This window comes from Malaclemys terrapin, chromosome 3 (genome assembly GCF_027887155.1).
Source record: "Malaclemys terrapin pileata isolate rMalTer1 chromosome 3, rMalTer1.hap1, whole genome shotgun sequence".
Classification (NCBI taxonomy): Eukaryota; Metazoa; Chordata; order Testudines; family Emydidae; genus Malaclemys; species Malaclemys terrapin.
Genome location: NC_071507.1, coordinates 54577136 through 54705041, shown reverse-complemented (window position 1 = coordinate 54705041; position 127906 = coordinate 54577136). Strand labels below are relative to the sequence as shown.

Genomic DNA, 127906 nt, shown 5'->3' with positions numbered 1-127906 from the left:
GTAGGATGTGCTTACTGCAGTGCATTTATCTTTTAAAAATTAATGCATTAACCTTTTTGTACCCTGGTCCTAAAATATTATTAAAAAAGTTTAAAAATAAATAAATAAATCAGGACTGTTTCTTTCTCTATTCCCTTATATAGTGGAATAAAATATCAGTGGTTTCTTAAAGAGACCCCTGTTCCTACCTGGAGGCTACAATAGAAGCAAACCATTCCAGGTACCATCTGTATTGCCTGTGTACAGAACAACCTTATTGGCTTGTGTTGGCTCATGATTGGTTAATATCTGCATTAAAATTTCCTGCTACTTTCTGGGACTCTAATCATAATCACAGGTGTAGCTTCACTGGAGCCAGTGAAATTGCACCCAATATTAATTTAGCTCAATATATAGGAAGGGTAAAACCCAAATAAGCTCATTTGTGCTCAGCTCAGTTGAAGTTTTGCCACTAGCTTCAGTAGCAGCAGGAACGGTCCCAAGTACACCTCTACCCTGATAGAACGCTGTCCTCGGGAGCCAAAAAATCTTACCGCATTATAGGTGAAACCGCATTATATCGAACTTGCTTTGATCCGCCGGAGCGCGCAGCTCCGCCCCCCCAGAGCACTGCTTTACCGCGTTATATCCGAATGCATGTTATATCAGGTCACGTTATATCGGGGTAGAGGTGTAATTTCTTTCCTGCCAGTCATGGAAGGAGAAGGCGCCAAAGCTCCACAGGGACCGGAAATGAACCAAACCAGGTAGTCCCACAGCCCCTCACATAGTCTTCTGAGCTTGCATTAATCGACCACTGCAAGATGTGATACTTCATTTGAGTGACCTTTAGCCCAGGTAATAACACAGTGAGGGCCCAACTGAGTGCTGGTAACATGTAGGAAGTGGCTGTAAGCAGTAACACAGCACAGATTTAGCATTCAGTGAGTATAGCTAAGGCTGTCCCGACACTATGAGCGAGGGTAATTCCCAGCAGGTATATGTATAGTCGCACTAGCTCGATGAGGGCTAGCATGAGTATAAATAGCAGTGTAGCCACGGGAGCGCAGGCAGCCGCAGCATGTCTTAGCCAAGCCACGTACAAACCCGCCTGAACCCTGTCTGTATGTACATGGCCCAGCAAGGCTGTGCCTCTGCTGCCGTCGCTGCTATTTGTACACCAGCTAGCTCTCAGCGAGCGAGCGCGAGTATACGTACGCAAGCTGGGGATCCCAGTAGATATAGCCTTTGTGGGTAGTGTCGACAGAACAGCAATTAACACAAGGTTATATGCTAAAGTAGGCTGTGTCTGTTTTCCCACTCCATTATCAGGGTCCACTATTTTGCCAGTAACACCTGTTTTCCAGCTAACTTGCATTGCAATTCACGTGTCCGCTGCATGTTACTAGCTTACTCCAACGAAGGTGCTTTCACTTATCTCCAAACCCTGAGTTTGTTAGATTTCAACAGGGGCTGGGGCTGGCTGGGAAAGTGAGGGAAGCACCTTGTGTCACTCCTTCATGACATTCCCACCTCCAGGCTGGGTTCAGAGTTCTGGGGACTGGCTCTAGAGGGGGTCTCTAATCTGGAAGGGCTTGTGGTGAAGTTGTGACATGTTTGTTTTTAGCAGCAAAAATCCCAGTTCCCAACATCAAAAAGCTGAGTGTCTATCACCCTTTCTTCCAGTATAAAGTTCCTCTGGCAGGAGTATTGAGGTTAGCCATAAATTTCACTCTAGTGGAGGCTGGAGGGCTCCAGAGATACAAAGCCTTCCATTCTGGAGCAACTCAGTCCAGCCTTGTACTGACTGAAACGTCATTAGCGGCTTCAGTTGTTGAGCTGTCCATATGAAATCAGTCAGTGGTTTCAGTCCACATTACAAAAACCTTCACACCATGTTTGGCCACTTGATCTTAGCGGTCTCAGAAAAAAGAGGCCAAGGATTGAACAGGCTGGCAGCACAGACAGATTTTGTCCCCAATTGAGGACAAGTCAGCAGAGTGGCATGTGGCATGGCTGCTGCCCATCCTGTATCCACACTGTATGGATATACAGAGGACTTCAGTCTCCATAATAGCCAATCTGGTAGCTTTCATCAGCTCTCATTTAAAAATGCTAACAGGAGGGGTCCACAGAAGAGCTCTACCATCTGTTACAAGTGCCCAAAACATAGAAGATTTGTAGATTGTAACGCAAAAGCCACTTTGCTTGGTCCAAATGTAACTTTTCAGGAGAGGAAAAACTAAACAGACGTGAATGTTTTGTTGCTTAGAGATCTGATTTATTATGCATTATGGTTTAACAAGAAGACAGAAGAGGTGAAGCACCCTCAGCATTCAGTGAAAATGGGACGGTATGAAAGGGCAGGATGCCAAACAGGAAAGTTACAAATAAAAAGAAATCCATGTACAAATAATACTAAATTGCATTTACATGTTACATTTCATCCTCATGGGTTCCAAAATGCTCTGCAAACTATGAGACAGAACCAACCCTTGGAGGGTAAAAAGATGTTTAAACCCCACACATCTGCATACATAAAGTACATACACACTTCTCTGGTAAATAGAGCCAGTCAAAAATAAATAAAAATTGAAAACTTTACAAATAAAGTGTTGAGATTCTGGCTATTTGAAAAAGTCTGGCCAAGCTATAAATTGGATGAAAAACAGGAAAAAGACTTTTCAAAAATAATTCTTGCCAATGTTTTTGACCAGCTTTGCCGCTGAGTAGGTGGAGTGGCCCCTCCAAACCTATGACTGCCTCAAAATCCACTAGGCAGTCCCATGGATTTCAAGACACTCATGCTACTCCTTAAGCCCCAGTCTCCTTGGCCGTTCTTCTCCAGCCTGAGCCATGCTGCCATTGCCTCTCTGTCTGTACCTGTCCCCACTTCCTCTTTCCAAGAGATGTTTGCCAGTGTTGGGCAAGAAGTCCCCAGGAATTTGTGTGGAGGACTCAGCATTCATTCAGGTTTGTTGGAAGATGATGACAAGCAGAGGAATGCTTCTACCACCCTACTCAACCACTTTCCTTTCTGCTCCAGTCATGCCCTCCTAAATCTGAGGCGCCCCAAGCAGACAGAGGAATTTTCCACAGACTCAGAAGGAGGGGATGATAAGATGCCATTTGGCTCAACTCCTATTGCTCCCATTTTTAGCCATTGTAATGGATTTTTCCTCTACTTCCATTCCTCCCTGGACATGTCTCAGAGGGGACTATCTGACCCTATGGATGATAGTTGCATTTTAGGGTTGCTGCATGTATCTCTAGGGTAAGACAGCCACTTCGTACCGACAACACTACACAACAAGTTGTTCCGGGAGAAGAAAATGTAAATAAATGGAATAAATTGTTCCATTAAAACTTTAGGGTGCATTTAGGTTGGCAGAATGCAGTTAATTAGCCCAAGCTGGTGCTTTGTTAGGACAGTGAGGTCAACATTCCTACACTGCAGTGGATCTTTAATCAAACAAACAGTCAGAACCTGTTTTACATCACATTAACTAACTGGCATAAACTGCATACAACCAAGAAATTCAGCGTTAAGGCTGAAAACTGCCCTCTGGTAACTCCCGTTCTTATGCCTAAACATTTTGCCTTTGCATAGAGCTGTGGGTGACCTGACCTTACACAGACCATGATCTGCACCACCCACAATACAGCATCGGGGGAATACCTGACGGAGTGTCTGCAAAACTCATCTAGGCGAGTGCTGCCGCTTTTCCAGTTGTCTCCTCCACTATTATTTCATGGTTTCCCTTATTATGGGGCTAGCTGTGGGAAGGAAGATTGTGGGGCTATTTATCTGGGCTTTGGCAGGTCAAGAGAACATTGCAGACCCAGTGAAATCTTTCCCCAGCCTCAGGATTGCTTGAGTTCACTAAGTTTGGAGTGTCTGTGCTAGGAAAGAATTGTGGTGAGGAGGAGGATACTGAATTGTTACACAGGAATAGCCGGACAGTAACCTCGCTGGTTATTTTTTATGATGCTTTCATAATACAGCATGCATCTGTTATTTTTGGTCTTTCCCTTTCCTTCCTTGTGCTTCCAAGTCTCTCCCTCCCTCCTTCCCTTCCCAAGGCTGGACTGGGGATGTTCAGACCAGACTTTAGTTTGAGAACTCTGCACACGGAGAAAGTTCAAGGCTAATGTAGGCAATTCACTCAGCATGTCATTTTCCTATTCCTGCAGGCAGGTCAAATGGAACAATGAATCTGATATTTCAAGGGAGACGCCGTGTACCTAAAACATCTAATCTCTGCCTAGGCAGAAGGAAATCCCCCATGAATGTGGCCTGCCTGCTCTGGGCTTTATTATATTGTACTGGTCCTGTGGATGGCATGGGCCTAAGAACGCTGCAAAAGTTTCCAGGGTTTTAGATCAGGCCCATTTCCACCTAACGATGTGTCATGTAAAGACATGAGAATAAAGGCTCCAGTAGCATATTTTAAATGGTCTTATTGGCACAAACCACAGGAGGTATTGTTAGGAATAGTCCTGGGTGGTTGGGTTTTTCTGTCGATCTCTTTCCCCCACTGTAGTGAACAGCATTAAATCAGCTGTAGGGTCTGAGTGTAAAATTCCTCTCCTCAGCCTTAGCCCTAAATTGATTGCAACACTAATGCTAAGTGGAGATTTTCTATCTCTAGCTTTGTACACAATACTTGGCCTATGAAACTATGTCCTTACCAGTAAGATGAGAATGAAATAGGCGCCTACAAATATACACATAGGGAAAGAAATTGCAGTCACTCGGAGGGATAGGATTAAGCTCTCTCACTAGCTTTCCACTGACTTGGGCACTTTATTATTTCTGAAGTCAAGAATTTTAAACTCTTTGAAAATAAAGATACTAAACAGGAATAAAAGCCAGATCCACCTGCATCTGTGTTATTTAAAAGATTCACAGATACAGCAGAGGGAATTGTTCAGATACAAACACCCTCACGATTTACATCTCAGGCTTGTAACTTGGGCCCATCTCTAATCTATACCCTAACTATGTCAGTGGACTCTCAAACTCCAGATATGTAAGACCACAGGGGCTGGAACTAAGGGTGCTGCCACACCCCCTGGCTTGAAGTGGTTTCTATCATATACAGGGTTTACAGTTTGGTTCAATGGCTCTTAGCACATGCGCGCGCACACACACACACACACACACCATTATGCAAATTGTTCCAGTCCCACTGTGTAAGACTCTCAAGAGCCTGAATGTAACTGACCCATAATTTTGATGGAAGGCACATATAGACAGGTACAGATTTCCTCAGTATACAAGTTAATTTTTCTCTTCCTGGTAGAACATTCTGTTTCTCTGTACACCTTGAAACGCTACAGTAATGTTACATCCAACGCACATTTTATGCATCCATCTAAATCTAGCATAGCAAAAGTATCTGTAAAGTCAGCAAACAAAAGGACAGGGGTGACAATTCTCTGGCAGTCACAGCTTGTAAGTTCAGCCATAAAAATTGTCTAACTCATCCAAGCTCTCTTATTAGCAGGTGCCAGGATCTGCTAGCTGTGGGCATTCATTGACCCCTTCCTTTTCTTTAAGGTCATATATTTGATCTTTTCTTTTTGACACACATGACAACTCAATGTCTAATTCTTTAAGGAAAATCTCCTGGACCCCGAGCAGTGTTAATTTTGATCCTTGAGTCTCGGTCTATGGCTTTTGAGATGTAAGTGTCTGCTCCTGGGTCAGAGTAAAATGTCCTAATTCTGATGCTAACCGAGCACCTGCTACTGAGGATAGCTAGTAATTTAAAACAAAATCTCAGAGACTCACTAATACACATGTGGGTGGAAAGGAATATCTATAGAACTAGACTTCTTGAAATTGATGATGGACTGTTACCACCAGATGTCACAGTGAGTCCTAAATAAAATATTGACATAATGGGCCAAATCCTCTGAGCCTTATGCCCTCTCTGCTAGCAAAATTAGCAATACTGCTTGAGTATTTGCTTGAATGGGCACTCTTTGTGCTGTGTGATTGGACATCAGTCACAGGATAATGTCCAGTCAGGGAGCAGAAACGATTCCCAAACCCACCAAACACTTCCAAGATAGCTGCCAGACCCGTATGGTGCAAGTACAACATTTGCACAAGCTCTCACGATGGGTGCCAGCTGCTGCTTTTTGTTTCTGTGAATATTCTTGTGAACAAAAATGTACTGACATGAACATTTGTAGGAAGGGACTAAAGGGGTCGCCGAGACCCTTTGTCACCTGCAGCCCTGATAGAGCACCCCTTGGCCGGATACTCACCTACCTGCTGTGTTTGGGCCTCACACACGGGGCCCGTATGCTCTTAAGCGTCTCCTGGTCTGAGTAGGTGGCAGTGTTGTCTCTCCCCTTGGCCTCTGTGGTACACTTCCCTAGGCACAGGCTCTCCATTACCCCTTCATAGAAACCAGGCCCTATGAACCAACTACCCTAGATCCCCAGGACCAATGCTGCCCCCCACACCGAAAAAAGACCTTCCAGTAGCTTGGGAGCACAGCCTTTCCCAGAACTCTAACCTTGTGGGTACTCTGGGTTTACAGTTCACCTCTTCAGGGACATTAAGGACATTCAGGGCGTTGGACTAGATGACCCTTGTGGTCCCTTCTAACCTTATGATTCCATGACATGCGATCACTGAAGCGAATAGACCCAACGGTTTTGCAAAGGTTTCTAAACACAAAATATATACAGAGCCAGACAAAAATAATAAACACACCTACAGACATTTCCCTACCCCAGTTTCCTCACCACTCTGGAGCATTATCTGGGCTTAGGTCAGAGTCCTCTAGATTGTTCAAGATCCTTGCCCTGCAGTTCATGACTTCTCCTCTGAATCATGGAGTCTCTTTCTCTCCCTCCTCCAGATTAGCTTCCTTTGGTCTTGGCTAGTTCCTCCATCAAAAACAGTCCCCCATGATACAAAAGCATGCCCTGTTTTGTTCCTATCTTGTGGTAGGTCTATATTTACCTCTGGGTCCGGCGGTAAGCAACTGATCTTCTGGGATCGATCCCGGAAGTGCTCACCGTCGACGCCGGTACTCCTGCTCCGCGAGAGGAGTATGCGGCATCGACGGGGGAGCCTGCCTGCCGCGTCTGGACCCGCGGTAAGTTCGAACTAAGGTACTTCGACTTCAGCTACGTTATTCACGTAGCTGAAGTTGCGTATCTTAGTTCGAAGTGGGGGCAGAAAGTAAAGAATAGCACATACAGTTGAAACTGCAGAGGGAATTTTCATAGGCAGAATTACTTGAGATGGAATTCACCCAGGATACCAATGTTAATGTCCCTACTCTTAAAGAAAACACCAACAGATCTTAGAGGTCTACAGAAGATCAAGACCTTGGTTTAATGTATTGTCCTTATAGAAAAGGATATAATTTCCCCAAACGTCTCAGAAATCAGCAGTTTGCTCTGAACAGCAGCAGCAGAAGTCAACCATGATCTGCCCTGAAAAATCAATGCATATTTTAGTAAAAACAAACTTCCAGCCCATTCCAAGATTCTTTCTGATTGTCCACCTTTTTGTTTTAATATACCCCTCCAAGGAAAAAGCTGTAGGGTACTACAGTGCTAGTGATTCAGTAGGAGGTGCTCTTCCCTCTGGGTCAGTTCTGATCTAATGCTCCAGCATGGTGGCTGGGGCACACAGATGCATGTTGCCAGTAGTAGATCGATTGTTTTACAGAGTTGTGTGTGTCTTTTGCCCTGCCAGGTGTAGCCATTTCATAAAGAATGCTATGCTATGGCCCTGTCCAGATACCATGTAATGCTCTAGTCCTGCGGTTTTCAACCTTTTTTCATTTGCAGACCCCAAACAAATTTCAAATGGAGGTGCAGACTCCTTTGGAAATCTTAGACAGAGTCTGCAGACCCCCAGGGGTCCACAGACCACAGGTTGAAAACCACTGCTCTAGTTCTTTATCTGCAGCTGCTTCCCTGGCATTGCCCTGGTGTCCGCCTCCAGCACAGCTAGACAAAGAAATTTCTGCTGCAGAAAAAAAAAAAAAAAAGCCTGTTGGAGCGGAGGCAGAGCACCCTGATGGGATGAGGCACCTCAAATGTGACCATGGACAATTTTTTTTTTAAATCTTCCCTATATATCCCCACGATGAACACCTTTCTGGTCTCTTTTTACTTCTCTCTCTCTGTTAGAAGTGTAGTGACACACACATCCCCCTCCGCCAGATGTGGTGCACATCCTGTCCCACAGAAGACCCCTTAGGCTTGGCAGAAGCAGTGGTGCTCTGGCCCCTCAAAGTGCCCACCTGTGGGAAAGCAGCCAGCTGGCATGCCCAGAAGGGCTTGGGATGTGGCAGAGGTGGCTTCTCAGCCCAAAACTCAGAGAGGTCCACTGGAGATGTCAAAGGCAGCTAGTGGAGAATGGAGGGGTGGCTAGTGAACCTGTGAAAATTGGCTGAGGCACAGTTCATCAGTGAACCACTCACGCAGACTCAGGCATTTCACACAGCCCTAAAGAGTCTCTGCCAGAACCAGGCCTTTCTGAGTGGCTGCATCCTGTCATGAGAAAAGGGTCAGCCCTCCTCACAGGAGAGGAAGTAGTTGGGTTTGGAGAGTGGGAAGAGATTCACCCAACATGACAGTGAGGATTCTTTGCCCAAGTTCCTATCCATCTTGGGTGTCCCTGCCTTAACCCTGTAGCTCCTTTAAGAGCATGTATATGTCTAGCTGTGTTTCTACAATTCTTACTGCTAGATTAAAAAGGGGCAGTGTTTTTTTACCACCTCCTTTTAATGCATTGTTAGGAATAAAACCTGGGATATTATTCTCTTCCAGGTTTAGATTGCTGTAGAATATCCCACGTTGAAGGAAGGAAGCAAGCACTCTCCATGCAGTCTGCAAAACCCACTAAGATCCCATGCAACAGAAATGTAGTTTATTAGATTCTCACTAGAGACCAGCATGAACCTCAGAGTTCAGATCTGTAGCCAATGCTCCAGAAAGTCAGAGCATTCAGGGCTCATGTGTTTGGTTTCATTCATTATAGAGTTGGAGATGAAGGCCGGAACAGGGACATTCAGATCTGGAGTTCCCTCAAGTATGGGGCTGTTCAGACTGGACTTTCATGTTCACAGTCAATTCTTACTTATTTAATGATTTATGTTGATTGTTACTACTCTGTAATGACAGAGTGCCCTTCCAGTGATCAGAGCACCCCGGATAGTCTTCTAAAAATTCACAAACAATCAGACATGTCACTTATCCCAGATAAATTCAAAGCAAATAACCCAGCCCTAGCATAAACATAACCTCCATGCACAACTAGATGCAAACTGCAACTTCATCCAAAAATGAACCTATCCAGCAGAAAAAAGGCCAGTGACATTAGAGGTCAAACAGTTACAAAATGGTAACACATCTGGTCTTGACAATATTTCATCAGACCTGCTGAAACGTGGAGGCCTGGACTTAGTTCACTGGCTTCATAGCACTGTCTTAGAAGATTGGAAAGGGGGCTGCATCTTCCCTTTTTTCAAAAAAGAAGCGCACTCAGCTTACTCAAGTTATAGGGGAATTACACTACTGTCAGTCCCAAGGAAGGTGTTTATGATCATACTTCTGAACCAACTGAAATAGTGTCTCAACCCTAAAAAGAGACAACCAGTGTGGTTTCTGTACAGGTTGTTCTACAATCCATGCTATATATGCTCTGTGGAATGTTACTGAAAAACAACTGGAGCAACAAAAGGAAGGTAACACTGCATTTATAGACTCTGCAGCCACTTTTGACTTAGTACATTGATCAGCACAGTGGATATTGCTATTCCAGTATGGGGTGCCTGATAACTGAGCGCACCTAGTGGAGGAATTCTGTTGTGGTAATTTAGCTGTGTGAAGGACAATGGTTGTCTTACAGACTGACTTTCAGTAGAATCAGGGGTACACCAGAGATGCATACTCTCATCTATGTTAGTTAGCATTCTACTAGACTAGCGGATGACAAAGGCGAAGGAAGCCAAAGTAGGAGGTGTGAAATTTAAGAATCATCTTTACAGGATCTTAAGTATGCAGATGATATTGACTTACTTGGAGAGACTATTGACCAACTACAGCTAATGCTGGAAAAGCTTAAAAAAAAAAAAAAAAAAAATGCAGAATCTATGGGCCTTAAGATCAGTGGTGACAAAAGCAAAGCTACGCATGCCGCCTATAAAATGGAAATGAATGACCTGCTGGTGCTGCATGTAGAAGGCAATGACATTGAATGGGTGAATAGTTTTATCTATCTGGGTAGTTGGTTGACAGCAGGCGCTTCTGTAATTGCAGAACTTAGAATATCAGGGTTGGAAGGGACCTCAGGAGGTCAACTAGTCCAACCCCCTGCTCAAAGCAGGATCAATCCCCAACTATTTTTATTGCCCCAGATCCCTAAATGGCCCCCTCAAGGATTGAATTCACAACCCTGGGTTTAGCAGGCCAATGCTCAAACCACTGAGCTATCCCTCCCCCCCCAAACTTACACGTTAATTCAGTCTTGCTTCAATGGCATTTCAGAGTCTTCAAAGGTCTCACTTTGGGCGGCAGGATGTCTATGCGACAATTAGGATACGACTGTTCAACATGATAGTGATGACAACTCTGTTACATGGAGCAGAAATATGGCTGTTAAAAACAACTGAGGAGAGGAAACTAAACAGTTTTCAGTGTCAAAAGTTAGACTGTATTATTAGCATATGTCCGTTTGATTTTGTCACAAACAAGGAGATACGCAGAAGATCTTGGCAAGTTGCAGTCTAGCACCAGCTGAGAATAGCACAGCTCCAATGGCGGAGTCATGTCCCACATGCTGAAGAAGGTATGCTTTTATAGAAGGTGTATAGAGCGGAGGTTGAAGGAAGCAGAGCACGAGGATGACCATGAACAAGGTTAGAAGATGCAATTCTGAGGGATTTAAGAAGCCTAAACCCTCCCATATTGTCAAAGGAAGAAGTCTTGTAATGGATCATTCAACTTAAAAGTCCATTCTATGCATCACCACAGCTATATCATAACCATCTGAATCTGCTGCCACACAAAATCTCTACCCAGCCCAACCCAACAGCCTTACCCTCAAGGGGGGGGGAGAGAAGGGCTGGCTCCGGCCATGCACCCTGAGGACTAATATACTCAAGCTATTGCACCAGGGGAAGTGAGCTCTGGAGGTCTGGAGCCCTGGTAGAGAATGGCCTGCCAGCCAACCCTCTCTCATACCAATAAGGCTTCAGCTTAGACACCAATGCTGACCACAACTGTGGTGGTATGTCATTGGGAGAGAGACCATTTCTCACATAGATAGGTCATCACAACCTGTTTTTTTTTTTTTTTGCATGTTCATATCTGGAGAGCTGCTACTTGAGAAGTTACACCCTTTGAATCATTACTATTCAATTGTTTACCCAGAAAAGCACTTGACACTTGACAGAGGAAAAAGCCCTGAGGCACAGGGAGAGGAAGAGTGATTTTACAGCCCCAGCAAAAAGCTATTTACTTCCTAGATAAGTACAATTGGAAATGTTTTATCTAATCCAAGGACAAAAAAGCCATTAGCGGTGTTTACTAAGCCTGAGATATGTTTCTTCAAAAAGCCTAGTATAGAGGTAAGCAGATAAGAGACAAAGAGATGCACATACAACGAGAATTCTTATGCTACACATCTTTTTGTATCAACAACCTCTTTAAAAACACATAGACCAAGATTCTAAACAACCTAAAGTTTATAATTAGACTCCGAAATCCATATTTAGGCACCTATATAGGTTGCCTGCATTCAAAAATGCGGAATCCCCAGGGATGATATTCAAACACCAAATGAGAGGAGAGGTGGTCTGTACAATTTTCAGTGAAAGAGGAGGTGTTCACAAGACACTCTCCCTATTAGGATGTGTTCCACACTATGACAAAGTTTGCGAACTCCTGTACTAAATCATTTCTGCTTAGTAATTTTTCTCCGAGTAAATCGTACTGTTGGGATAGGAGGATGTAAGTTTTACTGCTCATCTGGGGAAATCAGCTAGAAAGGTCCCCAATTAAGAGGAGGGCAGAGACGAACTCTAAAGGGTTCATGTGAGAATCATCAGAACATTGGACATGAGACATGCAGTGGAAGAGAAATAATATGCCCTGGTGGGATTACTGTATTTGAAGGGTCATGGTTGGAAGGGACTACTTAAAGTGAATGGGATAAAGCCTCAGCTGCACTGAGTTCACATGGAGCTGGGGAGGGGAAGGTGGCTCTGAATATTCGCTTTCAGAAAGTGCTGAAGTGTGGAGAATTGGACCTGGAATACTACTTTGGGCCCATATGAATAAAAAACCCTAAAAAAACCCAAACCACTTAACCAAACCTTTAAAACCTCAACAAAGAGTCAGCTCATATTTTTAACACAAACAGATTTCCCAGGCTTAATGATAATATAAGATGAACAAATAATGGACAGACACTTTGCTCGCCACTCAGAGCTTTGAAAGTGATAACGGAGCAACTGGATGCTATTAATGGGTTTTCTTCTTTGTATTACACATGCACGATACAGTTTGCAGATAATACATGATTCCATTGTAAAGATATCCAGGATAGGCTTGACCACAGTGATGAGAACAATCCAAAATAGTCAAACAAATATCACAAAAGGGATCTAATATTGGGTAGTGAGCCAGTGCTGCCTGTTCAGTAAGAATTATTACATACACTCCAAACCCAAAGAATACATTGCACTCAGCCTCTAAAAACCAGGCCCCTTTAAGCAGTCTCATTTCAAAATTGAGATGCCCAAAAGTATTACTCAGTCCTTTATGAAAATCTTAGCCATTATATATTTTGATATACATATATATATTTATACATACACACACACTATATATACACACATACACCCATTCTTTGGGTTTGGAGCACACGGACACACACACATTATTTTGTATGCTAAGAGTTTAACAGATGCTCTTCCAGAGAATTTCATATCTTCCTGCATCCCTCCAGATCTCACATTCTATACATACCGATTTCTATTGAATAACAACGTCCAAAAATGCTAAGACTGTGTATTTTTTAAAAGATGCAGGTTCCCTGCTTCCTGTATCTGAATATGGAACAAAAACAGGATCGTAATTTACCATAGAGGACAATGAAAATATTATCAATGTGAATGTACATTGTAAGATAATGCAAGCTATTTCCCTTGTCATTTCCCCCTTCCTCCACCCCTATGCCGCTACCCCTCCCAGGCAAAGGGCCACTCCTCCTGTTCATGGAAGGCTTGACGCCTATCTCAGACCATAAATTACTCACAAACAGCTCCTTAAAGTAGCAATGACCCTAAAGTAACACTTCCACAAAGCAATAGAACTTCCTGCTGAGCTGATAAGAGTTTCCTGTTTTGAGGTTTTTTAAAATAATTGACTCCCTCAGACTTCTGAGAGAGGACAGCAAGAGTCACCACTAGGTATTTTTCTCCCCCACATTCCTTTCATGCCATATGTACTAATTTGGGTTTGTTAAGTCTCAATTAAGAATGGAGTCTAAATACACAGACCACCAGGACAATGCAGGGAAGAGGTAAGAAGTTCTCGATCCAGGTCCATCACACATTCCAGTCAAGTTTAAGGATAGTAATGGTGATTTAGGCTGCATGGTCACCACTTGGTACCAAAAATAACTTTGATGCCAAGAAAGTCAGTGTGGAGGCCATCTGTATCATAGGGGTCAACACTGGAATCAAGGGCATTGGGGTGCACAAATGTTGGTAACAAGAAGTCAGTGCCAGTTGAAGTGCGGATCTTGGCCTGTGACAATACCATATGTGTTCTGACACCTTGTCAAAACCTGGTCTCTGAGGGACCCGATTTGGGCCATTACCCTTTGGCTGAGTAGCCTGAAGACATCTATGCCTTCTTTAACTAAGTCCTGAGGAGGGTGACTTAGGCCTGTGCTTACTGTGGGAATGATGTTCCTTCCCACTCCTTTCAGATAACTGGGTGGCGGACGACATAGCTGCTCTGCCAGTCTCTGTGGATGAAGGTGCCTTTGAAGAGCAGGCCTGAGATCTGGGCGGTAGCTCACAGGAACACTGACAGATGTAGCCTGTTCAGGCCCAGTAGGCCCCTTCCTCTGGTTCTGAGGGGGCTCTCATTGAGTGCTCCAGAGAAAAAGTTTAGGATTGGCCTCTCTTGTCTTCTGTGTCCTCATAGAGAAAGAGTGACTGACAGATTGAGCATCTACCAGGGATAGGCCCTTCTCCCAGAGAAAGAGGCACTTCAAGTGCCCTTTCTTCAACAGAATAGGTACGTCATAGGAGGCGCATGTACCAACCCTGGGGACTTTGTTTCAGCCATAGCTTTGTACATTTGACAGAGGAGGAGGTAACCCGAAATGAGGTAAGAGCAGTTTCAGGTAGTACACCTGTCCCTTAGTCCCCCAGCCAAGTTTTGGGGGCTTTATGTATCTATTTTCCTCCATGTTTTTCTCTCCCCAGATGCTATATGAAAGACCCACAAAAGCAAAAAAAGAAGCAGTTCTTTTGGATATACAGGGGAAACAGTGAAATGGACTGCCAACAAAGTGCGGTCAAATGCACAAAGTAAACAAAATGAATTAAAAAGAAATGAAAATATCTGATTTTAGGTTTACTTCTAACCACAGAAGATTTAAAATATTTCAGACAGAAGCCTGATTTTTAAGTTGCTGGTGTCCCCCAAGGAAGTCTTAAAACCCTTTTGACTAGTGCTTCTTTAAATCAGAAGGAATTAGATTTTGTTCTATTTCTCCTTTAAAATAAATTGTGAATTTTTGTATAGTGCATGACTAAGCAAGCAACTACTCACATGGTGTAGCTGAATAGCTGGGGCATTCATTTTCATCCATTTGGTAGCAGGCTTTCATTCTTCTCCATCCAGGGGCCAGGCACGTGGACTGGGATTTCCTAGCGTGAGTCAAGTTCTTGCTTGCTCTGGTAACTGAAAGTTTCATATTTATGACGAAGTCACTTGGCACATGCCTAATTCAAAGTATGAGGGTGAAAATATGTAAAATGAACAATACCATTAAGTTGCAAAGTAAGCCGCTTAAAAGATCAGATAGTAATAGGGGCCTTTGTATTGTATCATTCACATCATTTGCAGATCTAGATTTCCCCTTTCTCCCCTCAAGTATAGCCAAAGAAATGGCTAGATGATTGGTAATTACGAATTCTGATTGGGTGGGAATAGAGCCTGAATTCTGTAATTTCTTTCTCTCTTCCCAAACCCGGTGCTCTGTGCACTAGTGTCTAACCACAGGGAGCTCTCCCGGTGCACCATAGCCACCTTACTGCCAAAACTTTTGATAGACTTTAGTTGACCCAATCCCTCCCCATGTCATTTTAATTTGTTTCTGTGTTTGCCTTTTCTAGTTAAGACTGCAAATACTCCAATGCAAGGAGAGAGGCTGCTCTCATGACATTTCTGGCCATCTAGTTCTACGTCCCACCTGAAATTGCACTGCAAAGCGTAGGATTTCCAGCCCAATTTAAGTGAAGGGAACAAGCTAAGCATCAGACTGTGCAGGATTGTTTGTAAACACATATGGCAAACAGGTGGAATGAGCACACTTCCAGATGAGAGGGCAGAGTCAAGATTTAGTAATGCATTAAAGAACAAAATAGAGTGAGCACACTGAGCTTAATAAATTAAAGAATTTGCCCACTATCACTTTCACTTCAGCAATGTTCTTTCCCCCCTGTTAGTACAAAAAAAAAACAGTTAACAATTTGTTGGTTTAAACTTACAATAAGAAGTTTTTCAGATCATGTGGGGTAAAGAGGTCATCAAGCCACTCCAGACAGAAGAGACCTATGATCTGCTCTGGGTTCAACACAGCTATGCAATTACATAGACAAACACATTCACCTGGGCATCCAAATTTTTTGGTGCCTGCTGTTTATCAGATCTGAACCTTTTGTGATTCCCTCTCCACCCTGTTTTTCCTGAGTCACTTCTTTGACTCATTACTTTCCTGGCTCTTTTAATGTAATTAATACCTACTTTGTTCTTACACTCACTTTCCTAAAATACCCACCCCCTTCTCTGCTTTAATTCCTTCTTTTAAACTGAGCTGTACTCAGTGTCATCTGTGTGGGAGACCCTTCCCCGACTTCTGCACCCAGTCAGCCAACTGTTCACAGGGTCAGCAGGTTTAAGCCATCTTTCATTCATGACTGAAAATCCTGTTTTACCACAGACAATCCACACAGCTGCCGTTAAAAACCTTTCTGTATTCAAAAGTCATTTTAAAGTGATTCTTTCAGGGATCTCTAAAAAGAGATTATGTACAAATGGCATCTTATAAGTCATTCAACAGATTTGCCCCTTGGGTGTCAGTCACATCTACTGACTTTAGTGAGCAAGTTTTAGCTGCTTTTTGCTCCTAATAGCCCTGCAGAGCCAGCACAGATGAGAGAGAATGATCTGGGTTCACTTTGTTCTTCTCTCTGATCAACAGAATTGTCTACTAAGTACCACTAGTTACAGCTGAGCAAACCCACGGGTGCTAATGAAATTGCACAAGTGTCACCGAGGGCTTAATATAGTCTGCAGAACTTTTGCTGCCAGTGACAGCACACAAGAAGAAAGGCCCAGATTCACAAACAGACTTAGGCATTGCAACACTCAGTATCCCAGCCCCTAACTTTTAAATGCTTAGAAAATCACAGGAACAACAGTGCACTCCAGAAAGGCAGGTTAGGTGCTTAGACTCCCTATGCAATGAATGGAGAGAGATACCAGTCTTAGAATGCAGTCCACAAAAGCCAGCATCCTAGGGGGAGAGCACCTACAATAATCATTGCAACACCCCAAGTAGAGGAGTGTGTCCTTAGACTCACCCCTCTCTCGGACATAGGTGCCTAAGTCCACGCCGCAGGAAGACACCTATCTCTGTTTAGTCATCCATGAATGGGATCTCTGGCCCACTGACTGTTCCCATATGGATAAATACATAGTCATTAGGTAAGAAAGAGAGAGAGAGACTTTGACATTTAAAACACTTTTCATAAAATTAGTACAGCAACCCAGTAAAAACAAGAACATCAATTATAAATCCAAAACAATTGCCCATCCCAAACAGTACAAAGTGCCTTTCCAATAGCCTACTGCTGAATAAATTGATCCAAATCACTTATAAGAGTATAATATCTAAAGTCCACATGAAGGTGGAAAACCAATAAAAACCTACAAAACCGAAGAACAACGGCAACCTCAGTACCAAATAATTTACATCATCGGCTTTTTAAAAATGGCTGTCTTTGCTTACCTCAAATAAAGTTTGCAAGGCATACCACCGATCTATTTGTGAACCTATACTTAACAGTAAAAATAAACACAGTATGAGAAAAATGAAGGGACAATAACCAGAAAATACCCTGAAATAAAACAAATCATATCTGAAACCTGGAACAAGAAAGAAACATATGAAAAGAAGTCTCCTCCATGTCGTAAAAAGGACATGACACTGACATCTCCAGAGTCAGATGATGCACAAACACATTCATGGCAATAGCCCCGTGACGAATTCTCCACTAGAGATCACCCATCCTCTCTGCAATCAGAGGCTTGCACACGTGAGAACATAAGACTGGCCAAAGGTCCATCTAGCCCAGTATTCTGTCTTCTGACAGTGGCCAATGCCAGGTACCCCAGAAGGAATGAGCAGAATAGGTAATCACCAAGTGATCCATCCCTGTCACCCATTCCCAGCTTCTGGCAAACAGAGGCTAGGGACACCATACAGTTCACTAGGCTGGATGGCTGGAGCCCATTACCAGCAGCTGTCTCCTCCATATCATATCAGGATAACCAACAAGCATTTGAAAATGATGACTCTTTTACCACAAGCATATACAATGACTTATGGCTTAAGCTATGAAGAAGACCCATTAAGGGCAAGCAAGCTACAAGGCTTGTCAACATCCCAATCCTCAGCAGGAACAACGGGCAAGAAGATAGAAACATTAGTATATTCAGGAATGGCTCGCTCAAGGAAGCAACTGGCCAGCCTGGCAATATTGCCCCTAGGAAGGGCTGATTCTGCTTCTGATAAAAACCAAGAAACCCTGCAAATGGAATGAAAACCAAGCTTGACAGCCAAGTTAGCCATGAGACCCATGTAAAATTAGTAAAATCAATTAAATGAACCATTTTTGTTACACCTGCTGCCATAACGGAAGAGACAAGACTCCTAGAATCAAGATTACCAATCCTCACAGCACGGTGATAAACAAGGAGTTGCAGCAAGCCACCTGTCCTGAAGCCTCAACTTTAAAAATCTCCAAGCATTAAAAGGATAAAAACTAAGTAACACCTCAAAACGGAGGTACCCATGGTCCAACAAAAAAGAGCCCAATCAAAACCCAAATCCCCCACCCGCCGAAGAAAAGCAAAGTCCAGTTGCTTCCAAGGAACAGGCTCATCCACAAACAACAGGCACTGCAGAGACAGTGACCGAAAAGTAACAACTCTGGTCAAAAAAAATCAATGAGACCTTGAGCTCCTTCCACAATGGGCAGATACAAGATACTTTGCCTCTGCCAACGATGGCCACCCCGGAAAAAATTCACAAGAACCTTCTGAACTTTTTCTAAACTTGTGGCGGGGGATCCAAAACAATACACTGATGCCACGACACAGAGGCAATTCAATTCTTAATGACTAACACCCGCCCTTGGAAGGAGAGCCAAGGCAAACGCCACTTCCACCTTTGCAACCTCCCCTCCAACCTTTCCATAACTCCCTCCCAATTCTGACCCAAATACATCAGCCAGTCCCAGCATAATCCCAGTGCCCTAAAGCTCCACAATAGCCCCTGCCCCAGCAAAATCTCTTTTGCACTCAGTAAGCTGGCACTGGGGTACACAGGATTACTCAATTGTACGGGCCGAACTGGGGTCACCTAGCACAGTGAAATGCTGTGTGGCTATTTACTGTCTGAATGATTTTGCGGGGCTGGGAAGGGAAAACATCTTCCAGCTTGTCCTGAAGCATCAAAACCCTAGAGACTTTGCATACAACTCAGAGCCTGCAGCTTTCGCCTTAGCCTACCTCTAAAATCACAGCCTGGCCTCACTAGAATATCTCCAAGAAGAACCAGTAGTCGCCACCTGCCAATTGACAAATAGTAAGGTAGGGTGGTCTAGACCATCTTAGAACACGGGCCTGGGTTCTATTCCCAGCTTGGCCACTGGCTGTCTGGATGGGCTTAGAAAGTCATCATTGTCTCCACCTACAACGGTGAGATTATGATGATGATGATACTTCCCTTCCTCACAGGGGTATGGGGTAGTTTAATTAATTCATGCTCATAAAGCACTTTGAGAATAGATGCTCAGAGGAAAGGCACTACAGAAAGGCGAAATACCATAGCAGTGTTAATTTACAGTACGATTCTTCTTGTAGTGCAGCACCGGTTGTTCATGGAGGACGGCACCAGGAACAAGCAGAATGGTTTAATTTTAGCACAACCCTTACGCGAGCGCGTGTGCTTGTGTCTTTCTCCTGTATTTTTAATTCAAACATCAAGTAAAAATAGAATTTCCTGTTGCGCCGATAAGAAAATCCTGTTTTTGCTCCGTCTGGTTGGGGAGCCGGCAGTTGCAGGGTTATTGATGGACTCTCCGAAGGGTGACAGTATTCAGGAGGGGATGGAATCACATTTGTTACTTGCATTGTTCATGGTCTCCTTAAATATAACAAGCAGTACCACCCCCAAAGTAACTATAATGGGATTACAAATTTCCGGAACAATCTGTGCTTTGGAAAATCTCTCCCCTTAACCCTGATTGGCTGGAGTATTTTTAGTAGCAGGGTTTGTTTTTGCATTCTTCCCAGGTAAGTATTTGTGTGGGGAAAGAGAGCATCGTGAGCTCCAAGTGGGCGCATCCTGCTTTTCAATGTCAGTAATTAATATGGGGGGGAAAATATAAGCACAGAGGAATATTGTCTGTCTTTCCCACCCTTTCCCCTCCCCTGCACCATGGCTCCCAAACTCCTCAGTGGATGTGTGAGGCCAGGACAGTCCCACAAACTGGGTGCTGCCCTTCAATGCTATTCCATGTGTGCACTGGAGAGCAATACGTGGCTCCCATTTGTGTCTCATTATCAGGGCTGAGTGTTTCCCTCTGTGCAGCACTGCCAAGTTTGTCACGGTGAGGAGCAGAAGATTGAACTTGAAGCCCAAATTCAGATCCAGAATTCAGATCTTAAGTCTGCATATCGAACTTAGATACCTAAATTTAGGCCACAAGCCTGGGGCCACTGGGGCCCAGATTCACAAAGGTACTTGGGCTTCTAACTTTAATTGAAATGAATGGCGGTAGGGAGCCCAGGCACCTTTGTGGATCTGGACCTGAGTAACTTCACACATGTGAGTGCTCCCATTGAACTCAAAAAGTTACTCCAGTGTGTTAGCAGAACCGGGGTACTGCTCAATTGAGATTCAGATCTTGACTCTCAGATTTAGCCCCAAAACTCAGATACCAAACTTGGATTCAAAATGTGGATAACATAGGATCCAAAATTTGGGTGCAGAACCGGGATCTTAAATCTGGATGCAGAAATCTGATACCAAATTAGGATCCTGAACTTGGACATCCTCTCCCCCCCCCCCCCCCCGGTATGAATTGTTGCCCAAATTTTGGTCAGGGTTTCAAAAGGAGTTCCGTTAGGAAACAAATATCTATTGCGTTTTAGAATAGTCCACAGATTAATCAGTCATCCCATTTTTTGTGTTGCACCTGGCTATTTATGCAGCTAAACTCACAACTACTGCCTGCATGTATGCTTTCATCATTAATCATATGGGTCTCTTTCTGTCTCCTGCATTCCCTCTCTGCCCAGATTGATGAAATTGTGAGAGTCTGGGGCTGAACAGTCTCCTATGCAGCCCTACTGTCTGGAAGCCCCATCCAGCACAGTTCTTACATCTGTTTATTCTAATCTGCTGTTAGTGTTTCTGTGTTATAGTGCCATATACAAATCTGAAGGATTTATAAAGCAGTGTGATTTATAAATTGGAAAGGGGCACATGCTCTTCAGCCAGTTGTGCAGCAGTCTTCACAGGATGGCGTTCAGCTAGCTTGAGAAAACCATTTTCATTTTTAACACTACACCAGGCCATGATGAAGAGCCGGGATTAGATATTTTCAAAAAGGATCAGAGACAATGGAGTTCTCTTCTGTGGCTTAGTAGGTAAATAACATAGAGAGAGACATTTCAGATGTGGGGAACACCACTTGCCACACCATTCAAAGATCCCTGGAAAAATACCAGACTCTGCTAGGTATACAAGTACCTGAGTCTGCCATTTGACATGATGTCCAATGACTGCCATGTTCTAGATTCTAGAACATTCCCAGAAGTGTGATGTTCAATTTCCTTAAAGGCATAGTCTCCATTACCACATATAGAAAACAAGGACATAGTAGCTATGGAACTGCGATGCCTTTGTTTTTGATGTACTCCACCTTTAAACTCTAAGCCCTCTGCCTGTGCACAGAGAAAGTAGCCATTTTGTCCTCCAACACGCAGCAGCCACTTGCAAGGGAAACCCAAACACTATTCTAGTATCAGAGGGGTAGCCGTGTTTGTTGCTTTTTACAGATTCAGACTGAGGGTCCTGTGGCACCTTTGAGGCTAACAGAAGTACTGGGAGCATAAGCTTTCGTGGGTCAGAACCTCACTTCTTCAGATGCAAGTCTTGCATCTGAAGAAGTGAGGTTCTGACCCACGAAAGCTTATGCTCCCAGTACTTCTGTTAGCCTCAAAGGTGCCACAGGACCCTCCCAAACACTATTCTCTCTCACATGAAGATGTTTTTTTAGTGCTGTTGTTTTCCTTAATCTAAAAGTGAGCCATTTGGAGGGAAAGCATATGGCTGCCCTTGCCTAAGGAGAAACATAACAAGAATTCTGGTTATGAGGATAGGGTGTAAAACAAGAAAGTGGCTATTGTCTCTGCAAACAGAATGTTTTAAATGCAGGACAGGAAACAAAGATCTCCCAATTTCAAAGCTCCAGGTATCACACAATGTAGGTGGTTAGGCATGGAAAGCTGTTATCTTCTTCAGCAGCTTGGGTGAAATGAGTTAGGTGATCTCAGTACAGATCCTTGCTGAACAGGTAACCACATAGAAAAGCCACATCAGAAGAAACTAAAAAAGAAACATTTGCAAGTGATTGTTGCTATCAAGGATCTTTCACTCACCAGCCTCTGCTCACTACTGGGTATTTCTTCTGCTTGAAGTTCCCTGCAGTCCTTGTTACCAGTGAGGTAACTGTCATAGCCAGTCTAAGAGCTAAGAAGAAAAGCCAGAAAAGCACAAAATAGGTCATACATTTCTCAGGCCTCTAACAAGGAAACTTCTCTCAAGCCCTAGTAACCTGCTCCTGGAGATGAATGGGAAAGGGCTGGTATTTTTGCCTGGGGAAATGGAAGGTATATGTCTGTTTTTAAGCAGAAACAGTTCTTGATTCTTATACGCTGAAATGCATCATAAGCAATGATGGCTCAAACCTGCTCCTGCTGAAGTCAATGAGAGGGCCTGATCCTGCTCTTACTGCTTGCATTAGTGATCACCCAGACACACAAACACTGATTCTCCTCCAGCTTGCACTGGTTTGAATCAGGAGCCTGTGCACTGAACTCAATAGCACTACATAAGCAGCTGTGAGAAGAGAATCAGGTGCAGCGGCTCAGGAATAAACCTGAGTTGAGAGCAGTTTGCAGTAACAATGTCCCTGGTGGGAAGCTAGGCTGTAAAAATGTCTCCTTAGGACAACACCAGAAATCTTGTTCCTGCCGTTTTGAATGTTGGGAAGAGGGAGAGAGAAGACAGTGATAAGAACAGTCTGTCATTAGCCCACTACCTCTGGGAGAAAATTCTGGGCTTCACAATAGACCGTGGTAAGACAGAAAGACATTTTGTAAAGTTTCATGATGATCCAAACTTACCAATTCTGTTAATTGGCCAAACCAGAACAGACTCCAAAGTCCCTAAAAGTTTGAGAACATTTGCAGTTAGGACCACTTCCAGGGCTGAGCTTCCCCATGATGGGGCCCATCTCTACTAAATCTATAGCATCTTTTTGCGTGTGTGTGTGTGTGTGTGTGATTTTCCAGATCCCCTTTATATGTCAGTAGCACTTGCTACCAAAAGTAAAAGATTTTATTCTAGCAATGAGACTGAGTAAATGGAAACTCTGAAGCACCAATAGTGATGCGCTGCTGTCAAATCTGATAGTAAAAAGATAAGACTTTGATCCTCTGAACATGTCATCACTGCGTTTTAATGTCTGATCTCATTATGCCATTCACAAAAACTAGGCTGGTTTCTATTATGACTTTTCTAGGCAGATCCCCTGCAATCCCATAATGCAGTAACAGGTCATGAACTTGTATTGATAGAACTAGCAAGGACTGACTCACCTACTATGACACCAAAATAGAGCTCAATAAAGGCAGTCCGATGGGGACAAGGAAGAGGGGAATGCTTCCCCTTTTATTTTCAAACCTAAAAATAGGATCAGCCTTCAAAATTTGGGGTACAATTTCCAAAAGCACCTAAATGACAAAATAGGACTTGGGCGCCTAAGTGCCTAAGTCACTTTTGAAAATGAAACTTAAGCTCCTAGGTCATTTGAGTGCTTTTAAAAACATTGCTCTTGGTCTGTGCAGGGTGTTCAGATCTAGGGCTTGGATTCAGGCTCATCTCCACTACAGCTGGGATTTTCAAAGGACCCTCTGGGAGTTATGAACCCATCTCCCATTGGAATTCAATGTGATCTGGATTGGGTATCTCGCTCCCTGAGACGCCTCTAAAATCCCAGGATAAATAACTACAGAATGTAATAAGGCTAATTATCCCCATCACAAGGTCTGTTCACACATGTTGTATAGGTGGGGCCGCCATGAGGGGGGATGCAGCAATTGTGTCTGAATGGATAATGCAACATATTATTATAATATCATAAATACATACATCATGTATGCATCATAAATACACACACATCACTTTCCAAGGTACACAGAGACATGCCACCTGCCACAAAGCTCAGTCTTTATTGAGGCAAATACAAAGCCATAAGATTTCAGTGACAGCATGGGAAAAATCCAGGATCCTTGTGAGTGAGAAAAGTGGCACAGACAAAGCCTTCATAGAACATGTGGAATTTGAGGGGGGGAATGGGAGTAAGAGAGGGTGAACACTGGGCATAGGGAAGTGACAGGCTATTTTAAGTGTAGCGAGCGGCATGGAAAGAAAAGCAATATCATGAATGAGAGAGGACAAAGGGAGCAGTTATATATTCCCCTTACAGTAGTGCACTGTTTACTATGCTAGCAACGCCCTTCTACGCAGCAAGGACCTGGAGGCAGCTTTGTGATGTGCTGATTCTCTGTCTGTCAACTAAACTAGACAGATAAAGGATAGTGACTGATTGATATATATAGATATATATAGTTCCTTACATCGAAAGCTCCGAAAAAAGTCCTCACTCCTCACACTGGTTAATGAGTTCACACACACACACACAGAGCATATGCACATCTCTTCACCCACCTCTGAAATGAGCCATCTCTGAGGCTCACTGCAGCAGCAGCAGCTTTTAAACTGCACAATAGCCCAGGAGAGGCTATTAGGGTGGGTTGAGATTTTTCATTCACAACTTTTTTTGGCAAAAAAAATGGCTTTTGGGGGGTCAATTTCCACAGGAAATGTCTGATTTAAATGAAATGGGGGGGGGGTTCATTAACAAAACAAACCAGCTTTTGTTTTCAAGGGAAACTGTAGCGACCTTGTGGCTAAGATGAAGTGGGGCTTCTGGCCAAGAAAAGGCACGCGCAGGAATGCAGCAGGGAAACTCCCTTCTAACCCAGGGGTACCTGTGCCAAACCCCCAGGATCAAATACACACACACACACAATGAATAGTAGGATGAATATACGAAAGGAAATATTTATTTACAGAGGGATGAATGGAGAAAAACAGAGGAGAACAGATAGAAAATGGGGTTACATCCAACACGAAGACCCAGGAGCCGGTGGTACCACGGTATAAAAGGATAATAGATGCACCTACTAATGTGCAAAGAAAAAGAAAATTAGTTGAACCAAACTGAGGGACACAAAGAATAAGCAACAAACTGATTTTTCAGATAGTGTTGTTGGCAGTTAGATAAATATTGCAAATGGTGTGGACTAACTGATCCAAGGCCTAATCCATTAACACAGAGAACTCATCTGATACTTTAATATTGTTATATTAACAATGCTGAACTTTGCAACTCAGGCTGGGTCTGGCTCTAAAATTCACTGCTGGGCCGTATCTCTCCAATGGATCAGACCAAAACCCAAGATCAAAACACCTTGAGCATTGGGGGAACTCAGCTCTGGATCCAGAAGTGAATTTTGCAGGTTAAGCCCATATCTCTTGATGATGTTTACGTGCTTCAGTGAGTCAAGTAAAGTTGATCTTGAGATCCTGAAAGAGCAGATCAGGTATTGCAATCACCTGGTATTAGAGGCATGTGATATAAACTTGTGTGGGTCACACTGCCCTGTCTTTCTGCCTGCCTGCTCCATTCTTGTTGGTGATGTGTCCCTGGAATAGCATGGGAAACGGGTATTGGTTTCTGGTTTACTGTCAGTGTGTTCTGAAACAATGGCATTTATGGGGAAGGGAGGAAGGGGAAGGGGTGACTTCTTGGCACCACTGAGATTGATGATGGCAGGTTGGGTTACATTGTTTTCCCACTAGACTCAGGGCCTCCAGATTTCCTTGGATGTGTTCAGAGGACTTTCAGCCCACAAAAACATGCACTCAGAAGGGGGGAGGAGGTGGAAAGTGGGTGATGTCAAAGCTTATATGATTCTATGCAGGCTTGTGGTCGAACTCTACCTTTCCTGCATGTTTGCCCCAATAACCTAATGCTGCAAACGTGGAAAAACAAGGTTACACAGCTCTCCTCTTATTCGTTGTCATCTCGGGCTTGGCACTTAATGGGGGTTCAGGCCTGAAGTGCATAGGCACTGACTCCGTGGGAGCACCCACAGAAAAAAAGTAATGGGTGCTTAGCATTCACTGGCAGCCAGCTCCCTCCCTCCTCACCCAATGCCTCCCATCCACTGTCAATCCCTCCAATTAACTGCTCCCCCTCCCTCCCACCCACCCGCCGTGATCAACTGTTTTGCTGCATGCGGGAGGTGCTGTGGGGGGAGAGGAGCGGGGGGCACGCTTAGAGGAGGGGGCGGAACTGAGCGGGAAGAGGTGGTGGGGGCTGATTGGGGGTGGGAAGAGGCAGGGCAGGGTGGAGACTTGGAGGAAAGGGTGGGGTAGGGGCGGGGCCTGGGGTGGAGCAGGGGCAGGAAGAGGCGGGGCAGGGGGCGGGCTTGGGGGATAGGGAGTGGGTGTGGGCGGAGCAGGGGGTTGAGCAGCCTGCGCCTGTGCTGAAATGTATATCCAATCAAATTCATCCCTGATGTCTCTCCACTGAGATCAACACAGTTCCATCAGGGCTGCCTTTGGCCAACTCTGTTTTTCTTACACTGCTCATCCAAACAGAGATGGATGTGTCATTTTCCTTTCACAGGACACTGTACAGCCTGATCCCAATATAAACAACCTGGGCCTACCTACTAGGTTATTGTCTGGAAAAAAAGATAAACAAACAGCCATTAAATCCTCTTCCCCCTTCCATTTCTGGTATGGTAAGTGGCAGGGATCAAAGACTCTAGTTTTCCCGAAAACATTATTTATCCAAATTACTCATAACCTGGCTGGAAGTTAGGTGTAGAGAAGGTGCAAGGGCTGGTCACTGACTCTATCTAGTATCTATTTGATCTGTAAAATATGCAGCCATCAACCATCTCTGGGCATTTGGACAGTCACACAACAGTATCACCAAAAAGTGATAAATATCTGCTTAAAAAAGAACTCATCTCATTCACACCACTCCCTCAAGGCTGACTAGGGCCTTGTGGTATACCCTGAAGGGGAACACCCCCAGCCTGGATGGAACAATTCCACAGCTGAGAGCTGCTTGCTGAGAAAGGCCCCACTATGTTAAGCAGTGTATAGATAATAAGAGAGAGTCCCCCGTCTGGGGAGTTTACAGTCAAAATAGACAAGACAAAGGCAGTAGCATTAGCCCCATTTTTCAAAGGGAAAAGTGAAGCGCAGAGAGGTTACGTGAACTACCCCAAGGTCACCCAGGAACAGGGCCGGCTCCAGGCACCAGCCGACCAAGCACGTGCTTGGGGCGGCACCTTGGGGCGGGGCGGTGCTCGATTTGTTATTTTATTTTATTTTTATATTCGGTGGCGCGGCGCTTGGAGGGGGGTGGGCCTTGGGGCGGCGCAGCACTCAGAGGCGGGGCAGGGGCTTCGGGTGGCGTGGTGCTCGGAGGGGGGGCGGGGGCTTTAGGCGGTGTGGTGCTTGGGGGGGAGGGGTTTTGGGGGGCAGGGACTGGCGCAGTGCGGCACTCGGGGGGGCGGGGGCTTCGGGCGGCGCTTGGAGGGGGTGGGGCTCGGGTGGCGTGGTGCTGGCGGGGGCAGGGATTTCGGCAGCGCTCGCGGGGGGGTACGGCAGGGCAGCGCTCTTCTTTTTTGCCTGGGGCGGCAAAAAAGTTAGAGCCGGCCCTGCCCAGAAAGTCTGTGACGTACCTGGGAATTAAATGCAGCTATTCTGTGTCTTAGTCCAGAGCCTTCACCACAAGATCATCTCTCCTCTCCGGGTTTTTGGGGCAACACAATGTCAGTTTACAGTGGCAGAGAGATTGTGCCATATTTATTGTAGTCAAATTGCATGTTTGTCTTCTTTTTTGTCTTAAAATGGCGGCACCTAGGAAACCCCCTGATCTTCTTCCCATCTAGAAATGGAGCAATCAATGCCAAATAATTCTCATAGAAGAAATTATCAGAGCCAAATTTTCCACCAGCCTCAGCTACAGCCTCCATGTGCCCACAAAAATGTCCGTGCACTGTGCAGCTCACAAAAGGAGCTGATTTGCAACAAGGCAATTACAAGTGTGGGTGCGCACATGCAGTTTTTGCTTGTGCACCACAGCAGTCCTGGGTATAGCTGGCAGAGTGATAATGAAAACACTGATCCAGTGTAGAGTGATTCATCCCCAGCAGAGCTGGAGGCAGGATCGTTAGTGGCAGTTAAGATCGATCCCATGCTTCTCTGATTTACTGTGAATGCTGTCTGCATTTGATCTTATGGGGATTAGCTGCGTTAGGGCCTGATCCAAAGCCCACTGAAGGCAATGGGAGTCTTTCCATTGACTTCACCAGGCTTTGAATCGGGCCCATAGGGAGACTATGTGCTTTGTGACATTACATGAGAATTTTGGCAGAACTGTCCTAGCATTTTTCCCCTTGTGGTGCATTCGTTCAGTAAGAGCAGGAGCTCGGCCCGGATGTGCCGATGACAATGTTTCAGAATCCCAGATTCTTTTCACCTTGAAAATGTAATAACTAAAACAAAACTGTGGCTGTGGCTGACACCGATTTACCTGGGGCTCTTTTTTATTTCTGATTCCCTTGGGTAAATCTTAGCTACGTCGTGGTAAATCTGGAATAACCATATGAGAGTCAATAACTTTACTCCAGCTTTAAATCAGTTAATTCAGCCCCTTGCGTACACTGAGCCACATTCTAATGTGTGGAAATGCCCACCTTTCATGCAATTCTGGGCATCAGGTTTCTGGTTGCCAATAGTTGCTTCCCAGTGTCACACTGAAGAGACAATGGGCCTGTTTCAGTGCTCACCCCAGTTTTATGCCAGCGTAAGTGGGATCAGAATTGGACTCAGTATCTTGTGGAAAAGCCCCCTTTCACTCACTTGCTACTGGAAACAGTGGGCCAAATTCTGCTCTCAGTTTACCATGGTGTAAATGGAAAGTACCTCCATAAAGTCAGGGAAGTTACACCAGATTTGGGCCATTATAAATGAGAGCAGAATTTGACGGAGTGGGTTTAATTACCATCTAGTATTTCGAGCCAAAGGGGAGGGGATGCTGCTAGACAGGAAAGGGCATCTACTCAGGAAAGCCTGATACTGTTATCTAGAAGGCAGAAGGAGGAACACCTACCCAAACTAGAGGGTTATTGCCACTAGCCAAAGGAGGGACAGTGCTCCTAGCCAGAGGGTAGGGGACACATGGTTCTCCCAGCCAGAGAAGGTGGCGAGGGAGGGAAGAGATCACAACACCACCATACTTGGTAGGTTGAAGACAATCCTGTCCACCCCCCTCTCCACCTTTCGATGAACACTCAGCAGAGTTAGCAGTCAGCTCACTGAACCAGGCCCTTGTCGCCAGAACTGTTTCTCTGAGCTGCGTTCTGATGTACAATGGAGTGCGTCTCAGTGAGAGATGAGAGCCTCCGGACAACTGCCATTCTGAGCCACTCGGTTGCCTCTCTTTCTCTTTTCTCACTTCATACCCAGCTGAGTTGCATCTCTGCCTTTACTTGACTGTGGCCAAAGGCCAAGGTAAAGCAATAACAAAGGCAGAACATGCTCTGTCTTGACCCAGCTCTGAGGTGACAAACATGGGTAACAGCAGCAGTCACAAAGCACTGACTCAGGCCCTTCAGCGCATACTTTCAGCCGCGGCCAAGCACTATCAGAACAACACAACTTTCATTCAAACAGCTGCTCACTGCCCTGACAGAAAGGTCAGGGCCTGGGAAAAACCAAATGGCGGTGCCATGTAGGGAAAGAATCAGCCGTGCATAACAACTCTGTTAGTCTGATTAACTATACAATTTGTGCTTGTTCTGAAAGTCACTGGGCAGCAAAATGCATGTCTACTATTAGGAACTATGTGATAGTAAGAGGGGTGCTTTGCATTTTTCACTGTCACAGTTTTGGGATGATTGTTTCACACAAGTGGTGGAAAGATCATTACTATTATTTAACTATTATTTATATGACAGTAGAAAATTAGAAGCCTCCACCAAGATCAGAGCCCCATTGTGCTAGGCACTGTACATACACATGATTAGAGACAGGGACAGCCCTGAAGAACTTACAATCTCAGCAGACAAGGCAGACAAAGAGTGAGAGAAAGGTTGTGTTGTTATCCCCATTTCACAGGTGGGATGTTGAAGCACAGAGAGAGTGAGGGCTTGTCTAGACAAAGTGCACAGCACGCTGGAGTATAAATCTACCTCACACTAGCCTGCCGCACAGGAAATATCTGTGTGGACCCTGCTGCCCACAGTTCCCTAGTGCACTTTGATCTACTGCCATTCCAAAGCAAAGGAGGTCAATGCACACTAGGGAATTTTTAATGCGTGGTAGCAGGGTCTACACAGACTGAGTGTGCAGCAGACTAGTACAAGGTGGATTTACACTCCAGCTTGCCACAACCTATCAATTCATCTAGTCAAACCCTAAGGAGCTTACCAAAGATCACACATGAAGCCTGTGGCAGAACAGAAACACGAAATATGAGGCTCTATGTTCCTGAAGCTGTGAGACTCAGTCTGTATAAATGCTGCACCGGTGGTAGTTCAGGGAAGCACATCAACCAGCCTTGCACACATTTACACACACCTGAACCCCCCCTTCACTTTGGTGCACGGATCACAAGGCAGAGATCAGGCCCTGGCTCCGTGAGCGGATGCTTTAGGTTTGACTTTTCCTCTCCCTGCACTTCATTTTCACTTTCTTTTCTAGCAAGCTCTGAGGGCTCTTTGATTTAAGCCTTCTCTGCTCTACAAGAGCCTCAATCCAGCCAGCATTACCTCAGATGAAAAACAGAGGATCTGATCCTGCCGTCAGTTTGTATGAAGAATTCCCATTGGCTTCAATGGGAGTTCCACAGGGGGGATTACCAATTAATTGGGTCACTCCCTCATTCCCTCCCCAACACACACACACAAAATATTAGGCTAAGGCGACAAGGTGGGACTCAGACATATTGTGCCATAAATCTGAGTTATTGTGCTGATTAGGTGTAGAGGGTTATTTCATAGACAGCTCCATGAATCTAGCCTGTAATTAGCTAAGTCCAAAATAGGATGGTGGGTTGGAAATGATCCGAGTCTCAGAGAGATAAGTGTGTGGAGACCTAAACTCATCATTTACCCCCTACCTATTTCAGATCTCTGTGGATCCTAAAATGTAAGGTCAGTAGATAACCACAGCCTAAAGGAGGAGGTAAACTAATAGCCAGCACAGGAGCAGACTTTTCCTTCCTATTAAAAATAGATGAGCAAGGAGAGGCAGAGAGCTAGATTTTCAGAATTAAGCATGCAGAAATTCACAGCACCTAGTTTGTGGGTGCATTTTGGCAAAGTTATAAACAGCTGAAGGCAGGGTCTTACAATGGGAAATATCTGGCAACCTTAATATTAGATGGCACTAACCAGCTCCATCTAGCATTATGGGCCTTCTTCTCCAGAGTAAATCAGGATTAAAACTGCTGAAGTGAATGGAGTTACACCAACATAAATGGGAGGTGAACCAGGCCCTAAGTATTGTAACATTCATGCAATAAACCTATGTAGAGCACACTGAAGCACTGATATTTTGGACCAATTTCCAACTCCCAACTGACGTCAATGGGAGCGGAATACTTGCACACAGGCCTGAATTTAGCCAACCATGTCCAATTTATTCCACTGCTGGTACAACACCCCTCACTTACAAGAATGCATTTCTTTATCTTCCCTGATAGTTGAGGCTGTGAGACAACTGGTAACCAATGAGAATAAGCCCCATTGCGTACCTGGTTTTGTTCTAACAGACCTTGCAGATGCATAGCTCCTAAAATGGGAGGGGGGCATGACATCACTAGAAATGAAATGGGGGAGGGGGGTCTCATGTGGCTGAGTCTGAGCTGATTATGTTTATCACAATTAAGTATTAATGTTAATGCGGTCTATCTGAGTGGATGTGTTTAACGGCTTACATTGTAATTAAGCAAAGCCTCTCAATGCAACGTCACTAATGGTATGAATCCCCATTAAATTACCAATAGTCCCCAGCATCTTGTCAAATCCTTTTATAATAGCCTTAGAAAATGACATTCTGAGCTGGCAAGAAGCCAGCCAGCCTGCATGGCAATCGTTAAGAATCTTGAGTGTTTATGGCCCTTTTTAAAAAAGCGTTACTGAACACTTCCCCCCCACCCTCCCCGACTCTGTTCCTGGGAGTATTAAAAGCAGCACCTTGACTCAGTCTGCCATATAAACATCCTGCTGCCCTCATACAACCTGATATTGTCTTCCTCCCAGGATGAGACGCTGAATAAGAAGTGACAATCACAGCTCCTGGCCGGAGGAAAACAGGAAGTGTCTGAGTTGTACAACCCTTTTAAACATTGTCCTACCTGTTTTACTCCTTGAATGAAATGTGAAATGTCTTTCCTTTCCCCTCTTATGTAACCATTTCTGACCCGGGGAGATGATTCATCTAGTAATACCATTGCCTGAGGTTGCCCTGAGACTGCATAAGGCACTGGGCTTAGGTGGAAGACACATTTGTGACTTGGACCAACCATGCTGCGGGTCTCTTAAAAACATAATGATATTGGCCCAAAGGCCTTGCCCTCAGACACCTTTCTGATGGCCCCTGAGTGAAATGAGCGTGGTGGCGTCAGGCCAGATGCTAGTGGACAAGTGTCCACATTCCATCTGCTACTTTTGGTGCTGGAAATAAGCACAGAGAAAGGAGCTCAAAGAACGGGCTGATTCCTCATCACTGCAGCCTGGCTAACTCACTCAGAAACAAAGTAGCTTCCCAAAGCCCCCTGAGTTTTGCCCATAGTGCCACACTTCCTTAAAGGGCTCCACCTCCATTTGGTGGAGCCAGGCAGTAGAGAACCCAGGAATTCTGGTACCCAGTCCATTGCTTTATGACCGTATCCTTTCTTGATACGGAAAAAAGATTCTTCCCATTTAGAATGCCACTCTTGGAAGAGGGCTATTTATACATTGCCATTTCTTTGGAGTGACTGATGATACAAAGAACTTGGCAGCATTTTCTGCTCTAGAGCATTCAACAATTAGATCTCAAATCCCGGTTTCCAAGTGCTGGCCTCCCAAAAAGAAACAGGAGAAAAAATAGGTTTCCGATGTGCTCCTCTTTCAGGCAGCAGGGTAAAAATATCCCTTGATGAATTGGATGGTATTTGCCATCACATAACAAAGTTCACATTCCCATAAACAGACACCAACACACTCTGCCCTCCTCCACCCACACACAATCCACAAAAGCCATTTTAAGGAGGATTCCGGTGCAGCTTTGTCTGTTATATGCAGTGCGGAACAATAGCCCAGCATTTGCATATTCTTTGATTAAGGTCACAGTCCCAAACAACAAAGCTTTGTAAAAGTCTTGACATGTAGGAGGAACTCTTGGGACCAAAAATGAGGGTGGTCATTGACACACAAAAATAGCTTGGAATGGGGTTAGGTGCCAATGAGCAAAACAGAATCTAGCCCAAATAGTTACCATGTAGTCATCTTTGGGGCCAAATCCTGCAGTCCTCTCTCAGGAGAAGCTGCTGCTGCTTTTTCTTTTGAGGTAGGAAAGTAGTGTTATCACGTGCATTTCATTGGGAGTTTTGCCTAAGTCAGGAGTACAGGATGTAGCCCTTAATGAGGTGCATTGTCAGATAAATCCCGGATGCACTCTCCAGTATCAACCATTGTATGTTTGCAATGAACCGCATGCTGTGTGTACATTGTCCTTTCTTGGCTGAGTTAAATGCTGGCCATGGATGCTGCATGGACACACTTTACGCCTGGAGTCCTCTAGTCATCTATTTGGAAGTTTCAGGGGGCGGGGGGAGCAGCTATGCGAGTTTTCCCCCACGCTGACCTCACAGTGCATCTCAACTGTGTCCTGGAGGATCCACCTCCAGGGGTGCTGGCACAGTCTCCATGCCCCACTCAGTCCACGGCCGCCGCACTAAGTGAACAAACCAGGAGGCCTGTTGTTGGAACGATGCTGTTTACAAGGACTCCAGCTGACTAGGAGAAAGACTGAGACCATCAGACTCATTTTATACAGGCCACTGAAGAGATTCAGATGGGAACACCCTTCAGGCGCCTTTGGCCTGGGTGGGACTCAAGCCCCGACCTAGGTAGTGACACCACGTTGTCCTGTTAATCAATTTTTGAGGGGTCTTGAAATTCATCCCTGCCCTAGCACTAACGCAAGCACTGGGACAGAGACGAGGTGACTTGCACCCAGGGCCGATGAGGGGTGGGGAAGCCAGTACAAATTACTGGGGCCCAGCGGTCCAGAAGGGGGCCCAGGGCCCGGCTTCCCTGGCTTCCTGCCCACCCTCTCGTTGGCCCTGTTTAGCCGGTCCGCCCTTGCTGGGGGGCCCAAAACAAATTTTCACCAGGGCCCGAACCCACTCTCAGCAGCCCTGCTTGCACCTCCCCTATTCAGGGAGGGGAGGGGCAGTTCTTCCCCTGGTGTGGATCAGAGCTGTCCTAATTTGTACCCTTAGCTGAAATAGCCCCTATGGACCTTGCATAAGTGGTAAACTGCCAAGGTGCAGGATTGCCCTGGCCATGTGACTTCCCTGCCCCAGTCTGCTCCTTACATGACCCCAGCCTACTGTAGAATGCCCCAGACACCAGAGGCGCCTGAGGTGGGCTCTGCACTTGTCCCTGCGAGTGGGTGTTTAGCATTACTGTCCCTATTTGCACTGGCTAAGCTGGTGCATATCAGCCTCAGCACAGAGGTCAACTCCCCCCTTTGCTTCAAACCAGCCAGACTTCAGAAGCATGCATTTCAAACACCATAATCTGAACCCTCATGTGACAAGAGTTTGCTGTCCCCAGCATGCTTGCTGCCAGAAATAGATACTGTGACACTGGGGCCAGACTTGCAGAATCTGTCTGTGGGCATTGCTGGTAAATCACAGGGACCAGTGATGGAAAAGACCTACTAGGCCATGTAGTCTAGCTCTGCTAGTCCAGCATATCCACAAGCCATGAGAGGCGACAAGACTGGAGCACACAGTGCTCCAACAATTCACTCATTGGCCTTATAGCTCCTGGGAGGCAGGGCATTGCTAAGCAGCAGATGTTAGAGCAGCCCTTGGACTGTTCTAACTGTTGGCAGGGGCTAGGTCAGCCACTGGCCAGACCCAAGAGCAGGGCAGGAAGAAAAGGACTCAAAGTCATCTCTTTGGTGGCTGCTAGTTCAGCTCAGGCCTGGCTGGGGCTTGAGCCCTATATCTCCATGTTACAGGTCTGTGTGAGGACAGGGTTGTATAGAGGTAAGATCATATCATTCAAGTCCATCTGAGAGGCAGAACGATCGTGTTGGCAGAGCGCTATTGCCAGCATCTAACTGTCAGACAATAGCTGCTCCTCACTGCCCCAGCACCTGCCAGCAGAAAACACACACAAAAACCTCCCACCCGCATTTAGGTTCAACCTATTGGCAACCTCTGGTGGCCGTAGTGCAAAACTGCAGGCAGGGGTTAGCTGAATCAAACAGCTTTTGAAATACGTTTATTACACTAGATTAACAAACATGAATCTGAATTTGTGTCGTAATCCTGTTGATGAGAGCCTAGAGACATTTACTCAGCAGAAACAATAAAGCCCCTCACTGAACTCAGTCAGCTCTTTTGATTCACAGCATAATGCTGCTTATCATCTCTTTGGGGGGTTTTCACTGTACATCAAGCCTTGAATACACAGTAGATATAGTTCGCTTTTTTCTCGTGTTTAGCTTTAGGCTGCCAAAGTTTTATAGACATCACTTTCTTGAAATTAATGTACAAAGGTGGAATACACTTATTTTTCAACCAGAGACTGTCTCTTCACTTTCATCTTATGACTTTACCTGATCAGCCCTGATAAAAATATATTACCCTGTTTCATAGCCGCAGCTCAGTTGTAACCCTGCTAGGAGTGGCAGAGTTTGGATCAATCCTGTAGAATATGAGAGCATTTTTGAAATAAAGGAGGAGGTGCTATCCGGGTTCCAGTGACAAATGCGTAATAGAGGGACTTCTCCTCACTCTCTTCTGGCCCATCTATTTATTAAACATTTGCTCCTGATTAACAAGAGGTGTTATGGTGTTATGTAGCCTACAGGATAGCACACTGGGCTGGGACTGAGGAGACCTTGGCTCTATTGCTGGCTCTGACACTGACCTGCTGAGTGACTTTGGGCACATCACTTCACTACTCTGTGCCTCAGTTTCCCCGTCTGTAAAATGGGGATAACTATAGTGACCTCCCTTGTAAAGCGCTTTGAGTTCTATGGAGGAAATGTGCTTGATATTATTATTTCCCCTTCATTTGATTCCAGGCATCATCCTCTCCTGCAGCATGGAGAAAATAGTTTGTTTCTGTTACCTTCAGGTCTGGATCTCTCTCTTGCACTGCCATACTGGCTGGGCTGTACTCTGAAGATTTGATTCCTTACCATGGTTTTGCAACTGGATGCAAAGTTCCGTGCCTGTCCTCCACTAGAAAGCGAGCAAAGGAGCCCACGCTGCTGCCGCCTGGGTATCTAGTCCCTTTGATAGTCCAAACCCAGGCGCTAGTCAAACTGTGTTTCTGTGGGCAATGGGTAAAAAATTAGCCCACTACTTCTCTGCAAGCCCTGCTGAAAGTTCACCTGTGACTCTGACCTCTTTAGTGCTGTCCTCTGTTGAATTTGTCAGTGCACGTGCCGGGGGCATGCACAGTGGTGATGGGCAGTACTGCATGGGCAGGGATGCTCAGTCCTTGCCTTGGAAACGAGGCCCTGACATTGAGGGGTTTTCACTGCCTGGCTTCCTCTGTAGCACTAAGATACTGTCACGAAAGAATGTTGCCAATGACATTTCTCAGCAAGTGCCTGAGATTCCCATCTGAACCCCATGAGCTCATTGAGACCCAGCTGGCTCCTACACCCACAGCCATTACTACGAACGCATCTAACCTAAACATTTATTTATATTGCAGCAGGAAAGGGGCTGTGGTATAAATAACCACATTCTATTCTCTGTTTTCCAGCAGGCACACATTGGAATCTGCAATGATTTCTCATGTCTGGAGCCCCCTCTAGTGGAAATCTAGAGCTTAACTGCCTGTAGCAATTACAAGGAAACATATAAGAGCCAAGATAGGGAAGGTTCGGTGCAGATTCTGTGCAGCTAGGATGAATGTTCACCGTTCCTTCACAGGAGACCAGGGTAAGCAAAATGCCCTCTGGGCTTTCAGTTTCATATTTCTACGAGGTTCTTGTGTAACAAAACACTTGTACACACACAAAAAATCCCTCCCACAGATTTGCTACTATGCTGCTTAATTCCATAACAGTCACACAACGCATGCACACTAATCACTACAAAGGACATTTTGCTATCAGTCTCGAGCTCCCTCCTTCCCTTCCCTGGCTATTAGAAAGTAGCTCCTTTTTCTTGCCTTTAAATAGCATGGACTAATTGGGTACAGAGGCTAAGCTGCAACCAATTCCTTCCCATGGAAGAGTGCCTCCCTGAGCTGAAAACTTGTCAGGATGGCTGGGCCTCTCCCAGGAGGTGACATGGCTGCAGGGCTATATGCCATGGATGGAAGCCCCTGGCGAGGAGCACATCTCTGCATAAAGAGAAGGTTAAAAAATACTGATTTTACAGCCTTTGTTAACATCAAGATTCATCAGGCACCATCAAATTGGGCCGGAGCTAATCATAGAATCATAGGACTGGAAGAGACCTTGAGAGGACATCTAGTCCAGTCCCCTGCACTTATAGCAGAACTAAGTATTATCTAGACCATCTCTGACAGGTATTTGTCTAACCTGCTCTTAATAATCTCCAATGACGGAGATTCCACAACCTCCCTAGGCAATTTATTCCAGTGCCTAATCACTCTGACAGTTAGGAAGTTTTTCTTAATGTCCGACCTAAACCTCCCTTGCTGCAATTTAAGCCCATTGCTTCTTGTCCTACCCGCAGAGGGTAAGGAGAACCCTGGGGACTCCTGGTTGAGAACCGCCACTCTAGATGCCACAATAGGACAAATAATGATAACATCGCTAAGTGCAAAACAAAAGCTATTGAGCAGAGTGCCTCAGAATGATCTCATATGGGGGACCAGACATGGCTACCCCCTGCCAGACCCTCAACTTCCCTTAGGAATTACGAGGTCACTTCCTTGGTTTGATGGCACTATATCTGCTTGTGAACTACTATTTGTTATTTGTATTACTAGACTGCTTAGGAGCCCTAGTCAGAGACCAGGACCCCACTGTGTTAGGCAGTGTACAAACAGAGCAAAAAGACAAGCCAGGGGGCAAAGAGTTTACAGTCCACGTAGAAGACAAGAGACAGCAAACAGCTAAAGATAGACATGGGTAGGAGACTCCACTGTGTAACCTTCCTGTAGGAATTGTTTTTCCCCAGAGGTTTCTCTGACACTGGGGACGGCTATCCGTGAGCTGCGCTGTTGGACAAATAGTACTTTAACCCTGCTCCTGAGTAAACACACAGAGAAATGTTCTCGTGCCTTTATGTCGGGCCCATGCCTGCTCTTTGCTGTCGTTGTCAGCTCCTGGTGGGGCAGCTCAGAGTTGCCCAAGATGCGATTCCTCCTCCGCCTGCTCATCTTGGCTCTGCTCTGCTGCCTTTCCCTCTTGTGGTGGGGGCATTTTCTCAGGAGTCACCCTTCCCAGCGAAGAGGTAATGTTTGCCTGTTCATGGTGATGCAGGACAGGTCAGAAAAGCTTTGAACATTATTTTCTATTGTCCTTTAAACACCCCAGTCTGCCCAGTTTGGTGGTGACTGAAATTCGTTACCAGCTGGCAGCTCTTTTATGGCTCTTGTGAAATGAACTGGTGGTTTCCTGTCCAGTTCTCAGTGGACCAATGTCCACATCATGAAAGACACCCCCACAACTGGCACTATGGGCCCCCTTGTCATCAGCAGAGATGCCAAGGACTGACTAGGCCACAGAGACTGAACTACCCCCTTCCAGCCCTGTACCTCAGGAGCCTGATTCTTTGCTGCACTCCTCCTTGTACAGTCATTTATACCAGTACATGGTGAGAGCAGTGTGGGGATTAAACACTAGCATTCCTGTGCGGTTACATTGAAAACCAACTTTGCACTGGGGTAGATGACTGCACACAGTGGTGAAGGGTGGAGGATCAGGCTCTGTAGCTTCCGGTCACATGGAGGAATATTGGTGGGACAGTGCCGGAGGGTGGGGGGAAGGTTGCACTTCTTCTGTACTTCATACCTGATCAGTGGATGAAGAGATTGATTCTTTCTTCCAGAGCTCTCAGTCCAGCACTAAATTCGGCAGACACCATCCGTTTGAAATGTAGTCAGTCAAAAGAAGTTACAAATAATTCCAGACACCAGTTGTGTCCCTGAATCCCTTGCTCCCTGTCTTTCCAATGGGCCTTTCCTAGTTTTAAAGTGTTTTCACTTCCCTGTTGCTGAATGAACAATCTGCCCAAACAACAGTAGAAATGGGCAAACTATCCAACTACCCAGGGGAAACTGACTGTCCCCTAGGAGCTGCCAGATGCATATAGGAACAATTGATAAAATAGAGACTAAGTCTTTTTCTCTAATCTCTTTTAGCTAGAATAGACATATGAGTAGGGCTACTGGTTTGGGGGGGAGTTATTAAGATCATTGTTCAGGCTTTATTTTTAGCAATTTTCGAGTTGTATGTAGCTGTCCAAAAATCAGGGGGGACTGAGGCTCTCTCTTTGTATATACTGTAATGAGTAATGTATATTGTAGACATTATGTGTAGTATATACCGTAATGAGTAATCTCTTTGTAATGTACCCTAGTGTGCTTTAACATCGTATTGTTACTGTTTCAAACAGCACTATGTCAAATCGCAGTCGGAAACCTTTACTGCACAACAGCAGAGTCTACATGAGCCAAATAATACACAATGCATTCATGTGCTGTAGAAATACACCCCCGAGGTTCTTATTATTGCTCTGTGTAGATAAACCCTTAGACAAAAGTAACCATTTCTGGTGTTTTTCCAGTGTTTATTGGATAAACACTAATTTCTTCCTTTTTTAAAATTAGATGTGTTTTATCAATCCTTATCAGTTAAAACTGAAAATCAGAAGCCTTCCATATGAGTTACCTGTAACAATAGTAAGGAAAACGTACCTAGCACTCCAACATTAGTGTGAGATTTAAGCTGACGGAGTCCCCTTCATTTTAGAAATCAAATTAGAAAAAGTAAGGAGTGAAATTAAAATTTGCCAAATTAAAAGCAATCATCACAAAAAAGGACTGGGCAGTTGCTTTTTTAAAAAAAATGATTGCGGTAATATTTTCAAAAGTGCCTAAGTGACTTAGGAGCTTGTCATTTGGGGGGGAATTTAGAAGCCCCTGTTCTTTTTTTCTTTAAATGACAAGCTCCTAAGCCACTTTTGGAAATGTTACCCATAGTCTTTAATTAATATCTCATGATTTAACATACCTTTGATAGCTCCTGAGTCCATAATGTGTTCTGATATTAATCATCAACTGTAAAGAGGCTATCAGGGGGTGAGTATGTTCTAACTCACAAATCAATTTACCATTCCTATGGTTTTTATAGTGTATCTTACTATTTTTGCTAGTTATTAAACCCATCTCAACTAAAACCTGGAATCCTCACACAGGCAAAACTTCTTTAGGCCAAATCCGGATTGTTACTCATGTTGACACTTAAGATAGGCTAAGAAAGATTTTAAAGCTTGCCTCAGAGCAGGATTCCCATGATGCTTTGCAGTTAAGATAAAGATGTCTAATGAGGTATAGAGAGTTTTCTTCTTCAAGCTTACGTCTACCCAGCTCTGTAAGCATCTACATTAAAATGTCTCTTCCGCCAATGTAAGTCACCCACTATGCCGACTTTATAACGCTTAAGTCAATGTAGTTAGGTCGATTCAGTGTCTGTGGAGACACTGTGTTGCTTACATTGCCTGTCCCACACCATAGTGTAGAATCCTGCAGCACTGGTATGAGTGGAGAATGTTGCCCTAGGTTTCCTTATGTAGCTGACTTGCGGGAATAATGCCCAGTATACAAATGCTGTTTTGCAGGTGATCTGGAAGCAGACATGAAGGATGATTTACCTTTGACATTTGACACCCTCCTCCATGTTCAACAGCTCAGGAAAAAGACACTGAGGTCCTTCTGCAGCAAAACTGCTAAAGTCACCAAGCTTCCAGCCAGCCAGCAACAAGCAGCTGAGGTGCTTTCAAGGATCGCAGTGAGCACCAAGCTGGATTTCCTGTATTGCCAAGTACCAGCAATTGGGCTGGAAATCTGGGAATGGCTTTTGGAGGTGCTAGAGGAGAAAGCAGATGTGACACTGGAGGTGCCAGTTCGCCAGCCCCAGCAGCGTGGTCTACAGAAGCGACTCAGTGAGTACAACCTGACAGCAATGGAGACTATGCTGAGATCCTACACCAAAGTGCTGTTCATCAGGGACCCTTTCCAGAGACTCATCTCGGCTTACATGCAGAGAATGGCGGACGGCCTAACTTTCAAAGAGTTCATCCAGAGCATTTTAAACAGGGGACCCCAGAATGCCAGCATGGAGTGGAAGCCACTGGTCAGCCTGTGCCGGCCATGCCTCATCCAGTATGACTATGTGATGATGTTTGGCTTCCTCAACAGGGAGGTGCATCACCTAATGCGTCGCATGGGGCTGCCAATGGATGTCCACCTGCCCGAATTCACAGACTCGCAGATCCGGAGCACTTATAGCTGGCTATCAGAGCAGTTACTCAGCGAGCTGTCACTCAAAGAAAGGAGGCAGCTGGCCCACTTCTATCGCTGGGACTTTGCTGCCTTCCGGTTTTCTAGCAGTTTGCTTTGGGACCTCCCCAGTACTGAAGGGAGCAAGTAATTAGGAGAACAATTACAGAGAGTAGCCATCCAATGACAGTCCTCAAATATGTTAAGGACTGTTATAAAGAAGGTGGTGATCAATTGTTCTCCCTGTCCACTGAAGGTAGGTCAAGAAGTGATGGGCTTAGTCTGCAGGGAAGGAGATTTAGGTTAAATATTAGGAAAAACTTTCTAATAATAAAGGTAGTTAATGTCTGGAATAGGCTTCCAAAGGAGGGTGTGGAACCCCCATCATTGGAGGTTTTTAAAAACAGGTTGGACAAACACCTGTGAGGGATGATCTAGATTTACTTGGTCCTGCCTTAGTGCAGGGGGCTGGACTTAATGACCTCTCGAGGTCCCTTCCAGCTCTACATTTCTATGATTCTGTTATTCTAAAAGCAAATGCTTCACAATTCAAGCTAATCACCAGCTGGAGTCAGGAAAAACCCTCCCTCCATGGTACAGTGCTGTACAGTTGTCCAAGCACACCACGCAGGGCCGCACCTTCCAAAGATGAGTCTAGTACAGACCACTGTCAGAGACAGGATACCGAACTAGACTGATCATTGCCCTGTGTTTAAATACTGCAGTGACGGGGGCTCTAGAAATGCATAGGACAGATAGATAGGTGTATTTTGATGTAGCTCTTCCTATGATTCTCAAGGACTTTTTCCATGAGAAAGTCCATTAAGGACAAGACAACTTTGAGAAAAAACAGTATTTCACAGAGCAGGTTTGCTTAGAGACCACAACAAAGCTCAGGCAGTCGCATTTCCATCAACATCATTCCTTCAGCAATCTTCTGTGCCCCAGTGGAGCCCTGAATATCCCCCCCCCGTTTCATTTCCCAGATTCTACCCACCTTTGGGGTTGGAAGCGTCTCCCTTTACAGCCTGTAATCATATCCCCACCATACACACATGCCCCAACAAGAAGGGAGCCTGCAAAATAAGCAAAACAACTTGTTCTACAAGAGAAAAAATAGAGGCAACATTTGAACTGTGAGGCCCTCTGTGGGGAAAATGCTGACCATGTTTCCATTCCCGGCATGTCCTGAAGAAGGCCTTGCACTAACCATAGCTTTGCTCTATCTGTTCTACCATTACCAGTTTCCATTTTCATGGGCTCAAATCCCTGCTGCTGCATTGGCCAACAGAGCTGGCTGGCCCAGAGAGACATGCTCCTTAAGGTGGCACAGTGGCTGCTCTCCCTAGGAACTCTGGGAAGCATTGTGCGTCCTTTCATGGTTCTGGGCTTAATGGGCAAAATCTCAGCGAGTAGGATCTGTAAGCGCTCACCATTTCACTTTGCTAAGTTACAGATATGTTGTGCAGATGAACTACAGTTATTGATATATTACTGTATATTCTGTCTTGTCTCAGCCAACTTGACATGACATGTTGAGATGAATAAAGCATCAGCGCTTACCTTAATAAATGCTTTTCATAACAACACAGCTAAGTGGTTACTATAAACCTCTCTCTGCATAATGTGCACTTCTTGATTGAACATGAAAAGCAATGGCTCTTAGGGAGAGGCTTTAAAAGAGTGTGACCTCTCTTCAAGAGTCCTGGAGTGCAGGTACCATATGGTGCTAGAGCTACATGGATATTTATGCTCATTATTGGCTCTAAGAAGAAGAACTTGTAACAAGTGTGTGGCTGCCCATATGAAAACATGATCATCTGCTAACCTACAGCAGTGCAGCGTGGGGAACTTTTTCTGCTTGTGAGGTACTGACCTCAACTGCTTCTGAGGTCAATGGGATATTGTGTAGTTTAATTAATAAATGTGTCAACCACTGAGCATTTGAAATGGACAGTGCTATTGAAGCACAAAACAGTGAGGCAGTGTGGCCCAATGGATAGGGCACAGGCCTGGTACTTAGGAGACCTGATTGCTATTCCTAGCTCTGCCTCTGACCTGCTGGATGATTGTGCTTCAGTTTCTCGTCTGTGAAATGGGGATAATCATACTGACTCCTTTGTAGAGTGCTTTGAGATCTATTGTTGAAAAGTGCTATATATGAGCTTGGTATTACTAAAATATCATTACAAATTTGTTAAAATGTCCATTATTATTGCACTAACTTCTAGAATAACATTTATAAATGTTTATTTTGTGATAATGTCCAGTTAATGCAGAATTTCATACACATTCATGTGACAAAGGTACCGACAACAACAGTACTAATTAAAAGAATATATGCAGTGTTGTTGTGGCTGGGTCAGTCCCAGGGTATCAGTGCAAATATTTGTAATAAAAAATGATAATATAAAGTGAGCACTGCACACTTTGTATTCTATGTTGTAATAGAAATCAATATATTTGAAAATGTAGAAAAACATCCAAAAATATTTAATACATTTCAATTGGTATACTGTTGTTTAACAGTGTGATTAATCATGATGAATTTTTTTAATTGTGATTAATTTTTTTGAGTTAATCACGAGTTAACTGCAATTAATCAACAGCCCTAGTAAATTTCCTTTTTTTCAGACAGTCTATATGACAGCCTGAGACATACCAGGGTACAGTCCAAACTAATGTGTGGCTGTGTCACCCCTGCCCTGGAACTTTGGGTGCCTTACAATGCCTTGCTGACGTAGCTCCCACTTGGGCCACTCGTAAACAGCCTTCCAGCATGAAAGCCACACCCTGAGTATCTCTGTGCAACTCCAGCCTGGCAGCCCGCTTGGATTACTCTCTGGTTCTCGCCAGCCTGGGTTATATTGCAGGTGACCCCAACACACCCTCAGTCTTAGATTTCCCCCCAGAAATATATGTCGTGTACTGACCAGCCCTCTCCTGCAAGTTACATTAAGTCTGTTATTTCTTTAAAAGGAATAATATGTCAACTTATTATTTCAAACAGTTATTTAGATACTTCAATTTAAACACACTGGATCAGATAAAACAATGAAACAAGTTTATTAACTATAAAGAAAGATATTTTAAGTGAATTCAAAATTTTAAGTGCGACATAAAAGTCAGAAATGGTTACAAGAAAAATAAAGATAAAATGCAACTCGTACCTAACTTAACAAACTATACTAAATTCAAAACAAAGTTTTCTCACCACATGCCTTCACCAGTCTTACTTGCCAAACCGCTAAGGTCAGGACCCCTCTTCCCAGAGTTCAACAAGTGCTTCCTTTGTTGCTTCGGGTACAGTGAATGTGATGGGCAAGGAGAGAGATCAAAGTGTTTTGGAGTGTTTGTCCCTTGTTTTTATAGTTTCAGTTCCTCTCTGGAAAAACATTTCCAGCTGGGTACCAGGAGACAAAAAGTCTATGTGGAAGGATGTTCTTGCTGCTTTTTCCTCATCTGTTTAAGCTTCCTTTGTTTCCCCTTCTTGCTTACTGTTTATTGATTAAATGCAAATTCAGTAGAGTACACATTTCTTTGTTTAAGACAGGCCTGTTTGCCAATCTCAGTTTGGAACGTGTTAATAACACTATACAGCGGAATCTTATAGCTTCGCACACAATATTGCCATACTTATTTTAGCAGGATGATACTGATCAGCAAATTATGAGTTTTCTAATAATACTTACAAGGCATATTTTGTACAAAAATTATTACAATAGGGAGTAGTGTGTGAACACAGGGCAATATTCTGTCACCCAGCCATAACGTTTTGAGCTGAATTTTAGATATAAATATTTTAAAATGTCTAGCCTAGAAACTTGGTAAACTGCGTGCAAGCAAACAATATGCATTTTGATATACATAAATGTAAATGTATATATCTAGGAACAAAGAATGTAGGATATAGTTACAGAATGGACAATTCTATTCTGGGAAGCAGTGACCCTGAAAAAGATTTGGGGGTCATGGTGGATAATCAGCTAAACACGGGCTCCCAACATGGCGTTGTGGCCAAAAAAGCTAATGCCATCCTGGGATTCATAAACAGGGAAATCTTGTGTAGGAGTAGAGAGGTTATTTTACCTCTGTATTTGGCACTGGTGTGACTGCTACTAGAATATGATGTCCAGTTCTGGCGCCCACAATTCAAAAAGATTGCTGATAAATTGGAAATGGTTCAGAGAAGAGCCATATAAATGATTGGAAAACATGCCTTATAGTGATAAGCTCAATGAACTCAATTTATTTACTTTAACAAAGAGAAGTTAAGGGTGACTTGATTACAGTCTATAAGTACCTACATCGGGAACAAATATTTAGTAATGGGCTCTGCGATCTAGCAGAGAAAGGTAAAACACAATCCAATGGCTGGAAATTAAAGCTAGGCCAATTCAGACTGGAAATAAGGCATACATTCTTGACAGAAAGGATAATTAACCATTGGAACGAACAATTTACCAAAGGTCATGGTGGATTTTCCATCACTGACCATTTTTAAATCAAGATTGGATGTTTTTCTAAAAGCTCTGCTCTAGAAATCATTTTGGGAAAGTTCTATGGCCTGTGTTATACAGGAAGTCAGATTAGATGATCACAATGGTCTTTTCTGGCTTTGGAATCTACGAATCAATCAGTGCAGCCATTTAACTGTCATAAAACAGAGGCCAAATTCCAACCAGATATAAGTGGGCAACACTCCATTCAAGTCAACAAAGTAATATCTGCTTACACCAGTTCTGGTTAGCGACTTCAACGTGCAGAAAGGAAAAAAGACCATTTTGACTGGATTTAGCACATCCAAGTCCTCCCCAGTTTAACACATCTCAGAGTTTTATAATCAAACTTAACAAAAATAAATGCTTTTATAAACAAGCTTGTTGTAATCATTTCTCTGATTCTGCAGCAAACTTAAATGAACCTTGTAAGATTTTCAATTACACAGACAGCAAAGCCATCAATTTACTCTTCATTTACATTTTCATCCCAGCAATAACCTGCGATGAATACCCTTTCCTCATGGAATTGATGATTCAACAATTGGATTATAGAGCTTCATGAATCAATGGATGAGACACATGAATACAGATTTGTTTTCTGCCACAGAGTTTTTCTTTTTGGTCCCATGGCGTAAAACCAGCTTCATGAACAGACCTTGTTCCTTAAACTTCCCTTTTATACCCTCACAGACCAGGGCTTAAAGGTCCCTGATTTGGCAGGTGGACACTGTAAAAAATGAACACAAAAAGTTAAATTAACTGATGGCAGCAACAAATTGGAGGCATACACTGAATTCTTAATGCAGGCAGACTGACCAGATTGTTACCATTTGTGGTAGGTGGGCTTCGTACTGTTAAATATCTAAGCTTAGAATCCCCATCAGACAGAATACAGGATCTGTACCCCATGTAACTAGCAATGAGAGAACTGCAACAGTTCTGGTTCAGAGGCCGGATGACAAATATGCTGGGCATAATCCTAGTATCCTTACACAGAGCTAGATGCTGCTCATCTCATTCACAAGACAAGTAGTAAGGCATGAGCAAGGCAAGAAGGCTTTGGCCCATAGTCTTTGCCCTTAACTACAATGGGGTTTATATCTGAGTAATGACCGATGCCCCAGTCTTGCAAATGTCTGCACATGGACAGATGCCTGCACAGAGCCCCATTACAGTCAACGGGGCTCCACTGGGATGCAGGAGTCCACCTGCACACACTCCTACTGACTGTAATGGAGCATTTCAAGAAAGCAGGGTCAATGCAAGCTGAGACAGATGCAGGATCGGGGCCTGTAGGAAGACTTCAGGATAGGCCCACAGATGATCGGAAGACTGGAGAGGTCATAATATTCAGTGATGGTCATCAAAACAGAAAGCACAAAGACAGGCCTTAGTGGTACTCCTCCAGTCCAGTATGGAGACCAACAATGTTAACGATAGACTTGCTAGATGTATTCAAGTTTGGGAGGCCCTCAGAAATAAGGGTGAGGAGCACCATGGAGATGCCAATGAATCATTTAATCTGTGCCTTTGCATTATAGTAAACTGGAGTCCCTGGGAGTTGCCCTATTCGCATTGGTTAGTAGAGCCTGGGAGCAAGCTAAAGTTGAGACAGTGTTGCAATTTGTTCTAGCCAGAGCCCTGTTTTATTAATTAGATTGGAGAGACAGCTGTGCAGAGAGCTGGCTTCTAAGTTTGTTAGAATGCTGTTCTAAGCTCTGTTACTCTGAGAAAACTCTCTCTGTTTAATAACAGCAATGTATTCTTTTGAGAAGGAAATCCAAGTGGCTGCTTTAGGATTCTTCAGTACACAGTAAGAATTTCCTCTCAACTATATAATGTAGATAAATAGAAGGAAGAGTTTATGGGAGCCTTTCCCCCACTCTCCAGGTTCATCACATGCAATATGGTCTAATAACAAGAGCTCTTCTTCAGGTCTGGGAAAGTTAATCCCAGTGTCACAGCAAAATGAAAGATGGAAAAGATAGTTCAGCATAAGTAGTTAGCACACACTGTAAAAAGGGACCATTCAAAGTAGAGTGGCCTGTTAACACCTCTGCAATCATAGGACAAAAAGGGGTTAATGGGTTACTGATCGTTGTAATAAGCCATAAATCCAGTGTCTCTGTTCAGTCCATGATTAGAGCAGTTACTCACTAAGAGAAGTCGGTCCAATAAAAGATATTACCTGACCCACATTGGCTCTCTAATATCCTGGGACCCACACAGCTACAACTACACTGCATACAAGATTCTTCAATACCCACTGTATCTTGTGCTCAATACTGAGCTGTTACTTAATAGGAAATCCAAACCCTGGTATGAAAGATTGTATATATACACACACATTATACACACACACACACTCTTTAAAATTGTACCGATGTTGTTATCATTACTTTTAGTTTTTAATTAAAAGATTTCTAAAAATCTAATTTATTTGTCATGGTTTATGCTATATATTTTTCACACTTCACTCAGTATGGACGGTGTGCAGTGTAGTTGTAGCTGGGTTGGTCCCAGGAGATTGGAGAGCAAGGTAAATGAGGTAATATCTTTTATTAGACCAACTTCTGCTGGTGAGAGAAACAAGCTTTCGAGCCACATAGGGCTGAGGAAGAGCTGTGTGTGTCTCAAAAGCTTGTCTCTCTCACCAACAGAAACTGGCCCAATAAAAGGTATTACCTCACCCACCTTGGCTCTCAGGATAGCCTGGTCAGTTTCACTTCCTGCTTAAAGCCAGGGTCAATACTGAGCTCTACTTGCACTAACACTGATGTAGGGGTTGGGTTTACAGCACAGCAGAAAAATGTATAAATTAAGGAGGTAAAACCTGCATTCATTGACAAGGTTTCCATCCATACTAACTTTTGCAATGTCTGTTCCCTGACATGAAATTTTATTTTGTGGGTGAGGGGTATCGTGAATTAGGTGGATAATGTCCATTTAACATACTGAAGTCACAATACCACATTGTATGGAGGCCCTTCTTGTAATGGAAGCTCTCCATAAGTGGCTGATGTTTGGATTTGCATCTCTCTTTTAATAGCATCAAACCGTTGGACACAATAGAAAGCCGCTATCTCTATTAAATGGCCGAATCTGATCACATGATCTGCCCCACAATGACTCATCTACAACCTGGGATGGGATAGTGTTGTTGAATCGGATCATGGAACATTATGAAGCCAAGGGAGCCTAAATACTGTACCAATTTGGTGAACATGTCGACGCAGGCATTGCGGATCCTCTCCGGGGTGGCAGGGCTGTCTAGTCTGAATGGCTCTGTCAGGCCAGATTCTGCCCTTGCAGCGAAGATGGCATCTTTAATGGCATAAAACACAGAGGCAGACAGGAACAGGGGAGGCTCACCCACAGCCTGGACAGACAGAACACACGAGAGAATCAGACTGACCCCAAACAGACTCATCATAGTCTGGATTGTGGGTCTATTGGAGGGAGAGGAGGAGCTAGCAGAGGTCATTAGCTGTTCAGCTTACTCTTGACTTCCTTCTTTTGTATGGTCTCGACCTCCTTTCCCGCTAACAGCATGAGTACATGATCATGATTAACAATAATAGACAAAAAATAGCCTTACTGATTTGCAAGCACGTTTCCATGGGGCCAGGGAGAAGGCGATGAGTGGGGAGACAGACAAGGTATAAACAAATATTTAGATAATGATGTTCTGGGGTCTCTTTGTGTGCCCCTTGAACTGACAGTAAACTGGACACTCTTTGATCCTGTGCTAGATACTGTTCAGTCCTAACAATATGACCAGCTAAAGAGAACAGAGACGATCTGCAATGGCAACAGCTGAAGAACATTTACAATACATTATTAACCACTTATGGCGAGGGACCTGGCAACCCCGAAGGAAAAACAGCACTCTGCAACCAATGGGGAAAAAAGATAATGGAATTATAACAAATCTGTGGGAGTAACACTTTTGTAAATCTGTAGCTTGACAGTGGTTTCTATGCTGCGTACCACAATTGCTCAGAGCTTTCAGAACAACAGAACGAATAGAACTCAGAACACCTGCGCCGAAAGCACAGGCTACTTGAGCTAAAGATGAATCTTTATTAGTGTTAGCAGTATAGGGTCTAGGACACAGGTGAGCAGTTCAGATTGTCTCTGGTACAGGGCAGCGGTGATAATGTATTAGCCATTTCATCATTAAATCTTTTAATAGGGGTATTATCATTCATATTAACAATTACTGGTAGAAGGAATGCAAACAAACCGATTATAAGATGAACAGCTAATCAAAATGCTCTGATCTCTTCAAAGCCAGATACATCATTAACTTCCTCATTACTGTAAATGTGGTCTCTTTGCACAACACTGTTATCAAGTACAACTTCCACGGAAATAAGGATTAGTAGAAGGCATGTGGATGCCAGGAGGATACCTTAGATGAATAAATCGCTTTGCTGTTGGGACAGTCCCGGAGAAGAGAGACACAGAACTCAGTTGGGATGTCTCCAAACGCTGGGATCTTGTACGCTCCAGGCCCTCGGGTATACAAGTCTCCTTCAGGGGAATAGCGTAACTCCTCCATGGTAAAGAGCCCAAGGCCTTGGATAAATGCTCCCTCTACCTACAAAAGAAAGAAAGACTAAGTCACGTTCTTCTTTGGGCTCCTTCACACAAAAAGGCAATGATCAGTCCAAATGGGACTGTCCTGGCCAAATCCCCACATGGATAATTACATTCTGTGTCCTAACATTCCACTTGCATTTTTAATTGGATATGGTATTCTCCTTCTGTCCCTGCCCTATACTTGCTGGGTACTGTGGCTGTGCCCACCCAAGAAGTGGCTGCATTTCAGTGGTGGGTGGAGCAATTCCGCTATATCACAAATTGATACATGTAAAGTGATTTGGAATCTTTTGGGATAAAAAATACTATATGCAGTAAATGTAAGATACCATGTTTCTTATGCAGTAAATAAAAATCAACACCCATAAACGGCAAGCTAGTGGTTTCTTCATAGAAGTTGTTATTGCAGGCCTACATCCAAATTTAACCCTTTCGTGAATCCAATGGTAATTCAAAGATTTAGTGCAAAGACATCCTAGAAGCTGAAGGTGACACAAGATTTCTTTGAAAACAAATGATTTTACTTATTTTATGTATTTCAAAATAAAACCTCCCACTTGCTACACACTGCATATTCCTGCATCATCAGCACAAGCAGAGATACTTGCACATATTTGCCCATTTCTCTGGGTACCTCTGTGGCGGTTTGCACACAGTAGCAATCAGGTAGGGGTGAAATTCCCTCAGCCATTGCTTAGACACTATAATGATGGGAGCTATAGAATAAACTAAAGTAGATTGGGTCAATAGAGGGCAAATTTTTCACAAGCATCTAAGTCTCATTGAAAGTCAATGGGACTTAGGCTTCTAAATCCCTTAGGTGCTTGTGGAAAAATTTGCCCAGACAGACTAGAGAGATGAGATAGCAAATACTCTAGAAGAACAGGCTCTGAATGCAAATGGGTAATCATAAATTCACAACAACTCATTCCAAAGAAAAGGTTAGAAGAAGGGAGAAAAAAAGAGCTGCTTGTTGAAACACTAGAACTGTCTTTTAGGAGCAAGTCCCACTCTCTGTGCCAACCCTGAACACCAGTACATGGAGATTTGATTCAGGGGTGTAATAATCCCTGCATGTCTTGTGCTCCCTTCTTCCCACAGGCTCCATATATTTGTGGATCTATCAACCATGTCCCCTGGCTGTCTATCACCTGTCCCCTAGCCTGCTCTACCCCCAAATCCTCCTTGTGTGGCAATACAGAAGGAGGCTCCTTGGAGCAGGCTTCAGTTATCCTGCCCCCTTCTTATGCATTCAAGGCCCAGCATGACTGTGGAGACAATAAGTAGGATTTTCCCCATCGGGATTTTTGTTCCACAGACAGACGTCACTCTAAGTAGAGATTTCATTCTAACCAGGATAACAACCTGTACCTGGTGATGCACGGGGATCACTTGAGACTTTCATCCAACTTCATTATAAATGGAGTTTCACTCTATCCCAGTCCACTCTCCGTGGGAGAATACCATTGCATTCAGTAGGACAATGTGCGCAAACTTCCAGTCATTCAGCCTCCAGAATAAGGAAAAATCCCCAACTCATTACTAAAGCTAAGATTTTGTCACAGATATTTTTAGTAAAAGTCACGGACAGGTCATGGGCAATAAAGAAAAATTCATGGAAGCCCGTGACCTGTCCCTGACTTTTACTAAAAATATTCATCACAAAATGAGGAGCCGTTAGGCAGCTGCGGGGGCCTGGCTGAGAGCTCTGGGAGCCCTCACCACCCATGGGGGCTTGGTGCTCCAGGGTTCCCCACTCGCCCCCGGTTCTGAGCTGAGAGGTACCCCCACCACCAGAGGCTGGGAGCTGCAGGGTCCCCTCACCCACAGCTGCTTGGAACTTCCAGCGCCCATGGCAGCAAGGAGCTACGGGGGCCCCTGCCTCCCGCGACAGCCAGGAGCTGCATGGTGCCCCCTGCTACCTGTGGAGGCCAGGAGCTCCAGGGTCCCTCACCACCTGGGAACTCTGGGGGTCCCCTGCCGGCACTGGCAGCTGGGAGCTGCAGGATACCCACGCCACCTCAGAGCTTGGGGCCCCCGCTGCCTTGGGTGGTGGGAATACCCTGCAGCTCCTGGCCACCCCGGGCAGTGATAGGACTCTGCAGCTCCCAGCCACCTGTGGGCTGATGTCATGGATGTCTTCAGAAGTCACAGATTCCATGACTTCCATAACCTCCGTGATAAAATCGTAGCCTTACTCATTACTGCTAGTTACTGAAAAGTGTTACTGTCGCTTGTTACTGTACAGAAGACGGAGGAAAACACAGTCCCTGCTCAGGGAGCTCACAAGCTAAACTATTAATCTAGGTTTTAATACAGCTCCCAGCACCACTTGGGTATCTGAGCACCTTGGGCACTGATCCTGCAATCCTTACTGATGTAAGTACTCTTTACTCACACAAAACGCTCCCATTGACTTTGACTGGATACACACTGGGGTAAAAACTGCAAGATTGGGGCTTAAATTAGCCATCCTACATTGCAGACACAAAACATGCCAGATAAGGATCCAATCTTAAAGCAGTGCAAATCTTCTCTTCCCCCCAAACCCAGAATGTTCGCTTTCTCTGAGTTCATTCCTGACTTGGGCTGAGGTGTAGAAAAAAACATCAGTGTGGTGATAACTGAAGGCCACATAGGAGTCTTAAAAAACAATACCAAACAAGAGGATATTCTCCCTTCCCCCCACAACCCTGGGTCTATTCCTTCTCCAATTTTGGCAGTCGGTTATCTCTCATCAGCCAGTCCAATATGCTTCTCTGTTTAAACCTGCAGTGCTATGTTTGCAAAGATATGGCCCGTAGAGAGAAGAACAGGAGAGGTTGTCTAGAAATGGCCCATAGCAGCATAATTTCCTGACCAAACAAAATGAGGTTGAATCGGTGACAGTAACACTTACCTGTCCGATATCTATGGCTGGGTTCAGGCTGGTGCCAACATCCATTACTACGTCTGTGCGAACGTTCTGAAAGTTACCGGAAGTAAAGAATAAATAAGCAGAGAGAATAACTGATCATTGGGCCACTGTGACTTTATACTTTTTAGTTAATATATCCAATACTATCCACATTTTGGCCAGCGTTTCTGTTTTCACACATATATGTTTATGGTATATAAGGACTTCTCACTCCCCATGGGTCATATGTTAAACAAAGCTGATTGTTGTCTTTAAACTTAATATTGAGCCTGAAACCAAATTCAGCCCTGGGGTAACTCAAATGAAGGCAATCAATTTTTCTCAGAGATCTGTTTGACCCATTATCCAGGTTGCCAATGATCAGTGCTTTGTATCTGAACACAATAAATGAAATCAATGTCATGTTCAGGCAAGCATTTTTTAATAAAAATTTCCCAGCCCTATTTTAAATGAGTAACTCAATTCTCTAATCTTTTACTGCTGCTTTGGGCTTACAAAGTGCTGGCACCTTTGATTTAACAACCTCAAATGGCTCTGCGAGGCTCGTAATACACTTGTGAGGTAGATAAATATTAATATATTATACCAGCTTTACATATGGTTATATTGAGGAACAGAAAAGTTAAGAAATTTGCTCTGGGTCACAGTGAGTCAATGGCATAGCTGGAAATAGACTAACTCCCAGTCTTTGATCTAACCACTAGACAATGCTTTCTTCACCTTAACTACAGAGGGTTTTTTAATCATCTACCCCACTCACCTTGTGGTCACCTGTCAGGCAGTCTATCTCAACCTCGGAGCAAGCAACCCCATAAGAGAAATAATTGAAAGGACTTCCTTCATTTTTCTCATAGTCATAGCAAAGGTCAGGAATTCTTAACAGAAAGAAAACAAAACATTTCTGATTGCATGAACAGCCAAAATAAATAAGTTATCACTGACCCATTTTGGTCTTCATAAGATTTTATTTTCTTATACTTCACCCATTTTTTCCCTCTGTGTAGACTAGATACGCAGAAAGTAAAAAAAATAAAGAAATCCGAGGCTCTCCTGCACTTCATAAATGTAGTAAGACTCCGTGAAGGATTTTTATCAATCAGTTGTTTCTCTGGAACATACACATTTATAATGCCCACATACAATCCCAATCCCAAGAGTCCAATATTAAATACTTTATGCAAGGCATACATTTGTGCATGTCCCAGAACTAGTTAAATTCTGTGCTGACGTGAAATGGAGCCAGAGAATAAGACTGAGTTGTGGAACGATTCATTTTTTGGAAGTAGTTCACAGCAAATCCTGTGTTATGCAGCTGTGACTGTTTATGTAAATACTGGTGTTTTGTTAAACACCAAGGAAGCCACTTGGCTCGGAGACAAATGCATTTCAAAGATGCAATGGAAACTGGCTCATATCATACATTTCAGTCCCATAGGATCTATTCTCAATATCAAGTTTAATGTTTTGTGATGAGTCCTATGCCTTTTATAATGATGGGGTTGAGTTTGCCTCTGACAGTAAGGCTGATTGATGGGAGAAATGTTTCATTTTAGAGCTACACAAGAACGAGCATAAAAAAGAAAAAGCATGTTTTTAAAATGTGAAAATGAAATTGAAAACAATGGGATCAGCTCATGCACTGGAGGCCAGAATGTGGCTTTATTTAATTGACTGCTTCGTCTAGTACCATTCTGAAAGCAACAATGATCCCTTTGGAGGTTTTCCTAAGGGGCAAATCGTGAACCCTTCTCCACTGGGCATGGAAAACCTAAAAGGCAGTGAAAATCCGCCTTGTTCTAATCTTTAGGGAAGGCAGAAAGCTGTGAGCCAATTGCCTTGCAGACCCCTGGGTCAGATTCACTTACATCTCTTTAAATCTGAACTAATTCCACTGAAGTCAACAGAGTTACTTCAGGTTTATAATCGTGAACATGAGAACTGAATGTGGCCCCACACTTGTCTCAGAACTGTGCTCCACTAATGACTCATCTTCCCTAGCTCAGGAGCATGCTTGAGAGTAGAGGTGTGGCTGATGGATGGGCTGCTACAAGCATCCCTCAGCTGACTCTCGCCACATAGGCCAGGACATGCAACTGCTGAGAGGGCTACTGCAGCCTTCACCAGCCATAATAGCTGCAGAACAGCTTCATGGCCTGAGAGGAGAGTAATTATCCACGCAATGATCATCATGGAACGCTCCTGCACATAGACTATGTGGCTAAGGAAAAGTATTACTGCACTACGCCAGCTTTAATACTCACTCACCTATAAAATCCTGTGGCTGACAGGCTAACACTGTTAACGTAGGCTGCTCCCACCTGATAAAGTAAGCAGGTTTTTAAAATGTTAGTATTATTAAACTAATTCTTGTACAATAACCTTCTGCGAATGCATTCTGAGGAAGCCCGGGGCCCACCTACTCAATAGGGGATGACAGTCACAGTAGAGCAGAGTGAATAATTGATTTTTGGGAGCCAAACATCCTGCAATTTCTTGATTTTTTCATCTTCCTTGAAAGGTCTGTGTGACGTTGTGCAGTCTATATGGTTTTATAAAAACCTGATAATAAGTCAATATAATGTAACTGAGATAGTTTTAGAGAAAATACGGTAATAAGTGAATGTAAGTAACTGGGATATGCCTCATGCAAAAGGTCTCTTGTAAGGTATCATTACAAAGCTTATAATCTACTGAGTGTGATCATCTGATTTGTATAAATGTACCACTCTTGTATCTAAAACTAGAAATATAAAATGTAACTCGGAGGGCCTATTGTAATTGTGTAAAGTGTGGACCATTAATGATGGTTTGGAATCTTGATGACTCCCATTGTCTGCAGATGGCTGTATTTACCTGTGAGTCTTCCTGTATATGTGTGTGCTGGCAAGTGAGTAATGAAGTCTTGCAGTGACATGTGATCATGTCACCTGAACTGGAATCCATCTTTAACCTGGTGCTTTTCCAGTGAGGGGGGGGGGTGGAAACCCAGAGAGACAAAGAGTTCCCGCCTTATGCAAAAGATATATAAAGGGGGGAAGAGAAGAGAGAGAGAGGAGAAGCCATCATGAAGAATCCCCTAGCTATCACCTGAGCTGCAACAAGAGCTGTACCAGGGGAAAGAATTGTGCCCAGGCCTGGAAGGTGTCCAGTCTGAGAAAAACTTACTGAAACATCTCTGAGGGTGAGATTATCTGTATTTAGTCTGATTAGGCATAGATTTGCGCATTTTATTTTATTTTGCTTGGTGACTTACTTTGTTCTGTCTGTTACTACTTTGAACCACTTAAATCCTACTGTCTGTATTTAATAAAATCACTTTTTATTTAGTAATTTACTCAGAGTATGTATTAATACCTGGGGGAGCAAACAACTGTGCATATCTCTCTATCAGTGTTATAGAGGGCGAACAATTTATGAGTTTGCCCTGCATAAACTTTATGCAGGGTAAAACGGATTTATCTGGGTTTAGACCCCATTGGGAGTTGGGCATCTGAGTGCTAAAGACAAGCACGCTACTGCGAGCTGTTTTCAGGTAAACTTGCAGCTTTGGGACAAGTGATTCAGACCCTGGGTCTGTGTCTGGAGCCAGACGGGAGTGTCTGGCTCAGCAAGACAGGGTGCTGGAGTCCTGAGCTGGCAGGGAAAACAGAAGCAGGGGTAGTCTTTGCACATTGGGTGGCAGCTCCCAAGGGGGTTTCTGTGATCCAACCCGTCACAGTCTGCACCATGGTAAAAATATCCCCAAGCACAGGAGACTTGGAACTTGGAATCTGGCTGGGCGATTAACACATGGAGGTATTTCAACTTGAGTAGTCCTTGACAATACAATACAAGGTGTGCCCATTCTTTAGATGTTGGAGTAAGGAAACTATTGTCCCCACTGAGGATGGTTGAAAAGTGTGCTGGAAGTTTCTTACAGAGAAGTCTTCTTTTTTTCCACAGAACCACTTTGCTGTGAGCAGAGATTTCATTCTCATCAGGACTGCAATATGACCATTTAGATACAATGGGACCATTTGGGATTTTTCTCTTAACTTCATTAGAGATCAGACTTCAGTACACCCAAATTAGTTATAAGCAGGTTCCTGTGTGGGAAATCTTCCTTGTAAAACCACAAGTGGAAGCTAGATGTCACCCCTTTGGAGTTCACCCCTCTCAAGTATCCTCTTCCTCCCAAGCTAAGTTGCTGCTATACTGTCTATCCTAGAGCCTCCTGGAACCTTTCCTACAGGATGAGCAGGGATGGCAGATTTGTCTACATGCTTGATTTACCAACAAAATAATTCTCCGAACAGCCCACATCTAATCGGTACCAGGTATAAACAACTTACCCAGTCCTTCCAGGATCCTTTGGGGTTTGAACATTTGAATGGCTCTAGCCTTTCCAAAATAGTCTGACATGCTTTCTAAAAAACAAAACAAAATAAAGAGCAACACTTTTTAAAGTAGCCCTTGAAAATATGAGCTTATTACGCAATTGTTCACAATTACCCTCTGCCTAAATCAATGTTGTCCTTAGGACACTGACGTATCATTAAATGGACAAGGTTCAGTAACTGGGAGAGCTGATCAGAAAGGCGTAGTTTAACGGGAAATAAAAAGATTCTAAAGCTGATTGGTTATGCTTATGGTAAAGGGAGATCCCAGTGATGGCACATAGCCGGGCCAGTTCAAAGGGTGGGAAAGCAGGCTGGCCGTCCGGGGCACCAGCTTGCAGGGGGCACTGTACTGTAGTGGCCTGCCATTTTGGCTCAGCTCTGATTGGCTGGCTGTGGTGATTTTGTTATGTTTTTTGGCTCAGCCATTGTGGGCAGGGGTGCCAAAAATGTTTTCCATCCTGGCAGGCAAAATGGTTAAGGCCACTCCTGGTACAGGGTCTTGTGAGTCATGACACACACTATTGGATGGATTCTAGTTTATAAAGAAAACTTTGCCTATTTTAACCCCTTCCGGCCACTTGAAAATATCTATCCAGGCGAGCTTGTAGCAACATGGAAATAATTCACCATGCCTTCGTGCAATTCCCTGTCCCATGCAGCATGCCTGTAGATTTGATGCCAATTCCAACTGTAGTCCCCAACCCATCTGCATGTTAACAGTGTGCCATGCTTGCGGTTAACACCACAGACATTACTAGGAAGCTATTCATTTAAATGGCTGCCTTTCTTCCATTTACTAATTGGCAATAGACTGAACATGAGAGTTTCATAAAAACCTTGAAATAAATATGGTCATTCATTATCTGCTGCAGCCTAATAATTGTGGCCATCACAAGGAATTATGAGGTATCACGTGCTTAATATTTCCTTTTCAAGGACATTGGGCTCCCATATCTTTTTAAAGAAACATGTAGACAGCATGTTTTTCTGTTCTGGAGCCCTCGCCTATCAGATAAAGGTTTGAGTTACTCAGTTGCCTTACGAGGACAGCCATCCCATTGATGTCTGCGCTGACAGAAGCGGCTGTTGGAGAGGTATTTGGGACCGTGTTAGTGCTGGTCTCGCTGATGTGAATGCTGGTGGTGGGGATTCCCAGAGTTTTGCTGGCAATCTGCAGAGCAACAAAAAATGACTGTCTAGTGTACATATTTGTGAGGCATGCCATTCCCTATCCACAATATCCATGCTGCAACCTTCTCTTCTCTCCCATCCCAAATTTCACCTCTTTTGGTTGTTTAGTTGCTGGAGTTAGCTCTAGGCTTGTCATGGTCAAGCCTGAGAATTTGTGTGTTTGTCAAATGTCCTTACAACCATTTCATTATTCAGGCATTTTTTTTCTCCAGCCCAAGATTCAACAACTGTAGAAGATAGAGAGGAAAAAGCCGCAGTACATCACCCAATCCATCTTCTTGCCAATGCAAGAAGTTTTGTCACATCTAGCTTTAAATGCCTCCAAACAATGGGGGGGCATATGCTACCTGTACATATAAAATATGGAGCAATATATGCAGCAAATGCCCTTTAATTGCTATAACATTTATTGCGGTTACTGTTTCTGTAACCTTCCAGAATTTAAGTCCATCCTAGGTATGGGCACCCCTGAGCTCTTACTGCAATTTTCCATTAGCACTGCAAATTTCAAACTCAAAAACATTACAATCTACTTGGCACTCTAACTGTTTAAATGAGCCATTGTGCAAAAGCTTCTGGTTATCAGAAGATGATGCTTGCTGCAATACTGTCCTGCATGAATAGGTCTCAATGACTTCCAGATCACTGGCTTTATATATGTCATGTAGCATCACAGACCAGGTTATGGGAAATCATGGTGCGAAGGAGGGATGGAAGAGCCCAGACGTTTGGGGTAAAAGGTTTCTGAACATCTCTCTCTTTGACGTGAAATAAAATCTTAACATGTTCTACGAGTCTTAGGGTGAAATCTTGGCTCCACTGAAGTCTGTGAGAGTTTTGCCATTGACTTCGATGGAGAGAGGATTTTACCAACAGAATTCTAGAATCCATTAAGTTATAAAATGTTCTGAATTATGGGTTTCAGATTCCCCCATTTCTACCAAAGTCTTTTAAAAATAATTAAGCTAGATTCTAACCTTGCTTATCCCAATGTAAATCTAGAGCAGGGATCAGCAACCTTTGGCACGCGGCCCGTCAGGGAAAGCCACTGGTGGGCCGAGATGGTTTGTTTACCTGCAGTGTCCACAGGTTCAGCCGAGCACAGCTCCCACTGGTCGTGGGTTGCCGTTCCAGGCCAATGGGGGCTGCGGAAAGCGGTGGCCAGCAAATCCCTTGACCCGCTCTACTTCCCGCAGCCCCCACTGGCCAGGAACGGCAACCCATGGCCAGTGGGAGCTGCGATCGGCCGAACCTGCAGACACTGCAGGTAAACAAACCATCTCGGCCCACCAGTGGCTTTCCCTGACAGGCCGCGTGCCAAAGGTTGCCAATCCCTGATCTAGAGTAACTCCATCAACATCAGTGGAATTCCTCCAAATTCACATTGCCATGAAATCAACATCTATCTTCATTAGAAGTTTAACAACATATGTCAAAATACAAAAGACAAAGAGAAATATTAGTTTAAATATAATGTGAAAATTACAGTTGTATAGGATCAGAAAGAAAAGATGTAGCTTCTTCTGACAATAAAGAGTACAGCCTTATTCATACTGCATAGTCTGCACAGCTACATTAAACTGAACACATTAGTGTAAACCAATGTGTATAGATAATGCAGATTATAATCTTCATTTCCCATTACAACACCATTTTAGAAATCTAGCATTGATGCTGATGCAATGAGGGTGATTATTAGAGTTTAGGTCCCTAAACCTACAAGCCATTACAGAAGCTCCGTTACTGCCTGTTGAAAGAATATTAGGGAAGTGAGATTGGAATTTGTTTTTAAAGAGGTCTCATGCTAATGTGTCTAAACTCATCATTACCTGGATCATCTTGGTGTGAAGTCCTTGACCCATCTCAGTCCCACCATGTGTAAGCAGCACTGAACCATCTGTATACACATGTACCAGAGCCCCAGCCTGCAACAGGGATTATTAAAAACATAAAGGGTCACCATAAATGAGCTAGTAAATTACCTGGCAGATTTCAGTTCCAGGGCACACAAATAAAAGCAGACTTTGGGACTCGCCTAAAGAGGCAAGTCTGGTGTAGAAGCTATCAGAGACAAACTCAGGAGATCATGCTCCTCTTCAGTATAACTCTCTGAGGCCAACGGTGTTCAGACTCACAATGAATTTGGCCCACGATCATCAGTATAACTAGCTTCAAATTACAGAATCAAAACATCAGCCAGTTTTCAGCTATGGGAGTTGGATGAACCAATCTGAACCTGCTGTTAGTTACTTGTGAAACAGAGGAGCACCCTCTCATCTAACCCTGACAGCGTCCCCCAAAACCCAGCTAGCCCAAGATGTGTATGGACAATAACGATTACTGAATTTCAACAAAGCCAGCATACTTCACACTGCTATTATTTTTGAGGAGATTGTGGGGGGGCATGAAACTGGCTGTGTCATGGGGTCTTCTGGACATATGTAAACCGGTAATTGTGGGATATAATGTCTGCATTGGTTTTGAAAGAGTCATGTCATTTCTCCAGTGGGGACTTTCAGAGAAGGACTCAACCATTTTGATACAGAAGGAGAACCTGGACTGGTGAGCATAACATCTAGTTAATCTCCTGCAAAGATTAATGAGACTTGCGCACCTGATTCAAAAAGGAAAGAGTGAAGCTGATCCCAAACTTCGTAGGAATAATGGCTATCCCCCTCTTCTTCCAGCGATTTTGTCTGGAAGAACAAAGCACCGTTAGTACTCCTTCAGCTCTCTTCTGTCAGGCTTTCATCCTAAATAGGACACTGTGCTTTCCTCTAATTCAGTAAAGACAAGTACAAACTACTACAGTTAGGAAGGAAAAAATCAAACACGCAACTACAAAATGGGAAATAACTGGTGAGGCAATAGTATTGCTGAAAAGGTTCTGGGGGTTATAGTGGGTCACAAATTTAATATGAGTCACCAACGTTATGCAATTGGGAAAAAGGCTGATATTCTGGGCTATATTAACAGGATTGTCATATGATGCCAGGCATCCGGTTTTGGACTAGAACACCTGGTAAAAAGGGATCCTGGCGGCTCCAGTCAGCACCACTGACCGGCCCATTAAAAGTCCAGTCAGCAATGCAGCGGGGCTAAGGCAGGCTCCCTGCCTGCTCTGGTTCTGCGCAGCTGCTGGAAGTGGCCTGCATGTCCCTGCGGCCCCTAGGCGGAGGGGCAATCAGGGAAGCTCTGCACGCTGCCCCCACCCCCAGTCCTGGCTCCACAGCTCCCACTGGCTGGGAACCGCGGCCAATGGGAGCTGCAGGGGTGGCAATTGTGGGCGCGGGCAGCGTGCAGAGCCCCCTGGTCCCTCAGCCTAGGAGCCGCAGGGACACGCCAGCCGCTTCTGGGAGCCGCATGGAGCCAGAGCAGGCAGGGAACCTGCCTTAGCCCTGCTGTGCTGCCAACTGGGAGCTGCCTGAGGTAAGCGCCGCCTGGCTGGAGCCCTGAACCCCCTCCCACACCCGAACCCGCTGCCCCAGCCCTGCATCCTCTCCTGCACCCTAACTTCCTCCCAGAGCCCACACCCTTGCCCCAGCCCTGACCCCCTCCTGGAGCCTGCACCCTGCACCCCCTCCCACACCCCAACCCCTTTCCCCAGCCCTGAGCACCCTCCTGCACCCCAAACCCCTCATCCACGGCCCCACCACAGAGCCCGCACCCCCAGACAGAGCCCTCACCCGCTCCTTCACCCAGAACCCCTCATTTCTGGCCCCACCCCAGAGACCACACCCCCAGCCAGAGCCCTCACCCCCTCTCACACTCCAAACCCCAGCCCAGTGAAAGTGAGTGAGGGTGGGGGAGAGCACATGACAGCGGGAGGGGGAATGGAGTGAATGGAGGCATGGCCTCTGAGAAGGGGAAGGGCAGGGGCGGGGCCTCTGAGAAGGGGCGTGGCAGGGCCTCGAGAAGGGATGGGATGGGGTGTTCGGTTTTGTGCGATTCGAAAGTTGGCAACCCTAGTCGTATGTAAGTCACAGGAGCTTATTGTCCCATTCTAGGCAGCACTGGTGAGGCCTCATCCTGGAGTATTATGTCCAGTTTGGAGCACCACACTTTAAGAAAGATGTGGGCAAATTAGAGAGAGTTCTAAGGACAGCTACAAAAATAATGAGAGATTTCAAAAACATGACCTGTGAGGAAAGGCTGAAAGAATTGGGCATGTTTAGCTTAAAGATGAGAAGGCTGAGGGGGGACCTCATAACAGTCTTCAAATATGTAAAAGGTTGTTTATAAAGAGAACAGTGACCAGTTGTTCTCCATGTTCACCAAGGGTAGGACAAAAAACAATCTGCTTAATTTGCAGTGAGGGAGATTTAGTTTAGATCAACAGTTCTCAAACTATGGGGCAGGCCTCCCAAGGGAGGCACAGGAATGTGTCAAGAGAGGCACGAGCTGTGTGCTTTTTTTTAAAAAGAGCTCTGGCTGTCAGCCCCGGTGTCTGGGGCTCATGCAGAAGGGCCGTGCACACCTGGGAGGTAGGGATAAAGACGACAGCTGGAGCTCCACCACCCGGACTGGAGCTCTCCTTCCCACCCCCCCAATCAGGAGGCATCAGGGCTCCGGCTGTCAGCCCCAGGGTGGCAGCAGCAGTGCAGAAGTAAGGGTGGCAATGGGGCGCTAAGTCTGCTGTGAAAGTGAAATTGACAAATCCATATTGCCACCCTTACTTCTATACCGCTACTGGCATGCCGCAGCCTTCAGAGCTGAGCACCCAGCCAGCAGCCGCTGCTCACCACTCTGCCTTTAGAGCTGGGTTGCTGTATATGTCCTTGGCGGGGGCAGGGCACATAAATGACTGCAGACACAAAGAAGGGGGGCCCGATCAACTAAGATTGAGAACCGTTGGTTTAGTTATTAGGAAAAGCTTTCTAACTCTAAGGCTAGTTAAGTACTGGAATAGGTTACCTAGGGAGGTTGTGAAATCCCTGTCATGGGAGGTTTTTAAGAACAGGTTAGACAAACATCTGTCAGAGATACCCTACATATACTTAATCCAGCCTCAGTGCAGGGGGATTGGCTAGATGACCTCTCAATTGGTCTATAACTTTAGCTTGCTTATACATTTACCATGGAAAGTAGGTCAAGTTATTTTCAAGAAGGAATGTTACAAACAGATGCAAAAGAACCAGACAGAGACTAAATTAGTCCAAACAAAAAGCCACATTGATATAATCCAAGGGCTGTTGAAATGATGCTTATTAAAAAACAAATGATGTGGAGCCACAAGTTAATGAACCGAAATTGGTGTGTCAGATATTAGGCCTAATAGGTGGACAAAATAATAAGGGGATGGGCTAGTCCACCCATTACACCCTTTATGGATCCTTAAAGGAAAAGACTTTGGGGGGGAAAGAAAATACAGAAAGAGCAGATGGAGAGGAAGATCTGATGGAAGCTACCTACCTAGCTGCCACCCCCACTATCTCTTTCGCCATCCTAATCCTGAGGGATGTCCTGACCAGATCAGGCCAGAGAGAGAGAGCCAAATAACATTGCTACCTCTACCGGCACCATCTGAATCCCAACCACCAACTGGGATGAAATAGGATCGTACTTTAACAGCAGCATCAACTACAACCGCTTCAGTCCATCTCATCTACCTTCTCTTTTCCCCAAAAGGACAATTACCATCTTTGATACCATCTAAGAGATTGTCAGACAATCCTTCTAAACACTCTCTCCAGCTAAAAGGAAAGGGAACAAGGGATGTTGTTAAAATTAATGCCTTATTTAATACTTTACATTTTAAATGTCTTAGCTGTTTCTCCTTCTTTTCTGTATCGTTAATACAAGATTTTTAATGGTGTGCTCTCCATGGTACTAAGCAGCCTCATGTCTTTATATCCCAAACCCCTAACGTTGTTTAACACTGTTTAATGGCATGGTTACATTGACACCTGTGGCCCATTTATTCCATCTAACTGAATATAACAGGTCCATTGCAGCCCTACCTTCCTAGGATACTAATGTAAAGCATTAGGCCAAATCAATCCCTGGTGCAAGTCAATAGGATGACTTTGACCCACTATAGTACTAAGGGTCCTTCCCACGATGGGACTGAAGAGGCTTCAAGAAAAGAAAAGGGGGGAAAAAGTCACACCTTTACCGCATGACTTTGATTCTAAATCACCTAGGTTACTGATTGGACTTTAGTGCCTGGTATCCCAGCAGAGAGTAAAACACCTACCTATTGAATTCATCAATGAGTCTCCTTCTGAGACAATACTTTGAGTTCTCTAGACACTCTTTCCAGCATCTTCGCAAAGTGAACTCTTCAAGCTTTTGGTTAAAATGGGTCAGGTCTCCTTCATTGTAAAGATTCAGCTTTCGCACCTTCCCAAAGAAAGAAATATTGATAGGACTCGTTAAGAATAACGAAATCAGTGCTTTAGTGCAAGTCTTTTTACTGAATAATATCAAGAACAAATTGGACTTTAGTTGTTCCTCCTACTTTTCTGGCTCCACTGAACAATATGATTCATTCATGAGAAAACCTGGTGACAAGAATTTAGAGTGGGATTTTCAAGAAAGCCTAAGGGATATAGGAACTCAAATTCCTTTTGGTGGGATTTGGGTACCTAATTGCCTTAGATCCCTTTGAAAATCCGAGCAAAGCTGATGTTACAGAATGAGACACAACTGAAATGACAAAGGAAATTCAATGAGGCAGAAGACAATGATCCAGATCGCAATTTGGCCTATTGACTTCAGTGGGCACAGAACTGGGACCCCTGGCAAAAATAAACAGAATTCCTGTGCTTATTATCTAGTTGTAGTTGCGTGTCAAATTCCCAAGACTTAGCTAAAATGCTGCACTGTACTGTTTCAACTGATTTGTACCTGCTCTGCTGGCAGACCACACGTCAGGATAACGTCACTCATCCAGCACTCAGCGACCATCATTCCCTGGGGACCTCCAAATCCACGAAATGCTGTGTTGGAGGACAAGTTAGTCTTGCAAACTGTACCCACACCTTTGATGTTGGGGATGTTGTAAGAGTTATCCATGTGAAACAAAGCTCTGTCCATAACCTGATGAAAAACAAATACAAAACGGGAGGGGAGGGGAGAGAGAGAATCACTTAACATAAATCCCATGTCAGATTTTACACGTCTTGCTAAAGCAGTGATATGATGCAATAAGGCAGCAAGGGCTAATTTACAAAAGGAGGACTGCTTTCTGTGTGAGCCCTGGGATGCAAATCACCCCAAAGGAAGGCAGTGAAGGAAGCAAGGCCAGGCTCCAACCTGGACTGCACGGGCACATGGAGTTGACTGGCCCCAGAAGGAGGAGCTTGCTGAAGCTTCCTGAAGGATAGCGCAGCGTGTACACACACCCTGTGCTCTATGGAGCAGTAGGAGGTATTGTGACTCCTGGAGCAAAGTCCTTCTGAAAATTCCTCCTGAGATGGTGCTGCCCCACATTGGCCCCTACTCTGGACTGCAGCTAAATGGCACAAACCAGCCCTTAAAGAGGCACTATTTGTGAGCTTGACTTTGCCACCCTTATGTAGGTTGAGTAGTATGTTACTCAGCAAGTAGCCTTGCTGGCTTCAGTGTGAGTAAGGGAAGCAGAATCTGGGCCCGTGTGAGAGAGGACGACTACATGAGTAAGGGTGGTCAATGGGACTACACACAGAAGTGTTTGCAGGATCAGGTCCCTTGCCTTCCTTTCTGTTTTGTACAGCACCAAGCACACTGCCAGCACTAGGGTGAGGTTTTCAAAAGCACTCAGCATAGGTGCAACTCAGCTCCCACTCAAGTCCAAGGGAGTTCTACCATTGACTTCAACAGGGATTGGTCCTGCTTTGAGCAGGGGGTTGGACTAGATGACCTCCTGAGGTCCCTTCCAACCCTGATATTCTATGATTCTATGAACAGAGTGAGGCCAATGCTGAGCTCTTTTAAAAATCCCATCCTAATTTAATAACAAAAGACCCTTAATGGGCAATGAGCTAATCTCTGCGTGAAGGGCCAAAATCCATGTGCTGTTATGTAAAAACCTGATACAGGCTGTGTCAGCTCTTTTTACAGGCCCAAAGTCCAGAGTTTGGTCAAGAGGCCAGAGGCCCAGTAAACAGTGAACAATATTAGCTAAGAAAAGCGGAGCAAACAAAAGACAACCTTGCTTTTTACTAAGATAAACTTGGTCAGCAAAATGCCAGATGGGGAGCAATAGTTGGTACTTTTATCTGAAGCTGCAAACAGGCCAAAGGAATGAAAGGAGCCCATATGTTTGTGTCCACTCCTCTGGCAAGAGGAGGTGGCTATACTCTCCCCACACATAAACCTTGAGTTTATGGAAGAGGTTCAAAGATGTCAGTATGAGATATGACATCCTCCCTCCTGCTTCCCACAGATACCAGTGCCTGCCTTTAGAAGCACAATGAGCAACATGGAAAAACAGTTTCTATTGCCATATACTTTTCAAGTGTCTTTTTGTTTTAACCCCTAGGTATGTACCTGTTGGACAATCAGAAGGACTACCTCATTCCTATGGAACTAAAATCAGAATTCAACATATATATTTTATACTAATATACTTTATACATTGTTTAAAGAAAAACACCTGCGTACTAATTGTATGTTACTTGTTAACCTGAAACCATGGGCAGAGACATTATGTAATCTTTGACTACAGGCTACCGTACTTATCTTGTCTTGCTGCTAGACCTATCCAGGGGCTTGGGACCACCCACCCCGTCAGTTCCCTCCGCCTATGGAAAATCCATATAATCCTTTATAATCAATTGTTTGGTAGTGTCTCTGAGCCTAATAAGCAAAGTGACACTCCGCCAGTGCTGTGTGTAATAAACCCATGTGCTTGATTCTACACGGTGTCCATTCTGGTCCTTCACTGCGCTCCCATAGAGTATGCCCACCCAGCTCATGATGAGTGCAATGGGAGCGATACTGATGCAAAATGCAGGTCACTCTAAGAACCTGACTCCAAAATTGTGTTTAAAATTGTTGAAAAGCTACTGTAGCCCTAAAATTCCATTACTGTACATTTTTACATTTCGTATCATCTAATGTGTTTAAACTAGGTGTATAGACCAAGTGAATCATTTTTTTTGCAATATGTTGTTTTACTATTTATAATAATTGAACAGATAAAATCATGTCCAAATGTTAGTCCGTGGTTGCAGAGTGCTTTGAAAATATAAAGCACCATATAAGCACTAAGTAGTACTATCAATATCAAATAAAGACACGCATGGTCATTTATTTAATTGTGTATTAACTATGACTTTAGGAACTACATTGCTATACTGATGATATAGCATCCATATTGCACTGTGCAACAAATCTCCTGCCACCGCCATTTGTGTTCATCTGTCTTATAAAGTAAGCTTTCCTGAAGTCTGTTGCACAGTCTGAGTTCTTACAGCCATAGTGAGGATTGTGTACCATGTGCCATGGCAGTCTCTGCTGGAGCTGGCTCAGACAGCAGTTATTGGTACATCAGAATGGGACCATTCTGTCTTCAGTTACAATGGAGAACCAAATGAGTGAGTGTTGCTGGGGACAACTGAAAATGAATGCAACTCTGAAATGAAATGTGGCAGGCCTCAATCTCTAACATGTCGAAACACCAAGACAAGCTTCTTTCCCAACATTTCTGTCAGGTCGGTTTCTCTAGTTAACAGCCAGGACATTTTTTCCTACTTACGGCCACAGAAAGATCCTCAGAGTTGCCCCCGTTGCTGTAGTATGACACCTCCAAACTATTGATCTTACCACTCTTCATGAAGCCAACCTGTGGAAAAACAGTCCCTTCAGGTTTAGTTAAGCTAGTTGCTTAAGACCGTACAACCCTTCCTACTGACATCTTGACAAGAAGATCTCACGCCTCAGGTAGAGAAGATAAAATGTCAGAGAAACAACTTTGTTCCAAAAAAAAAAAAACCCCAACCCTGAATGGCCCTCATGTTGATAAAAGGTGGCAGCTTGTCAGCCCTGGTGGGTGATGTCTTCTGCTTAGTCACAGAACAGCTACATCATAGACAGTACCTGTGGAGGCTTCTCTCACAAGGGGTCCCATCAATGAGCCTCAACCTTCCCGCAGAAAGAACACCTCTTGAGTGAGTGTCGTTCATTCATGGTGGCCAAACCCTCTTTCCCCCCCCCCAAAGAAAAGTTAAATATAAAGAGAAGCTCAGTGAGGTTTTGAGAAGACATGAGGTAACAGAACTTTACATCAGTGAACAATAACGAATTCATGGCCATCTAAAGAGAGTTACATTTGTCAATATGCCACATTCTGTGGTTGCAGTGGAGACAGAACTTAGATACTTCTGCTCCAAAAGCTCGGGCTCTTCCTTCTTGAGCTAAAGGAGAATCTCAGTTAGGTGTCAGCGGTTTAACGAATATGACCCAGGTGAGGCTCTCTGACTCTATCCAGTACAGGTCAGTGACATTCACACTAGCTAATTCATTCCAATACCTCACTACACAATTACACTTGTTAACGTGACATTATCTAGATAACAGACGTATATTTCTTCACAATATCTGTGTACCTTATAGCGTCCCAAAAAGGAGTGTCTCCCACCAGTAATCAGCATATCCTCATCTCGATCCAGCATGCATCGTACGGGGTGACCAGTTCTGTTAAAGGATACATTGATCATGCTGAGATCATGTTGAGTCTGAAACTTGCTAACTTCTTGGCACAGGGAAAGACTTCTCTCTTTTTGTAAGATTTTTCATTACAACTAAACTGCAGATTGGCAGTGGCTGCATGAGCTAGGAAGTAAATCACCTGGATTATTCTCTTTCCTCTCAAGCAATTAGCATTATTGATGGGCAGGAGAGGCTAAGATCTTTCTTCTTATAAAGTGGGGTTTGGTGTTTTATATTCTTGCAACAGTGCTTAGATACCAGGGCTTCTTAGAAACATGGGCACTAATCATTAAGTAATTCATCATTAATTAACATCCTCTAGCCAGCTTAATTATGTAATGGTGCTAAGAGTAAGTAGCCTTCTGTTTGACAGCCTGGCTTTAGTTGTTTAGATACTTAAGTGAGTTTACATTTCATCCTTTAGGGGAAGAGTTGTTCTTCCTTGTCTAATGAGCCTTCTGCCTTTCCTCTGCTTTTTCTGAGGTTTCAGAGCAGAAATGTCCAGGGATATGAAATACTTTATGTGGCTTACAGAGGGCAGAGGAAGAACAAATAAATTGTTTTACTGATTCCTCAGAAAAGGCAAGAGATGTTTCTCCACCACAGCAACTAACCCCAGTGGACTCCATCAAAGTTACTGCTGCAGTGCAGTCTCCAGGCAGTATCCTTGGCAGAATGCATCCCAGCTTTATGACGGGGGTTGCAGACACATCTCTCACTTCAAAGTACATAGTCAGTTACAAAAATGGAAACTGTACAGTTAGAGATGGGCCCCCATCAAAGCTCCAGAAACAAAAACCTTAAATTTGGGGTTTGTTTGAAATCCTGATCCAAATTTTACAAAATGGCCATGCTCTTTATGATGGTCTGAACCAAAACCCCAGATCTAAACACCCCTGAATTTGGGGGCATTTGACAGTTGGGTTCAATATTCTGTAGATTGGGCCCATCTCTAGGTACAAACCAAAGGTCAGAGGGCACACAGAAAGAGCAGACAGAGAGACACCAGTGGTGGTGTGGGGATAGTAATAACAGCAAGAATCAGGGTGGGGAACTGGTTGTCATATCCCTGTCGATACACAGTGTAGCTGAGGTGAGGTTTGTGCTGGGTTCTGAAAGCGGCTGGGGAATCAGTGAAGTGAAAGAAGGGGACCAAGCATTTCAGATATAGTAGCTATACGGAAACACAGAAGGATCAACAACGTGGCTTTATTTCCTTCAGGTTCCCTCAGTTGATGATAGAGATGGCTGTCATCCTGCTGCTCTGCCCACCCTATTCACATGTATTAACAAACCATTCAAGGGCTGCATCTGCTTGAAAGCTATTTAAACTTCCCTTTCCAGCTGAGGATCTCTCAGTGACCTACCCTAGAGACTCTCAACCCTGTTAAATGCCTTTGGGAATAAGAAGCTGAGAAAGATTCTGGTCCAGGCAGCAAGTGCTTCAGCACCAATCCTGAATCAAAAGCACTCCGACCTCCCTCATCTTGTTAAAAAGGACAATAATATGTGACTCCTGGGTCTATGCAGTAGGTGACAAAGGAGCCCACCTCTCAACAGCAAACCTTACTTGAATGCAGCCACAGCTACTGCTGTTGACAAAAGAGTACTTCTGGACTCCTTGCCTCCAAAACCTCCTCCCATTCTCTTCACTCGAACTAAAATTCGATTCGCTGGGACCCCTAATGCACTGGCAACACAGTCCTAAAGGGAAAAGGAAATAGGTTAGTCATGCAGGCAGCAGTCCGGGCACTGGGAGCTAGAAACAAAAGCAGCCTCTGTCTTAACTTTCTCTCTCCTATGTCTATAGCATCAACATAGGTGCTCAGACACTGTGGTCATGGGGGGAGGATCATACAAGGAGAATGATGGATAGATAGATAAGATAAAGCCTCCAGACAAGTTTGTGCATCATCTCTACCTGCAGCAAAGGCTACCTGACCCTCGCTCTGTGTTTTTCAAGCAGGAAGTTTGTAATCAAGGAATTGGAATCTAAAGTCATCTGCCTGCTAGGTTCCTTACCTATCAGTAGAATCTTTTTACCAACTTAAGAAGGAACAGAAGAATTATCATGCTGGATCAGACCAGCAAGTCCACCTAGCCCAGTATCCTGTCTCCAACAGTGGCCAGCACCAGAAGCTTCTGAGGAAGGGGCAAGACCCCTGCAGAAGGCAGATGTGGGATAATCTACCACCCACGTAGAGACCAGAATGAGATAGACCCAAGATCTGAAGCATGAGGTTTAATATCCCTTCCAAAAGTTTTACCGTAATTAATAATAACTATGGATATTCCCAAAAGCCATATAAAAGTCTAGTCTCTTTTTGGAGTGATTGTAGGGCTCATTGGAGGGACATTATTGGCCTTCAGTCTTCAAGGTTTTAATTTATCCACAAGAATACAAAAGCACAGGCAGAGCCAGTGCTAGCTCCCCCACATTTCTCCGCTTGGGCTGATGTAGGGTGACCAGATGTCCCAATCTTACAGGGACAGTCCCGATATTTGGGACTTTGTCTTATATAGGTGCCTATTACTCCTCATCCCCGTCCCAATCTTTCACACTTGCTGTCTGGTCATCCTATTCCGAAGGGATCACCCCTACAGAGGAAAGGGTCGTTCCAGTTAATTGGATTTTATACTACCCCCATCTCTGTAGTGCAATTCAGCCTCTGTGCCCATTCAGCCCTTGGCCTCTCTGCTGAGATAGCCAACAACTAATGCAGGGGTGAGCAAACTTTTTGGCCTGAGGGCCACATCGAGGTATGGAAATTGTATGGTGAGCCATGAATGCTCACGAAATTGGGGGTAGGGGTGTGGGAGAGAGCAGGGGCTTCAGCTGGGGGTGAGGGCTCTGGGGTGGGGCTGGGGATGAGGGGGTTGGGGATACAGGACGGGGCTCCAGGCTGGGACCAATGGTTTCAGAGGGTGAGAGGGGGATCAGGGATGGGGCAGGCTGTTGGGGCACCGGGGGGGGGGGGGTGAGGGCTCTGGGCTGGAGATGAGCGGTTTGGGGCACAAGAGGTGACTCTGGGCTGGGATCGAGGGGTTTGGAGGGTGGTAGGGGGATCAGGGCTGTGGCAGGGGATTGGGGTGCAGGGTGGGGCTCAGGGGTGCAGGCTCCGGGCGGCGCTTACCGCAAGCAGCTCCCGGAAGTATGTCCCCTCTCCGGCTCCAAAATGCGGCAAACCCATGAGCCTGCTCCCCGGCGGGAGCTGAGGGCCAGATCAAAAGGTCTGATGGGCCAGTTGTGGCCCGCAGGCCATAGTTTGCCCACCCCTGGACTAGTGCAAGCTAAAATGGAAGGGTTTTTTGCAACATGAACACTTGCCACCAGGAACTGGATTGCCACTGGTTACCTAAATGTAAAAGACATTATAGCCTAGTCCCATCTCTCTGAGCCAGCTTTCTATTTCCACACAAGAGAAATCTAGCATCTATTGCTGATGCACAATTTATCCCAGTCTAATAGGAGTGATCTCCACAGCACAAATTCACCATGGACAGCTGGGTGAATAAAAGAAGTTACCTGTGTCTTGGTAGGATTCTGGGTGGACACAAACAGTTCCATCTCTCCATCTTCACCTTTAGGCACGGCAATGGCGCAGTTAGTCTCCAGATAAAAGTGGTCCTGCCCACCAATGTACATTTCCCCTACAGAACCAATGAAAAGGTGTGAAGAAACATGCAGGCCTGTGCTGCTACAGGACTGTTTGCAGCTCTGTCACCTTTCTGGTCTCTCTGAGTGCACCCCCTCAGGTGGTAGGCCCCATGTCTTTATCTGTTTTGGGGTGGAATGTCACAAGTCTCACACAATTGGACCAGGATCTGGGTACAACAACCCATCTATGACAGCTTATTACCCTGCAGATTCAACCGGACACCTGTGTTTCTTTCCTTCAGGAGCCAGTGACCAGTGATATATAGTGACCAAACAGCCTTCTTAAAACCAAAGTTTTTATTTAGCAGTAGGAACAAAGCATTAGAGAAACGGAATTTTAAGACAACAATCAAGTCTACACACATGGCTACCTTATCTAAGGTCCTACTAACCTATAATGGTTACCCTAGGCAGTCACCAGACAGCGGGTTCCTGTGTCTGATTCGCCCTTCACCTTTGGGAGAATGTCCTTTTCAATCCCTGCCAGAGTTCTTTGTTCTCCTGTGTTTGGCAGGCCGTGGCTATTCCGGGTCAAACTAGTTCCAGTGGCTGGCTGGAGGCTGAGGCAGGTAATCCGGCTTACACTTCTGGCACTGTCCCTGAACAGCTCTTAAGTGTTTGCTGATAAGTGGCTATTCTTCTCCGTCCTGCCTATATTCCAGAGAGGCCCCTTTTGAGTTAAATCAAGATATTCATACAGACCCCAATAACTAGGTGTGATGGGGTGTCCACCCCACACATGACTTGAAGGGGTTAAGGTGGCCAGATGGGCCAATTAACTCCCCCAGGCTGCACCTGGAGGAGGAGTCAGGGAGCAGGGATTGATTAAATGAGGCTCAGCTGGACAGGAACAGTAGGGGACTGTATAAAGCCCAGGAGCTGAGAGCAGAATGGGGCTGCAGGGAAGTAGTCTGCAGTCACTCCCTGGGAGAAGGGAGGTGTGCGTGGGGACAGAGATAGGTAGCCTACAGTTCCTCCCTGGGAGTAGGGAGTTTGGGCTGCCAAACCCAGAGAAGGAGGAGAGCCAAAAAGGTAGGAGAGGCTCAGGGGAAAAGCAGCAAGGTATAGGATATCAGCAGGCAAGCTCTGCCCTGAAAGGGCCCCAGAGTTGGAACTTGGAGTAGAGGACAGGCCCGGGTCCCCCTGTCAATCACTGAGGAAGTGGCACACACCAGATGGCGGAGAGCGGACTGCCTGAAACAATTTGCCTTGAAAGACTTTGATACACCAGAAGGGGAGGATCAAAGTGACCTGAGCAGAAGGCCAAGTCATGAACAGGAAGCTGCAGCTCCTGGAGTGAGAGGGGCCATAGGATGTGAGAAAAAGATGGATGGAAAGACCGCCAGAGGAGGGTGCAGCACCTGGACGGAGCTAATCCTCAGAGCAGCCAGGAGGAGGTGCCCTAGTGGTGAGTGCACCCTGCGACACCAGGCCAATATATAATATTAATAAATTACTACAGGACAGCTCCATATTTGTCACAAAACCTAAAGCCAAAAGTCATTGGGGAAAACTTTCAAAAGGGACTATGCCCCCATTTTCAAAAGGGATTTAGGCACTTAGAAGCCTGAACCCATTGATTTTCAAGGAGACACAGGCTTCTGAGGCCTTATCTACATGGAGAAACAGACCGGAATAAACTGTTCCGCAATAGCTCCTTGTGTGAGCACTCTATTTCTGAATAAAAGTCACTAAGTGGAATAATTAAGTAGCCTATAGTTAAGTGACTTTTATTCCAGAATAGTGTTCACACAGGGATCTGTTCCAGTCAATTTCTCCATGTGGACGAAGCCAATGTGTCTAAGTCACTTTAGAAATTTTGACATGGGAACTTTTGAAAGTTGTACCCATTGTCTATTTACACAGTTATTTTCAGTAAAATGAAACCTTGCGCCCAGTCCAACAAACTTTATTCACATGATAAATCATACTCATTCAATTGTTTCTCTTGATTTCAGTGGGATTTCTCATGTGAAGGTTGCAGGATAAGGAGCTGTATCTGTTCGAAAAATAGAGTTGATATCTTTGTGCTCACCTTCTACAACATGATCAGATTCTTCAAATCCTTTCTGGACATTTCCTTTCTCAATCTTCCTTGGAGACTGATAAAAGGATTGTTTCTCGATAGCTTCCTGAAAAAACATAGTTACACATTAAGGTTTCCTGGAAAGATAGTAGATCAAAATATTTCAACTAGAGTGGCATCAGTACTTTTCTCTGATTCAAGAGGAAGTATGTGGGACAAAGCCAAGAAAACTGGCTTGAGACTAATTACGTTTTTAATTGTAAAGGCCTGTTGATATCTGAGTTAGGGCTGTTTGAAAATTTTCCATCTAAATTGTCTTTGACAGAAAATTGGGGTTTCAACAAAAAATTGTGAAATGTCTGCTTTCTGTGGAAAAATTTTTTTTTTTTTAGTGTTTTGGCCAAAAATAGGAGTTGTCATTTGCTCATCATGTTCCCATTATTCTCTGTGGGCTGAGATCCCAGGCTGGACTACATTTCCTATAATGCACCACAGATAGGGAACCTGTGATGCATTATGGGAGATATAGTCCCATGAGGGATCCCAGCTCATGAAAAGAATAGGGCCACAAGAAGCAAACTCCCATTTTCAGCCTAAATATTGTTTTTTTTATTTTTTTCAGTGGAAAATTTTCACCAAAATGAAAATGCTTTCATTTTTGTCAAAAATTTCCATTAGGAAAAAAAATTTGTTTAGACCAGCTCTAATCTGGGCCCTTCCATGATCTGACATTTTTATACTAAAGGTCACATCAATTATTTGATAGCCTCCAAAAATGAACAATTTTTAAATACAGTTTCACAAGGAAACTTCCTCATAAAATACTCCAAAAACATGAAGAGCTCCATTCAAGCTCTGTCAACAAAAGATATCTATATATCTATCCGCTTTATACCTGTACAGTCAGATAAACCCATTTCATGTTACATGTCACATGGGCATGCAGTACTGACCATTACAAAATTCACTAGAATCCCATAGTAACTTTAAATCCTTAGAATTCGTATTTAAGTCTTATAAGTATTGTTAGCAACAGTTTGTTTCTCCTATCCAGGAATGATTTATGATTCAATATTGCCATTTGCTTGTATCATCAGAAACACATGCAATGGTCACAAATTGTATATACCCAGAGTTCTTCTGCTTTGAAAACTAGCTGACTGATAGTATTTCCATGGGTTTGTTCTCAATGTGTCAATGGAAATGTATAAAGTAAGTTTCAAGGGTCATTTCCTCAATTTCATTAGTCTTAGAAAAGAGACAAAATGTTCTGCAAAGTCTCACATAGAGTTAATACAGTAATGTCGTTAGAGGGCTCAATTTTCCTCTCCCACCAATGCAAATTAGGAGTAACCCCAATGAAGTCTCCCCAAGTGTGCAATCTGAATCAGGCCCAGAATATTGAAAATTAGCCAAATTCTGTGCTGATATACACCTGGTGCAAGCCCATTGACTTCACACTGACTGCGCTATTTCACAGAATTTGAACCATTGCCTTCATATTAGACAACATGGTATGTATTGGAGTATTCCTAAAATACTCAAGGAGCTGGCTGAGGAGATATCTGAGCCATTAGCGATTATCTTGGAAAAATCATGGAAGATGGGAGAGACTCCAGAGGACTAGAAAGGCCAAATATAGTGCCCATCTATAAAAAGGGGAATAAGGGCAACCTGGGGAATTACAGACGAGTCAGCTTAACTTCTGTTCCCCGAAAGATAACGGAGAAAATATTTAAGCAATCAATTTGCAAACACCTAGAAGATACTAAGGTGATAAATAACAGTCAGCGTAGATTTGTCAAGAGCAGGGTAACAAACCTTGTGGATGGGAGGAGGGGGGAAGCAGTAGTTGTGGTAGATTTGACTTTAGTGAGGCTTTTGATACTGTCTCACATGATCGTCTCATAAACAAACTAGGGAAATACAAAGTGGGTGATAACTTTTCTCTGGGAATGGTCTTTCAGCCAGTTATCAGTGGTTGACAGTCAAGCTGGAAGGGCATAACAAGTGGGGTCCTGCGGGGCTCAGTTCTGGGTCCGGTTCTGTTCAATATCTTCATCAATGATTTAGATAATGGCATAGAGAGTACACTTATAAAGTTTGTGGATGATCCCAAGCTGGGAGGGGTTGCAAGCGCTTTGGAGGATACAATTAAAATTCATAATGATTTGGACAAACTGGAGAAATGGTCTGAAGTAAACAGGATGAAATTCAATAAGGACAAATGCAAAGTACTCCACTTAGGAAAGAACAATCAGTTGCACACATACAAAATGGGAAATGACGGCCTAGGAAGAAGCACTGCGGAAAGGGATCTGGGGGTCATAGTGGATCACAAGCTACATATGAGTCAATAGTGCAACTCTGTTGCAAAAAAAAGCAAACCATCATTCTGGGATGCATTAGCAGGAGTGTTGTAAGCAAGACACAAGAAGTAATTCTTCCACTTTACTCTGTGCTCATAAAGCCTTAACTGGAGTACTATCCAGTTTTGGGTGCCATATTTCAGGAAAGATGTAGACAAATTGGAGAAAGTCCAGAGAAGAGCAACAAAATTATTAAAGGTCTAGAAAACATGACCTATGAGCAACAATTGAAAAAAATTGGGTTTGTTTAGTCTGGAGAAGAGAAGACTGAGGGGGACATAATAGTTTTCAAGTACATAAAAGGCTGCTACAAGGAAAAGGGAGGAAAATTGTTCTTGTTAACCTTTGAGGATAGGACAAGAAGCAATGGGCTTAAATTGCAGCAAGGGAGGTTTAGGTTGGACATTAGGAAAAACTTCCTAACTGTCAAGGTAGTTAATATTGGAATAAATTGCCTAGGAAGGTTGTGGAATCTCCATCGTTGAAGATTTTTAAGAGTAGGTTAGACAAACACCTGTCAGGGATGGTCTAGATAATACTTAGTTCTGCCATGAGTGCAGGGAGCTGGACTAGATGACCTCTCGAGGACCCTTCCAGTCCTGTGATTCCATTCCCAACCAATACAATATCAGAGATTTATTTTGTTTTATTTAGGCTCTTCTACCACACCCATCAGGATAGAGCTATGTCACAAATGCTAAAAACATGAGTGACTTAATACACAACAACAACGACACAATTAGCCATATTCAGGAAAACAGGACTGAAGCAGGCATTAGGGGGTCTTAGACTGACTAACCATATGATCAAAGCTGTGCCATCCTACCTGAATGGTGACAATAGGTGTGAGGTCTTCATATTCGATCTTTACAGCTTTAGCAGCTCTTCGGGAATGTTCATGTGTGTCTGCAACCACTCCACCAATGATATGGCCAACACAAGTGACCTATGCATAAAAAGAGATTCCAATACTCACCATAATAAATCACTGAAAGGCTCACATTGATTTCTTTTTGTGCAACATATTTTTTTGAGCAAAACAATTAAAACCAGCTTCAAGTATAGTGAGAAATATTCTGATTTTATCTACACTGATGTAAATCCAGCTTAATGATTTGTTGCCACCAACCTCGGGCTTAAGAGTCACCCAGACAGGTGGAAGTCAGTAAATACTCATATCCCGTTGCATGAAAACATGGCATCTTCTATCATTGGTAACAGGACTGGGTGAGTTTGTTGCAGCTGTCTGCTGTTTAAAGAAGAACATTCGGGGCAGAAATCCTGGCCTCAAAGTTAATGTCAAAACTACCACTGACATATTGCGGAGAACTTCCCCAGAAGTAATTAACCCCACAATCTCCTGGCCTTTTATATTCCATACAGACAACTTTTTTAAAAAGGATAAGAAACTACATACCGTGAAAAGCAACAGAGAGTCCTGTGGCACCTTTAAGACTAACAGATGTGTTGGAGCATAAGCTTTTATCGGTGAATACAAAGCTTATGCTCCAACACATCTGTTAGTCTTAAAGGTGCCACAGGACTCTCTGTTGCTTTTTACAGATCCAGACTAACACAGCTACACCTCTGATACTACATACCGTGTTATCAGCAAAAACAGGTTCATCTTTAGCAATCCCAGTGACATTACTCCCAGGAATATCCTTAGCAGAGACGAAACACACAAACCCGGGGACACTCTGGGCTTCAGTTGTATCTATAGAACTAAAGAAGTGGGGAACATAAACAGCAGAGAATTACTATTTTTCTTGTACATGGCACTATAAATTTGCATGGCATATTAAAGATTCTACAGGGCCTGATTTTCTGCCCTGACTCTCTTGCCCTCTGTCCAGTCATTCAACAGGTGTGCAGGGCGGGTGTAGAGTGATGCCAGATCAGAATGGTAACACTTTGTACTCCTTTAGCACAGGTGTAAATGGCTACCCAAGGGGCAGGGCAGTGAAGAATCATGCCAATAGAATCCAGGAGTCGGGATGGTCAAACACTCTGGAAGGATGACTGTCTGGTTGTTGTCAACATTAAGAAATTAGTAGTCCATAAAGGAATATATTTAGATCCTTCTACAATATGCTACTCTGAGAGATAAGCATCTGACTCACATGAATTGTTAACCAATAAGAAAATGCATAAACAAAATATCTTAGTTAGTTAGATAAACAGATATACACAGAGAGAGCTCCTTGTATTGGGTTGGTTGGGGCCATTTTTCGGCTCGCTTGTAAACCATTTACACTTGCCTGTAAGTGTGATTACAATTTAAAATTGTGTAAACAGACAGTCTGATAAAATGGTTGTTTCAGTGACCACTGACAATGACATTTAGCTAAAACTTTTTTCTGTAGAATTCTGTTTTCAGCTACAGGTAGTCAAAGGTGCTTCAGTCATCAATGAACTCTTAGTACACCAACATTTTCCAGACAAATGCATGCTAAGGAGGATGGAAATATCTATTATTATGGTTAATACAGGAAATAACCATTAAATACTCATGAAGTGGTTTTAATATATTGATTTCAAAGTGCTTTCTAAAAGGTATGTACGCACTATTATCTCTGTTTACGGAGGGGAACTGAAGCACAGAGATGTGGAGTGACTTGCCTAAGTTTACACAAGGAACAGAATCCAGGTTTCTTGACTTCCAGTCTGACTCCCAACCACTGAATTAATCTACTTTTCCAGACAATCCTATAATATACAACTTTCAGATAAGACATAACACTGTTTTGGCCTTCTGATCATTGTGGTTCTTAAAAATCTCATGGATCTTTTTGCAAGAGATAGTTTGTGGTTTGATGTGATGGCCTACTAGCCAGTTATATTCTGCCTACCTAAATTCCCCTCCCAGCTGCTATGTCACACTTCAGGTATGACTAATAGTGCCAGGACTGATCTCTGTATATTGTTTGTGAAACCTGGGATTCCTCTGGGACAAAAGGTGCAACATAAACATAATAAATAGGTCTATTTATCAACACTGAGATGCAACCCCCTCTGAGGAGAAACAGGGCCGGTGGTCTGGACGATGCTTGGGTCCCAAGCGTTCATTTATGATTGATGTGCATTTGACTGGATATGAAAAAATAGGAAAATCCAAAGACAAAAGATTTCATTAAATGTCTTCATTGGTCACCAAATGAGGTATTTAGCCAAACATTTGTCTTCAGAAGCTGTATACAGACGTACCATTAAATGTTTGTAAGTGATGGATGGAACAATGACCAAAAAACCCATAGAACAGTTGATTTTTATATAAAGCTCTTCATAAAAACATATTACAAGAGACATTAGAGCTCGCTCTGCAGCATTTTGTGATGTCCACATGTAATTGGCTGGATTAACAATGGAACCATTTGACATAGAAAGGGCTGTGGTTTGTTTGCCCCGACTGAATGATGTATTGTCTTCGGCAAAATAGCTGCAGTATTATCACAGTCTGTTGGTTTAGGTTTCTAAAACTCCCACACAAATTGTGCCCTAAAGTAGTAGTTTGTGAAAAGCCAATAGCTCATCAGGATGCATAAAAAAAAATCTTACATTGTAAACTGGGGAGTCTGAACGATCACACATGAACTCTCACACAATCAGGAGCTGAAGGTCATGCCATATTTCACTGACCAGTTCATTTTCCTCTATTCAAATATGACCCACAAATGATCTCCAAGCCAGTAATATACAGGCACGTGCACACACACACACACACACACACACACTTTTGCTAAATGATTATTGCTGGAGACAGTGGGTGAAATCCTATCCCTGTTGAAGTAAATGGGAGTTCACCCAGTGAATCTATAGGCTGATATGCTTTCCTCCAGATCTGAGTAACTATTCTCCCGGCTCCTCTACAGCTTGGAATGACTTTACTGTTTGCAACACATACACAATACGCACAAGGAGAGTAGGCAAGGCACCCACCAGAAAATACTGTACACTTTAGGGAAGAATCCAGCTTTATTCAAGGAGGATAAATAAAATGGTCTTCTCCTTCTCTAAAGGCCACATCTATGCTATAAGTACAACTGTATTTTGTAATCAGTTCACAACATTCTTTGCCCAAGTTACAACATCAGCGGTTGAGTTATCAACTTATTTCCCAACCAGTTGTTCAACCGAGTTTGTGCAGCCGTGATTACCACACTGCCTGACATGTATTAGTGCATTCTGGGGAAAATCTGAGGAACTATCCCACAGTGCCCGAGGAAGGGGCAGAATGCCTAAAGGAAACTCACACAGCAGCAAGTGGGGCAATGCACTCTGGGGTGTCCTGCCCCATAAAGAACTAGGAGAAAGAAGAACTAACCAACACAGAGAGTTAAGGGGTCCAGTCAACACTGCAAAATAAATGTTCTGACATCATGTGCCAGGCTAGGACATAGGCAGCTGATAATGTGTCAATTTTGCCATAGATACAACCCATGCATTAGCCATGCTGTGTCTGGACAAAACATGTCTAGAGCCAACTGTCTTTCTAATTAGTAAGGATGTATATAATTTGTATAGTGTATAAAGAGCTTTATTCCTATCATTAGAAACTCATTCATCCATTCAGTTATCATTCCACTGAGGCTTGAGCCTGTCCAGATCAGGTGTGCAGGGTTATGTATTTAAGGTAAAAGAATGAAGAACAGGACAGGGGCACAAAGGAACACAATCCTGCATTACCAAATGAGTGCTGACGTGGAGCAATCAGTTGCTCCTGCCTAAAAGGTCAGCATGTAGCTAAGCAGGTCCCAACTGCGCATGGAGAATGGTATTTAAATCCACGTACCCTCAGACACACCCATTCAGTGCCCGTCCCTCTCCCCATTTTTTACCCTGCATTCTTGAGTATAAAAAAGTGCAAGCGCAAAGGGCATGGTACTTCCCTCTGCTTAGTGCAGAGGACTTTGCCTAGAACTAAACTCACATCCATGCTGGAGCACAGCACTAATTTCACACTGTCTGCTGGACACCATGCGTGCATGAGGAGGAACTTTTTTTTTTTTTTTTAATATTTTCTTTAGGGGACAAACAGCTGCAACTTCCAATGCTCAACAGTTCTTCTGCAGCTAACAATACTCAGTTAGCTAGAACTTCCTCAGAAAACATCCTCCAGCAGCCCAACAGGAATGCTGGATACACAATACAAACGCCAGTGCACAAAAAGGGCACTTACATAATTTTGGCATGGGCTTTTGTGCTGGTGACCAGTGTTAAGTAGCGTTCGTTTTCATAGCAAGGTATGTCATCACAATAGACAGCCTCTCCACATGCCTGTTTGACTGCTGAAAAGTGCACCACGGGCCGTCCCACCATATCTTCCACAGATTGTCCTGCAGGCACTTCCTATAACAAAACACACACTAGGTATCCTTGCTTCTACCACAGGATACCCAGATGTTGAGGCTGGGGGGTTGGGAGAAGGCATCTTCTATGACAGTGATGAGGGACGTAGGAAGTAGTTGGAGTGGGGAGGGGGAAAGTAAATATGGGTAAGTGAGTATGAGAGTGGAAGAGGACAATGTTGTGGCAGAGAAAGAGGTGGGGCAGGGAATACGGCTTAAAGACAACTCTAAGCTAAGGAGAAGAGAAGGGTCTGAAGTATTCTTTGACATGACCCACCAGCTTGAAGGGAGGGCTAGCATGGGAGAGTGCAAATTTAAAAGCATCTTCCCCACTCTCTGCTGAGCAGAACTGGCCATGAGTGGAGGGTTAATGTTAGCAGGCAGGGGGTGTTTGTGGATATGAAGACAGAGGTAGAAGGGAGCCAGCCCAAGAGCTTTGGGAAGCAGAAGCACAGTTCTGAATTGAATTTGGAACTGGATGGGTAGCCAGTGAACTTGACAAGGATGGGAGGAACGATGGAGCTGAATGGAAAGAGCTCTCTAGCTGCAGCCCACTGGGAGTCATACACTTAGACAATCAGGTTTCTGGGAAACTAAGGGAGAAAACATCATAGTACTCCAGTAAGGAAATGCTTAAAGCCTCAATAAAGATCTCAACTGTGACAGAATCCAGGCAAGGACAAACGCTGGCCATGCTCAGGAGGTGAAATAAAATACAGTGAGTCTGGAATCACGGAGGAGGCAAGCCTGAGCCGTGCGCATATCGCTACTTACTTGGAAGAGTTGGACGTTGGCAACAGGATCTTTATGAAACACCTCAGTGGCACTCATGTATTTGGAGGGGACCAACTCATCAAAGTTATTCTGCAAAAGACATGTTAAAAAATGACCATCCCTTTTATCTGTTTTCTGTTTCACTTTTCTCATGTCTCCCAGGTAGACTCTGGCTTCTTCATCTTTTTCACCTAACTTTCACCCCAGACTGTGCAATTTCACATCTAACGTGGTTCAGTCTGCCGATGTAACCCATCAGTTCAGTAGTGTGATGTGTCCCCTTTACAGGATGGTCCACAAAAAGGAGTTAGACAACATCTACTTTAGCTTAGGTAGTAGAGGCTCATGCTCAAGGCCGGTACTACCATTTAGGCAAATTAAGTGGTTGCCTAGGGTGCCAAGATTTGGGGCCGCTCAAAAGCGGTGTCCCCAATTTTTTTTACAGCCTTCCTACACCCCCTCCCTGAGCGCGCGGTCACCGCTCCACTTCTCCCGCCTCCCAGGCTTGCAGCGCCAATCAGCTGTTTGGCGCCACAGGCCTGGGAGGAGAATTAGAGCGGGGGCGGCGTGCTCGGGGAGGAGGCGGAGCAGAGGCGAGCTGGGGTGGGGAGCTGCCGCACGGCTCCACAGGGGCGGGAGGGAGTTGCCACAGGGGGGTGCCTCAGGGCAGGGGGGGAGCTGCCGCGGGGGGGACACCTCAGGGCGGGGGGGGCGGGGAGCTGCCGCAAGGCAGGGGGCGGCGCAAGGTGTAAGTTTTGCCTAGGGCGCGAAACTTCCTTGCACCGACCCTGCTCACGCTCTTAGCATAGAAGGTCCAGGGTTCAATCCCCAGTAGGCTCATCCATCTTTGTACAATGCAAGAGGCAATGTTGTCACAGGCCTCTATGGACAGCAACCGCCCTGACCACAGTGTGTGGAGAGAGCAGAAACCTAGGAGCCCGCTTGCCTGCCAGAGAGCACAGCCCACTGTAGGAGAAGTGAGGGTGGGCGGGCCAGGATTGAGCTAGTGGATCTGCTATGCAGATGTTCTGATCTCTACCCTACGCAGAAGAAGCAGCAGCGCAGGGCCACAGCAGCTATTACAACACTGAGCGGCTTGGCAGAATGGATTCCTTCTGCACCCCCTGCCCAGCACAGGGGCTGTGCATTGAGAACAGCACTTTTCACTATGTGCTGAGAATCTGCCCACTCTGTCTGGGTTCAGTTCCTGTGTGGAGTCTTTTATTTAACCCTCTCTATTCCAAGCCCAGCAAGGGGAGAGTGGCACTCACATTCCCGTTGGGTGGCTTGTTTAATTTCTGAAGCACTATCAGATAAAATTTAAAGAAGAAACTGAGCGTGAGCGTGCGTCGGAACTCCACCATCCCACCGGGAGCTGAAGGAGACAGGTTCATCTCCTCTGCCAACAGGCGGCAGGCTTCCTGCAGCAGATTTTCATTCCACTCTCTGCACAGGAACAAATAAATAAATAAATAATAATAGGGAGCACTTCCCTAGCACTCTACATTGTCAAAACATTTGTCAGACGTTCACTAACTAATCCTTCCAACACCTCAGCATGACCTCCTCAAATGACAAATTTCTGTCTCATTTCTCATGCCTTACCCCTAGCAGAACTCCCACTGGTTTCATTAAAATTAAGAGATGCTGCAACTATGCAGTGCTCTGCAACTGCATAATTGAGACCATTTCTCCATAGTACCCACTCTGCTTCTGCTCTCTAAAACACTCCCCTGGTAGCCACCGTAGCAATGGTATAATCAACAGCACTAACATTCCAACAGAATGTTTTTCCATCAGAAGATGCTGATTCGATGAAATTGAAAAGTTCCTCCTGGGGAATGTAACTATTTCATCAATGTTTAGGAATGATCAAAATGTTTCATTTCAACTTTGTTTTGATTATATAGGCTATAAAAGTCCAAATGATAAATTGAAAAGGGAATTTTTGGAATATTTTGCTTCTCTAAAAATTCTGAAATTTCTGCTCTTCGTCGTGATTCAGGACTAAATAAAATTAGAAAATCTCGGAATTTCTCACAGGACAAGAATTCTATTTTTTGAGCAGCTCAGTCAGTATATTCCAACAAACAGTGGCAGATCTAAAACATGGCTATGGCTTAATGAAATAGCATCAGTGACAGACTCCACAGTTCTTTGAGGGTGCTTTAATCCTTACAGGGAGTACTGGAAATCACATGAGATCATGAAGAGGTCTGGGTAAGGTCAGACAAGCCCCCAGATCTATGCAGGGTTTTATCCAAACTTCTCACTCTTCTGTCCCTTGGTTTTCATTACCTCTTACACATACCATAAGTGAGGATTCAGAAAATTTGGTCTGCTACTATAAAAATAACCCTTTAAAATGAACACTGTTGAACTAAGAGGCCCTTCTGTGCTAAAAAGACCAGATTATGATTCTCCTACCTGCTGATAAGATCCTGGCAAGTTTTTTCTGCCAGTACGGTTGTGGGAGCCATTCCTCCATAGGCCAGCTTAATCTCCTGGACTCGGTTGCTACCTTCTTGAAACAGGACTCTCATTCCACAGGTCACTATAGCAATGTCATCCTCCCGACGGGAAGCCTGCTTAAAGGCTGAGAAATACTCATCCTAGAAGAAGGGAAAGAATTTGTTCTCAACCTGGGTCACAAGCAAGGGCAGCAGAATGTGGACAGCCTAGTAATCTATCCCTGTGACCAGGATACCCAAGAGAATCCCAGATGGAGAGCTGACTTTGCATTCTGAATGAGGAATCATGCTTCAGACAAGACCATTTTTCACATGATTCAAAGCTGGGTGTTAGGCCAGCTGAGAAAGGTCTAGTCCATCAGGTGCTGTTATAAAGTCACTCACTCTTCCTGGGAAGGTTTGAAAACTGTTAGGGAATATTCTTTTGATACCTGTCCTCTCTCTTCTCTAGCCTTGGAAAAGAAATGAATGACTACGGATTTTCACACTACAGCTATATGAGTAACTGATTTTTTGGTTCACTGGCCAAACCAAAACATTATTTTAAAAAAATTGTTTTAATTTTTTGGCAAACCAATAAGTTGAAAAAATGTTGTGTGTTCAAACAAAATGATTCATGCCAAACTAAACATTTCATTTTGTTTTTGAGGATTTTTACCTTTTAAAAACATGAAATAAAAGTAAAGGAGATTTCTAAATGAAAAGTCATTTCTATTCAAAACAATCAAACCATTTCAACAGCAAATGTCAAAATGAAATGCTTTGCGTTTTTTTGTGAAATTTTTAAATTATTTTTTGAGCAAAACATTTTGGCAAATTCAACATGAATTCATTAAATGTTTGGGTCACCACATCTGCATTTTTTTGGAGAAAAAAAGCTTCAGAGGAAAAATTTCACTCAGCTCTATTTCCCTCTCTCAACAATTCCATCTTTTTCTCATGTTAATTAAATACAGGCCTGATTTAAAAAAAAATAGATCCAAATAACCTCAGATCTAGGGAGTCCTTGAAATTTTAACTCAAATACAGAACTAAATTTCACACCTGGCTCCCAGCTCTAAAATGGGTCAGACTAAGAGCATGGATCCAAACACCTCTTAACTTGTTTGTTCGGTTTGTTCTCCGGCGGAGTATTATCCAGTCTCCAGCAATGGGACTTCCACCATTCCTTTTACTTTTTAAAAAAATCTCAGGCAGTTCTCTTCAGCAGATCCTAGTATCTGGCATGGACTCCCTGTATCGCTCCAACTTATTGGCTCTTTGCCTCATTCCAAAATATTCCTCTTCTTTTCTCTCTTGCTTCCATCTCTTAATTTCTGCTTTATAACTAACTGCTCAAGTTTTTCACCATACAAGCCAAATTTTGAGCGAGTCTCCATTAAATTAATTAATTAATTAACAAGAACTGCAGGTGGATCAAAGTGTGCACTCAAAAGCCAACATGAATGTGTGTAAAACAGGCAATTGCTGAATTGCTGAGCTAAACGCAGATTAAGTGAAATCAGCTAAACAGCTGGGGCCAGAATCTAAGGCTATGTCCACACTACCACTTATGTTGGCAAGCGTTATATTGCTCAGGGGTGTGAATATTACACACACACACACACACACCAATGACATACATTACATCGGTATATGGGCTAGTGTGCACAGCACTATGTAGCGGGAGAGCTTCTACCGCTGCTTGTTGCAGGTAGATTAATTATGCCAACGGGAGAGCTCTCTCCAGTCGTCATTGAGCGGCTCCAGGGGAGATCTTACAGAGTCGCATCTGCATCAGTACAGCTGCACCACTGTAAGCTCTCTAGTGTAGACATACCTTAGTTAGTGTAATTCAGTATAGCTTCAGAGGCACAAGGGAACCCAATCCTGCTTGACTGGGACTGCTGATGTGTGGCTACAACTTACCCCTGTCTAAAAGGTCAGCATGCAGCTAAACTTGTCCAAACTGCACACAGAGGATGGCATTTGATGGAATAAGGGAGTTTGTGGGCAAGGGGCTTGCAACTTTGTTCTGCCCAGTGCAGAGGACTTTGCCAAGCACTTGACTCACATCCATGCTGGAGCACAACAACCTTTTCTTTTTCAGAATATTTTCTTTAGGGCACAAATAGCTGCAATATACAAAGCGCACCAGTTCACCTACAACTAATGATGCTCAATGTGTACAAATAATGCCAGCTTCAACTAGCTGATAGGAAGGGCCTTAGTTCATATTGGACCTAGTCTTTCCCTGCCATGCAGAATATGAGAAACTCCCACTGAAATTACTGGTATCCTGTGGTAAGCAAAGAATCAGTCCCTTTATATCACTCTTTTCAGTAGTTTGCTGTAAAAAGTGTTCAGTGATGGCATGTATGCAAGACACTGAGCAGCAGAAAGTTCTGGTCAGTTAATTATCCCCCGGCAGCAGCAGCCTCTATTGTTTGTAATGAGTGCACTCTCTCAAGTGCCTGGTTTTGTGCATTGCGAACTCATTACTGGAAGTGCACAGCTGAAGCTTTCATTTCACATCCTCCATGCATCTTTCCACACATGGCCCTAATTAGTGGGCAGCCAGTGGATAATATGAGAGCAGCATGTATTGGTGCCCTCCTTGCCAGCGCATATCATTCTGCCACTTTGCTTGTTACACTTGTTAACTATCAAAGAAGAGGAAATGCAGCCTCTGCCCTCACTTTGCATTTCAATGAGCTTTCCAGTAACGAAATGACAGTGAGAGGTTGACACTCAGCAAATCTCCTGCAGACTCCATATCTGAGGCTATGTCTTCACTGCCCAAAAGGTGTGGTTTTTACAGTGAGATAACTAACACAAGCTAAACCAGGCACCTGCAGATTGCCCCACCATGTACCTACGCAAGGTCAACACTATGCTCCCCCAGCACACTGCTGACCTTGGCTAGCTATACTACGGTAAAACTACCATGCCTTGTCTCCACTAGGATTTTACAGTGGTTTAGCTAACTTGCATTAGTCATCTGTCAGTAAAAACACATCTTTTTGACTCCGAGCTGTGAAGAGAAAGGGAGAAGGGGTTTTCCCAGTAGCAGCAGGAGTTACAGATGCAAATCAAATTACCCTTTTCTTTCCCCTCCCCGACATGTGTCAGATGACAGCATCCTCAGCTTATATCACATTAACAATGCCAACTCAATGGACAAAGTGTAATAGCAAATGTTCACATTTTCAGGAATATCACTGCCACGTGAGCTTCTTTCCCCATCCCACCCCCCGTCAATCATCACAAAAGAGGGAGGCCAGTGGAGATGTCCAATAATAACGTTACAATCAGAGGACACTAATATGAGAGATGAAGGAGGGGGTGGTTGTCACCCTTTGAATATTCTCCTGCTGGGTAAACCCATTTACATCATGAAGCTGAGGATACAAGCAAAAATCCACCAATGAATTCACAGCATTCACCAATACAAACTAGAGGAATCAGCATTCACCCATCTCCATGGGTTAAAACAACAGTGTAACAAAACTACAGCAACACTGAACAACAGTGAAGATTGCTGAATACAGGGCTTGAAATCTCTATTTTGTTATACCAGCTTTACACAGGTGTGACACCAGTGAAATCAACAGAATTACACCAGCATAAAACTGGTGTAACACAATGGAAAATCAGACCCTTTATACTAGCACTGTGTTAAATCAGCCTTTCTTTAGCTTGGTTTACCAATTGCCAAAAATTGTGATCTCAGAACACCTTGACTGCCACTTAGAAGAGGGAAAATCCTCCTACCATATAGATTTGCTTATCTATTGAAGAACTTTAGTCTAGCTGAGCTGATCTCCATAAGCCAAAGATCAGTCAACAGCTCATGATATGCCAAGAGTTCAAAAGTAGCTTTGGTTTTTCAAGATCAGCTGGTGACCATCTAGCATGACCTACAGGTCATGTCAATTAAGAACATAAGAACATAAGAATGGCCATACTGGGTCAGACCAAAGGTCCACCTAGCCCAGTATCCCATCTTCCAACAGTGGCCAATGCCAGGTGCACCAGAGGGAATGAACAGAACAGGTAATCATCAAGTGATCTATCTCCTGTCGCTCATTCCCAGCTTCTGGCAAACAGAGGCTAGGGACACCATCCCAGCCCATCCTGGCTAATAGCCATTGATGGACCTAACCTCCATGAACTTATCTAGTTCTTTTTTGAACCCTGTTATAGTCTTGGCCTTCACAACATCCTCTGGCAAAGAGTTCCACAGACTGACTGTGTGTTGTGTGAAGAAATACTTCCTTTTGTTTGTTTTAAACCTGATGTCTATTCATTTCATTTGGTGACCCCTAATTCTTGTGTTATGAGAAGGAGTAAATAACACTTCCTTATTTACTTTCTCCACACCAGTCATGATGATCTTAATGGATATGAAAAAATGTAGGTTCTGAGGAGGACAATAGTATGATTCATTACTGATAATGCTATATAGAGCCTTTTACCTCTGTGTGACTTGTTAAAATTCAGACCAGGCCAGTAATGAACAGATCTGATCATTGTTCAGTCTAAAGTGAGTTTCATGGCCTCAGTCCAGGTCCCAGCAGAATAAAGTCCACATTGCAAAAACCACCACTCTGACCAGCCCCTCTGTTTACAGTCTCAGCAAATAGGCCAAGGACTGTATGGACACAGAGATTGCCCTACCTTCTTATCCCTAGAGACTAACTTTTCAGCGCATAGTCAAGAAACATAGATCCATAGATTCCACAGCCAGAAAGGACCACGGTGATCATCTAGTCTGACCTCCTGTATAGCATAGGCCATAGAACTTCCCCAAAACAATTCCTATAGCTTTTAGAAAAGCATCCAATCTTGATTTAAAAATTGTCAGTGATGGAGAACCCACCACAATCCTTGGTAAATTGTTCCAATGGTTAATTACATTAGAACTGCATGGGGAAGTTTGCAGTGCCACCAGCTTCACTGTGATCAATAGGGAACTTGAATCTGCAGGAATGTTAAACTAGTACCTTCTGACAGATCTAAACTCACATTGGGGGGAAGCCCCAAAACACTCAGGTGAAATGCTGTGCTGATCTGATTACTTCCTGTACTAGTTAAAGGCCTGTATTTGGTAGATTCCTCTCTCTGTTTTCACTTATGTATAGCTGTGCATTTCTCCATAATGTCTGCTTCCCCATGTCAGCCCTACTCTTGTTATAGAGGAATGGCTCACAACTTCACTGGTCAACCGATCAATGCTCTGGTACTTTACCTCTTGAGTTGTCATCCTGCTCCTTATGGAGATGGAACTGAACCACAACACCCCATCACAGTGCAAGCAGAATTGTTTTTGACAATTAACTAGCAGTGAAGAGTCCAAAAACCAGCTGTACTGGGGAACTGGCTGAGGATAAGAAGTCCAGTTTTGGATTTTCTTGGGGAAATATCTTGTTAGACTAGCCAAAACACTGGGTAGAAAAGCCTTTCAGCTTCTCCCACTCACATCTTTACCCACCTCCTAGAAAATCACCCAGAAGGAAGTAGAGATGTTCATAACACTTAACATTTATTTTTAAAAATTGTATTGTCAGATAGCTTCAGAGAAAAATATTCTCAACTGTTACAGTTAAAAATATTCCATTAATTTCCATTGGCTTGTTTTTATCTTTTGTGGAACCATCCACATTTCTTGATAGCCTAAAGGTTAAGTACATGGAGAAGGTCTATATGTGTCTGGTGGACAGACACTAGAAGAGATTTAAATAATGTCTGGAGTCCCTCATCTGGTAGCATATTACCATAGCCAAAATGGACACAGAACACTTGTGATCCAGAGGGGGGCAGCCATTCTAAAAATGACCTTCTTTCTAGCTGACCCTGTAGGGGGCTAATTAAGCACATCTCTGCTGGAAGTCCGTCTTCAAGGAAAGGTTAGTTTAGATTAGAAGCATTAGGCATGTTGGGTCCCCTATAGAGTAACACCAGATCAGCTTTACACAGCCATTAGACTATTGTTAATTCCAGCATCTCACCTTCCTAGAGTAAGGCATCTCAATGGAGAGCAGTATCTCCTTAGGCTTTAGTACTGTCTTTCTGTAACCAGTAAAGAACTTTTCATCCATTCTTATAGTCCTTTTGCCCTCTGTAGAACAAAGAGAGGAAAGAGAAACAAATGATTGGGCAAGTGTATCAGGCAATAGTCTCCCATCTCATCCAGGTAAAGAATTATTGTCAGGCATGTAGAGAGGACCTGGCAGTTACATAAACTAAATTTGATATGATCTTCGTTATTTTTCCTCTTAATTTCTAACTCTGTTTAGCCAAAACCTGAACTACTTCCTCAAGTTCAGCTCAGTCCTCACACAGGCACAACTCCCACTGACTTCCATAGGAGTTTTGCCTGCATAAAGACTGAGTTAAACAGGAAATAAAGATTTGGGGATGTGTCCCTTTGATCATAATTCATTCCAAACACCCAAGTGAACCAGTTTCCAACATCCCAATTAGGGATGTGTGAATAAATGATTTTTCAGTTTGCTGGCAATTCCAAAACATTGAAAAAAAACAATCTTCCAAAACACAATTTTTTTCAAAATCTTCAGCAAGACAAAAAGTAAATAATACTAATTAATTGTTTTGTTTCAATTTCAAGTATTTTTTGACTTTTAAATTTAAAAAAAATTAAAATGGAAGAAAATTTTGCCTTTTTCTGATTTTTTTTTTTTTTTAAGAAGGGAGATTTTGGCTAAAACAATTTGACAAAACTGACAAAAATTCCTAATGTAGTTTGCAAAATTGTTGTAGCCTTGTTGGTCCCAGAATATCAGACCTGAAGAAGAGCTCTGTGTACCTTGAAAGCTTGTCTCTTTCACCAACAGAAGTTGGTTCAATAAAAGATATTACCTTACCCACCTTGTCTCACAAGTTCTCAACACATTACAATGTAACTGAATCTTTATTCTTTTCCCCAAAACAGTTTTGGTTGAAAAATTTCACCCAGCACTTATCCCAATATGCCTTTTTCATCATTCACAAGAGAACATTACAAACCAGCACTTCTTCTTAATTCCCAAAAGGATCCTATTTAAGCCAACCCCTTCAATGTCTTCTAAATAGCAAATACCATATATGATCTTTAACATATTTAGTATGACAGTACGTGTCAACAGTGTAGCACTGTTGCAAAAAAATCAAACATCATACTGGGATGTATTAGCAAGAGTGTTGTAAACAAGACCCGAGAAGTAATTCTTACGTTCTACTCCACACTGATTAGACCTCAACTGGAGTATTGTGTCCATTTCTGGGCACCACATTTCAGGAAAGATGTGGACAAATTGGAGAAAGTCCAGAGAAGAGCAACAAAAATGATTAAATGTCTAGAAAACATGACGTATGAGGGAAGATTGAAAAAATTGGGTTTGTTTAGTCTGGAGAAGACTGAGAGGAGACATGATAGTTTTCAAGTACATAAAAGGCTGTTACAAGGAGAAGAGAGAAAAATTGTTCTTGTTAACCTCTGAGGATAGGACAAGGAGCAATGGTCTTAAATCGCAGCAAGGGCAGATTAGGTTGGACATTAAGGAAAACTTCATGTCAGAGTGGTTAAGCACTGGAATAAATTGCCCAGGGAGGTTGTGGAATCTCCATCATTGGGGATTTTTAAGAGCAGGTTAGACAAACACCTATCAGGCATGGTCTAAATAATACTTAGTCCTGCCATGAGTCCAGGGGACTGAACTAGATGACCTCTTGAGGTCCCTTCCAATCCTATGGTTCTATGAAAAGTCAGGCAACAACCCTGATCTCAAAGACCCACAGGGATTATAGAGTCATAGAATCGCAGGATTGAAAGGGACCTCGAGAGGTCATCTAGTCCAGTCCCCTGTCCAGTACATGGAACTATGGTGACAGAAACACGGACTTCACTCCCACAGTCACCATAATCCCTTTACTTCTTCCTCAGGAATGGACCTTTTCAGTTAAGTTTCTGTGTGTAGCGGGGGAGAAGGAAGGGGTGTTAGTGGGATTCCTTTGAACATCTGCCATTACAAAGGCAAAAGGGATTCTTTATTGAGACTGTTGAACATAGATAGGCCTTGTGGTTCTCCCTGGCTCTTTAGCGCCCAGAAAGACTAAAACAGAGTCCCTAATGTTACATGCAGGGTTTTTTCCCCTATGTTCTGGCCTGAACTAAGCAGTCATGGGAAAGGACTACTGATTACCCTACATCCCACACTGTCATTTAGAACTTTGAATAAACTTACCATTTGACACCAAAGTCAATTTGCTACCACAAGCCATAAAGACAGGGTTGAGATCGGAAATTGGACTAGCAGTCATTATATTTCCCCCAAGAGCCTGAAATAAAGTAAACCAAACACATGAATTAGAAGACAGCTGGGAAGGGTCGGCTAGTGCTACTTCACTAACTCTCACTGATTCACATGTAACCCTAGAGTTTGTCTAGATTCAGGTTTGTTTTGCTACTGTGACAATTTTAGGGCCTTAATTCAGTTCCAATGATGAACACACAAAACCCACAGAGCCAGTATCAATCCTAAGGCATTTGACTGAAATGGTTTTCAAGGATGTTCCTTACCTGTACATAAAAAATGCCTCGTGCTTTAATCATTCATGATAATGGTTCCAAAATTCAAATATTGGAGCCATGATGAAGGGCCTGATCCTGCAAGGTGCAGAGCACCTCCTGAGAAATGCTCAATGGCTCAGTTCCCATTGGCTGTGCTGGGAATTGAGGGCACTTATAACCTTGCAGCATAAGGCCTCATGTCAAGTTTTTCAGCCTGCTTTAAAAGTGATTTTCTTATTCAACAGGTCTCTGAGCCTCAAAAAGCATAGCCCTAGATAACTTGCAAAGCACAGAGGAGATATCTAGTAGGATCATTAGATGCTCACATTCTTGGTTAGCCCTAAAAGCAGGGCTTGAACTGGGCTTTGCAGAGGACAGGGAAGATGCACCCTCTAAGCATCAAGGCAGTATCAGCTTTCACACTCATCACTGAGCAGGATGACCATGTTAGAGACGCACTGAGGTATGACAGGCCTTGTCAATCCACCTCTTCCTTATAGAGTCAAAACACCGTGGGCATCGGTAGACTCAGACAAGGAAAAAGCCACGTCAGATCTGCTTTTCAGTACTCAAAGAGCACCTGGACCCAGGTACGGCCAGTGTCATTCAGGCAGCCCTGTCATATCACCACTCCAGATAAGCCCCTATCGAGGGCTGCCTTCTGAAGCTGTAGCAGAGACTGTAGAAGACAGAGTCTCTTTGGCTTACAGAAGAATTATGGGGTCAATGCTCTGAGGCTTCCTGGTCAGGCTTTTGTTTTAATGACCCTTTGAAGTTTTGGGTTCACCCTAAATGCTTCTTTGTTAAATGTCTCCTCATTTCCAGGCTGCCCTAGAGTTTTCCCATTTGTCTGGTAATAGTAATGAATGCAGCAGATTCCTTCTGCTTTTCCTTGGTGAGCTGCCCCTGTCATATAGCAGTGGCTCTCAACCTTTCCAGTCTACTCTACCCCTTTCAGGAGTCTGATTTGTCTTGCGTACCCCCAAGTTTCACCTCACTTAAAAAGTACTTGCTTACAAAATCAGACAAAAAATACAAAAGTGTCACAGCGCACTATTACTGAAACATTGCTTACTTTCTGATTTTACCATATAATTATAAAATAAATCAATTGGAATGTAAATATTGTACGTATGTTTCAGTGTATAGTATAAAGAGCAGTATAAATAAATCATTGGGTGTATGAAATTTTAGTTTGTACTGACTTCACTAGAGCTTTTTATGTAGCCTGTTGTAAAACTAGGCAAATATCTGTATGAGTTGATGTACCCCCTGGCAGACTTCTGAGTACCCCCAGGGGTACGTGTACCCCTTGTTGAGAACCACTGTCATATAGCAAAGACAACACAAGGCAAAATAGTCTACAGCCTACACGGGCCTGCAGTAGAATTTTATTGGAAAAGAATCCACAAGAAAGGGACATAATGTCTTTCAAATAGGGGCACAATGTCTTTCAGATGTTCCAGCATAATAAGAGGAGCACTAGGCATGTGATACTGGCAGGGTCAATTATTCAATCTGAGTTTGCTTCATTTAAGTTTCCTGCCCCTCCCTCCAGCATTAGCTCACTAGCTTTCCTGAGTCACTTACTGCAACGTTTTTGATCTGTGGGCCTGCAAACCACCGCAGCTGTTCTAGTACAGCCTGGAACAATTCCGTTTTGTAGGCAGGAAGTTCAGCCACAGCTTTTTTCAGCACCACTTCTACAAAGCTCAGGGTGCAGGCAGCACCAAAGGTAATACCTACCAGGGAGAAGAACAGAATTTTTACCAACAGCCAAGGTGTACGTTTCCCAGGAAGACAGTTACACCGGGGCACTTGCAGAGGAAGGTGCGTGGGGCACTGCATTTTTCCCATAAAAATATTTGTTTTCATTCGTTCACTAATACCATTTTCCGGTTGAAAATTTTCAACCACTTCTCCTAACCGAACATGCACTGAACCACACAGTCCACCAACAACAGGCACACGCACAAACTGCACCCACCAATTAGGAACCACCCACAACTATACCAACCACCACTCTTATGACAGCACTTATTGGGAGACTAAACGCCTCTGGGAATTGCTCATGAGCTACAGAACCTTTCACTCGTAGGTTGTCGGTGTGACATACAGGTTGTTCCTATCTAACGGAAGCCCCTATCTGAGATAAGTTTGGTGGATTTAAATTCCAACTCTCACATAATAAACTGAACACTAAGCTTTATATGAGTTGCTAGGCTCAACAAAGAGAAGAAGAACTGCATTGGACCATGGATACTGAATTACTTCTAGGGTATGTCTACACTGCAACGTAAACCCATGCCTGAGCCTGGACTCAAGCCTAATCCCCTTGAGACTACACTGCAAATGTACTAACTTAGGGCTCGGACCCACGGTCTCAGGACCCTGCAGGGCTGTAGGATCCATGCTCAAGTTATATCAGGACCCAGGGTCCAAGCCCTATTGCCCCGCATGACTTGGGTCCTGGGAGTCAGCCAGAAGTATCCCACAATTCCATGGGACAATTTCCTTACTCTCCTTTATCCCAAAAATCTGCCATTCACTCTATTGCAAATGGCAGCCGCTCAGGTCAGCATTATCCTATTCTGTTCTTATCACCAATCTGCAAGCACACTATCATAGAGCCTCCTGGGTTTGCAAAGGAGCACAAACTGATCATGCCTTTTGCAAAGCGAGCTGCTTCCTGCTAATGTGCAGGGTGGGTAGTAAAGTTTTCCCACAGTGCGCCAAGGTCGTAGGGCTAGAGCAGCCATATTTGGGGGTGGGAGGAAGGAGAGGGAGTGCTAGGGACTCTGGGATATGGTTATTTTGACTTGGGTTTGCACCCTGCAGGGCGGATGCCAGAGCCCTAGATTTGAGCTTGGGTTAGAAAAGTCTTAAGATAGGGTTAATATACAATATAGATGCTCAAGTCCAAAGTTCCCTAACATGGGTCATCTGACTCAAGTCACATTAACCCTGTGCTTAAATTGCAGTGTAGACATATCCGTAGAGGTTGAGTCATACTGGCAGGGCAAAGTGAATGGGAAGTTTGCCCTGCTTCTGCCAGCCAGATAAGCTCAGGACTTCATTCATATGGGCTATCAAACCACTGCCTTATAAGCACAATTTTTTAAAACAAAAGATTATGGTCACTTGCAAATTATTTGCTAATATGCAAATTAACCCATTAATTTGCATAAAGCACCTCACATGGAACTGCTATGAAATTTCTAATATTTTTCCCAGTAATGACCATTCCTGGCCCTTACTACTATGTGTTTCCAGATCTTTACAACATCTGGGCACTGTGAAATCTTTGTATTGAAATTTAACTCAGATCTGCCTTCCCCCTCATCTACTCCCAATAAAGGGGAAACAATTCAACTAGTTAATCTCAGAATAATGATGAGCGGCTAATAGGTGCGTCCCTTACTCGTGCAACTTGTCCTATTGATTTCAGTGGCACTCCTAGCATGAATAAGCTGAACAGATCTGGCCTCAGAAAAGGTGATGGGAATAAAAGAAGGGGGTCCTTCATCCTAATCAATGCAGTTCTAGTGTCTCTGTTTTGGGGCAGTGTACCCAGCCCCTCCCTTGTACCTTTCCCAAAGGTCACACTGACTGCATAGCATTATGCATACTCGTTACCCACCTGCCTCTGTGTGCTGAACAAAGGTCATTTCAGGGATCCAAGCTGGTGCTATTATCACTGGATACAGCATGTTCTTTAACCTCATCTCAATACCTCAAAGAAAAACAAGATTCCCTGAGTTAGTCGCTTCTCAGGGAAAAGGCAGCATTATTGTGTAACAAAGATCAGTGAACTTCAGTAACCACAGCCTATACCGGTTATGTAATGGCTTAAAGAGTTCCCAAAGAAGGGCCACATTTATCACTGGCCAATGGTGGCATTTGTGTAATGACATTTCAGGGCTAGAACCCATGAGATGTCTCTCCAATCTGCAACATCCACCAACCTCTTCTCCTGTGAAGGAGCTCCCAGATTGCATGTGGACATAACTGACTCATTGCTATCATCATGTTAGGCTGAACAGAACTTGACCAGGAAAATAGGATTAGATAGCAGGAGGGAAATTGTTAATGAAATCAGATTGGCTTTGCAAATCTCTCTCTCCCTCTCCACCCCCTGCCAAAAAAAAAAAAAAAAGTTTGAGAGCACTGCAAACCCTCACTCCTAAGAGGTTTGCCCAGTCCCTGGACAACTTCAGGTAAACGGCTGAAAGTTTCAGGACTGGATTCACCCAAGTACATTTTCAGTGTCTCTCTTCCCTTCCTGCGAAAACCAGAGCAGTCTGTTGTGTATCTGTGTGCCTCTTCTTGTCAATAACCCATTAATAACTGGCACCAAGTTAGAACGAAAGGCCCACCGATCTAAATTAGCACTTATTTAGCTTGCTCCAACAAACAGGACACAAGGATGTTCATGAGACTGATCCATGTGGGAAGAAGTAAAATCCTCCTCGACATGCTCTGCAGAAACCACTCCCATGGGGGTTTAACTTGGGCTGCTTTAAGGAAGTCCAGACTGATTTTGCATTGTGCTTGGGAAAACCTTTCTGTGGATAACTTTAGCAACTGCTCAAACTGAGCCTCAGCTCTTCCTCTTACCAACTTCTGTGTTCCCTACAACGAGCTTAGCATCGGGGTACTGGGCCTTGAGTGCCAGCAGCTCCTCGAGTGTCGTGGGCCGTATCCACATCACACGCTCGCCTTTGAAGCACAGCTGTTCCTGGGGTTTGTCTTTCTGCGTCTGAGAAAATAAAATGGGACAGACTCAGATCGTGAAATGTTTCCATCAAGAATCCCTGCCCCGACTTTGTTTTTGCCAATTCTCCTTATCGCATGACTGCTGCTTATTAGGAAGCGGAAACTAGATAGGAGTCAGCCCAAATTGCTGCCCTCCAGTAACACGGGAACTTCTTACAAATGAAACAGAGGGAGCTGGTGTTGGCATAAACAAACTCAGTGTGACCCTCACAAAGGGAGCACCAGCACACTGGCTAATGTTGAGTTGGGTCAAGGGGAGCTGCCAGCGGCCGTAGAACTAACAACTGAGTTTTAAGGGTGATTTGTTAAATGTATAGGAGGCGGAGAACACACCCACCTGGTGGACCCAACTCTGGGCTATGATGGTGCAATCAGTGTGCAGAGCATCTGGTGGTAGAAAGTCTGCCCAGCCTGGGATTGCAGGGACACAAGCCTCCGTAATTGTTCCTTTATAGGGAGTTGGGGAACGATCGGAGAGGAAGCCAGAGCAGCTCTGAAAGTGAGTAGTGCTGACCGGAAATGGGGGATGCACTGATTCAGCTTATCCTGTGTATCCCATGGAAAGCCTCTTCTGGCAGGGCTCTTATGTGAAAGACTGGAATGCTAATGCCTGCTCTGGGTCAACAAATGTGTCTTATTTTATTGGTGCCTGTCTTTTACACTGTAAGCTCCTTGGGGCAAGAGCCACATGGGTCACTCAAAGCCCAGGTGAGAGAAACAGACCAATGAGCTGCATTCACTGCTGCATGAATGCACCTACCAGCAACTCTGGAGGGAAGATAGGCTCCTGGGTGGGGTCCAAAGGCTGGAACTCAGCTGGGTTGAACAAGATGGAGGACACCATTGCCTGTTAAACAAAGCAAATTCCTGTTAGAGAAATTTCTTTTCTTAAAACAAGAGAACTTAACTCCGTCTACATGTAACTCTGGTTCATTTTTCCTTTCTGATACAATGCTTTTCATTATTTAGTTAAATGATGAACAGTACAACTAATAGAGTGGAATTACACAGACAGATGAATTAAACAATGGCCCAGAACTTGAGCTCCCCACTTATATTTATCTGTCCTTAGCAGGAGTTTGCCTGGCTAAACACACAGGGTTTTATTCCAGTCTCACTTATAGCAATGGTAGATTGGGGTAATTGAATAGATTCAGCAGTAGATTTGCCTGAGCACAGATCAAATAAAAGCAAAGTGAGGCCTGGTTGGTTTAACGAAATCAGTCAGGGTGTGAAAAATCCACAATCTGAGCAGTGTTGTTAAGCTGACCTGAGTCCCTGTACAGACAGTGTTAGGTCGACAGAAAAATTCTCTTCAGAATTCAAATTCGACTTAGCTACCACCTCTCAGGGAGGTGGATTACATAAATTGAAGGGAGAGCCCTCCCATTGGCATAGGTAGTGTCTACACTGAATGTCACAGTAGTGCTGCTATTGCATTTTAAGTGTAGACAAGCCCTCAGTCTGAGGTGCTTTGCCTGAATAAGATCAGAGGAAAGATTCAGGCTTTGGCACGTACAAAATAAAAGTTGAATTACAAAACACTAACAAAGAAGCGGAGAAAAAATAAAGGTGTGGCAAGGCCTTACTGCATTGTCTTTTGTCTCATTCATGCAGCAACCTGGGTCCTTGACTTTTCTACCACAACAGCCTCCATCCTTTCCAGTCATACAGCAGCCTGGGCCATTGATTCCCTTCCCACAGCAACTCCAGTCCTGCAGAGGCAAAAAACTGCTTAGAGAAAAACCTGTAGATTTCAAAAAAGCTCAATAAGTTTCATCCACTTGAAAAAGCAATTGTTCCCCCATTTATAATTTCTATCATAGAAACAGAGAAATTGGAGATGGAAGATGCTAAATAATTAGGTCTCTCCCTTTCAGTGGGTCTGAATGGCCCCTTACAGCATATCTATGCCATTTAGTTTTAAATAACTCAAGTAGTGGAGCTTCCACCATCTCCTTTTGGAGATTGCTCCAGTATCTAATGGGTTTCACAACTACCTATATTTTCCTCTTTAATTTCATCCATTACACAGAATACTATACATGTCCACCACGCTAAATCATTGCTTTATATCTTGGTGTTCGCTACCCATCTGAGGTATGTCCATAATACCAATCAATGTAGTATCTAGGTGCTCCATTTCGCCATACACCCCCCGGAGGAGACTTTTTAAAAAATAAGTAAAAAGTATATGGCTGTGCTTAATGCCCCACTCCAGGTGGGTAGTGGGTGTGGGGAGGGATATATTCAGCACTGACATTTCAGCTTAACACCATTTTCATTTTAGTTTTGCAGTTCAACTCTCATAAAAGTAATTGCCCAATTGGGCTCTGCAGCTGTATGTCCCTAGTCATGCACTGTAGTTAGGCACCTTTCTATACCTGCACATACCCAGGTGATCTGGGAGCTGCTCTGTTTTGTGGGATGCTGTATTTTTAAGAGCCTTAGCAAAAGCACTGTAAAAAGAGGCCTGCTTACTGGTGACCCGACATGGGACCACCGCACTGAGCACTTTAGTGATTAGAGGGAGCTAACCTGAGCAACTGCCGTTAATGAGTAGGTCTTGTCATGTTATCAATATGTAACACACGTACTGACAGGATCCAGGGCTGTGTTTAGGATTTGGTTGGGGAGTTAGGGGGGGCTGGTTGGCAAATGGATTCCCTTTTTCTCCCAGTCCAATAGTGTCTTTTCTCAACAGTTGAGCAAGTCAGCCTGCTGAATGCCTTCCAGAAATGTGCAATGTTATCTGAGGCCACTTACCCTAGCAAATGTCCTGTACCCCTGCAGAATGGGTCTGTATCCTGTACAGCGACACAAGTTTCCTGCATGGCCAGTGCAAAGGGAGAAAGGTTAAGAGTCATTCAGTCAAGAATTTCTGTGCACACGTCAGAGGCTGATTCTGTGAGGGTTTTCCCCAGCTCAACTTTAGACAGAGCTGATCAGAAAATGGGGGGAAGTGAAATTTTGGGAATATTTCTGCACAAAATCCACCACTCTCTTTTTTATGTAGAAATTCAAAATCGCAATGAAAATTTTCACTGACATTTCAAAAATTTCAGCTCTCTCTATTTAGCATTCAGCTGCCTTGACCCCACGTGTTTAATCTCAACATGCCAGTTATGTAATGTCTGGAACAACAGAGCTCATTTCTCTCCTGTGGCTGACCTCTCTTCAGCAGCCGTGGCCACTGTAGTGCAGGTCATAACTCCATGATTCAGCACAAGCCCAATCCCAGCCCCAGTATTAGTTAAAGCAACCAAGAGATTGCTCTAACCTACACAAGAGGAGAATTGGCATAATGGAGTTTTGCTCCTCCACGTCCCCAGCCCAGGGCACACCTGTGGGGCTGGTGGTTGGTGCAGAAGCTAGCTCTGTCATCTCCATTGGCTCTATGCCAGCGAGGAGTTTCCCCCACCCACCATAAGGTGATTTATTTAGTTTGTGAGCTCTTTAGGGCAGAGACCACCCTTTTGCTCTGTGTTCGCACAGCACCTAGCACATGGGGCTCTGGTATACGACTGGGGCTCCTATGCACTATGGTAATGCAGATAATTCACAACAACAATGGGAATTCTCCTCTATTTCCGGCCAGAATCTGTTCACGTCACACTCCTGAGCAATGTAATGTGAACAACTCATTGTAGACAATCCGGTTCTTACTTTGATAGTACCTGGCCAGTTTTAAAGCAATCAAGTTAGGTGCACTCTGTCCCACTTGGGGAGGGAAATGTAGCCCCCGAAAAAGCACAAGATGCCTGCCTGCAGGTCTGTTTTGGAACAGGCATTACCTTGGAAATTCTCTTCAATCTCCTCCATGTTTGGTTGAGGTCTGTTGCGAAGTAATGCATACATGGACATGACAATGCCAGGAGTGCAAAAGCCACACTGGGATCCATGGCTTTTTGCTATTCTCTCCTGAGAGGAAAAAGTGACCAAAACACAAACAAGCTCTTGTTAGCAGCACTACACTGATTTCCTGATCTCATTAGTCAGTGCTTCCTTGCGTCTCTGGGCAGCTCCTCCCAAAGGAGTTAGGGCTTGTCTACACTTACCGGGGGATTGACGCACGGCGATAGATGCATTGGCGGTCGATTTAGCGCTAAATTGACCGCAGATCGCTCTCCCGTCGATTCCTGTGCTCCACTGGATCGAGAAGAGTAAGGGGAGTCGATGGGAGAGCATCTCCAGTTGACATCCCGTAGTGTGGACCGCGCGGTAAGTAGATCTAAGCTACATCGACTTGAGTTACGCTATTCACGTAACTCAAATTGCGTAGCTTAGATCGACTTTTCCCTGTAGCATAGACAAGGCCTTAGTCCATTCAGATGGGTTTCAGACAGACTCATGAGGTGAATTCATACTGCAAAATTGGGGTCTGGATTTCAGACACCCCCCTAAATCCTGGCCTACTGAAATTGACGGGAGTTTTGCCATAGAATTCTTTGGGACCAGGATTTTACCTCAGAGTATTTGAGTCCCTGGGTTTCCATTTGCTCCATCATAAAGATAGGGGCTATTGGTCAGAATCAGCTGTGCCTTTGGATTTCAAACCCTTTTCCCTCAAAGCTTATGTGTTTGGATCCTGGGGGGTGGGGAGGTGGTAGGGAAAGGAAAAAGCTCTATCCAATTGGAGCCACCCAATCTCCATCCATCTCACTTTAGGTCTAAGTGTTCTCTCTTTGTGGTTTACCATCATGGAAAGAATCTATACAAACTGCTAGCTATGTGCAGAGGAAAACTTAATTTCCATCTAAAGGGCAGCATCTCTGGCAAAGATGAAACAACTAGTATCTCCAAACACTGCACTGTAGTATCACCAGTGTATAATAGTAACATGTTGTATTTCTCTCACAACTTCCAGACCCCTTTGGAAACATTACTGAATTAATCCTCAGCAATGCCCCTGTGAGGGAGGTAAATAGTAAAATCCCAATGTTACAGGTACAGAAACTGAGTTCCTGACCGAGGTCATCCAGGAAGGCCAAGGCAAAGCCAAGAACAGAACTTAGATTTCCTGACGCCCAGTTGGGGCCACACAGAGGTTTCGAGGGACCCCGGAATGACAAAATCTGAAACTGTGGCCTCCGGCCTTTCCAAAATATTACGATGGAGATGAAAGAGGTTAAAGAAGAGGGGAGGGGATGGCAGGTAAGAGAGGGTCCAGGCCTGTAGGGTTGCTTCCCACCCCATGAGGATGTGGGGGTTCTGCCTGCATGCAGCCAAGGGGCCGCTTCCAGTCCTGCCTCTCCCTGAGCTCTGGCCCCACTGCCAGTTGGAGTGGTATTCCCAACTCCCGACCCTATTCTGACCTCTGGGCTACCAGGATGGTGGGTTGCCTCAGGTCTGGTTCAATGATGCCAACTCCAACAACAGTGGGATGTAGGCCCAGCTGGGGCAGGCAAGCGCTCTTCGCACTATTGATGGTGGGCGCCAAGCAGGAGTAGCACTGCAATCCCATGCACCAGATCACACTTAAATTTGCCGCAGCCACCTATCCATCATTTTGGAGGCCCTCGGGCAAACTGCACTTTTTGTTCTACCTAGGCCCTGCGCAGCCCTGCTCCGAGTCCTGTGCTTTAGCCACAAGATCACTCCTGGTGTAGGACTTGGAGCAATACAACGTTGCAGGGCCAAAGCAAGAACACTAGCAGTGTAGCTGGAATGACACCTAATATCATGTTTGCTTATAACAGAGAGTTACAATATAGACATATGCGGAGGTGCCATTCCCACTACCAGCAAAGTCTGCGCATGCGGTCTAAGGTGAAACCCACACCCTCCGGGCTTTGGCTTTATTCACATGGAAAGTAAGAACAACACAAGATAAACCTCAGCCCAAGTATTCCTCCCAGGGTAGGCTGTTCCAAGAGTTCTTCCAGTAGAAGCTGTCTGTCCCAGGCCCATGGTCCCACTGCCCAAGGAGCTGTTCCCACCTCCCTTGTATCCAGGGCAGAGCTAACAAACCATGCATGCCCCTAAGGGGTCAGCAGAAAGCAGCAACTTACCAGGTGTTAGAACCCTACGCTAACAGGGTGAATCTGCAAAAGAGGCCTGCCACAGGTTACATTGTCTTAAGACTTAACAGCAAAGACAGCTCACCTGGACGGGATGCAACCTTGTCTTTGTGCTCCCTATGCCTTCAACAGTAGTCACTGCTACGTGATGCAATGCGCAGATGGGGAACAGACAAGCATTTACAGAGTAGTGGCTAGAACCGTAAGTTAAGGTCACTTCATTTGTAAAATCATTTGCCCACAGTGCTCAACAAAGGAAACAGGGAATCATGATGCTTGCCTGCTTTGCAGCCTCTGATATATACAGTGGCAATTCCAGGCAGCCTGGTTATGACAAGCAAATGGGCTAAAGAAAGGCAATGCTGCCTGTGACAGAACACCGGAATCATGACAGCTCCACTCAGGCAAAACAGAGTCCTTGTGAAGTATGAAACTCTCAGGGTACATCTACACTACAGGGGGGAGTCAATTTAAGATACGCAAATTCAGCTACGTGAATAGCGTAGCTGAATTCGACGTATCGCAGCCGACTTATCCCGTTGTGAGGACGGCGGCAAAATCGACTTCTGCGGCTTTCTGTCAGCGGCGCTTACTCCCACCTCCGCTGGTGGAGTAAGAGCGCCGATTTGGGGATCGATTGTCGCGTCCCAACGGGACGCGATAAATTGATCCCCGAGAGGTCGATTTCTACCCGCCGATTCAGGCGGGTAGTGTAGACCTAGCCTCAGGGACATATTTAGACCTTCTTCATTGGATGGGAAGGGCCAGGTGGAAATTTCCAAATGCACCCTTTGTTGCTTAATGCACCTCTGAAAGGAACTCAAATGCCATGGTGATGGGTGTAGCGTACAAACCTAAATAAGACAGGACAGACTGGACATATTTATTAACAACCAGCCAAATCCTGCCGCCCAAACTCAAGCAAAACTCCCAGTGACTTCACCTGAGCAAGAACGGCAGGATTTGGGCCAGTGGTAACAGCACTAGTCTTTCTCAAAGCACAACATCTCTGTAGGCAGTTTAAATGAGTATACAGCAAATAGGGAAACAGGCAGAGATGTCACATGACTTGCCCAGGCCACACATGAGAGCTAGGAATAACAACTCTGGAGTTCCTGGCTTCCAGCCCTGTGCTCAGACACCTCAGACACACCTCTTGTAGGTGGTGAACAAAGTGACAATGTCTCTGATTAAAGATGAAATCAAACAATGTAGCTGGAACTTTCCTCATAATTAGCTCTCCTGATCCCTGCAACCTGTGTAGCCCCAAAAATAAATTAAATAAATAAATATTCTGGCTGCTAGGGGACAGAATGATTGAAGGGATTTATTAATGAGACACCATCCTTTTTCTTTTCTTGGACACCCTTTGACCTCATTAGAGATGTTCACCAACCCATGGTAAAATATCCACGGCATTTTCACTATTTGAAGATTCTGCCATTCTCCACAGAAAGAATAATCAGTGTTTTACTTCTTCTTGGTTTGAATTCATTGCTTAGCTCCACAAACGATCAAGAACTAAGAAGGACATAATTCCATGTGCCAAACAGAAAGAATTGTTTTGCAGATTAAATGGATAGCTGCAGATACAGTGGATATCAACAGACACACAGAAGCCAGATGATTCCAAAAATGTAATAGTAATAAAGATCCAAGCAGGGTAATTGTAATTTTATTCTTGCCAGGGCAAAAGCGGGGCTGCATTGCAACAGGAGAATGCTACATTAGGGTTATAAAGGTTACCATTTCGGGAAAGGCCATCTAAGCTGCCATCTGGTCTGTCACAAGAGCCTGTGCTCATCCTTCAAGGCAAGATGTAAAATCTACATAAGCATTGTATAATACTGTTGGAGGAAATAACTTCTTGTACCTGCTGAGTTTATGTCCTGAATTGTGGATTGAGGCTTTAGCAGAAACATAACATTATGTAACAACATTTCTTTAATCATAAACATGCTGCATCCCGAAGGGAAAAACCTGGATTCATGACTATTTTCATTTCCCTCTCAGTTTACAGGTTCAGCTTGCAAAGGATACACGATTTTCTTCTGGGAGTTGTCAAACTTGGATATCATAACAGTGCAAGCACCACATCCACCTTCTCCACAGCCTAGCTTGGTTCCAGGTAGCCCCACTGAGAGAACAAGGGTTAAGGAAAATACAGAAGCATAACAATAGCCCTGGCAAATGTACAGCCCACAACCCTTTTACAGCCAAAGTTTTCCAAAGGTTCTGGCTGAAAACTGAGTTCCTAATTTTCTTTACATTTTCCCTTATCAACAACTTAGTTTTTACAGAAGAAAAGCCTCAAATACTGATGTGAAGACTACAGGATTGACACATGAAGATCTGATAATAAGGCAGTTAACTACCTAATATGCTTATTAGAGCTGGTTACAATTTTTTGAATCTTGACATTTTTCAATAACTTTTTAAATTTTGACCAAAAAAATAAAAATGGGGGAGGGGGTGCAGGAGGAAATACTGCTGAAAGTTGGTTTTTTCTTTGTTTGTTTTTTGCAGTGTTGTTGTATGCATATTGGTCCCGGGAAAAGAGAGAGACAAGGAAGGTGAAGTAATATAGTTTACTGGACCAACATCTGTGGGTGGAAGGTACAAGGTTTAGAGCTACACAAAGTTCTTCTTCAGGTCTGGGGAAGGAAATCAGAGTGTCTGAGCTAGACACAAGTTGGGGCTGACTGTTAAGTGTAAGGGGTACATGTTGTAGGCAGCCACTTGAAATGGAGTGGGCAATAAGAATTAGACTGTTATTCAAAAGGGGTTTGAAGTGGACTATTGCAGATTAGCAGGCAGGTGTGTTACAAACTGTAATGAGCCATGAAACCAGCATCTCTGTCAAGTCCAGGGTTTTTAATGTCTTGTTATGAATTTAAGTTCCCAGGGTCACCTTTTGAAGATGTTGTGCAGGTTTCCTTTGAGGACAAGTACTGAAAGATCAGGTATGGAGTGATCACTTTGTCAAAAATGTTTACCCAAGGGTGATGTAGTGTTTTTGTCTTTTATCATTTTTCTGTGTGAGTTCATTCAAGAGTGTAGTGATTGGCTGATTTCACCCGCAGATTTGTTATGGGGCATTTAGTGCACTGGATGAGATACACAGCATGTTGCAATAAGCATGTGTAGAACCCATGGATCTTGAAAGGTGTGTTGTGGGGTGTATTGATCATTGTAGCAGTGGAGCTATGTCTGCAGGTTTTGTATCTATTGTTCTGGCAGGGTCTGGTGCTGCTTTGAGTTGGTGGGTCCTGGTCTGTGGGGAGCCTGGTTCTGATGATGAGCTTGACAAGGTTGGGGGAGTTGTTTGAAGGCCAAAAGAGGGGGTTCAGGAAAGATTTGTTTCAGGATGTGGTCCCCATCAAATATGAGTTGTAATTGTTTGATGATACCCCATATGGGTTCCAGTGTGAGGCAATAGATGAAAACCAGGGATGTTGAAGTCAGTGTGTGTGGCGTGGGGGGGGGCTGGTTCTGTACTGAAGCAGGTTCTATGTGGGTATATGTTTGTGTACCTGCATCTGAGATTTTGACACCAATACAAACATGTGGAACAAGTAAGTGAGCAAAAAGGTAGGTCTGGTACACACAAAAACATAACTTGAGAAAACTAAGTCAGCAAAAACATAGGTAGCCAATTTTAGTCAGACAGATTTAGAGCCCAGTTTTCAAAATTTGTTTCTGATGGTCAAATTCAGGAGTCTGTAGAAAAACAATGTAACTAAAAAGATGATGAAAACAGAAGTTCTCTCCTACAAGTGCAATAGCTATGGAGATTCATGGATAACAACAGGAATTAAAGTAAGGCCTCGATTCAGCAAGGTACTTGAGCACATATCCCATTGAGGTCGTCTACTCCGTAAATCCATCACCCATATGTCAGTTTATTGCACATACAGAAAGATGAATATACACTAGCAAATACATCACACATGCAAAAAGAAGTACGAGTGCATGCACGAAAATAAATGAGTTCTTATTTCCTGGGGCTGTATTACCTTTTCCATGGGGACATCTCCTGCAAAGGGTCCTGAGGCAACCACAGCCAAGGGAAGTTCTAATGGAGCTCAAAGGAAGGAGGTGCTGGGAGCCAGAGCCAGTAGAGAGGCACAGGGGGATCCACTAGATGCATGGGCTGGCCCCATGACCTCATCCACAGGGGTGGAGAGCATCTCCTATACCTCACAAGAAGTTGATATGGGAAGAATCTACAAGACTATTCTAGTGGTGATTTTCTCTCTCCAATCAGTTCTTGCTCAGGTTGAATTTCACCCTGAGTATATTGGATCCTCCTAGCAGTCTTAACTCAGGGCGCAGTCCCATAAGCCCTTTGTACATTGAAATCCCATTGATCTCAACAGGAGTTTCTTGCACAGAGAGAACATGCAGCATCAAACCCAGGAAAAATGCCCACTTAAGCCCAGAAACATATTAGGGCTTTTCATATCATCCACAAATCATCTGGGTTTACCTGAGGAATGTCAGAAGACAAACTTTTGCAAGCCTCTAGGATGAGAGGTGCTGTGTCAAAATCATATCTTATTACTTATAACTATTTATCATTGTTTATAGTGAACTGGATCGGGCATTGCAGAGGAAGACAGAACTGATTTTCAAGGAGAAACCGCCTTTGATTGCAGTAAATATATGGCCACGCTGAGATCATCAATTTAGGCTTGCTCCTCCACTGTTGAAGTCTATGGCAAATTGACTTCAATGATAGCAGAATTGGGCCCTTTCATACTAATGTCATTGAGGTTCCCACTGGAATTGACATGAAACTGATTATCTCTGCACAACCATGTGTCTACTATAGCAGAACACAGCTTGTTCATGGAAATCCATCAAGGCATAATCTTAGGGTTTTCTCTGCCAATGTCACATCAGTTTTATTAGGATGTGGGTGAAAAGCTCCCCAAGGAGCCAGAATTCACCATGTAGACCAGGGGTAGGCAACCTATGGCACATATGCCGAAGACAGCATGCGAGCTGATTTTCAGTGGCACTCACACTGCCTGGGTCCTGGCCACTGGTCCGGAGGGCTCTGCATTTTAATTTAATTTTAAATGAAGCTTCTTAAACATTTTAAAAACCTTATTTACTTTACATACAACAATAGTTTAGTTATATATTATAGACTTATAGAAAGAGACCTTCTAAAAACATTAAAATGTATTACTGGCACGCGAAACCTTAAATTAGAGTGAATAAATGAAGACTCGGCACACCGCTTCTGAAAGGTTGCCGACCCTTGATGTAGACTTTCCATAAACTCTGGATTTTTAAGAAAACAACAGAATCAGGAGCTTTCCCCACAGAATATGATCATCCCAAACATTAAATTATTTGAATTAGACATTAACAAGCTCAAACACCTAAGACCAAATGGTGACTCTTCGTGAACAGGAGTGCCTGGAGATGGCTGCTGTGTCCTCTCTCTTTCTTCCCCCCTCCCTTGTGCAACCATGCTGCATCCAGACAGAACGCTGCTGTTAGCTCTCCCTGAGCACAAGCCGGCTGGTGCCCCACACCCAAAACAAACATGGCTAATGTCCTCCTTCCTCCTCCAAACCCTGTGCACCTGCCAGAACTTGGCAGCAAGCCTGGGGTAAGTGCGAACTACACCCTTGTAAAGGGACATAGAGTCTAAACTGGGAATCTCTTTGCACCGATGGCTTTGATGTATTGAAACATAAATGGAAACAGCCTTAATTTGTCAGTGAGGAAATTGCTACGCAGTTTATATGTGACTAGAAATTAATTGTTCTCTCAATTTTATGGGCCTCTTTTTTGTATGATTCTCTCTCCCTGTCGTATCTTGAAACACTAGCAACTCTCAGAGGCTTCCCTTCCAAGTACTAGCTAGATTTGATGCTGCTTAACTTAGATGAGCTGATGAACTCACAGTCCAAAATAATACAAACCTGCATACAGCTCTCACCCCCAAACACACTGTCTGTTTAGGGTTGGATAGCAACAGTTAACAACAATGAAATGCCGTAACCATTTGAAACCTTATACCGTTCTTCCTGACATTGGATACATTTTCTCCGTAGGTAGGTCAGTAAAGTTGTTTCTGGATCCACATTTTTTTCCACCACCTGAAAGAAGAGAAAAGTATTGTAAAACATGTAATCAAGATTTATATACCTAAAGAGACAGACATACAAACTCTGAAGATGAACTTCAGTCCTGGTGCAACTCTGTTCACATCAACGGCATTACACCAGTTAACTTTGTCCCTTCTCCCACTGCCTGTCACTTTTAAGATCTGCTTATATAGCACAAGAGAGGTCAGGAAAGTGGAGTGTCCCAGAAACAGATTTAGCAGCATATTAAGGCCTTGTCTACACTACACAGTTTTGTCAACAAAAGGCAGCTTTTGTCAACAAAACAATGGAGGTGTACTCACTGATTTAACTCTCCTGCTCCGCTGACAAAATAAAACCACCTCAATGAGAGGCAGAGAGCTTTTTGCTACATAGTTAGAGTGAGGCAATGTCAGTGTAGACACTGCATTCCTTATGCTGCCGTAACTGAGTTCCAGGAGATATCCCACAATGCCCAACGTGACTTCTCTGCTCACTGTTTTGAACTCCACGGCCCTGATGCCAGCTACACGGACATGTGCCCCTCCCCTTTCAAAGCCACAGGAAGTTTTGAAATTGCTCAACACAGAGAGCTCCGTCTGTGGGCAGAGGAAGCTGTGGGAGAACTTGGAGGGAATCACAGATTCAAAACATTAAGGTGGAATCCTGCTCTCCCCAGCAGTAGGACCACAGCAGCAGGCAGACAGGGTGGGCTGATGCTGGGGGTGGAAAGAAAGACTGCTGTGCTGTGCAGAGCTGGGGAGGGAGATGGGGGCTGGTGTTGGGGTGTCCCCCTCTCCCGCCAGTGTACTGGTCTCCACTGAGCTGGGGTGGGAGTTCAGGGGGGCGCCTGTCTGTGCACCAGCTTCTGCCTTACTTGCCCAACACACACACTGTCTCTCTCTCTCACACACACACTTCTGTGGGCTTCTTGTGTTAGTGTTCAGCAATGTCAGTTTGGTCATATTACTGAGTGCTACTTTAAGAAGTGATTTAAAGTGCGTTAGTTTTCAGGCACACACAGCAATCATTACAAGGTGCATAGCACGGCACAAACAAACAATGCCAGGCTCAGCACACTATGGCAACACACATTACTGTGGTTCCGTGTTAATATACTCCTTCAAGGCATCCCTCAGCCGAATAGCCCCCCAGTGAGCTCCTCTTATGGACTTGTGTTCATAACGCACAGCACAATACTGAACAGCAATGCAGGATCCATGCGATCTGACAGAGACGGCTGGGTTGCAGGTTACCAGGGCAGTTGAAAAGCGGCTGGAAATCTAGTAGGATGCCCATGGAACAATGGGATTGAGAAACCATCATGTGACTCTGCACCTGCCCCCATGAGACATTGAAATCCCTTCCCAAAACACCCTGTGGCCAGTTGCACAGTGGGATAGCTACCCACGGTGCACAGCTCTGTGTCAACACAAGAGCGGCTACTGTGGATGTGCTCTGCTGACACAAGGCTCATAGTGTGGACATACAGGAGCAGTTTAATTACAGTGGTGGCTGTGTGTCGACATAATTTAAGTAGACTTAACTTCGTAATGTAGACATAGACTAAGCAGGGACAAAGCACTTGGCATCTTGGAGTTTATTCTATTATCTCTCCTGCAGAAGCCCTGGTCCAAACACCATGTTCTAATAGGTTTGGACGTATGTAAATAAATTCTGTTAGTGATGTGAGACCCTCAAGAAGTTCAGAGGTTTGGTTCAGATGAGCAAAGAAATGTTAAGTGATCCAAAGTTCAGGATTGCCTGGATCAGGATTTGGTTCATGCCCATCTCTAATACTGAGTAAAATACTCACTTAAACCCGAATGCTGACCTTAGAAAGTTATTTATTAAGATAAGATGTTTCATTCTTGCTAGATGTTATTTATTAAGGTAACAAGCTATTTAATTCTTGTTGGATCTGGGGATACAACCTAAGATTCAGCACTGATTCTGACTTGACACGAAGTTTATCAGGCTTCATTTTTTAATGTTATATTAAAAGTTGTTACATTAATAACCATCTTGAACCTGGACACGGCAGATTTTGGCGTGGAGGAATCTTGTTCTGCGCAATTTCAGTCAACTCAGTCGTGATTTTTAATAATGTTGTTTACTGTTACCTATTTTATCAGATTTAAAACTAGGTTCTACTTGAACCTTCTCCCTGTGGTCAGAAATCAAAGTTCTTTATTTGTTTTCTTCTCGCCTGCAGGCCTTGTTTTGCTCCGTCGGTATTAACAGAGTATCAAGGCACATTTCCAATAAAGTTACATATAGGATGTGATAATGTATTCTTGACTCTTACAATGTAGGAGTCCTAAGTACAGTCACTGCAGTTTATTTAAGATAATCTCTCTCCGTTTTGAAAGTCTGATTGAAGCAAAGGGCGCTTTTAGAACCTTGTCTTCCCCCCCTTCAAGATAAGATAATTTACCACCCTTTGTACTTTGAGTTTTTTTTCCCATAAGACCCACATTTTCATAATTGGCTCCTGCAAAATGTAGTTGGGCAGCGGTTACATATACAGCTCCTATATTTGTGACCATAAAACAGATAATTTGCCCGGCAAATGGACTCTGGCACTCATCACTATTCAAATCTTTACAAATATAATCTTTTCAAGTGACTGGCATCACAGAAGTATTTGCAGCATTCCCCTGAATGTATATTAAGCGTGGGGATTACCATCAGAGATGAAAGTAAGCCAGTACGGTCTGGTATGGCACACGGGTGAGAAAGTGGCCCCCGGTACACAGCTGACTGTACCGGCAGGGCCGCTGATGTGCGGGCAGGGGAGAAGCAGCTAGCCCGGGGCTCCCAGCAGCAGCCAGAGCACCTGGCCCTTTAAATTGCCACCGGAGCCCCGGGCGGCGCGGGCCAGGCAGCGCTAAAGGGCTGGCTGGGGGAATCTGGCCCCAGCCCTGCCCCTTCTGCCAGAGGCCCCGCCCCTTGGCCAGAAGCCCGGCCAGCCTGCATACTGGCAAGTCCATTAAATTACTTTCATCCCTGATTACCATACATATCTCAGTAATGCTGGCTCCTTTCAAGGACAAAGTTGCAAAGATTGTAATGGCATCAATGTGAAGGTGCACATCAACCTGTTTTCTGCACATGATCTGGGAAAGTAGAGTAACATACTTGCAAAGTCAGATTTTCGTTAACATGCTGCTGAGCCTTTCAGGTTACACTGGGACCAAATTTAAACAGTAAGATGCACAAAGTTGGCTCATATTGTAACATACTCATTCTGTAATTTTTAAAAGCCTACAGTAATGCAAAATTAAGTTATAATCACACGAAAGTCCAGAATTTCAGAGTTTAGATTCCCACAGTAAATCAGGCCCTATTTTTTTCACACAACCCTAGTTATGATAGCTGGATATATACGCCAACATCCCTGACTCTGAATTTCCTGACTTTTGTGGGATTCTAATTCTAGAATCTTCACTGCAACAATCTGAAGGAAGGGGCTGGCATCTCACGACCTTGATTTGTTTTTTTAAATAAGCATTCAGTCTAAAAGGCACCTACATTCCAGCGTGCTCCGTCTCATACTGCCACTGAGCAATTGCTGAAACTGACTGGTGAAATTCACCCCTCTCCCCTGCCACACACACACAAAACCCAAGTAAACAGGCTGCAAGTCTTTGTGTGAGAACTGCTCTGGTGAGTAGGGGCATAGAATCCCCTCCCCCAACCTGGGGGCAGTATTCATAGCTGCCATTCTGGCCTCCAGTGGCTAGTGGCCTCCACTCCACTTGCAGCAAATGGTACCTCATTATGTGTTTATTTCGGTAATGAGAAGCAGTTCCCTATTTCAGATCATTCCGAGAATTACTATTTTCAAATCATACTATTGTCAAGCACAGCAAAACCCACATCCCTTTCTGTGGTCTATGCACGTGCCCGGCCTGGCCCTTTCAAGCAAAGCTCTTTTTGAGTTATCCAGGCATAAAAAATAAGCGACTGGACAATTTTCTTAATGGTTCAATAAACCCAAAATGGCCAAATAGGTTTTCTTGAGATTTTCCTAAAAATATGCAGTTGTGGACCAAGAATAAACACAAGAAGTCTCATCACCAAATGTCCATTATTTGGGAAGTTGTAAATGGCTGAAAATATGGGCTTAGGCCCTGATTCAGCAAAGCCTTTAGACACCAGTTATTCAACAAAGCACTTAAGCATGTGCGTAAGTGCCACGAAAGTTAAATCTTTGCCAAGCTGGGGCCTTGGAATGGAAGCGGCCCCTCATCATTGGAGCAAATATGTAACATGCTGGGCACCCTCACCACACCTCCTTTTCAAGTCAATAGACCAGATTCACCTCTTACTCCTATCGTTGTAAAGCAGCATGAACACCATTGTAGTAAATGGTGTTGCCTAAACGTAAAACTGGTGTAAGCAGGAGGCGTATCGGGCCTAATGGGAGTGATCGTGCTCAGTACCACTCGGGATCAAACCCAGGGCTTGAATCAGACCACACACCTGTGTAAGCCAGGAGTGACTTCACTGCATTCAATAGAATCCCCCAGGGTAAAACTACTGTGAGATAAGAACAAGGCCCATCTTGTTGGCCCTGCCTTATGACACTGCTGTGAACACTGTTAATCTTTGTAACTACCTGAATTTATTACCGTTATTTTTGTCCTCCCTCAGGTCTTCCCCCCAACTGTTTGTTAGGCTCATTTGTATCGTCTCTAATTGGCGTTTAAACTCTTTGGGTGGAAATAATGTTTACTTATGTCTTGCACAGTGTGTAGCATTATAGGACCCCAATATTCATTCTGTCTGTCTGCTTAGGTACTCGACCCTTCAAATAGGATCTGAGTACCTCACACCCATACTCCTGCACGATGCAAAATGAAATAATCCCCACCGATTTCAGGAGCAACCCCTTACAATTACAGTTCCAATAGGCAATGGAAGAGGAGTGCCACCAACCAAGTTCTCTGCTGACTCGGTCCTTCTGCTGTGTTATGTCTTGACACACTTGCATAAGCAGCCTCATGATCTGCCCCTATTTCCAACCAGAGAACTAAAGAATGGTGTCTGCCAGAACACTCTACACCAAATCTCGGCTCTCCTCAGACGTTGGGTAGGCTCAGATCCAAACGTCATGGCTCAGCGCACTCTTTGGTACAAACCAGAGCTCTTGACTTCAAACATCCCCGAAATCTTAGGGAAGTTTGGATCCAAATCCAGATTGGGAATCAAACTCACAGCTCAGCCCCATCTCTAGTTGGGATAGGGTCATATCCTGCCCTCATGCACAGCACGACCAAGCTGATTAACTCCACAGCGCACAGCCTTGTTAGGTGAAAACTGGGATGATAGGAATCCTGCCCCCGGAATGCAGAACAGCAGCACAGTCACTACTGCAGCCTCTGAACCTAGAAACCATACAGCATGTTCTCTCCATGGGAAAGAAAGGCCAGTGAATCAGTGTACTGGTTCTCTGGCCCAGCCCCAACTCCTGCTCTACTCCTGAGCAGTGTGCAAGAAATCTCCATAGATCTGTGCTCCACAATGCACCGGGGGTGCACACCTCGACATGGCTTCCCACCATGCTAGTCTCTGGGCAGTAGCACTGCACTGGTCTCATTGTTTCAACTGCCATAAAAAGAGGGGCAGGGTTTGCCCCACACTGAACACGGACCTAGGTAAATTCTATTGAGAGTGCAGTAGAGTGGCAGTCCTGACTTGTTTCAGTGCCTTGCAGGATGCAGACCACAATCCTGGTTAGCGTTAAACCTCTGCAGAGTGAGGGGATGCTGTTAAAAATGGAATTCACTGTTCCACTGTGTGCAGGAATCACACCACCCACCTCTGAAAGGCAGCCACCTCTTGGGCGATCATTGGTATCTGATCGGCGCAATGGATGCGTTTTTATTAGTGCAAAACCAGTTTGATTGTAACCTGTATTCCAGCTGTTTAAATGCAGATGGGATGAATGTTTGACTTGAATTCAATTTCTTATTGCCTACTCCGAAGCACAGTCATCTTGAATATATTGTATACACACACACACACACACACACACACACACACACGCGCATACACACATCTTCAGCAGCCTTCTTCAGATCTGCTTTGGCTATTGAAACAGTTTAAAGTAATTACATAAAATTAGTGCACATCTTTACTTTTAGGGTAAAGTAACTTTCTAAGAAATGCTATTGAAGTGCAGCGATGTCTTCCAACAATGGCCAGTGCTTCGGAGGGAAGGAACAGAATGGGTAATTATCAAGTGATCCGTCTCCTGTTGCCCAGTCCCAGCTTCTGGCAGTCAGAGGTTTAAGGACATCCAGAGCATAGGTTTGCGTCCCTCAACATCTTGTCTAATAGCCATTGATGGATCTATCCTCCAATCTAATTCTCTTTTGAAGTCAGTTATACTTTTGACTTTCACAACATCCCCTCACAGCAAATTCCTCAGGTTGACTGTGCATTATGTAAAGAAGTGCTTCCTTATGTTTGTTTTAAAACTGCTGCATATTAATTTCATCAGCTGACCCTAGGTTCTTGTATTATTTATGTAAAGGGGTAAATAACACTTCCCTACTCACTTCCTCCACATCATTATGATTTGATAGACCTCTAAAATAGCCCCCTTTAATAATCTCTTCTCTAAAATGGACAGTCCCAGTATTCCTAATCTCTCCTCATATGGAAGCTGTTCCATACTTCTAATCATTTTTGTTGCCCTTTTCTGTATCTCTTCCAATTCTAATATATCTTTGCTGAGATGGGGCGACCAGAACTGCACGCAGTATTCAAAATGTGGGCATACTGTGGATTTATACAGTGGCATTATGATATTGTCTGTCTTATTATCTATCCCATTCCTAATGGTTCCTAACATTCTGTTAGCTTTTTTGATCGCTTCTGCCCACTGAGCCGATGTTTTCCGAGAACTATCCACAATGACTCCAAAATCTCTTTCTTGAGTGACAGAAGCAATTTAGACTCCATCATTTCATATATATAGTTAGGATTATTTTTTCCAATGTGCATTAATTTGCTCTTATCATAACTGAATTTCATCTACCATTCTGTTACCCAGTCACCCAGTTTTATGAGATCCCTTTGTAACTCTTCATAGTCTTCTTTGGACTTAACTATCTTGAGTAATTTTGTATCATCTGTAAACTTTGCCACCTCACTGTTTATCCCATTTCCCAGATCATTTATGAATATGTTGAACAGCACTGGTCCCAATACAGATCCTTGAGGGACCCTACTATTTTCCTCTTTCCATTGTGAAAACTTACCATTTACTTCTACTCTGTGTTTCCTATCTTTTAAGCAGTTACTGATCCATGAGAGGACCTTCCCACTTATCCTATGACTGCTTACTTTGCTTAAGAGCCTTTGATTTGGGACCTTGTCAAAGGTTTTCTGAAAGTCCAAGTACACTATATCTACTGGATCACTCTTGTCCACATGCTTGTTGACATCCTCAATGAATTCCAATAGATTGGTGAGGCATGATTTCCGTTTATAAAAACCACGTTGACTCTTCCCCAAAAAATCGTGTTCATCTATGCGTCTGATAAGTCTGTTCTTTACTATCGTTTCAGCCATTTTGCCTGGTACTGACGTTAGGCTTATTGACCTGCAATTGCCAGGATCACCTCTGGAGTCTTTTTTAAAAATCTGCAGTGCATTAGCAATCCTCCAGTTATCTATACAGAGGCTGATTTAGCCGATAGGTTACATATCACAGTTAGTAGTTCTGAAATTTCATAATGGGGTCCTTCAGATGTCTTGGATGAATACCATCCTGGTCCTGGTGACTTACTACTATTTAATTTATCAATTTGTTCCAAAACTTCCTCTCTACTGACACCTCAATCCGGGACTGTTCCTAAGATTTGTCACCTAAAAAGAATGGCTCAAGTGTGGGAATGTCTCTCATATCCTCTGCAGAGAAGACCGATGGAAAGAATTCATTTAGTTTCTCTGCAACAGCCTTGTATTCCTTGAGTGTTGCATTTAGCACCTTTACATCCACTGGCCCTACTGATTGTTTGGGAGGCTTCCTGCTTCTGATGTACTTAAAACATTTTTTGCTATTAGTTTTTATGTATTTTGGTAGTTGCTTTACAAATAGGTTTGTTTGTTTGTTTGTTTATTGCCAACCTAATTATATGTTGACATTTGACTTGCCAGAGTTTATGCTTCTTTCTATTTTCCTCAGTAGGATTTGACTTCCAATTTTTAAAGGATGTATTTTTGCCTCTAACTATCTCTTTTACTTTGCTGTTTAGCCATCGTGGCATTTTATTTGTTCTCTTACTGTTTTTTTATACAATTAGTTTGAGTCTCTATTATATTGTTCTTTTTTAATTTCCATTTAATAGTGTCTTCATTTTTGTGTAGTTTCCTTTTTTTGACGTTAAATGTTACTGTGGTGGGTGGGTTTCATTGGCATCCATCCCCCCACCCTAAGGATGTTAAATTTAATTATATGCTTGTTATTACCAAGCAGTTCAGCTATAGTTACCTCTTGGACCAGATCCTGTGCTCCACTTAGGAATATATCGAGAATTGTCTCTCCCCTTGTGGGTTCCAGGACCAGCTGCTCCAAGAAGTAGTCATTAATGGTGAATAGAAATTTTATCTCTGCACCCTGTCCTGAGGTGACATTACCCAGTCAATACGGGGGTAGTTGAAACCCCCATTATTATTGGGTTTTCTGTTTTTGTAGCCTCTCTAATCTCCCTGAACATTTCACAATCAGTCACCATCCTGGTCAGGTGGTCAGTAGTATACTCCCACTGCTACACTTCTATTATTCAAGCATGGAATTTCTATCCATAGAACTATTATGATACAGCCCTAACTTTAAAGGTTGTTGCTGCTCTGTTAGAAAACTTCAGTGGAAGAGAATATGATAAATGATTAACACAGCCAGGATCCAAGAGCAAAGAGAATAAAAAGTTGGAATATCCCTTACCTTTTTGCCGTTCACAAAGAAAACCAGTTGATCTGAAGCCATCCTGTGCACTTGCCCAAATTCACTCGAGATCACAGAGCAGGCCTACACACCATAAGAAAATAACCACTACTGGCATCAAGACACGCAATGTGTGTTGACTTAGGAATGTTTGGCCGTATTTTCACCCCCAAGTTATATAATAATCAATCTGGAGGCGTGCCAGCTGCAAGTGGCTAGTGCTTCTGCAGCAGTAATGATAGAACAGGAGAAACTGAAAGAACAAAGTGACCTGCCCCCCAATATAGCAATAGATTAATTTGAAAAACTATTTCATTGCATTTCCATTCAGAAAGACACTGCCGTACTTGATGCACCCAAAAATCTGGCTCTATTAGAGCTTACAGAATTAACAGCATTTTGAGCTCCACATAGTTTTTCCAACCATTTATCACTGCACTGAAACAAGAACACTTGTGATTTTTTTAAACTTGCCCTTTCCAACAACAACCAACCTCAGCATCAATAACTTTATAAGATGTTTTCCCATCAAAGCAGTGAGGACTTCCCCTCTTAATTTTCACTTGATATACAGTGATCAGTTAGCAGAGTCACTGTGAGATTATTTCATCATTTTTCCGCTTACAGTTTGTAACATTGCAGTGCTTTCCATACGAAAGGAAATAAACAAACAAACAAAAAAAACCACTCTCTGCATGCTTATAAAGGACTACAGATAACTAGGTCCTTATGCCCCAATCCACCAGTGCATTTAAGCACCTGTGACTTTAAGCATGTAAGTAGCCACACAGAGGGCAATGGGGCAACTCACATGCTTAAAATCACAAGTGTTTAAATGTTTTGAAGGATCAAGGGCTAGGCAAAATTTAGAGTCCGAGTGCTTGGCCGTACTAGTTTGTTGTAACCTTACCTTACGTGGATCTGGCATGTGGCATGACAGCAAAAGACAAGGAAACAGTCAATTCGCTGGGAACGAATTTGTGTTCACCTTCTTTGTTTTTGTTTTTTCCCCAGTTTCTCTGTTACACAACTTTCAATTCTCCTTGGTTTTAATCCTGGCTTCTCAGTGGCTGTTCCAGAGCATTCCACAAAGCCCTCCGTCAAGGCATGGCAAACTTGTGCTGCTGTGCATTTCTTTACCTAAGAATCATCATCATCATTTTAATTTCTAGATCCATGTGAATTACCTTGTAGGTTCCAACACAGTTCCAAAAATCGAAGAAGAGAAAAATGGTCACAGTGTAATGACCAATCTTGTTTGCTCTACTCTGCTTTCTGTAACTTTTCCTTTGTTCAGTTCCTTTCTTTATAGGCAGTCACTTCCAAGCACTTCTTTTACTAGTATTAACTGCCTTTAGGATCTTTAAAATACCTGGGAAAGAGCCATTTTTAGTTGTTTTCCATAACTGCTCTGACCAGCTCAAGCAATTTTAAAAGTGAAACCAAGAAACTGAAACCAACTACCGCACTCAGAAGCAGCCTCATTTTGAGTACTCTGGCAGACTGTCAGGGCAGCCACCATCGGTGCATGCATTATTTTACTAGCACTTGTTTGTTTGTTTTCTGCACTCTACCTCCTGGGCAACACAGTAGGAGAGTTTAGGACAATATGTGTCATCAATGGGTTCAGCATTGCCTCAGCAGCACATTGGGTAAGTGCCAGCATAGCCCAGGGCAAGCAGAGTTCAGCTTCAGCCCCATTTCAGAGAACTTTGAAGACTTGCTCAGCAGGTTTCGTGAAATGGGGCTGAACACTGTTTGGCCTGGTCTACATTTGCAGTTAATGCATGTGCATCATTCTGAATGGGTGCTGAAAGTGCTGTTGAGACCAGTTTCCTTGCATCCCTTATTCTGCTGCATGCAGTGCTGCTTCCAGTTTTTTTTGCCGCGCCAAGCGGCGGAAAAAAAAAAAAAGAACCCAATTGAGCTGCTGCCAAAGTGCCACTGAAGAGGAAGACAGCGAGTGAAGGACCTGCCACCGAATTGCCGTCAATCCGGAGCGGGCTGATTGAGCTGCTGCCGAAGTGCCGCTGCCACCAATCCGGACGTGCCGCCCCGACAACGGATGGACTGCCACCCCTTTCTATTGGGCGCCCCAGGCACCTGCTTCCTTTGCTGGTGCCTGGAACCGGCCCTGGCTGCATGGTAGTGTTAGATGGGCCACGATTTTTTTTTCCCCTCGAGGCATATCTTTTTCCAGGGAATTGTTACCTCAGTCGATATATCTGTGTGGTCACGTACATATACACTGTAGTATATGTACGTGATCACACAGATCTATCGACCGAGGTAACAAAGGATCAACCTTGAATTCAATGTAATAAAGGATCAACTTCGAATTCAGTGTAATGTTTTAAAATTGGTTTGTAATATTGCAAGTAACAAGTCATAACCATAGGAAATGTATCAAAGCCATCTTAAAATACTATAAACATGTAGAGTACTAATTTAATAATCAAGCATATTTCAGTTTCATAATCCTTTTTTCCCTAATGCAAGATGTTATTTCTATGTTCAAAGAACACTGACAATTTCATGTGTAAATCACATGTTGCTTAAGTAATGCCAGGCTCTGTATTGAATATTTTAGGGTCATACCCATTGGTAAGGGTGCAACCGGCTTTTCATTATAAGTCTTATTTTTGCTCTGTCTACTTTATCCATCTATATAGTGCTGGACCTCATCCCTGTAGTATTTGTGCACCACACAAACATTAATGTACTTATACTCCAGGCACCCCGTTGATGCAGGGCAGTGCTATTATCCCCATTTTACAGGTGGGGAACTCAGGCATAAAGGAAGACATTTTCAAAAGTCCCTAAATGATTTAGGAGCACATGGAACTTGTTCCGCTAAGTCTCTTAGGTGTTTTTGAAAATCCCACCCAAGGATGCTGACTGTTGTATGAATTTAGACGGAACAAATAGACCCAAGAAGTCAGCGCTGTTATCATGACCCAGTCGCTGTCATTAAACAGTTTTAAACGAGGTTGGGGATGAAGATACAGAAAAGAAGGGAAAACAGTTAAAGCATTTGAAATGTGAAGTATTAAATAAGGGTTTCATTTAACATCCCCTGTTCCCTTTTCTCTTTAGCTGGAGAGAGTTTTTAAAAGGAATAAAAACCTGTTTGACAGTCTCTTAGATGGGATTAACTCATTTTTTGAGAAAAGAGGAAAGTTAGTTGACATGGTCTGGAACTGTCATTGTTTCTGTTAATGCCCCCCTCTCCCTCCCCGTTTTCTAGAAGACAAAAGGAGAAGAGAAAGAACAGCAAAGGTAGAATACGCAGCTTCTATCTCTGGTGTTGACTCTCACTTGCAATCTCAGTGCCGGAAAAACAGACAAAGCATACAATTTTATCAGCTAATATGAGATCTGGTGAATTTGTATGAACATCAGGTTGTTTAGGGCATTGCTTTTAACTGCCTCTTTCAGATCACAGGCTTATAGTAGTGTTGCAAAATATGCGGTCTTGGCCAGCTAAACCAGGCTCTTATTAAACAGAAAGAAAAATGGCAGAGATAGGGAAGAGATGAGATAAGGTAGAGAGGGGAAAGGACACATTTGGGGGGTGGAGGAGAAAGAAAGTTTCACATCTGAGGTGGTGTTCGAGATTCAGCCAGGGCTGATGGTGGTGATGATGCTACCTCTCTGGCCTGGTCTGGTCAGGACGTCCTTCAGGATCAAGATGATGAAGGCCTGGAGACCCAGGAGACTGTGGTCATGATGGTGAAGCTCACGCCAGCAGCCAGTTTTTTCCTAACATTCCTTTCTTTGAGGATCCCAAAAGGGAGTGAAAGGGAAAATAACCCATCCCTTCATTATTTTGTCCAGCAATTACTCAATCTCTCATAACCCAGTTTTGGTTCATTGCTTTCTGGTCCCCTACTCCTTTTGTTTACCAGTCACAGTCTTAACATAGTGCTTGAGTTATATCTGTAGGCGTTTTTGTCTGTACCATTCAGTCTGTCTCACTTTTGTAATTTTTTCCATCAACATTTGTTGTGATAGGTTATTGTGACATCCATGAACTTTCACTCACTTCTTACAGTTGAGCTCACAATTAGGATAGATTTGTAGACCCAATTAACACAACAGGCCCAGACCCTCAAAGGTATTTAGGCACCTAACTCCCACTGACTGCAGCTGACTTGCAGTCAGTGGGAGTTAGGTGCCTAAATACGTTTGAGGACCTGGGCTCAAATGACTTGCCAAAGGCCACACATGGATCCTGTGTCAAGACAAGGAACTGAACCAAGAATTTCTAAGTCCCATATCAGTAGTTTAACTACACGACCATCCCCCTCTAACTTTAACAACAAAAGGCATCCCTTTGGTATAAAAACCCTCATATTTAATCTCAGGCTATAAGAAAAGTTTGAGTGTCAGAAGCAAATTGGTTACGGGCCACACTATTTTTGTAGGGCACTGAAAGTGTAACCAGTTTCTGACTGGTAAAAAGTGTCCTTTGTCCACTCATAACTCAGAAGTGGGTTGATTTTACGAGTTCACATTTCCCACACACTCACAACTCCTTACATCACTAGTGCAGAGGGGAATTTGAAATAAACTGAGTCTAAAACCAAAAAAATTATGGAAGATTTTTTGCAGTCTGACTGGTTAATCCTATGGATCTAGCAAGTGCAGTGAATTAATCATCCAATTCTTTAGGTGATTACTACTACTGATTATATGTATAGTGTGGTTGTAGGGTGCACTCACCAGCAGAAGGCCCTCCTCATTTCAGGATGCAGAGTTTCAGGGACTCTTCCTTTCCAACATCCCTTGGGTCCTGGTTCTGCAATGATCTGCTGCCTCTGTGGCTTAGCCCTCCAGCCAGATCAGCTTTCAGTCCAGACCCCTTCTGAGGTTAACGAAAACAAAGTAAATCTCAACTCAAAATAGCCACTGACCATTGAAGTCCATAATATAAACTGAAGTCCATAATATAAACTAATCCTTCATACAGACCCAAAGCCAGGAAAGGGTTACTTGGGTTAAGGCAGGGAGAGCCTGCCTTTCCAATCCTGGCTTCATCCAGATCTGGCCTTTATCAAAGCAGCCAGACCTTTTTTTTCTAGCTGGCTGGGCTCTGATTGACCTCTGCCTGCTCCTGGCCTTTCTAGATGCTAGAGGATCAACTCTAGCTGATTCTGCCTGCAGCTGAGCATGGGAAGCCTCTCTAGGCACCCCCTGGAGGCCTGACCTAGCGGCTCTTCCCTTTGTAGCCTTTTGTTTTTATTTAAAGTAAATTTAGTGGTTGTATGACAACATCCATGGGTTCAGCTCTGGTGGCTACAGTCTCAAATTCAACAGAGTTACCTGTGCTTGTTTTAGATTTAGAGCTCACAGGAACACATGAAGCCATGGGCAAGTAACACATACAATTACAAGATCAAGGTCCACCATCTTTTATCCATTTTATTAAAGTTACCAACAAAGTTATGAATGTCACAACATATACAACTCCTAGATATATCGATGCACCAATTATAGCTACAGACAAACTCACATCCTAGTGTTAGGGACTGATGGGTTTCTCATGGATTGATCATCAGTAGAGGGATGGTGCCTGCTGGAGTTTTCCTGCAGGAAGCTTAATTTTCCCACTCTGGGCAGCAAATGCCTGGTATACCCCATCACAAGTGCCATAAAAGTACAGAACTATAAGGAGACACAGTTCCCGCCCTAAGGCATTTACCATCTATATTGAGCAAACCTGGCAGGATAACAACAGTTGACAAACAGATGGAAGAGGAAATGGAGGGAAAGAATTACAACAAATAAAGGTGATGAAACTCGGGGTTTTTATGGTGTCTTTGCAGCTTGTTCTGATTTTGCTGTCAATGGAAATAGGGGAAGTGAGTATGTGTGGATAGCACAGCAGGGCAGATTAATGATGGAAGACTCAGTTAAAGAAATGGCTTCTGAGCGGAGATTTGAAGGAAAGTGATGTAGATTGGTGCCCTAGAAGGAAGCAGTGAAAAAAAGGCATGAAGGCACTAATGAGAGGGAGAGGAGAAGAGAAAAAGAGCATTTGCTAGAAGCAGTCAGACTTTGGAATAGTCGAATACCTTTGGGAAATTGATTCCACAACTGGACACCCTTGATGGAGAATGCCTTCTTTTCAGGTCTCAGTGCTTCCATGTTAACCTAAGATACATCTAGAATGGTGACTGAGCATGGGTCCAAGTATGTGGTTGTACCAGAATCCCCCTACCTTCCACATCTCAGCCTCAGAAACATGGGTTTCAGGGCATGTACGGGACAAAAACACTAGCATGTCTGAGGGGTGTGTAGTGTGGAAAGGCCATGAACGGTGTCCTGAGTTTAATAGTCCTCCAGTCCCATTCCTACGCTGTACTGGACTTTCTTCTTCCTGATCCTTTGTGATCTGCAAAGGTCCCTGCCCCCCCATTCTCACTGGTAGTAGCAACCTGCACTGACCACATCAGAACAATTTTCCACTGCGCTCTTTTCACAAGTACATGTGATCATATAAAATGCTCCAAGAGCAGCCACCTAGTCCGCTGAGCACACCTGGGTACTCATCAATGTGTGGTCAGAGGTCACCGTCCTCCACGACTTCTCCTGCAGCACCAGGAACTTATACCTGTATCGGGAAGTTTTGGAGGAATGCAGTGAGCATTGTACTCGGGCCCAGTGCCAGGCTCTGGTACTGGGGGCAAAAGACTCCAGCTGTCACTCCTGGAGGGGTCCTCCAACATGCCCATTCTTCAAGGAGCTGGGCCATGTGCTCTCCAGGGCTCCCAGTACTGAGCCTGAAGTGACACACACAGGGCCGCCCAGAGGATTCAGCGGGCCTGGGGTCTTCGGCAGCAGGGGGCCCCCATCGCCGAATTGCCACCAAGACCCAGCACTTCGGTGGCG

General features: G+C 43.9%; 2 protein-coding genes and 1 long non-coding RNA gene across 3 annotated transcripts; 1 reads left to right on the top strand and 2 right to left on the bottom strand.

The window, feature by feature from the left end:
• Nucleotides 1-10536: 10536 nt before the first annotated feature.
• Nucleotides 10537-22310, bottom strand: LOC128833843 (uncharacterized). Its single transcript, XR_008444340.1, has 3 exons — nt 22222-22310; nt 14815-14946; nt 10537-10593 (listed from the first exon to the last, which is right to left on the bottom strand). It is a non-coding gene; the product is annotated as an uncharacterized LOC128833843 (long non-coding RNA).
• A 16191-nt stretch (nt 22311-38501) lies between these two features.
• LOC128834592 (carbohydrate sulfotransferase 9-like) lies at nt 38502-44670 on the top strand. Its single transcript, XM_054023509.1, has 2 exons — nt 38502-38672; nt 41061-44670. The coding sequence occupies exons 1-2, from the start codon at nt 38504-38506 to the stop codon at nt 41870-41872; spliced, it is 981 nt and encodes a 326-aa protein (XP_053879484.1). The 5' UTR covers nt 38502-38503; the 3' UTR covers nt 41873-44670.
• A 93-nt stretch (nt 44671-44763) lies between these two features.
• XDH (xanthine dehydrogenase) lies at nt 44764-122479 on the bottom strand. The gene is made up of 37 exons (XM_054023507.1): nt 121923-122479; nt 121013-121096; nt 112005-112062; nt 107984-108080; nt 106029-106137; nt 103718-103844; nt 102690-102751; nt 101513-101638; nt 100684-100770; nt 99765-99906; nt 98788-98880; nt 96738-96889; nt 94822-94915; nt 92587-92696; nt 86553-86737; nt 85397-85571; nt 84126-84215; nt 83183-83352; nt 79605-79728; nt 78830-78949; nt 75644-75740; nt 73477-73601; nt 71521-71654; nt 69848-69935; nt 68998-69084; nt 66165-66356; nt 65512-65657; nt 61930-62011; nt 61145-61240; nt 59167-59295; nt 58077-58151; nt 56011-56063; nt 54506-54620; nt 53728-53793; nt 50638-50826; nt 49435-49602; nt 44764-46950 (listed from the first exon to the last, which is right to left on the bottom strand). The coding sequence occupies exons 1-37, from the start codon at nt 121938-121940 to the stop codon at nt 46900-46902; spliced, it is 4116 nt and encodes a 1371-aa protein (XP_053879482.1). The 5' UTR covers nt 121941-122479; the 3' UTR covers nt 44764-46899.
• Nucleotides 122480-127906: the final 5427 nt, after the last annotated feature.

Excerpts from the sequence above, each read along its gene's own strand:
- LOC128834592 (XM_054023509.1), top strand. The coding sequence starts at position 38,504 with ATGTCGGGCCCATGCCTGCTCTTTGCTGTCGTTGTCAGCTCCTGGTGG. Across the intron at positions 38,673-41,060 it reads TCACCCTTCCCAGCGAAGAG|GTGATCTGGAAGCAGACATG; the intron begins GTAATGTTTGCC and ends GCTGTTTTGCAG.
- XDH (XM_054023507.1), bottom strand. Across the intron at positions 58,152-59,166 it reads TCAATGGGATGGCTGTCCTC|AAAGCATGTCAGACTATTTT; the intron begins GTAAGGCAACTG and ends TTTGTTTTTTAG. Across the intron at positions 54,621-56,010 it reads TCAGCCACAGGATTTTATAG|AATTCCTGACCTTTGCTATG; the intron begins GTGAGTGAGTAT and ends CTTTCTGTTAAG.